Source organism: Pituophis catenifer, unplaced genomic scaffold (genome assembly GCF_029215685.1).
Source record: "Pituophis catenifer annectens isolate HBS135680 unplaced genomic scaffold, rPitCat1.0.hap2 SCAF_17, whole genome shotgun sequence".
In the NCBI taxonomy this organism is placed as follows: domain Eukaryota; kingdom Metazoa; phylum Chordata; class Lepidosauria; order Squamata; family Colubridae; genus Pituophis; species Pituophis catenifer.
The window spans coordinates 7,176,609-7,320,213 of record NW_027256897.1 but is presented as its reverse complement, the minus strand read 5'-3'; the positions used below and the strand labels follow the sequence as shown (position 1 = coordinate 7,320,213).

General features: G+C 45.1%; 2 protein-coding genes across 2 annotated transcripts in view; one reads left to right on the top strand and one right to left on the bottom strand.

Moving 5' to 3' along the window:
- Window positions 1-54,387: 54,387 nt before the first annotated feature.
- NIBAN2 (niban apoptosis regulator 2) lies at window positions 54,388-135,275 on the top strand. The gene is made up of 14 exons (XM_070955612.1): window positions 54,388-54,572; window positions 96,414-96,544; window positions 101,427-101,555; window positions 103,520-103,625; window positions 106,402-106,569; window positions 114,909-115,024; window positions 116,148-116,252; window positions 121,339-121,501; window positions 123,682-123,869; window positions 124,161-124,316; window positions 125,386-125,502; window positions 126,942-127,049; window positions 130,048-130,159; window positions 131,954-135,275. The coding sequence occupies exons 1-14, from the start codon at window positions 54,518-54,520 to the stop codon at window positions 132,691-132,693; spliced, it is 2,394 nt and encodes a 797-aa protein (XP_070811713.1). The 5' UTR covers window positions 54,388-54,517; the 3' UTR covers window positions 132,694-135,275.
- Window positions 135,276-135,967: 692 nt separating this feature from the next.
- The window catches only part of SLC31A2 (solute carrier family 31 member 2), a 17,803-nt gene continuing 10,165 nt past the window's right edge, over window positions 135,968-143,605 (bottom strand). The window contains exons 3-4 of the mRNA XM_070955610.1: window positions 141,668-141,851; window positions 135,968-138,043 (exon numbers count right to left, since the gene is read on the bottom strand). Of these exons, the coding sequence (XP_070811711.1) occupies window positions 137,875-138,043; window positions 141,668-141,851 (353 nt within the window). The 3' untranslated portion in view covers window positions 135,968-137,874. The remainder of the gene's footprint in view (window positions 138,044-141,667; window positions 141,852-143,605) is intronic.

Genomic DNA, 143,605 nt, shown 5'->3' with positions numbered 1-143,605 from the left:
GTAGCCTGCAGTACTGCACTCTAACCACTGCGCCACCGCGGCTCATGCCAATAACCATCAGATGCCAATGGGCTTATTTCTTGATTTAAGCCCCCAGGTCAATAGAACACAGGTGTGAAGTTTAAAATGCAGAAATCCAAACCCTGAAACTATGAAAAATGAAAAAAGGGGTCTTAATTGACTTCTGCAAACTGTAGCCGTTGCTGGAAATCTGATAACTCACCCAAGGGTTTAATATTTGCCCCAACCTAGACTGGCTGACTGCCATTCGAGAGGATTAAAACAGCAGTTTTCTAATATTACTTACTGCCGTTTATCTCGTCTTTTCTTTCTTATTTTACAACTTGGATTTACGTAGGTGCCTTATCCAGCTCGTGTGTCTTCCTTCGATTGCTTTTTTTTAATCACTTTTTTTTTTTAATGGTTCCACTGGTAAACAAATATTTGAAATTGCAGCATCAAGGGATGCTATTCGGAATAGCAACTTGCTCGTTTCATGTTTCAGCTCTGTGTCCCCTTTAATTTTTTTCTCCCCCTCCTTAATTCTTAGTCTTTATTGGTGGTGTGGGTTTGGCTCCATCAATAGCCGCTGGATGCCGAACTTTAGTTATTTATATCTATTACTATTTTCGACACAGTAAAAAAAAAAAAAATCAACAGAAAGTAGGAGAAAGAGAATAAAGAAATTTAAATAAAACATACAATTATGCTTTCCAGCCTTCTCTCATTCGAGCAATTAACATCTTAATCTTTCTTCCATCCTTTGTATGCCTTTTTAGTCCCCAAGTTATTATTTTCAATATTTGTACTGCTCTGGTCTTGTTGCTTGTACAAAAGATAATGGTTGCTGATTGCTCTTTAGAGTGATTGCACATTTTGTGTTTGAAATGCTAAATTATAGTTGCTTATTGGTTCACTCATATCTTAGTTTTTATGTACACTGAGACCATATGCCCCAAAGACACTTGACCAATAAAGAATTCTATTCTATTCTATTCTATTCTATTCTATTCTATTCTATTCTATTCTATTCTATTCTATTCTATTCTATTCTATTCTATTCTATTCTAGTGTAGTCTAGTCTAGTCTAGTCTAGTCTACTCTACTCTACTCTACTTCTGTTCTGTTTCTACTCTACTCTACTCTACTCTACTCTACTTCTATTCTATTCTATTCTATTCTATTCTATTCTATTCTACTCTATACTCTAATTCTATTCTATTCTATTCTATTCTATTCTATTCTATTCTATTCTATTCTATCCTATTCTACTCTACTCTACTCTATACTCTAATTCTGTTCTATTCTATTCTATTCTATTCTAGTCTAGTCTAGTCTAGTCTAGTCTAGTCTACTCTACTCTACTCTACTCTACTCTACTCTACTCTACTCTACTTCTGTTCTGTTCTGTTTCTACTCTACTCTATTCTACTCTACTCTACTCTACTCTACTTCTATTCTATTCTATTCTATTCTATTCTATTCTATTCTATTCTATTCTATCCTATTCTACTCTACTCTAATTCTATTCTATTCTATTCTATTCTATTCTATTCTATTCTATTCTATTCTATTCTATTCTATTCTATCCTACTCTACTCTACTCTACTCTACTCTATACTCTAATTCTATTCTATTCTATTCTATTCTATTCTATTCTATTCTATTCTATTCTATTCTATTCTATTCTATTTGTGCACCTGTTTGTCCATTCTCTTTGAGAATGCCAAATTTATTTCTTTTCTTCCCCTGTTTAGCAGTCTTCATTCTATCAACTTCTTCAAGCAGGATGGCCAGTAAGTAGAAGCAAATTTTTTTAAAAAAAAAATGATTATTCCATAATAAGGGTTTTTTTTAATCAGTTCTAAGGCAACAAGTGAAGTATTAGACCCAATCAAACTAGAAACAGACATTCAGTGCAAAAGAAGTTTAGCAGGGTAAACATTTCAATTGCAAGCTATCTCATGGATAGAGAATAATAGAATTGGAAAGGACCTTGGAGGTCTTCTAGTCCAACCCCCTGCTCGAGCAGGAGACCCTATACCAGTTCATATAAATGGCTGTCCAGTCTCTTTTGAAAGCACCCACAACTTCTGAAGGCAAGCTATTCCATTGGTTGATTCTCGTTGGGTTGACTCATTGTGTTGAATCAACTCAATCTCGTTGCGTTGACTTCACCCGATTGCCAAAGTTAAAAGATCTTGGCTGGTGAATCAGTACAGTTAGGTGTTTTCTAAGCTACCAAAATCTGCCAATGTTTAAACAGCTAAATATACATTTTAAAACATTAAATGACAATTTAATGTTGGGTATTTTCTAGCCACCAGATGGCGCGTGGAATTTCTGTCTGAGCCAAGAACCCTGCGTTCAAATTTTCAGCTAATGAAACACAATTGCTGTTTTAAAAAATCTCAGTATTTTTCAATTTCTGTGCCTTCCTGAGGATAGAACTTCTTCCTGCTGGGACCAAGGGATGGGAAAAAAGAGAAAACAAATATTTGAATGTCATGAATTGACCTTGACTTTTCACTAAGATCATTGATATCAATGATCATTGATATTCTTTAAATCAATAATCAATAATTATGGTTTTTTCCCTTCTCAAACAGAGTCAGAGAGGGCCTCCAGGATCGATTGGCCACGTAGGAAAACCTGGATTACCTGTAAGCAGGAAAAAAAATGTGGAATGATGAACTTGTCCATACCATAGTATAATTTTGGTTGACTTGATTTAGTTGACTTTTGTTAAGGGGAAAATTAGGCTGTTTTGGTCCCGCTTTGCCGAACTTGTTCATCTTAATTAGACCCCCGTTTCATGAACTCGTCTTGGCAGCAACTTTTCTCATGAATTAAATCAAAGCAAAAAAATTTTTGCTTTTTTTTTTTTACAGGGCATCAAAAGTTCAGAATTTTGTGACTGTTGACCATCTCATGCAACGATTTAGGACTTTTATGAATATCATTTACGATGCAGCCTGATTTTTTTTTTCTTCCTCCTATACGGGAATATTCCTCCTAAAAATATTTTTCTGGTTTTCTTATATGGGGGAAAGAACTCAACTTGCATTGCCTGTATGTAAATTGAACTTATATTTCTAGGGTCCTCCCGGATACCCAGGGCAGCCAGGTGAGAAAGGATTACCTGGTTACCAGGTAAGATTGCTACCCTCTTCTTGTGAAATTCAAAAATTTTCCCTACCAGTTCTGTGGGGGTGGCTTGGTGGGGATGGCTTGATGGGGGTGGTCATGTGACTGGGTGGGCGTGGCCAACTTTTTAAAACTTTTTTTAGCATTTTTTAACTAAAAAAAGTTTTAAACAAGTTCTGATGATCAGCTGTGACAATTAGCTGTTCTGCGCAATCGTCGGAACCTTTTTAAAAACTTTTTTAAAGCATTTTTTTACTACCGGTTCAGGTGAACCGGCCCGAACCAGTAGCATTTCACCCCTGATCAAAGCTAAATTGGCATTAGATAAGGGTCAATGGAATCCATGGAAGGCTGGACTTGGCTCTCATGCGGCTACTCAATTATTCCAAACTAATGACACATTTAACCCTGCCTTCCAGCTCTGCCTGCTCTTCTTTTACAGCACCCATACTAGATTCCAAAGACCTTTCCTTCTTCGGATCAAAAAAAGCCACACATCCACATTGTCCTTCTTGTTCATCCCAGTTGTTGTGATTTCACCAAGTTGCATTCTTATTAGTAAAAAACTGAGTCGCTAGAAGCGCTTTCAAAATAGCTTGTTGGATGCGCTCTTCGAGAGTAGACTTTTCCTGAGATGCTTTTTCTTCCTTAAGGGTGAAACTGGGCCACCTGGTCCCCCAGGACATGCTGGATTTCCTGGATCAGATGGTCTTCCGGGAGTGGATCAAAACCCTGGACCACCTGGAATGGAAGGGGACCAGGTAGGAACTGTCCTCTTTGAAGGATCGTATGTAATTGTAGAACAGTGGCTCAGTGGCGAAGACATTGAGCTTGTCGATCGAAAGGTCGGCAGTTCAGCGGTTCGAATCCCTAGCGCCGCATAATGGGGGTGAGCTCCCGTGATTTGTCCCAGCTTCTGCCAACCTAGCAGTTCGAAAGCACATAAAAATGCAAGTAGAAAAATAGGGACCATCTTTGGTGGGAAGGGAACAGCATTCCGTGCGCCTTTGGCGTTGAGGCACACCGGCCACAGGACCACGGAGACGTCTTCGGACAACGCTGGCTCTTCGGCTTTGAAACGGAGATAAGAACCGCCCCCTAGAGTCGGGAACAACTAGCACATATGTGTGAGGGGAACCTTTACCTTTTAAATCCACATCCGTTGTCCCGAGAAAGAAGTGAAAAAAATTATATAAACGTACTTCCTCCATGGAAATGGTTATGTTTACTCTGAGTAGCAGGCCAGTTCAGAGATTGATTTACTCACAGTTGGCATGTCTGGGAGGCAACTGCACCATCCAATCATTGAAAAGCTAGGTTGCAGGGAAATTCCTCTCTCTTTTTTTAAAAAAATACAATGCTAATTTCTGATCTCTTATTTTTCAATGGCAGTTCATCTTTTCTCTTTCTTTCCAGGGCCCGCAAGGGATTAAAGGAGACCACGGACCCCCTGGGGAAAGAGGAGAAGAGGTGAGTTGAGATAAGAGGAGGTTTAGAAGACTGGGAGGTTGGCGTGGTGGCCCTGATGGCCATCAGTGTCGGGTATCTCAGCTTTAGGGTGAACTAAGTTTCTTAATCATTTTTAATGCTTCATTTCATATAACCTTGGATGACTTCATAGAGCAAGGGTGTCAAACTCAAGGCCGCAGGGGCCAGATCCGGCCTGCAGGGTGCTTAGATCTGGCCTGTGGGTCAGGCCTGGAAACAGTGAAGGACTGGCCTGCGGTGCCTCTGCCAGTGAAAATGGAGTTTGGGAAGGCTGCAGGAGGCTGTCGCAGCCAGAAACGGAGTTCATGAGGGCCACGCGCAGTCCTCCTGAGCTCTGTTTTCACTGGCACAGGATTGCAGAAGGCTATCGCAGCCGGAAACGGAGTTCGTGAGGGCCACGCACAGTCCTCCAGAGCTCCGTTTTCACTGGCACAGGATTGCAGGAGGCTATCACAGCCGGAAATGGAGCTCGGGAGGGCCACGCACAGTCCTCCAGAGCTCCGTTTTCACTGGCACAGGATTGCAGGAGGCTATCACAGCCGGAAATGGAGCTCGTGAGGGCCACACACAGTCCTCCCGAGCTCTGTTTTCACTGGCACAGGGTTGCAGGGAGCCGTCGCAGCCGAAAACGGAGCTCGGGAGTTTGTTTTCATTGGCAGAGCGCTTGGGCCACCACAAGCACTTTTGACATGAGTGACGTCGAGCTGGCCATGCCCCCCCCTGGCTGTGCCCCCCCCTGCCCCCCTGAGGTCAAACACCACCCTGATGCAATCCTCAATGAAATCGAGTTTGACACCCCTGTCCTAGAGCATTGTCATGGGCTCTACCAGAAGTCATCCATGGAATTGATAAACCAAGTAGGAACATAGATTGGTCGCTCCATTCATGCTCTCCCTCCATTGCTAGGAAGGTTCTACCATTTTATTCTCCACCTTGGCTAATTCAAAAGCAAGTAAGGAATAAGGAGCTCTTCAAAGAACACACCAGCCAGGCCCAAAAGGGTCATTTCTTACTGTGTCTTATCCATCATACGTGTACCTTGTATGGAGAATTGGAGATCAGAGTAGGCAAGTGAAACACAGCCAAACTTTTTTTTTCCTTTTAGGGGTTTCCTGGAGACCTTGGCCCACCTGGAGAGAAAGGAAAGAAAGGAGCCAAGGTGAGTGTAGTTATAAAGGCTTATTTTGCCGGATCCTAAAGTCAGAAAGGATTGAGTTCAACCCCCAGATCAAAAGGACTGAGATTATTTCACGATAGTATTGGGAGTTTTAAGCTGCCTTTGAGGATTCAGTTCTCATAAAGTGAATTATGGACATTTGAGGGTGGGCAGACGATTTTAGTACTATGCCCTTTCTTTCTTTCTTTCTTTCTTTCTTTCTTTCTTTCTTTCTTTCTTTCTTTCTTTCCTTCCTTCCTTCCTTCCTTCCTTCCTTCCTTCCTTCCTTCCTTCCTTCCTTCCTTCCTTCCTTCCTTTCTTCTCCTCTCCTCCTCTCCCCTCCTCTCCCCTTCCTTCCTTCCTTCTCCTCTCCACTCCTCTCTCTTTCCTTCCTTCCTTCCTTCCTTCCTTCCTTCCTTCCTTCTCCTCTTCTCCTCTCCCCTCCTCCCTTCCTTCCTTCCTTCTCCTCTCCACTCCTCTCTCTTTCCTTCCTTCCTTCCTGCCTGCCTGCCTTCTTCCTTCCTTAATTCTCCTCTCCTCCTCTCCCCTCCTCTCTCCTTCCTACCTTCCTTCCTTCCTTCTCCTCTCCTCTCCTCTCCTCTCCGCTCCCCTCCCCTCCCCTCCCCCTCCCCCTCCCCCTCCCTCCCCCTTTCTTCTTCTTTCTTTCTTTCTTTCTTTCTTTCTTTCTTTCTTTCTTTCTTTCTTTCTTTCTTTCTTTCTTTCTTTCTTCTATAGCTGCCCAAATCAACCAAGTGACTCTTGGTGAAGGGCAAAACAAGACATCCCCATCATTCCAGAAGGGTGATGGGCTTTAAAATAGCTCTGACTTGAAATCAATAACACTTCCAAAATGATCCCAAAGGGTTTCTCTCTCTGTGTGTGTTTGTGTGTTTGATGACTCTGTGCCGTAGGGTCAATGTCAACTCTTATCAGTCACATCAATCCATTTTCTTCATGGGGAATGAATGAATGAGAGATACTAACATTCAAATATGTTTCAGTGAATGATCCACCTCTACATCCAATCCCAGAAAGGCAGAAATCAGTCAATGATAAGCAAGAGTTGAACATGTTCTACAAACGACACCTTGTAAAACCAGTGCAGTGGGGGCGGGAGGCAAATTATCCTCACATCGGGTATCACCATTGAGAAGGCTGTATTCCAGGATCTACCAACAGGGCTCTAGATGGAACTCCATAGGGAAAGAGAATCTCAGCAGGCTTCTCTCCCTGTAGGAGAGAAGGTTGGTGGAATGACATACTCATCACTTATGATGGTTTATTGTTCTCCAGGGTGTGAAAGGAGAAACTGGACTTCCTGGACCTCTTGGCATTCCAGTAAGTTAGTTAACCTCATCGCTTTTTAGTCACCTAAACCATTTTGCAAAGAGCTTAGGTGATGGCGTGTCATCCGACGACTGAATTGGGAAGAGTATATATTAATACTTGAAACAGGTTGTCATTATTACGGTCCTCGTCTTCTACAAAAATATACCATTTTGTTGCCAACGCGTTGTGCGTGATTAATGCAGCCGTTGGGTGGCATTTGAATCTTTCTCTCATGTCAACTGTTATAATCTGTGGAAATTGTTGTTGTTAGTTGCAAAGTCGTGCCTGACCCATCGCGACCCCATGGACAATGTTCCTCCAGGCCTTCCTGTCCTCTACCATATCCCGAAGTCCATTTAAGCTCACACCGATTGCTTCAGTGACTCCATTTAGCCACCTCGTTCTCTGCCGTCCCCTTCTTCTTTTGCCCTCCATCGTTCCCAGCATTAGGCTCTTCTCCAGGGAGTCCTTCCTTCTCATTAGGTGGCCAAAGTATTTGAGTTTCCTCTTCAGGATCTGGCCTTCTCAAGAGCAGTCAGGGTTGATCTCCTCTAGGATTGACCAGTTGGATCGCCTTGCAGTCTCCTTGCAGCCTTGCAGTCTCCTTGCAGCCTCGCAGGAGTCTTCTCCAGCACCAGAGTTCAAAGGCCTCCATTCTTTGGCGCTCAGCCTTTCTTATGGTCCAACTTTCACAACCATACATTGCAACTGGGAAAACCATCGCCTTGACTATACGCACTTTTGTTGGCAGAGTGATGTCTCTTGTTGCCATGGCTCTACATTAACCCTGAATGCTTTCATAAATCTGGTTGTGTCAGACCTGCCACAACTTGAACCTCCAAATAAAAGTGGAGGCTCCATTTGTTGAGAAAGGTATAGTTTTATTAGGGATCAAGTGTATTGCAGTATTGCATAGCCAGAAATGAGAATTGCACGCCAAAATCCCCCCTTTTCCACCCCGCTAACTGTCCCTTAGTGCCCACCCCACTGTAACCGATCAAGTTGATGCAAGATGTTTTCAAAACAGTCAGTCCCAGCGCAGATTGGTAGGCGGCTCCCTTCTTCTTCCAGCTGGATGATCTTGAGGCATGGTCTCAAGGTGATACAGCCTATATTTTCGATTTCCCAAGCCTCACCTTCCTCATCCCCCTCCCCACAGTTCATAGCAGTCTGTCCCTGCATAATAGTGATGCACAGCAAGTAATAAAGTGACAACTGACAGGGTGATTGCTGAATGTTAATTGCTATTTATGAGCCATCATAGCTACTGGTAGCACCAGCTCCTAAAATAATAATTACTATCATCACTTCTAAGAGAAATGTTTCAGGTTGCTTCTAGCAGGAAATCTCACGGTGGTGCTGGTTGTGTTTTATTAGGGAGTCATGGGTGTCAAAGGCCTCCTTGGTGTTCCAGGTTCTCCAGGGCGCATGGTAAGTAGTTCCTCATTCATCTCCGTACTTCAGGAAGGACAACAGTTGGGATTATCTTGATAACTGCCTCTGCCACTTTCAGTTGGTCCTTGAGTATCTTACAACAGGGTTCCTGGAAAGAGCAAAATATGTGCTTTATATTCAGGTCAAGTTGGGCAGGGTTTTCATGGTGCCAGTCCGTTCCCAGGGACCAAAGGATCGAAAAGTACTGATAGAAGAGAATATTTGTAGCTCAAGGTTGAACTTTGTGGTCCTTGATGCTCTCTGAACTTGGTGGTTTTCTTGCAGATATTTCATTACCCAACTAGGTAACATCATCAGTTCTGACGGTGTTACCTAGCTTGGGTAATGGGACATCTGTAAGAAAACCACCAAGCTGAGAAAGCACCAAGGACCCCACAATCCTCTTCCCCCCTCCCCCTTCTCCCTTTTAGCACTGATGATGTTACCTAGATGAAAAATGAAATGTCTGCAAGAAAACTACCAAGCTCAGAGAGCACTAAGGACCCCCACGGTCCTCCTCCTCCTCCTCCTCCTCCTCCTCCTCCTCCTCCTCCTCCTCCTCCTCCTCCTCCTCCTCCTCCTCCTCCCTGAAAATACCATTCCCTTCTAGCACTGGTGAGGTTACCTAGATGAAAAACGAAATGTCTGCAAGAAAACCACCAAGCTCAGAGAGCACCAAGGACCCCCACGGTCGTCCTCCTCCTCCTCCTCCTCCTCCTCCTCCTCCTCCTCCTCCTCCTCCTCCTCCTCCTCCTCCTCCTCCTCCTCCTCCTCCTCCCTGAAAATACCATTCCCTTCTAATACTGGTGAGGTTACCTAGATGAAAAACGAAATGTCTGCAAGAAAACCACCAAGCTCAGAGAGCACTAAGGACCCCCACGGTCCTTCTTCTCCTCCTCCTCCTCCTTCTCCCTGCAAATGCCACTCCCTTCTAGCACTGGTGAGGTTACCTAGTTGGGTCATGAAACATCTCCAGGAAAACCATCAAGCTCAGAGAGCACTACGGACCCCACAGTCCTCCACCTCCTCTTCCTCCTCCTCCCTTCCAGCACTGATGAGTTGGGTAATGAATTATCTGCAAGGAAACCGCCAAGCTCAGAGGCCACCAAGGGTTCCACAGGATGGAAAAGTCATTGTGCCGATTCAATATTGCTGTCTCTCCTGTAGGGAGAACATGGATTCCGTGGCCATCCGGGACCTGCTGGACCTTTGGTAAGAATGTTATTATTTCTTCAGTCCCTCTCTCTCCAAATCGCACCTGCTCCTTCTCCAGCAGCGATTTACACAAACCTATGAACTCTGGAATCAGATCAACCATGACCATCCAGTGTGGCTATTTTGAGATGGCAAGCAGCCATACAATGAATCGTGCAATCATTGAAGATTGATTTCTCGACTGTCTCGTCTGGGAATTTCAGCTGGACAGGCTGTAATATACCAATAAAATCCCTCTTTGCTCCAAATCCTAGAAACTGCAAAAATTGGAACTGGAATTGAGAGGACCTTACGCAGCCCAGTACGTTGCTAAACGTAATATTTCAAAAGCAGAAACAAATGGAGGGGCATAAAAAAATCCTTCCGTCAGGACTTGAAGACTTGGCTTTTCAAACAAATAGGCTGAGACTGATTCCGGGCTTTATTATTTACTACTAATTAATTATTTGGGTTAAATTATGATTTTATTGTACTTGTTTCTTAACTTGTGTTCGCCGCCCTGAGTCCTTTGGGAGAATGGTGGCATATAAATACACGTAATAAATAAATAAATAAATAAATAAATAAATAAAAGTGCATTCATCACGTTTTTCTTAGAACGTTTAGCTGAACCCTGCCTTGTTCACCGTTATTTTAGATAGCAAAACCTCAGTATTCAGGTTAAATTGCCACGTTGGCCCTTTTGCGATAAATAAGTGAGTCTTGGGTTGCAGTCGTTTGGGAAACTCAGTCTCTAAAAGGTTCGCCCATCACTAATATAAGCTGTAATAATGACTGTATGACTGTATTATTTTTATGTGCTTCAGGGCAAGCAAGGACCACGCGGTGAGGCTGGATTGCAAGGGCCCAAAGGGACGCAGGTGAGATGTCTTCAGAAAAAGGTACAAAGCTACGGAGTGGGCTTCTTCTAAATTCCTCAGGGATCGTGGTGGCAGGGTGGAGACAGGCCCCATGTTGCTAAATCGCCAGGGAGGTGCGTGAGTGATGCCCAACTTAAGGCAAATTTATGGACCAGCTGTTCTTCAGGGCTACAGAGCGTTCTCAACTTACAACAGTCCGTTTTAGTGACCGTTCGAAGTTACAACAGCCTATTTATGACAGTCGCAGTGACCTTCTGACAAGCCAAGTCCACGGAGAAGAAGCCAGATTTGCTTAACAACCGTGTGACTCACTTAACAGCTGCTGGGATGGACTTAACAAGAGTGGCACGAAAGGTCGTAAAATGGGACAAAATTCACATAGCAAATGCCTCGCTTAGCAACAACAATGTTGAGCTCAATGGTGTACCCGTATTACAGAAATAATTTGCTATTGGTGCCTTTCTTTCCCCATTCAGCCTACAGCCTAGTTTCTCAAAATGCTGAAAATAAGTCAAAATGAGCTTAGTTTTTGGAAATTAGCTTGTGCCTAGTTCAGGCAGGTAGTACCGTGTTTCCCCGAAAATAAGACCCTGTCTTATATTTTTTTTGAACCCTGAAAGAAGCGCTTGGCCTTATTGCCATGCGCTCAAAAGCCCAATTGGGCTTATTATCAGGGGATGTCTTATTTGGGGGGAAACAGGGTAACATATACAGTATGTGGCACCAAATAGCTCTTGAGATACTAAATTTTAGGATTGCTAATTTCAGATATCCTTTTTTAATTTGTTTAGGGTGACAAGGGCCCGCCAGGCCTTCTAGGGATCCCAGGGCCTCAGGTATGTTGTCCTCCTCCCCCTCCTCCTCCTCCTCCTCCTCCTCCATCATCATCATCTCCATCTCCATCACCAGAAGAATCTTGACTGTGGGTTTTCCATTGATGCTGATTAGTACGAAGGAATGGCGCTTGCCATCTTTTTTCCAACTGGTTATGTCAACACAAAAGAGGTTGAATCTAAAGATGACAAAGAAGCAAACAACTGAAGGATTTCTGCGGCAACAGCATTTCTTCCATGTCTTTACTAAGAGACCTCCTTCCTTCCTTCCCTCCATCCATCCATCCATCCATCTGAACTTGGTTGCTTGCCTTCAGATGTTTTATTATCCAACTAGGTAGCATCATCAGTGATCCTTCCTTCCTTCCTTTTCCTTCCTTCCTTCCTTCCTTCCTTCCTTCCTTCCTTCCTTCCTTCCATCCATCCATCCATCCATCCATCCATCTGAACTTGGTTGCTTGCCTTCAGATGTTTCATTATCCAACTAGGTAGCATCATCAGTGATTCTCCCTCCCTCTCTCCCTCCCTCCTTTCTTCCTTCCTTCCTTCCAGTCTTTGCTCTCTTATGTGACATTTCTGCCCCTTAGGGACCACAAGGCTTGGAAGGAAGCTATGGATTCCCAGGTCTTCCAGGTTTACAGGTGAGTTTCTCAAAGATGTCCATGGCAACACAGAGTTTAATGCACCAGAACTATTTGTCACCCTGTAGCTCTTTGAAACCAGTATCTTATCCATCTAGGGCCCAACTGGGAAGGAAGGATCCCCTGGAGCCAAAGGAGAACCAGTAAGAATTATTTTTTCCCCCTTCTTTTCTAGAGCAAACGATTGTGACTTTCAGATGGGATGGTGTTGGGTCTTCCATGAAGTTGACTTTGATGTTTTGATGCTAGGAATGTGTGACTCATGTTTTGGAAACCTAATTTGAACTTAATGAAATATTCCAGTGCTCCGTTGTCTTTTGTATGCTTGTACGGTGGTTCAGTGGTCAAGACGCTGAGCTTGTCGATCGAAAGGTCGGCAGTTCAGCGGTTCAAATCCCTAGTGCCATGTAACGGGGTGAGCTCCTGTTACTTGTCCCAGCTTCTGCCAATCTAGCAGTTCGAAAGCACGTAAAAAAAAAAATGCAAGTAGAAAAATAGGGACCCCCATTTGGTGGGAAGGGAACAGCGTTCCGTGCGCCTTTGGCGTTGAGTCATGCTGGCAACATGACCACGGAGACGTCTTTGGACAGCGCTGGCTCTTCGGCTTTGAAACAGGGATGAGCACCGCTCCCTAGAGTCGGGAACAACTAGCACATATGTGCAAGGGAAACCTTTACGCTGTACCTGCAAAGGCATTTAACTCATTGTGATTATTTCAGGGAGCCTGTTGGTTCATGCAAGACAAAACTATACTCAACTGCAAATGTGTGTAAATTTTCCAGCCTTACTTATTTAGGTTGCTTGTCTCCTTTATTGATTTGACACAGTTGACCTTGTCCAATGCAGTTGTGGCTTTTGTGTGATGCCTTTTATTCCTCTTCCCCCCCCCCAGGGAGCAAGTGGATCTCTTGGTTTAAGAGGGGCACATGGACAGGAAGGCCCAAAGGTATGCATTGAAATCTACAGAGAAAAACAGAAATAATTTCAAGACGGAAACATTCTAGACTCCAAGTGTTCCATTCCAACTTTGTTAGAAGCACCACAAAAGGAGAATAAGTTATTCCCATGTTCTGGGCAGGGGCTCTTACTAATCCTTTTCTCTTTCTCCAATCCAAGGGGGTGACTGGAATTCCAGGATCTCAAGGACTTCTTGGGAACCAAGTAAGTTACCGGGTTTCTACAGATGATCAGTTGGATGAATCACCTTTCCCAGAAAGTAAGAAAAACAGTTGGTTGTTCCTTCCTTCCTTCCTTTCCTTTCCTTTCCTTTCCTTTCCTTTCCTTTCCTTTCCTTTCCTTTCCTTTCCTTTCCTTTCCTTTCTACCTTTTTTAGGGGGACCGAGGCTTAAAAGGTGCCAAAGGAGATGCTGGAAGGAAAGGTGAACAGGTAAGAGTATCATGCCATGTATCAGAAATGATAGCAGACATCCCAGCGTTAGTTTTCACTCTTAAAATCTTTTTCAAGCAGCAAGAAATTCCAGGTACAGGGTGGAATTGAAAAATTTCAGCAAACAGTTCGCTGCCCAGTTGCTGGGTGGGCATGGCCATGGGGGCATGGCCTACTCGGCTTCCTGCACCATGGCAGGGGGGGCATTTTTGCCCTCCCCAGGCTCCAGAGGCTTTCCTGGAGCCTCTAGGAGGGAAAAAACTGCCTTCCCTGGGCACTGGAGGCCCTCTGGAGGCCAGAAACAGGCCTGTTTCCAGACTTCCGGTACTTCCAGTAGGCCCGTTTTTCACTCTCCCAGAGCCTCTGCACATGCCCTGCACTTACCTGGCATCCAAAATGGGCCGCGTGGAGATTCCTGGGAGGGGAGAGGTGGGGTGGGTGGGGTCAGCCAGTCCTTGGAACAACCGGTTTGGTGAACCAAATTAAAATTAACATCCAGTTTTCCCGAACCAGCTGAATCCCACCCCTGATGTCAGCACTTCAGTACTGACATAAAGAGGAGAAGAAGACGCTTGACTTTTCACCTACTTATTTTCTCTGTAGATAATATCCCCTAGGAGATGGGATGGGAGGGGGGACATTCCTGTGAGTTGAAGTAGTAGAGATGGGGGAGAGTGACTTGGAAGATGGCCAATGAGACGCTGAGAATTGGGGAACGGAAAGGGAAGGGTTTGGGGTCGGAGGGTCAGTGTCGGCTACGATGGAGTCGGGGACAGGTTGTTGTACTCAGTAAAAGGAAGATTTCATCAAAGACTTTTTGTTTGGAAATGCAATTTATTTGAGACGACATCGTAACCTGACACCTGGATCTACAAGACCTATTTTCTTCTTTAGAGAACATGAGGTCTGCAGGTATCAAAGACCACAGTCGAAAGATCAGCTGGTTCCATTTTCTTTTTACAGGGTGCTCTCGGTCTCCAAGGGATAAGAGGACCGCCAGGTTTTCATGGACCTTCTGGCTTCCAAGGATTTCCAGGCCATAAAGGACTACCAGGTTTTCCAGGATCTGCGGTAAGGCCGGATTCTTTGTTTTTCCAAATTTAAGAATTAGTTGAGTCTTAATGCTGAAGTTTCAAGAGGGGAGTTTAGTGTCAGTAAATTGTGGCCACTTGAGAAGACATCATACAGTAGAAAGGAGACCTTGGATGGTCCTTTATTAGAGTTTACAAATCGCATTTACAAATTTGTATTTTTGCAAATTTGCAAGGATTTACAAATTGCTGTATTATTTCAGGTTTCCTGTTTGGAAACATTTAAACATTTAAATCTTTTATTTTTTCAGGGAGAAGAAGGTCCAATCGGTTTCTCTGGTCAAAATGGCACCAAAGGATTTAAGGTTGTCTTGTTGTTTTAATCTCATTTGGGGACCCCAAAAATGCTGGTGAATCCTTAATGGCATCTCCCCTGAAAGCACCCTTTGGAAGTGGCCACCGATTCAAGTATATTGAGGAGGCCAGAAGAACATCTTCTCTTTGAATGATGGTCAGGCCCATGATACAAGGGTGTGGGGGGGGAAACGGCTGTTAAGAATGCAATACAAAACTGATTTTCTTTTTTTTTCCTCTCTCTCTAAATTGCAGGGCAATAAAGGGCCGGATGGCATCCGTGGAAGATCAGGACCACAAGGTAGCAAAGTAAGGATGACATGATACTTAGGACCCTGAATTTGGTTCGGGAGTCTTGGGTTCAAATCTGCTTGTCAGCCAAGGTAGAACAGACTAGGAAACCAACACCTTGTAAGCAGGGGTGGGCTTCAAAAGTTTTAGCAAGGGGTTCTCTGCCCGGCTGCTGGGTGGGTGTGGCCATGGTGGGTGTGGCCTAGTTGGCCTCCTGCACCACGAGAGGGGCATTTTTGCCCTCCCCGGGCTCCGGAGGCTTTCTTTGAGCCTCCGGGAGGGCAAAAACAGCCTTCCCAGGCTCCGGAGGCCCTCTGGATGGGGCCTGCCGGGAGTTGGATTTGGGAGTTCTCCGAACTGCACAGAATCTTATCTAGAGGTTCTCCTGAACCCCTGCGAACCCCCAGCAGCCCACCCCTGCATGTAAATCAGTGTTACTTTTATGGCAAAGCTGTAGTAATAGAACCTCTCTTCTCCCTTCCTTCATCTTCGTGTGAAACTAGGGAAGCGCTTGCCTGAGATGTTTCTTCACGTTACAGTTTTGCCCTGAACTCAAGTTCCTTTTATCTAACCAATACTTTGGTCATGACTTTTCCTCTTGTCCCTCAAGGTCATTCTGGCTATGGTTGTGGGACCGCCTTGAAACTTTGTTTGACCATCTCTCAGCCTGACCTACGTGTCAATCTCCATTAAGTACATCAGATCAGGAAATCAATTCAATACTTTCAATGGTCTCCTGCTTGAACAAAGGGCTGGACTAGATCTCCAAGGCCCCTTCCAGCTTCTCTTCTCTTCTCTTCTCTTCTCTTCTCTTCTCTTCTCTTCTCTTCTCTTCTCTTCTCTTCTCTTCTCTTCTCTTCTCTTCCTATTCTATTCTATTCTATTCTATTCTATTCTATTCTATTCTATTCTATTCATTTTCTCTATTCTCTATTCTCTATTCTCTATTCTCTATTCTCTATTCTCTATTCTACTCTACTCTACTCCATTCCACTCCACTCCACTCTACTCTATTCCAAATTCTATTCTATTCTATTCTATTCTATTCTATTCTATTCTATTCTATTCATTTTCTCTATTCTCTATTCTCTATTCTCTATTCTCTATTCTCTATTCTCTATTCTACTCTACTCTACTCCATTCCACTCCACTCCACTCTACTCTATTCCAAATTCTATTCTATTCTATTCTATTCTATTCTATTCTATTCTATTCTATTCTATTCTATTCTACTCCACCCCACCCCACCCTACCCTATCCTCACCAGCTTCTGAATGTTACCTCATTTGTCAGAACTTAAAAAATGTTTCAGCCCTTGTACCTAGATAACGGTTCTTGTCCACCGCTCATGACCAGCAACTGAACTATTTCCAAAGGCTAGGATGCTATGGGATAATTACAGCAGCTAAGCTCCTAGCAGAGAAGGAAAGATGGATAACCAAAATACTAACACTAGTTTCCTACCCTGTTTAGGCTAGCTAGTTACCCACAAAAGGAACAAGTATGGCTTGTAGAAAGGGAGAAATGAGAGCCAACACTCATAGTAACTGCTAAACTGTTTTCTCTTTAGGGCAGGATGGGTCAGCGTGGGCTTGTTGGACTTCCCGGATCTCCAGTAAGTCTGAAGATTCCCTCCTCTTTCTAATGTACTGTATAGACTAGCTTATATTTTCTTAGCTACTGGATTTCTTGGTTGTCCCCTTTTCCACAAGGTAGCCAGAATTTGACAATTCTCCATGCTGTAAAAGAGAGTTGTGAGAAGGAGACGTTAGCTGACGTTGTACTCCATGCTCTAGAAGGTCTTCAAGCCAACTTCAGATGTGTGTGGGCTGGCTTGGTGGGTTGAGGGAATGACACACGGGGTGTGTTTTTCAAGGCATCATTGGCTCTTAAACCGAATGTTCCAGAGGTCAAACTTGGCACTGGACACTGGTCTCAAGAGCTGGGTAGATGCCTAGACACGAACAGGGGAAGAGAAAAAATAGATTTTGTTTTAATGAAATCCATAAGTTTTGCCATCTGATTCCTCCCACGTTTAACCAAATCATTCCTTATCCTCCATCATCTTTTAAAAGCGGTTGCCCAAAAATTGGTTTTAAGTTTTGCTTTGGCGATAGTTTAAGGGGATGTTGCCCATTTCTCTAACCGGACACACAATTGAACTAAATTACATCTCCTAATTAGGGACATGCGGATTAATCTTTGGCAAAAATGAGCAAAAAAAAAAAAAAAGTGCCTTGGATTATTGGCTACCACATTGGCTGCAGTGTTGCTCACATCATTTATTTTTTTCTTAATGTAAGTTCAAAGTATGCATTAAGGGAAAAGAAATATGTATTTAATAGCAGCTTTTAAAGGTGGCTGAGTCATTGCTTAAAAAGTTTATTTAAAGACATTCATATGAGCCAGTCCTGTGAAAATACCACGAAAATATTGTGCTGTTGTACCTATTATAACTTATTCTGTTATTTCCTCATCTTCCTGTGGGAGAACTTGAGCTACTGTGTTTTCCCGAAAATAAGACCGGGTCTTATATTAATTTTTGCTCCAAAAGATGCATTAGGGCTTATTTTCCGATTAGGTCTTATTTTTAGGGAAACATGGTAGTAAATGCACCCATCTGGCTGACAATCTTAACTGGGGCTTATTTGGGGGGTAGGGCTTATATTACAAGCATCCTGAAAAATCATCTAGGACTTATTTTCCAGTTGGTTCTTATTTTGGGGGAAATGCGGTACTAAATGCATCCATCTGGCTGACAATCTTAACTGGGGCTTATTTTGGGGGGTAGGGCTTATATTACGAGCATCCTGAAAAATCATGCTAGGACTTATTTTCGGAGAAACAGGGTACTTTTAATCAAACTATAAACGATAATATAATTAAGTGGAAAAAAAACTGAACAGGAACATAAAGCTTTTAATACTCTGAAACAGATTTAGTTGGAAAGACTCTGAAAGGGACCTGGGTGGTCTCTAAATTTGAGAAATTAATACAAATGTCTTTAAAAGGACAACATTTCCGAGTTTTTGGGTGCAGAAGAGGAGTGAAATCCCTGGCACAACCACTCCAAATCTTTGTAATATTGTCCACTTCTACTTCAAGTACAGGGAGTCTTTGACTTGCAATGATTTGTTTAGTGACCGTTCAAAGTTTACAATGAAAAACCATTTTTCACACTTATGACCATTGTAGAATCCCCACCCCATGGTCACGCAATCAAAAATTCAGACGCTTGGGCAACTGGTTCGTTTTTATGACCGTCGCAGTGTCCTGGGGTCATGAAATTCCACTTTGGTGACCTTCTTACAAGCAAAGTCAACGGGGGAACCAGATTCACTTAACAACCATGTGACTAATTTAACAATTGCAGTGATTCCCAACCAAGAAAGGTTGTAATATAGGGCCAAACTCATTTATCTGTCTCCCTTAGCAAAAAATGTCCACTGCTCAATTGTGATCGTAAGTCGAGGACCATCTGTATTTGGATCCTGAGCCCTATGGAATATTGAAGGAGACCCTGAAGAATTCCTAACAGTTCTTTGTTCTTCTTTTTCTTCTTCCCTTCTCTCCAACTTCCTGCTAGGGTTTACGAGGTGCTCCAGGAATCGTCGGTGCAGAAGGAAAAGCTGGTAGACAGGTTTCCATTCTATGTTATTTCTCTCCTTCTTGGGTTTCGGAAGGCCAGTTCTTCTTCTGCAAAGCAAGATTGGGACACCGAGACAACCAAGACTTGAGTCTAGTTATGGATGCTAAATGACACGGCATCAGGGGTGGGCTGTTGGGGGTTCGCAGGGGTTCAGGAGAACCTCTAGCTAATATTCTGTGCAGTTTGGAGAACTCCCAAATCCTACTCCTGGCTGGCCCCAGCCACCCCTGCCCTCCCCCTCCCAGGAGTCCCCACATGGACCGTTTTGGATGCAGGTAAGTGCAGGGCATGCATGGAGGCTCGGGTAGGACGAAAAACGAGCCTACCAGAAGTTCGGGAAGTCTGGAAACAGGCCCATTTCCGGCCTCCAGAGGGCCTCCAGAGCCTGGGGAGGCCGTTTTCACTCTCCCGGAGGCTCGAAGAAAGCCTTTGAAGCCCAGAGAGGGCAAAAATGCTCCCCCTGCCAATGTGCAGGAGGCCAACTAGGCCACGCCTACCCAGCAACCAGGCAAAGAACCCCTTGCTAAAAAATTTTGATGCCCACCCCTGCACGACATCCGTGTTCCTCTGTCCATTTAAATCAGCAAGCTCACCTGATCTCCCATCTCACAATATGTGGTGAGATATATCACCCATAATTAAGAAAAAGAAGACCCGGTCCTTAATATTATTTGAATCATTCATTTCTGCAGGGCCTCACTGGGAATGTGGGAAGTCCTGGTCCAGTTGGTTTGGCGGTGAGTGGAAGCATTTTTTTTTTAAAAAAAAACTTTGTAAAGAGGCATGCATGAATCTAAACACTCGGTTTCTCAGCACTGATGGGCATTAAAGATGCAGCAAGGAAAACCTGTCTGTGGAGATTCTCAATCATCCAGGTCATGGTGGTCCCAAAAGTGCTTTTTTCTGAAAGGCAACTGGACTTTCTACTTTTTCTTTTGAAGACGTTTCGCTTCTCATCCGAGAAGCTTCTTCCGCTCTGACTGGATGGTGCGGAATGGAAGGAGTTGTACTCCTTGCAAGTCATCTGGTCATTTGCATTCTTTAATTAGAGTCGTTGAGGCCACTTGGAAGTTTATCTGTCTCCTCAGGGTCACAGGACTACAGGAACCAGGAGAACCCCTCAGGGGACAAACCTCCAAGTGGCCTCAACGACCCTCTAAAAGGATGCAAATGACCAGCTGTCTGCAAGGAATATCAATCCTTCCATTCCCCACCATCCCGTCAGAGCTGAAGAAGCTTCTTGGACGAGAAGCGAAACGTCTTCAAGGAGAAACAAAAGACACAGATAAACCTCCAAGTGGCCTCAACGACCCTCTAAAAGGATGCAAATGACCAGCTGTCTGCAAGGAATATCAATCCTTCCATTCCCCACCATCCCGTCAGAGCTGAAGAAGCTTCTTGGACGAGAAGCGAAACGTCTTCAAGGAGAAACAAAAGACACAGATAAACCTCCAAGTGGCCTCAACGACCCTCTAAAAGGATGCAAATGACCAGCTGCCTGCAAGGAATATCAATCCTTCCATTCCCCACCATCATCCAGTCAGAGCTGAAGAAGCTTCTTGGATGAGAAGAGAAACGTCTTCAGAGAAAAACCAGAAAGTTCGGTTGCTTCTTGGGGGAAAAAAAAAGCACCTTTGTGGACTTTTTGATTGATTTTTTTTTACTCTTTCGCTTCTCATCCAAGAAGTTTCTTTGCTTGGAGTTGCAACCTTGTTTTGCTTCTTTTCTGCAGGGTCCTCTGGGTTTGCAAGGAGCCCAAGGACATAATGGTCCTCCAGGATCAATTGTAAGTGGAATCTGATGGCTTTCACTCATGTCAATAAGTAAGGGCTGGGACTTAAGTACTGGGAACTAGATATATCCAGTCTAACGAAAAGAAGGAGTGGCATGTTAAGTACTGGGAACTAGATATATCCAGAAGGATATATCGAAAAGAAGGAGTGGCATGATAGCAGTCTTCCAATATTTGAGGGGCTATCACAGAGAAAGAGGGGGATTAACCTCTTCTCCAAAGCACCTGAAGGCAGCCCAAATGGCTGTCCAGTGGAAGATCATGAAAGAGAGATCCAACCTAGAATTAAGGAGAAACTTCTTGACAGTGAGAAAAATTAACCAGCGGAACGACTTACCTCCAGAAGCTGCGGGTGCTCCATCAATGGAGGTTGTTAAGAAGAGATTGGATTGTCATTTATCCAGAATGAGATAGGGAGATTGGATTAGAAGACTAGAAGATTAGAAGACCTCCAAGATCCCTTCCCTAATATTGTATTGTTTCCAGAACATAGAATAATAGAACATAGAATATTAGGGAAGGGATCTTGGAGTCTTCTCCAACCTAATGTTACGCTTTGCGGAATCTTCTTGTCAATGGCTTCTTTTTTCCCTGATAGGGTTCCCCGGGAAAACCAGGAGAAAATGGCAATCCAGGTTTCCCAGGACTGATGGTAAGAAGCCACGTTTGAGATCTTATTTATTCCATGGACGGTTACTAGAGAATGGGTGGATACCTTCACTGTTAGCTTAGAAACTCAATTTGGTCTATGTTGCATATGCAAAAAAAAAATAGTCCAATAGTTAAGCTAATTAGTTAAGCTAATTAGTTAGACAATTAGTTAAGCTAATTTATGGTCGCCATCATCATCATCATCATCATCATCATCATCATCTTTTAACGACCCCATAATCCCTTGTGGGGTGGAGTCTGGGCAACTGAATGGAGCTAGCAGAGTGTTTTACTGGCCCAATGCCCTTCCTGTCACCGAAGCGGAGTTTTGTTCAGCAGATATATTCTCAGCATGCCCAGAAAGAGAAATATCTGCCTCTACCTAGGATCGAACTCACGTTTTAACTCACAATTAGAGTTATGGTGCAAACATGAAAATGGTTCATTAGGTCCATAAGTGTGCGGTGTATAAACCAAACCATTGTTTATCTGTGCGTTTTGTCGGCAGGGCTTTCCTGGAAAACCTGGCCCAGCCGGGCCACAAGGAGCTGTTGGCATCAACGTAAGTGAGGAATTTGCTGCCATGTGGAAGGAACTTGAGGGACACCTGATTTGGGAAGAGCTGGGTGGTCCCACAAGATCTCACCATTTCCCTCGGCAGTTCTTCTCAAGGGCGTAGTGCAGAAGTGGGATTCAGCAGGTTCTGACCAGTTCTGGAGAACCGGTAGCAGAAATTTTGAGTAGTTCGGAGAACTGGTAAATACCACCTCTGACTGGCCCCGCCCCCATCTATTCTCTGCCTCCCGAATCCCAGCTGATCGGGAGGAAATGGGGATTTTTTCAGTAACCTTCCCCTGGAGTGGGGAGGGAATGGAAATTTTACAGTATCCTTCCCCTGCCACCAAGCCATGCCACACCCACCAAGCCACACCCACAGAACCGGTAGTAAAAAAATTTGAAACCCACCACTGGTGTAGTGATGATATGAAGATTAAGCATAGATAACCTGGCATCTTCCAGATGTTCTCCTCCATATTTCTTTGATCAGAACTTGTGGAGACATTAGGTTGTAGAAGCAGAGAACATCTCAAGCTACTTTCCTTGACACTGATAAAACCCTCCATTCCAGGGCTGTCCAGGATTAATTGGAGGCAGAGGCCAACCAGGACTTGAGGGCAGAAAGGTAAGGAGTCTCAGTTAGTTCTGGCAGTTCCTTCTGTGAGAGGGATCTTGGAGTCTTAGTGAACAACCCATTAAATATGAGCCAACAGTGTGCAGTGGCAGCCAAAAAAAGCCAATGTACTCCTAAATTGCATTAACAGAGGGATTCAATCAAGATCATGGGAGGTAGTAATACCACACCTAGTGGTAGTGAGAGCACACCTAAAATACTACATCCAGTTTTGGGCACCACACTATAAAAAAGTTGTTGAGACTCTAGAAAGAGTGCAGAGAACAGCAACCAAGATGATTAGGGGACTGGAGCAGGGATGAAATCCAGCAGGTTCTGACAGGTTCTGGTGAACCGGTAGCGGAAATTTAGAGTAGTTCGGAGAACCGGCAAATACCATCTCTGCAGTCTAAAGAGGGTTTGGTAGGTTCTAAATTAACCCTCTCTTCCCTTCCTCCCGACTTTCCATTTTGTATAGGGAGAACTTGGAATCCAAGGCCCTCCAGGCTGTCCAGGAACACAGGGGTCCAAAGTAAGTCCCTTCTTCCTCTGCTGTGCAAATCTTGGGTTTCTAACGAATCGCCGTTGACTAGAATATTCTGAATCTGTAGCCCGCCGGGAAACATTGCTCCATGCAGAGAATGTAACAAGGTGCCAAACGCACCTGTGTTTTCTGGAGAAACCTGGTTGCAATGATGGACGAGGTCAACGGGAATGCCATTTTTATTTTTTCCTGGCTTTCCTCTCTGCGTAGGGTCCAACTGGACTTCCTGGCCTGAAAGGTCTTGCCGGCCCCCAGGTATGTTCTCCTTTTCCATTTTGCTTGGGTTATGGGAGGAAAGGGAGAAGGGTTTTCTCAACCAGATCTCCTGGACATATCCATGCAGGTGTGGGGCTCCCGTATGGACATAATGTCTTCCCCTCGCTCATTTCATGTGATATTTTTCACAAATCATCTTCTTTTAATGACCCCATAATCCCTTGGGTGGTGGAGGCTGGGCCACTGAATTGAGCTGAGTGTTTACTGGCTAGATGCCTTTCCTGTCGCCAATGCGGAGGTTTTTTTTGGCAATTTTTTTGCACAAACGGATTTAAATATTTAAGTGGAGATCTATCTCACTCTCTTCCAGGGCTGGATGGGTGAATTGGGTCCCAGAGGATTCCCTGGGCCGTTGGTAAGTGTACAGATATCTGAGTGGGTCATTGAATGTTTGGGTAGATCGAGGGATTTCCTATTCTTTTTCTGAACCAAAGTCGACTGTCAACCATCCGACCAATGGACCCAATAAAAACAGGCATCTTCAGGAACCTTAAAATCCCTCCTTTTATTGAGTACATCAAAAACCTTTATTGAGTACATCATTTTGGCACTGAAGCAAAGCAAAACCAACTCTAAATTTTCCTGTGCAGCGGGAAAGATGAATTTCATCCCCTCCTCCCATGGAACAGGTCATATTGCCCAATTGGGAATAAGCCTTTTGTTTTGAGAACAGTCTATGTTCTTGGCAGACACCTGCAGAAGTGTCCCTGGCTCTCACGGTTGAAGATTGTAGCCTCCCACATTCCATCTCACCCTTCCCTCTCCCCCTGTTCGTTGGCAAGCTGAAAAGCAATAATAGCCACGGGAAGCTTAAAGCATTTTTCAGTCTTGACATGGCCATAGGTATCCATGCTCCCATCATGCAACGGCCAACCTTTCTCAATCAAACTCGCAAATCTGGAACTGATGGAGCTCGGTAGCTCGCATGGTTAGGACGCTGGGCTGGAGATTAGCAAGCTTGTGTTCGAGACCCAAATGCTGCTGTTGGGTGGGATGAGCACTCGTCCCTTGCTCCAGCTCCAGCTGGGGACATGAAAGGAGCCCCAACTCGGTGTCCTCCCAGGCAACGGTGATGTCACCATTCAATCCATTCAACCTTGGTGCTTCTGACATGAGTGTTAGGTAATCTACAGATGCTTTGTTGTGTTTTATGATACTAGTTTGCATACTTCGGACCTTATTTTTATCTTTTACTTCTCAGGGGCCTCCAGGAAGAAAAGGGCCCAACGGGGTCCCAGGAAAACCGGGACGAGGAGGGGAACCAGGTTCTACTGGCCCAAAGGGCATGACTGGTCCACCTGGAAACCAGGTAAATAATACAATTTGAATACACCTTATCTTAGAGCCTGGCTACACAATCAGCAAATATTTTATTAACCGAGCTGGGTGGGAGTGGCAGGAAACTCATTCTTTGACTTCCCAAGATGGCCTGTAGGAACAACCAAGCTCTGTGTTAAGCTGACCCTGAAATATCGTACGGGAATAACAGAATAGAATAATAGAATAGCAGAGTTGGAAGGGACCTTGGAGGTATTCTAGTCCAACTCCCTGTTCAAGCAGGAGACCCTATACCAAATCGTTGTCCAATCTCTTCCTAAAAGCCTCCAGGGATGGAGCAACCACAACTTCCGAAGGCAACTTCTGTTCCATGGGTTGATTGTTCTCCCGGTCAGAAAATTTCTCCTTATTTCCAGGTTGAATCTCTTCCTTGATCAGTTTCCATCCATTGTTCCTTGTCTGGCTTTCAGGTGCTTTGGAAAATAGCTTGACCCCCTTCCTCCTCTCTGTGACAGCCTCTCTGTGACTTCCCCCTCCTCTCTGCAACAGTTTGCTTGCAGATGTTATATAACCTAACTGTTCGTCCTAAATTCTATTCTTTTCTCTCAAATACTTTTATTGTATTCACACAGGGAACAGGTGGACCGGTTGGTCTTGATGGGACACCGGGGGACAAAGGAGAGAAGGTAAGGGAGGAAAGCAAGAGAAAGGGAAGCCATGGTATATGGCAGGGGTCAGCAACCTGCAGCTCTGTAGCCGCATGTGGCTCTTTCACCCCTCTGCTGTGGCTCCCTGTCACTGAAAATATGCATCACAACCATCAATGTGCAACACCCACCAGCACATGATTTATTGAGCTTTTCAATTCCCAGTAGGCCAACCATGGATAAATCCAAGAAAAGTAAAGTTTCAGAAGAAAACAGAATGTTTAATTCAACTACATATGCTAGTTTTGTGGCCGCTCAAGAAATAGTCAGGCACGGGAAAGGTTTTGTGGCTCCCGGTGTTTTCTTTTCTGTGGGGAACAGGTCCAAATGGCTCTTTGAGTGTTTAAGGTTGCAGACTCCTGGTGTATAGTTCAGTGTCATTTCTGGACCATATTAGTGTTAATTACTCAACAAAAGCTGGTTTGTCTAACCCAGGGGTCTGCAACCTTAAATACTCAAAGAGCCATTTGGACCCGTTTCCCACAGAAAAGAAAACACCGGGAGCCACAAAACCTGGGTGGGTGTGGCCAACTCAACGTCACTCACTCCCACCCAGTCACATGACCCCCCCAGCCATGCCTACCCAGCTGATCATTAGGGCAGAGAACAAGTTGTTAAAAAACACCAGGAACCACAAAATCCTTTTGACATCACTCTCTCTCCCCTCCTTCCCTCCCTCCCCCTCCCTCTCTCTCTGTATCTCTCTGTCTCTGCCCTGCTTCTCCATCCCCCACTGTCGCCCTTATCTTCTCAGGCCAGGTGAGGAGTGACTGGGAGGGCAGGGCAAGGGGCAGGGTGGGACCAGCCAATGGTGGGATCACCTGACAGGGAGCCACAGCAGAGGGCCCAAAGAGCTGCTTGCGTCTCCGGAGCCGCAGGTTGCTGACCCCTGGCCTAACTCTAGACAAGGCAAATCTGAGCCATGTGAAACTATGGTGCAAAACCCAGCCATTGCTTAAGAAGAGGTGTGAATTGCACTATGCTAGAACATGGCTTATTTTATAAACATGCATCGTTGTTTAGGGGAAGTCAGGTTTAGGACATGGTGTGGATGTGTCTTTTGAGAAGAACTACCCTCTTCAAAATCTATCTGGTGTTAGATAGGACTTTGCCCTTTCAGTGACTGATCTCTTCATCTCTTTAGGGCAAAGATGGAGATCCTGGTGACATTGGCATCCATGGTCTGGATGGAGAACAGGTGACATGTTTTCTTCTCGATGTCTATGGAGATTCTCAATCATCCAGGTCATGGCTGTCCCAAAAGTGTTTGTTTTTTTCCCCAAAAGGCAACTGGCAGCTTACAATGTGCTAAGCAATAGCCTTCATCCTTTTTGTATATTTATACAAAGTCAGCTTATTGCCCACACAACTGGGTCCTCAATTTACCTACCTTAGAAAGGATGGAAGGCTGAGTCAACCTTGAGCCTGGCGAGATTCGAATCTGCAGTAATTGCAGGCAGCTGATCTTAATAACAGGGTGCTTTAGACCACTGTACTACCAAGGCTCCTTTATTTAAATTAAATACCTAGTAGATGTAAGAGGTGTTAAAAGCTTCTATTTTTTTTCTCCTCTAGGGTCCCTTAGGATTGCCTGGAAGGCAAGGTCAGCCTGGAATGAAAGGGGAACAGGTCAGTAACCCCCAAAATGCTTTGAAGAATCCATCTTCCTGCTTCTTTCTTAGCTTGCAAGCAAAGTTGCACAATCTCTTTCATTTGGGCTGGTGATTCTGAGTGTCAATGAATACCTTTTGACTATTTTTGCCCATAAGCAAAAATATGATCAGTTCTCTTCTGCCCTCAAGGAAATCCCACTGTTTATTAATTTTCCCTGATTGCAAGAGTCTCTTTCTGTGAGTTAAACTCATGTCAAGAAATGATGAAGATGTATATCTTTCAGGCCAAAAACTCACTCACTCACTCACTCATTCATTCATCCATGCATCCATCATTCATTCATCATTCCTTTATTCATCATTCATTCATTCATGCATGCATGCATGCATGCATGCATCCATCATTCATTCATTCATCATTCATCATTCATTCATTCATTCATCATTCATTCATCCATGCATGCATCATCCATCATCCATCCATCCATCCATCCATCATTCATTCATTCATTCATTCAGGCAATCAATTTATTGAAGCAATTTTCTATCTCATTTTGAAGCATCATCCATCCATCCATCCATCCATCCATCTATCATCCATTCATCCATTCATCCATTCATCCATCTATCATTCATTCATTCATTCAGGCAATCAATTTATTGAAGCAATTTCATATCATCTCATTTTGAAGCATCATTCATCCATCCATCATCCATCCATCATTCATTCATTCATTCATTCATTCATTCATTCATTCATTCATGCAATCAATTTATTTGCCACCCATCTCATTTTGAAGCAATTTACAACATCACCCCCAAACCAGGTAGTGAAGCTAGTCTTGGCTATGGGATGGCCCAGAAAAATGGGATACCCCGTCCCCATCATTCAGACCTATCAGAGAAAAATAAAACATCAAGAATGTTTCTAATTTTTGTCCCCCTTTGGTAAGTCTGTCTTCACTACTATTGCTGTTGGGAATGATAAACTGATTTAGCTGTTGTTCCTTCCCAGGGTGACAGAGGAACCCCAGGAGATCCTGGCCTCAAGGGAAGTCTTGGAGAACCTGGAGACAGGGGCTTCCAAGGGCCACCAGGAAAAATGGGAGAACGTGGGAAAGAGGTAGTTACACAACCTTATTTGGGGGTTTCCCAGGCCAGTTTAGAAGAAGATGGTTTGGCTGCATCTCTAGAAAAAGAGGAGCAAAATCTAAGTCACCCAGAATGTATCTTCTGGATACATTTTTGAATCCTGCTTGGCATCTCTTGAAGACCTCCATGTCTTAGCATGTCCTTCCCTCCACAGGGTGATGGTGGTGATCCTGGAATCCTAGGCGAGCCAGGGACCAGGGGAGAAAAGGTATAATAGAAAGAGTTCTTCTTGAGGACTTTTTTTTTTTTTTTCAAAATTGAACCTAAGTTGGGAAGGAGGAAAGTGTGAATCAATAACTGTAAAACTAAGGGAATAAAATGTGATATCAGTATTGAGTGGATTTGGCTTCAGTAATGTTTTATATTTAATGGGACATGGTGGCTCAGTGGCTAAGATGCTGAGCTTGTCGATCGAAAGGTCGGCAGTTCAGCGGTTCGAATCCCGAGTGCTGCATAATGGGGTGAGCTCCCGTTACTTGTCCCAGCTTCTGCCAACTTAGCAGTTCGAAAGCAGGTAAAAAATGCAAGTAGAAAAATAAGGACTGCCTTTGGTGGGAAGGGAACAGCGTTCCGTGCGCCTTTGGCATTGAGTCATGCTGGCCACATGACCACGGAGACGTCTTCGGACAGCGCTGGCTCTTCGGCTTTGAAACGGAGATGAGCACCGCCCCCTAGAGTCGGGAACGACCAGCACATATGTGCGAGGGGAATCTTTACCTTTACCTTTAATGTTTTACATTGCAGTTTTCTGCTGCTGGTTCAGGTGAATGTCAATCTTTAAGAGTAACATATGGAAATTTGACTAGATTGGATGATACAAGAACATCTGAATCAACCTTTCCAGATCTTTTGCTGTTCTTTCCCATCTTCTGAAGCGATTCTTCTCCTCACATTCTTCCTGGAACAGGGCAGCACTGGCACTAGAGGACTCTTCGGTTGGCCTGGGCCAGCTGGGATCCCAGGCAACATTGGCCAAAAAGGCCTCAAAGGAGAGAAAGGTCAAGAAGGCTTTCTGGCAAGTACAAATCTGACTTACCTGCTCCTGACTTTTGAGGGGGTCTCTAACCAGCCTTTCATTTTTACACCTGAGAACATGATGTAGAACATCATGAGAAGAACCTCACCAAGAAGAACAGGAGAAAGAAACTTTGTGCTGGGATTGAGAACCTAGACTTGGGATGAGGAAGACCTCACCACCTTTGCAAAGTTGTGGGGAAGACAGAAGAGGACTCTCCGTCATTCCTATAAATAGCTTGGAGGTCCAAGGTTATCTTCAGTAGTGGGTTTCACTTACCTTCGCTACCAGTTCAGAACTGTGCGCATGTTCCCAAATGAAGCCAACTCTGACCCCACGTAATTTACGGCCCCAATCATGACCCTGTTTCCCCCCTCCCCCCAGGGTGTGTCATCAATCACATTCTCCAATGGAGCAATTTCGCGGGTTGTAGAGATTAATCCCCTCCGGCTGCTGTGGGTAACCCTGGGAGACAGCCTTGAGAAAGATATGTTTGGAATGTGCTCCTGTCTTTGGCTGCTGTGTTGCTTTGTTGATTTCCCATCCCCCTTGCCTATGGCAACTCGAGAGCAGGCCAGGGATGCTTTGCAAGTTCACAGCTTCTTACTTGGCCCTAGAACAGTCTTTCTCAACCTTGGCAATTTTAAGTTGTGTGAATTCTGGGAGTTGAAGTTTACACATCTACAAATTGCCAAAGTTGAGAAACACAGCCCTAGAGCTTCTGATGATGATGATCATGATGATGATGGACCTTTCTTTAAGAGGAAAGATAACAGGTCAAATAGGATCTCCTCCAGAGAGTTTGTCCTGTTGAAAGGACTAATTCTCTCTCTCTTTTTTCTCTATAGGGACAAGTTGGTGTGATTGGGATGCCTGGCCCAGAAGGAATCCGAGGATATCAGGTGGTATCTAGTGGGCCTTTTGGTTTCTTATAAAGTTCCTTTCATTCTGCATGAATTCCTTAATGTTCTCCTGAACTTCGATGGACCATACCATAACATTGTCTTTTTCTGCCTTTTACTTATTCACTTTTGAGTTGCAAGAAAACCTGAGCATTATTTCATCATTTGGATACTGTATTTTGTGTTACAGGGAGAACCAGGAAGCTGGGGATTTCCTGGACCGGAAGGCGTTGAAGGATTAAAGGTATAGAACAGGGGTCAGCAACCTTCAGCTCTGGAGCTGCATGTGGCTCTTTCATCCCTCTGCTCCAGCTCCTTGTCACTCAAAATATGCGTCACAACCGCCAATGTGCGACACCTGCTGGCACATGATTTATTGAACTGTTCAACCCCTGGTAGGCCAACCATGGATAAGTCCAAGAAAAGTTTCAGAAGAAAACAGAACATTTAATTCAACTACATATGCTAGTTTTGTGGCTGCTTACAGAGTCAACCTATGGCCCCCAAACAATCTGGGTCCTCATTTTACCAACCTTGGAAGGATGGAAGGCTCAGTCAACCTTGAGCCTGGTGAGATTCGATCTGCCAAACTGCCGGCAGCCGGTGATCAGCAGAAGTAGCCTGCAGTACTGCACATTCTACCCACTGCGCCACCGCAGCTCTTGCATGTTGAAGGTGATGCATGTTGAAAGGTGCAGATCCTGAACAACTGGAGAGAAGACAGAGGAGGTTGGCTTGGGCTAGAATTTTTGTGGAGTGTACAACATGTATGATACTCTCACCTTAGTGCCTTCTTCACTCAAAACTTGCAAGATGGTGTTGTTGTTAGTTGCGAAGTCGTGTCCAACCCATCGCGACCCCATGGACAATGTTCCTCCAGGCCTTCCTGTCCTCTACCATCCTCTGGAGTCCATTTAAGTTCACACCTACTGCTTCAGTGACTCCATCCAGCCACCTTGTTCTCTGTCATCCCCTTCTTCTTTTGCCCTCCATCGTTCCCAGTATTAGGCTCTTCTCCAGTGAGTCCTTCCTTCTCATTAGGTGGCCAAAGTATTTGAGTTTCATCTTCAGGCTCTGGCCTTCTAAAGAGCAGTCAGGGTTGATCTCCTCTAGGACTGACCGGTTGGATCGCCTTGCAGTCCAAGGGACTCGCAGGAGTCTTCTCCAGCACCAGAGTTCAAAGTGCAAGATAGTAAAGTAATCTAAAGCCACTGTTGAGTATCTACCATGCTTTTCTTTTTAGGGGAATCCAGGTCCTCCGGGTCAGAAGGGGCCAAAGGGAATAGCTGGCATGATGGTAAGTTGTGTCAAATGGAGCATTTGAACTTCTTGATTGGAATATTGTGAGTGTCACCCACAAGTCCTGCTCAAAGTTGACAAGCTGAAGACAACCTGATCCAACCAGTAAGTTCCTTTTTTTTAAAAAAAAAAAATTAGTTCCAGTTGCACTTGTCCAGTAGGAGATAAAGAATTCCCATCCATTGCCACCTTCATGCTTTTCCAGAACTAAAGGATCATTGGGTAGAATCTGAGAATCTGACATGTCTATGTGGCCAAACGTGGCTTGAAGAGATCCAAACAGAAAACGTACAGTATTCCCCTTGATCTTTTGCAGGGATCTCCAGGAGAAAATGGGAAGAAGGGGGATCAGGGATCACCTGGATCTTTGGTAAGGAAGGGCTAACAAACCGATTTGTAATTTAGAGGATTTTAAATTTAAGGACAGAGATTGTTGGGAAAATGGTCTTTGTTACCAAGCTGAGTTCATAGAATAGAATAGAATAGAATAGAATAGAATAGAATAGAGTAGAGTAGAGTAGAGTAGAGTAGAGTAGAGTAGAGTAGACTAGACTAGACTAGACTAGACTAGACTAGACTAGAATAGAATAGAATAGAATAGAATAGAATAGAATAGAATAGAATAGAATAGAATAGAATAGAATAGAATAGAATAGAATAGAATTTTTTATTGGCCAAGTGTGATTGGACACACAAGGAATTTGTCTTGGTGCATAAGCTCTCAGTGTACATAACAGGAAAGATACGTTCATCAAGAATCATAAGGTACAACACTTCATGGTAGTCATAGGGTACAAATAAGCAATCAGGAAACAATATCAATATAAATTGTAAGGATACAAGCAACAAGGTTACAGTCATATAGTCATAAGTGGAAAGAGATGGGTGGGAACGATGAGAAGATTAATAGTAATGCAGACTTAGTGAATAGTTTGACAGTGTTGAGGGAATTATTTGTTTAGCAGAGTGATGGCGTTCGGGAAAAAACTGTCCTTGTGTCTAGTTGTTCTAATAGAGAAGGAAGCGATGGGGTGTCTCCTTTATGAGCTTGGTTCATTCTTTTGTGGAGGGTGTTACCATTTGGTATTATGTGAGTTGTTTTTTTGTGTGTGTTGCAGGGGTCATCAGGTCCTGTAGGCCTCAAGGGAATTCAGGGACCTCAAGGTCTTGATGGCCAGAAAGGAGACCAAGGAATGACGGGAGAGAAAGGAACTGGTGGGCTGCAGGTATCTACCATCTCTGTTGGTTGAACATGATTGGATTTGTCCACCTTCATAACATTTGAATAGAATAGGATAGAATTCTTTATTGGCCAAGTGTGATTGGACACCCAAGGAATTTGTCTTTGGTATGTATGCTCTCAGTGTACATAAGGAGAATAAAATACATTCATCAAGAATAGAAAGATACAACACTTAGTGATAGTCAAGGTTACTAATAAGCTATCAAATCGTACTAGGCAACAAATAAAATAATATAATTTAAAGATACAAGCAACATTCCCGAGGTTGGTAAAACAAGGACCCAGATTGTTGGGGGTAAGAGGCTGACTTTGTAAATTGCTTAGAGAGGGCTGTAAAAGCACCGTGAAGCGGTATATAAGTCTAAGTGCTATTGCTAAAAATAGGGTCGACTTGGGAGTAAGGCTTGGAGATGATTGGCCCCTCCCATAAGACATAAAAGAGAAGCGAACGGGACGTGAGCTTTTGCAGGAAGCAATTAATTCATCTGGTCGGTAAAAGCTCTGGAAAAGTTCTGTTTGACTCTGTGCTAAGTTTGGCCTTGCCCTGCGTTTGGCAATTAGTTCTCTGGCAACATTCCAAGGGAGATAAGGTGAGTGTTTGTAAACACTACCCTGAAAGACTGTTTGAGAAGCCTTTCAGACTGGGAATGACAATAATTCACAGCCGTATGAATTAAAGAGGTTTGCCGGGACTAAGACTGTGCTGTATACTTTCTTACATCAGAACACATCCCACTTTGTTGACTTCAAAGCATAGAATGCCTGGCGTAGGTTGCAATTGTCCCCAATGTTTTGCAAAATCTCACACGTGTCTATTTACTCTTCTTCTGATTTTAGGGCCACGCTGGGCCACCAGGTCAAAGAGGAATGCCTGGAGAAAGGGGAGTGGGTGTAAGTAGATTTTACCTGCAGGATCCCCCCCCCCCGGTGTGAAGAACTTCTAAATGGAAATGCATCTGAGGCCATCAAAATGCTTTAAATAAATTGCTGGGACCCTGTCTTGCTTCTCTGTGGCAGCTCAGTAGTATAATACCCTGTTTCCCCAAAAATAAGCCCTCCCCAAAAATAAGCCCTCCCCGAAAATATTTAACTGCATGCGCAGCTAGTCCCCACCATTTCCTCTGGTTAGAGTTAGGGAGACAAAGCTGTAAATCAGGTAAGACAGCAAAAGGATCCCTGTCTTGCTCCATGCACCCCAAAATAATACCTCCCTGAAAATAAGGCCAAGCGCTTATTTTGGGGTTCAAAAAAATATAAGGCAGGGTCTTATTTTCGGGGAAACACGGTACTTCAGATAGCTCTTAAACTCCAGGTTCTCATTTTAGGGTCCTCCAGGTGGAAAAGGAGAACCCGGATCAACAGGGAATTTTGGTCCTCAGGTAAAGTACCTAGATTAGACATCGTAACACCTTTTAAAGCTTTTTTTATATCTGGGTCCCCCCCCCTTTCTCAGCACACTGAAAAGCCATCTTCTCTTCCCCAAGAAAGGTTTGCAATCATTGTCAGACTTCTCAAATATCACAAAGGGGACTGGGACCATTGTAATTCCAAAATGCAAATTTTCTTCATTGCCAAAGTTAGTATCAAGTTCCAAGTAACACCCTCAATGAAAGAAGACTCTGAGGCTTGAAGTTCCTCAAAAGTTCCATTTAATAAAATGTCATATTGGCACATCTGGGAAAACCCGAATCTGAAAGCTTCCAGATTTTCCCCACCCAAAGGAAAGTCCAAGTCCCTAACCAGCACTCACATATCCATCATGTGGTCCAATCCAAGCACCATCCCAACTGGAGATGCCTCCCAGTTCCATCCCTCCAGGTGCAGGGCAGGATGTCCTTGACTCTCTGAGAAAGGAATGCTATTTTGACTACATATCTCCCCAGCTCCATACAATCCCCCCTCCCAGTTTCCCACAGCACTAAATATTGCAGGCCTGAAGGCCCAATGCAAAAGATGGCTTCCAGGCCTGACAGGTAGGTTTCTCATGCTGACAGTCCAGGAAGATATTCTCTGAAATGAGCTGTTCTTGATGTGATTCTCAGTATTTCTGGAAAAACGAAAAAGAAAATCCAGCTTTTCAGAGGAATCGTTGGGCTGCAGTAGTTTGCAAGAGTGAATGAAGAGTTGAGATTTGTTAGTAGACTTCAACTCCCAGAATTCCCCAGCCAGCCCAAAACATCTTCTTGGACAATGATGGAACTCTGGTTGTTTGGCTGCTGAAGGCCAGACTCTACCGGCTGGGGAATTCTGGGAGTTGAAGTCCACAAGTCTTCAAGTTGCCAAGGTTGGACACCTGTGTCTTAGACCTTCTTGCTTCATCTCTGTCTTTCAGGGGGTTCCAGGATTACCAGGTGTAGCTGGCGAGAAAGGAAGCAAAGGGACAAAGGTATGAATGGACCAGCTTTTGAAATTGTTCTGGAGTTTTTCTTAAAATGGGAGGAAAAATCCCCCCTTAGCCAGATCTTATTTCCTGAACAGAATCCTTGAAAAATGTAGAAGGATGCTCTCGGCCTGTCCCAAAAAAGGGATGCATCTTTTCGAACAGTGATACATACAAAAAATATATCTTTTTTTCCATTTTCATTTGTTCTTCTCCTTCTTAGGGTGAACAGGGGCACAAGGGGAGAATCGGAAAGATGGGTAAAGCTGGCAGAAAGGTAAGAATTGGTCACTTTTCTTCCCCAAGGAGCCATCTTGCTCTGTGATGGTTTGAAGAGTTGAGATTGAGATGTTCCTTCTCTTTCTCCATCTGCTGAAGCTAATGGAAGTGTGTGTGTGTGTCCCCCAGGGCAAGCGTGGTAAAGCCGGTTCTCGATCTCCAAGAGGTTCCAGAGGCCACAAGGTAAGTAGACTTACTTACCGCCTCTTTCCCCTCTCTTCCCTTCCTGTTCTTTATCAGGGAGGCATGATTAGGTACAGGGGAGTTTCCATCCCCTTCCGTTGCTTCTCCTAACAAGCGTTTGGCTTATGGCTGCTGGGATTGGTTGGTGGCTAACTGTCCTGGGTGGCGAAAAACCCAGGATGAACCCTCCTTCTGCAAATTGACCGCACTGAAGTGCATGGGACGAAGGGGCCGTGGCCCATTGCCCAGGGCGAATGAGTGAGGTCATGCCAGCCAAAGAGAAAAGTCAGAGGAGAATCGCCCGAGGAGGAACGCTGGTGAAGAAGGAGATGTGGCCTCTGTCTTCTTCCACTGGCCTGCAAGACTTTAAGATAGTGAGGTAAGGTCCTAGCTGAAAAACTGGTCAGAGTCTATGATACGAGTCACGGGTGTTTTTCTCTCTTCCAGGGTTCTCTGGGTGAAAAGGGTCTCCCAGGTGTCCGTGGACCCCAGGGCATTTCTGTGAGTCTGGCATGAATGCAAGGGGGGCCCGGTAGACCCTTGCTTGTTCTCCTTCCTAGGCTCCTGCCCAGCCTTCCAACAAACTCCAGATTTGTAGAGCCCTAATACTGAAAGTGATTTTTTCCCTTTCAATGTTTTTCCAGATGGTGTTTGTTTCAGCAATTATTATTTTTCTGAACCTGCTGACACTCTCCCCTTATTTTTTTTAGTATCTGTAGCCAAATCCTGGCAACCTTACTCTCTTAACACCAGAGTCCCTTCCCCTTCTCCTTTCCTTTCCTTCCTTCCTTCTCTCCTTTCCTTTTCTTTCCTTCCCTCCCCTTCTTCTATCCTTCCTTTCCTCCCCTTCCCTTCCCTCCTTCCTTTCCTTTCCTTCCCATCTTCCTTTCCTTCCTTTCTTTCCTTCCCTCCTTCCTTTCCTTCACTCCTTCTCTTCCTTTCCTTTCCTTTCCTTCCCTCCTTCCTTTCTTTCACTCCTTCTCTTCCTTTCCTTTCCTTCCCTTCCCTTCCCTCCTTTCCTTTCCTTCCCTTCCCTCCTTCTCTCCTTCCCTTCCTTTCCTTTCCTCCTTCTTTCCTTTCCTTTCCCTTCCTTCCTTCCTTCCTTCCTTCCTTCCTTCCTTCCTTCCCTCCCTCCCTCCCTCCCTCCCTCCCTCCCTCAGATCAGTCAACCTTCCTAGCCTCAAGAACTTACACCCTTTTTTCCTCCTCCCTTCCCCAATTTTAGGGGGCTTCTGGACTTCGGGGCACGAAGGGCACAAAAGGGCCCAGGGGGCATAAGGTGAGTGCTGATGGCTAGTGAATATACATATTAGTTACCCCTCTTTACCCACGTAATGATCTGATGGTCATAATTCTTCTTCAAGCTAATCCACCTTTTTACATGCCACGGAGTCTTCCCGATGTCTTGCTTCTTTTTTCTAGGGTGACAGAGGCAGCAGAGGGCTTCTTGGACCCCAAGGTGATCCTGGCTTTAAGGTGAGGATGCTGATATTCATCCTAGAATTTGAACGCCCTAAGTTTGTGATCAGGAGGTCTATGTAGGAGTATCTAATGCCTTCAGACAGAATCTTGCCAGAATGAAGCAAGGATCTGCATAACTATAGATATTGTCACAGCCGACATCCTGCTAGCATTGCTTCGCATCTGGCCACCTGACATTTTTGCAATGGGGAGAAGGGGGGAGAATGAAATGTGGGAAGACAAGGGGGGTCTGGGGCCAGGTAGTGCCACTCCAGCACAAGGTCACTTAAAAGAATGTGGAGATGAAGCAGATGCACACAGAGGGTCCATTACCTACACAACCTGAAACTTTTCAATTGGTCAAAGACTGATAACAGGGAAATCTTGGGGAAAAAGGAAACTTAACTATATTGTTTGCGCTCCAATTCAGCAGATTCAGCTTTGCTACTTCTGTAAACCATTTTTTGCATCGGTAAAATATACTCTTGGCCAAAAAAATGGTCCACAGCATCTGTCGGAGCTGCCTCCGTTCAATCCCTAGGAAAGAGAAACCCTCGACTCCCGAGCCTTATCCCGAAGGACTCTTTACAACTATTGGGGACTCATCTGTGAATGAACAGAATTCACAGCTGTTGCCATAAAAGAGTCTTTTTTGGGACTACTCGTGTGTTTTACTGGCTCAGGAATCCTCGGTCACAGCGACCTCCAAAGTCCCCTTCGCCTCTGTTATTCTATTGTTAAGCAAGAGAGCAGTCCTCATGGAATTCCGTTGGCCTCTTTCAGGGAGAGGACGGCCCCGTGGGTCTACCTGGGAGGCTAGGACCAAAGGGGAAACAGGTAAGCTGCTTTCAAGATAACTTGAACGGATGCTGACATTGCACTGGTTGAAATCCCTCCTTTTTCTTTTTTTAATTTGATTTATATGCCACCCTTCTCCGGAGACTCAGGGCAGCTTACAATGCGTTAAGCAATAGCATTCATCCTTTTGTATATTTATACAAAGTCAGCTTATTGCCCCCACAAACTGGAAGGCTGAGTCAACCTTGAGCCTTGGAGAGATTCGAACCAGCAGTAATTGCAGGCAGCTGTGTTAATAACAGGGTGCTTAGGCCACTGTGCTACCAAGGCTCCTTTTACACACCTAGGCACCATAATATCGTACCGTTGCATCTTATGCCTGTAGGAAAGTGCAAAGAAGGAAGAACAAATGCCTGATGATACACTTTTGAGGGAGGAGTGTATGAAAGCCATTTCTGAATTATTTTTTACTTTTTTTCCCCTAGGGTGCTGTTGGCCTTCTCGGGGCCCAAGGTTACGCCGGATTTCCTGGTGTTCCAGTAAGTGCCTTTATTTTCCTGTGTAGATTTTTTTTTTGGTTAAGGAAAAAGGAGAGATGAAAGTCATCATCTTTGTCAGGGTTCCGACGATGCCCTAATTAAATCACGAGTCTCGAGCCAAGCTTCAAAAATAATCCAGTTATTTATTAGCAGCTACATGTCGGCAGGTTCCCAAGTGAAGCCAGCTCTGACCCTACGTAATTTACGCTCCAATGTGATCCTGTTTCCTCCCCACCCCGCCTCCCCACAGGGTGTGTCATTAATCATATTCACCAACAGAGCAATTTCACAGGTTGTAAGGGTCACTCTCCTTGGCTGCTGTATGCTGTAGGTAACCCTGGGATACAACCTTGAGAGAGATAAGCGTGGGATGTGCATTTGTTTTGGGCTGCGGTGCCATTTTGCCCGTTTCCCATCCCCCCCTGGCCTATGGCAACTTGAGAGCAGGCCAGGGATGCTTTGCGAGTTGACAATCTTCTTTTAACAACCCCATAATCCCTTGTGGGGGGGGGAGCCTGGGCAACTGAATGGAGCTAGCAGAGTGCTTGAATGGCCAGATGCCCTTCCTGTCGCCAGTGCGGAGTTTTGTTCAGCAGATATATTCTCATTGTGCCCAGAGAGAGAGAGAAATATCTGCCTCTACCTAGGATCGAACTCACGGCTTCCTGATTGTGAGACGAGAGCTCCATCTCTCTAGGCCACCGCACCTCTCCTAAAAAGGAGAGATGAAAAGAAGAGAAGGAAAACATTGAACTGACTGCATGTTAAATTCCTCATCTGGATGTGCCAGTTCTCCTCTAATGCTTTGTAAACACACCTCTACTTTATGGGTCAAGCTGGACTTATCTTTCTCCCCCCCCTTCGCTTTCCACAAATATGTATTTTCCTAATTTTCCTAGGGCTACCTTGGATCAAAAGTAAGTATTTTTCCCCCTCTACCTTGCTTAGATTCCGCCCACCCCACTTGCATTTCCCTGGAGTTTCCCTAAGCTGGCCTCCACCCCAATCCACCCCATAGATGGTGAACCTATGGCATGCGTGCTCCCTCTCTGTGGGCATGTGAGCCGTCGCCCCAGTTCAGTTCTGTCGCGCATGTGCGAACGCCAGCTGGTTCTTGGATCTCTGCTGTGCATGTGCAGGGGCGGGGCACATGCAGGGGGGCCGGGGTGGATGCACGAGGGGTGGGGGCCCATGCACGCATGCGCAGGGCATGCGCAGGGGGCCACATGCACATGGGGCACATGCAGGGGGCATGTACGCATTGCATTTTGGGGGTTCGGGCACGGGCATGCACACGCATTTGCTTTGGGCACTCGGTCCGGAAAAGGTTAACTATCACTGCCGTAGATCTTCCTTCAAATAAATAAATAAATAAATAAATAAATAAATAAATAAATACATGTAATAAATGCATGCCAAATTTTGCAGCTTGGTGCCTTTGCAATTTGCCAGAGGCACCGTGGACTTCTGTTGACCGGGTGGTACGTTGTGGCTTTTCAACAGTGGATGCTGGGCAGCATGTAAACATTTCTCTACATGATCCAAATATGGATAACTCTCTTCCCCACTTTTTTTCTTTTAAATAGGGCCTGAAAGGATTAGAAGGCAACCAAGGACCAAAAGGGAAAGTAGGCTTACCTGTGAGTTAAGTCCCCTCTTCACTTTTCTTAGCCCCGTTCTTCCCGTCTTTCCTCCAGGAGGACTAGAAACACTTCATGTCTTCATGTGACAACTACTGTATATTTTCTTCAAGGTGCCTTCTTCTCTACAAAACCAAGGCAAGCCTGAAACAGTATAGTACCAGATATAGATAGATAGACAGACAGAGACAGATAGAAGATAGATGAGAGAGGGATGGATGGATGGATGGAAGGATAGAAAGGTAGACAGACAGACAGACATAGATAGATGATAGCTAGATAGATTAGACAGATGATAGATAGATAGATAGATAGATAGATAGATAGATAGATAGATAGATGATAGATAGATAGATAGATAGATAGATAGATAGATAGATGATAGAGAGAGAAGATAGATGATAAAGGGATGAATAGAAAGGTAGACAGACAGACATAGATGATAGCTAGATAGATTAGATTAGATAGATACATGATAGGTAGGTAGGTAGATAGATAGATAGATAGATGATAGATAGATAGATAGATAGATAGATAGATAGATAGATAGATAGATAGATGATAGAGGGATGGATAGATGGATAGAAAGGTAGACAGACAGACATAGATGATAGCTAGATAGATTAGATAGATAGATAGATAGATAGATAGATAGATAGATAGATAGATAGATAGATAGATAGATGAGAGAGAGAGAGATGATAGAGAGAGAGGGATGGATGGAGGGACAGATGGGTGGATAGAGAGACATAGATGAGAGAGAGAGAGAGAGGAATGGATAGATGGACGGATGGATGGATAGACAGATAAACATAATAGATAATAGACAGACAGACATAGATAGAATAACTGTACTCTGTTACTCTGAATGTACACTAATCGACATACATTAAAATGAAATTTTGTTGCATGCAGCTCTCAAAGGGTCACCACCTCCGATGTAGACTACATAAACATTTCAAAATCCATCCTAAGACGGGTAGAGTGTTTGTACTCCATGACGCATGGGTGGCATTATCAATATCTCCTGGTTTTTTAGGGCAAACCTGGTTCTCCTGGACCACCCGGAGCTTCTCGGATTGTCTCCAAAGAAGATCTGAGGGTAGGTTTAACTCTGGATTGATTTGTCAGCGATCTATTTGTTTGTTCTGTCCACGCCCTTCTCGGGAGCCTTCGCCGACACCAGAGTTCCCAGAGCATCCATACTTCTCCTATCCTGTTTTAACTTCTATAGGTCTATTCTTCCCACAAGAATTTCAGCCTGGTGTGGGCACTTATGGAGAACTTACGGCAGGAGCTGAAACGCCTGATTGATGCCCCTGATGGCACCAAGGACCGCCCAGCTACTACCTGCAAAGAGCTTTTGGTGGTTCATTCCCACCTATCAGATGGTGAGAAAAACTAGGTCCTTCCTTCATTGGATGATCCTGAAAATGTCCAGGTCCTCCTAGATTTTTAGAGCTTTGTCTTGTGATGGAGGATGCAGAAGAATGGAAGGACACCCAAGATTGCATATTATTTGCTCTCGTTTGAACTGGTAAGGTGCTACTTGGGAATGGATTGGGACTTTCCCTTAGTTGCCTAAGCCAGAGCTCTCCAAACTCGGCAACGTTAAAGACTTGTGGACTTCAACTCCCAGAATTCCCAATGGCCTGCTGAGGAATCCTGGGCGTTGGAAGTCCACAAGTCTTAAAGTTGCCAAGAAAGACGAGAAGACTTGCAAGGGAAAAGGAAGGAAGAAAGAAGGTGCTACGGAGAAGACACGTCCCTCCATCGATTCAGCTCGTTGTTAAAAGCCACTACTGTGACTCATGACTGCACAGTACAATTTTCCATACTTCCTTCTGATGGATGAAGAATATTATGTTCACAAGGATGTTATATCTATATCTCTATATCTCTATGTCTGTGTGTGTGTGTGTGTGTGTGTGTGTGTGTGTGTGTGTGTGTGTGTGTCTGTCTCTCCCTCTCTCTCTGTCTCTCTCTTTCTCTCTGTCTCTGTCTGTCTTTTTCTCCTGTCTCTCTGTCTCTGTCTGTCTGTCTCTGTTTCTGTCTCTCTCTGTCTCTTTCTCTCTGTGTGTGTGTCTCTCTCTTTCTCAGTCTGTCTATATGTCTGTCTGTCTGTCTGTCTGTCTGTCTCTCTCTCTCTCTCTCTTTCTCTGTCTCTCTCTCTCTCTGTGTGTCTCTCTCTGTCTCTCTCTGTCTCTGTCTCTCTCTCTCTCTGTCTCTTTCTCTCTGTGTGTGTGTCTCTCTCTCTTTCTCAGTCTGGATCTGTCTGTCTCTCTCTGTGTGTGTCTCTCTGTCTGTCTCCGTCTCTGTCTCTGTCTCTGTCTCTCTCTCTCTCTCTTTCTCTCTCTGTGTGTGTCTCTCTCTTTCTCAGTCTGTATCTGTCTCTCTCTCTGTGTGTGTGTGTGTCTCTCTCTGTTTCTCTCTCTCTCTCTCTGTCTCTCTCTCTCTTTCTGTGTGTGTCTCTCTCTCTTTCTCAGTCTGTCTATCTGTCTCTCTCTCTTTCTCTCTCTCTCTCTCTGTGTCTCTCTCTGTCTCTGTCTCTCTGTCTCTCTCTCTCTCTCTCTCTCTGTCTCTCTCTCTCTGCCTCTCTCTCTCCTCTCTGTACAAAAGAGATTAATTTAAGTAACTAGGAAGAGATGATTGAGTTACCTTCAAGAAGACTATATTCTACAGAAAGGGGAATCAGCTCCTAAACTGGGATTTGGGATATAGAAGAAACAGGTGGAATCACAACTCACAACATCTCCCAATTCCAATTGGGATGTTCTGATTGAGTGTGCCTTTGAAATAATGCACCTCTTCTGCTCTGCATTTTGCATGCACCAAAAAAAAAAAAAAAGATTAATTTTCTCTCTTTCATTCCAAGGATATTATTACATCGATCCCAATCAAGGCAGTCCCCAAGACTCTTTGATGGCCTTTTGCAACTTCACGGCAGGAGGAGAGACCTGTATTTCTCCCATGCAAAATCAGGTAAGGCGGGGGGGGCTCGTCCTGCAAACTTTTCCATAAAGTTTCAAGCAATCTCTCTCTTTTTGGACCCCACACTTTCTTTTCTAGGGTGGAATCAGCAAACGAGGAACATAGGAAGCAGCTCCATAATGTATATATTTTTTCGGTGGAGATGAGGGTCTGAAAGCAGACTAATCCCCTGCGGTTTATATAATTCTACATACCATACTTTTCAGAGTATAAGATGCACTTTCTCCACCCCTAAAAGAGGCTGAAAATTTGGGTGCATCGTAAACTCTGAATGTAGCTTTTTTGAAGCTTTTTATCAGCCCTAACACTAGTGAGTGAAGTGATCTTCTGCACTTCACCTGCTTTTCTCATTGCTTCTCTCTCCAAAGATCAGCTTTGCTTTAGAAGCTGTTTTTTATCCCGAAGTAGGGGATAAAAATCATCAAACTAACGTGCTGAAGCTGACCAGACTAAGGACGCTAGCCAGATGAATGGCTGGTAGGCAGATTCCCCCCCCCCACACACACACACTATTTTCCTCCCAAAAAACTAAGCTGCATCTTATACTCCGGTGCACCTTCTACTCTGATAAATACGGTAAAATCGAGGTTTTAGAAGAGAACTCTGCACTTTCTTTAAATTTGCAGGTCCCGCTCAAGGCTTGGTTGAGATCGTATACATCGGAAGGCAAGTTTGAGTGGTTGAGTTCCCTTCCTGAGGGTTTCCCGGTAAGTTTGTCTGTAGTGGTGGAGTGTCACGCTAAACCCAAGAACAACAAAACAATCCAGGCCAGAGATCAGTTCTTTTATTGCTTACACACAATAGACAGAATCTTGCCGGATTAAACCCTCACTATTCTTTCTTTGACGAATAAACCCTGGGAGAGTCTAAGGCAGTGATGGCGAACCTTTTCGGCACCAAGTGCCCAAACCGGAATGTGTACGTGTTGGAGCACGTGACCAACTGGCCAATGCTCATCTGCTGGTCTTCCGGTTTCCAGCTGGTCTTCGGGTTTCTGGTGCTTCAGTGTGTGCAAAGACCAGCTGGGTGGTGCGCATGCATGCACTGGAAACTGTAGAGCAGCTGGCAATTACGCATATGCCCACAGAGAGGGCTCTGCGTGCCATCTCTGCCACACGTGTGCCATAGGTTTGCCATCATGGGTCTAGGGAGTGGCTATACTAACTCGCTTCCTGTATGCTCCAACACTGGAAGTTTTTAAGAAGATATTGTATAGCCATTTGTCTGAAGTGGTGTAGGGTTTCCTGCCTAAGCAGGGGGTTGGCCTAGAAGACTTCCAAGGTCCCTTCCAACTCTGTTACTCTACTCTACTCTACTCTACTCTACTCTACTCTACTCTACTCTACTCTACTCTACTCTACTCTACTCTACTCTGCTGCCTCTTCCTTCCCCTTTCTGGAATGTGTTCCCTTCTTCCTGGGAAATTATCACTTCATTGTAGTCCATCATAACAGCTCCCTCTCTATCAGGATCTATCACCACCTATCCATCAGGATACCGTGATCCTCTTGATGTATTTAGAATGTCTTTTACCCTGACCATGTTGACTATGACTGTTGAGTGGTGTCGTTCAGCGACATCCAGTGGACCATGTTCTCCATCTCTTGGATGGAAGACCATCCTAAAGATGTCTTCTGTCTGGAACTCATCCAGGACAAGGAGCTTCCCAAGAGAGGTCCAAAAATTGTAATCACTGGGTTATTATTCATGGTGGGAAGACTCTTAAGGAGAACTTTTCTACCTAGGCTTTGAAAACGTTGGAGAAATTGTGGTCCACTGAGCCTGGAGCTGGCCAACCTGGTTTTCTAAAAGAGAAGGGTTTGCACCAGGAGCACTCAAATTTTAAGAGACCCACTGCTTTCTAGATCAGTTGGGATGCTAATTTAGAAATAACCAGAATCTCAGGGTTGCCCATGGGTTAGGAGCCTTCTTTGCTGGTTTTCTAAAAGCCGAGATGAGAATCATTTCAAAAATGGGAATATCTCAGCCAGCTTGATGCAGTCTGATGTTCTGCTTTTTTTGGGGGGGGCTGTTCCAGCTCGAGTATCGGGGCCTGAACACCGTCCAGCTCCGTTTTTTGAAACTTCACAGCAGTCTGGCCACCCAGAAAGTGTCCTATTCCTGCAGACCCCGCTCAGATGGAAGCACAAAGCACCTGGAAAAGGAAGTCAAGTTTCTTACGGATTCCCGGGATCAAAGCTATTTGAGTAGTCTCCAGGGATGTGAGGTAAGCAAGGAAAAAAGGGAGACATGGTCTGTCTGTCTTTTTCTTTTTCTTTCTTTCTTCCTTCCTTCCTTCCTGTCTTTCCTTTTCTTTCTTTCCTTCCTTCCTTTTTCTTTCTTTCCTTCCTTTCTTTCTTCCTTCCTTCCCTTTTCTTTCTTCTCTTCCTTCCTTCCTTTTTCTTTTCTTCCTTCCCTTCCTTCCTTTTTCTTTCTTTCCTTCCTTCCTTTTTCTTTTTTCTTTTCCTTCCTTCCTTTTCTTCCTTCCTTCCTTTTTTCTTTCTTCCTTCTTTCCTTCCCTTCCCTTCCTTTTTCTTTCCTTCCTTTCTGTTTTTCTTTCTTTCTTCATTTCCTTCCTTCCTTTCTTTCCTTCCTTCCTTCCTTTCTTTCTCTCTCTCTCTCTCTCTCCTTCTTCCTTCCTTCCTTTCTTTCGCTCTCTCTCTCTCTCTCTCCTCCCTCCCTCTGTCTCTTTCTCTCTCTTTCTGCTTGGAGTTAGATAAGGGTCCATGGAATTCAAGAGAGGTTGGACTTAGTTCACTTGTGGCTACATACGAATTTCAGGCTGATTCCTCTCTTAACTCTGCCCCCAGTTTCTGCCACTCCTTCTCCTACAGTAGATAAATTTTACCGAAAGAAATAAAAGAAGCCAATTCTTTTTCTCAGGATAGCACAGCATCTTCTAACCTCTTTGGGATTCTTTCAGCTGGACAATGAATCTTCGGTCATGGATACCATCTTCTTTTTCTCCACCGGCGACCTCTCCCTGATGCCTTTGCGCGATCTCGCGGTGTTCCACAATGGCGACGTCTCCCATCAGTTCGGGTTTACCATCGGGGCGGTTTGCTTCAGCTAAACTCACCTTTGAATGGAGCCCCCCGCTCCTCCTAGAAAAGAAAGACGAGAAGACTTGCAAGGGGAAAGGAAGGAAGAAGATACGGGGAAGCTGTATCCCTCCTCCATCGATTCAGCCCGTTGTTAAAAGCCACTACTGTGACTCATGACTTGCACAGTACAATTTCCCACACTTCCTTCCAAAGGATGAAGAATATTGCATTTACAAGGATGTTATTTTAAGTCCTGTTTTGATATATATAATGGTAAAGGTTCCCCTCACACATATGTGCTAGTCATTCCCGACTCTAGGGAGCGGTGCTCATCTCCGTTTCAAAGCCGAAGAGCCAGCGCTGTCCGAAGACGTCTCCGTGGTCATGTGGCTGGCATGACTCAACGCCAAAGGCGCATGGAACACCGTTCCCTTCCCACCAAAGGTGGTCCCTATTTTTCTACTTGCATTTTTTTTTAACGTGCTTTCGAACTGCTAGGTTGGCAGAAGCTGGGACAAGTAACAGGAGCTCAACCCATTATGCGGCACTAGGGATTCAAACCGCTGAACTGCCGACCTTTTGATCAACAAGCTCTGCAGAAAGGGGAATTTGGAAACTTTGGAAATCAACAGTAGGATATTGGAAGAAAGAGCTAGGCTGAATTGTTTAACCTACTGTCTTCAGGTGTGACATCTTTATTTTTCTTACCTTGGGCAATGAAGAACCGTACTGCCAATAATAGATAACCTCACCTCTCCATCTCCATGGATACACCAATAGGAAGAAGATGAGAACATAGAATAATAAGTGGGAGTGGGGCGGCTTAGAAATGCGACAAAATAAATAATAAATAAATAAAATTGGAAGGGACCTTAGAAGACCTCAAGCAGGAGATCCTATACCATTTGGGACAGGAAGGATGGATGAACAGAAGGGAGGGAGGAAGGAGAGAGGAATAACAAAGTTGGAAGGGACCTTGGACCTCTTCTAGTCCAACCCCCTGCTCAAGCAGATCCTTTTAGACAGGTAGGATGTAAGGACATAAAGACATAAGGAGGGAGGGAGGGAGGGAGGGAGGGAGGGAGGGAGGAAGGAAGGAAGGAAGGAAGGAAGGAAGGAAGGAAGGAAGGAAGGAAGGAAGGAAGGAAGTGGGGATCTTGGACATCTTCTAGTCCAACTGCCTACTCAAGCAGGAGACCCTATACCATTTTAGATAGGAAGGAAGGAAGGAAGGAAGGAAAGAAGGAAGGAAGGAAGTTGGGACCTTGGACATCTTCTAGTCCAACTGCCTACTCAAGCAGGAGACCCTATACCATTTTAGATAGGAAGGAAGGAAGGAAGGAAGGAAGGAAGGAAGGAAGGAAGGAAGGAAGAAAGGAAGGAAGGAAGGAAGGAAGGAAAGAAGGAAGGAAGGAAGTTGGGACCTTGGACATCTTCTAGTCCAACTGCCTACTCAAGCAGGAGACCCTATACCATTTTAGATAGGAAGGAAGGAAGGAAGGAAGGGAGGGAGGGAGGGAGGAAGGAAGGAAGGAAGGAAGGAATAACAGAGTTGGAAGGGACCTTGGAGATCTTCTAACTAGCCCAACCCCTGTTCAAGCAGGAGACCCTACACCACTTCAGACAAATGGCTGTCCAGTCTCTTAAAAATAACCTCCAGTGATGGAGCACCCACAACTTCTAGAGGCAAGCGTCCGAATGTTGACCATGTGTCTGTTGGATGCTGCGTCAGTCATAGGTGTGAGAATTAGTCGCCAGTCACTTTTTTCGGTGCTGGTTTGTAACTTCAAATAAATGAATGGTTGTTAAGTCGAGGAGTAACTGCAGGCTTGACTATCCTAAGAAGCTAATTCTCAGCACACCCAGTCCAAGGAAAGAGCTGAGTCAGCTGTGAGATTCCTGGGTTTTTTTAAAACAGCAATTTAATTCTTGGACACCAGAGAGCAATGCAGAGTCACCTACAAGATTTCCAGGCTGAGATATAGATTGCAATCAAGGATCAAAAGAAGGAATGCCATGAAGTCAAAAGACTACACTATCTATTGCAATATCCTTATCTCTATCTCTCTTTCTATCTACCTACCTAATCCATCGATCCATCCACCTAAACCAACCATCCATCACCTATCTATCTACCTCTCTCTCTCTCTCTCTCTCTCCCTACCTACCTACCTACCTACCTACCTACCTACCTAATTTCTCTTTCTCTCTACTTACCTAATGAATCCATCATCTATCTATCTATCTATCTATCTATCTATCTATCTACCTACCTACCTACCTACCTACCTACCTGCTTACCTACCTACCTACCTAATCTGTCTAATCTATCTATCTATCTATCTATCTATCTATCTATCTATCTATCTATCTACCTACTTACCTACCTACCTACCTACCTGCTTACCTACCTACCTACCTAATCTGTCTTATCTATCTATCTATCTATCTATCTATCTATCTATCTATCTATCTATCTATCCTACCTACCTACCTACCTACCTACCTGCTTACCTACCTACCTACCTAATCTGTCTAATCTATCTATCTATCTATCTATCTATCTATCTATCTATCTATCTTCTCTGTCTCTCTTTACCTACCTACCTAAACCATCCATCCACCTATCATCTATCTACCTACCTATCCATCCATCCATCCATCCATCCATCATCTGAAAGGAAAAACATTGTTTTCTTCTCCTCCCAATCATTCATTGTTGGCAACAGGAAAAAAGAATGGCAAAGAACTGTTTGCTGATGGCGAGATAAGTTTTGCACGCCTCCCTCCCGCTTTCGCCCAGATCTTTGGCAAGAAAAGAATGTTAAAAAAGGAAAACCATTTTCAATTCAGAATAGAGCTGGAAGGGACCTTGGAGGCCTTCTAGTCCAACCCCCTGCTCTGGCAGGAAACCCTACACTACTTCAGACAAGTGCCTGTCCAATCTCTTCTTAAAAACCTCCAGTGATGGAGCACCCACAGCTTCTGAAAGTGCTGTTGTAACTTCAAACGGTCGCTAAATGAACTGTCGAGGTCTACCTGTATGGAAACCCCTGTCTTGGGGCACGTAAATACAGAAAGTCCTTGATTTACAACGTTCATTTAGCGACCAAAGTTACAACAGCACTGGAAAAAAAAAAGACTGTTTTTTACTTATTGCAGCATCCCTATGGCCACCTGGTCAAAATTCAGACACTTGGCCACTGACTCATACTTATGACGGTTGCAGTATCCTCTCCCCTTTTGCGGCCTTCCAACAAGCACAGTCAGTGGCGGGAAGCCAGATTCCGTGTTACTGACTGAACAAACGTCAAATGATTCACTTAACAGCTGTAGCCAGAAAGGTCGTAGAACGGGGCAAACTCGCTTCACAAGCGTCTTCACTTAGCAACATCAATGTCGGGCTCAATTCTGGTCGTAACTCTAGGACTACCTGGTAGTTTGCACACTAACATTTTCTGTCTCTTTCCCCGTCGCCGCCGATAGCAGCCGGTTGGGACCTCTGCAACGCTCACAACGCGCTCACACGCCTAGTGTGTTGCTTGCCGTAAGGAAGCAGCTACACCCATCGTGGCATAAATCTGGTTGCGTTCTCCACCCTTCTAATTCAGGGTTGCGAATATCTAATTTGCAAAGGGGAGCAGTTTATTGTCAATGAACGCGGTGTCCTGTCTCCTCCGCGGGTCTAAAAGTTGCGCTTGCTGGTTTTGTCGCAAGTTGTGGGAGCTTCATCCCTGGAAGCTTTCAAGGCAAACGAAATCATCTGAGCCAACCCGGAAGTGTTCTTTGGGGAGACGTGTTTCAACAGGAGGAGGAGGAGGGAGGGAGGGAATAATCTCAGCCAAAAGCTGGCAAAAATCTGCAGCCTGTTTCTCCAGCCTTCGCTTGCCAAGCCAAACAAGGATGAAGCGAATAAACAGGAGACCTTTGTGTACAAGACAGCTTGCATGGGCTACTACGCTTCTCGCCCAGGGAGTTGAGATGGGGGTAAATGTCTCGCCTGGGGAGTTGAGATGGGGGGGGGGGGTAAACAAAGCACTGGAGCAAAAACAAACTGCCTTTAGATTAGTACTCAAAAGAGATCGTGGTTTAGCGGCTCCATGTCTGGGAAGGATGGTCTCTCTCTCTCACTCTGTCTAGCTCTCTGTCTCTGTCTGTCTCTCTCTCTGTGTGTCTCTGTCTCAGTCTCTCTGTCTCTCTCACTGTCTCTGTCTCTCTGTCTCTGTTTCTATCTCTCTCTCTCTCACTCTCACTCTGTCTCTGTCTCTATCTGTCTCTGTCTATCTGTCTCTCTCTCTCTCTCACTCACTGTGTCTCTGTCTCTCTCTCTCTCTCACTCTGTCTCTGTCTTTCTTTCTGTGTGTCTATCTCTCTCTGTCTCTCTCTCTCACTCTGTCTCTGTCTCTGTCTATCTGTCTCTCTCTCTCTCTCACTGTGTCTCTGTCTCAGTCTTTCTCTCTCACTCTGTCTGTCTCTCTGTCTCTTTCTCTCTCTGTGTGTGTCTATCTCTCTCTCTGTCTCTGTCTCTGTCTCTCTCTCTCTCTCTCTCTCTCTGTTAAAACTATCTTCTCCCTATGTGCCAAATCAAACACTGGTGTTTCTCCTTGTTGGCAGTTGTGAACATCTGAGCAAAATGTGTGTAGCTTTTCCTTCTGATAAGCCATCTCTTCTCTTCTGTCCTCTTTCATCTCTCGTCAGTCCTTCTTCTCTTCTCTTTTATTTCTTTTCTTCCTTTTCTTTTGTCCTTTCTTCTTGTCTTTCCTTCCCTCTTCTTTCTTCTTTTTTAATCTTATCTCTTCTTGCTTCTCTAGTCCAGTCTCTTCTCTTCTCCTTTTCTCCTTGTGTCCTTTCTTTTCTCTTCTCTTTTCTCCCATCTATGTCCTTCTTTCCTTCTGCCCCATCTCTTCTTTTTCCCCTCTTCTCTTTCTTATTCTCTTCTTCCCCCACTCCCTTAGCCAAGAAGAGTGGGGAAAAAAGTACCCAGTCACTGAAAGAGACCAAAAATCTTGTTTTTTTCTCCCCATTCCTCCATCCCAGGGGTGAAACGCTACTGGTTCGCACCAGTTCAGGCGAACTGGTAGTAAAAAAAAAAGCTATTGGTTCGTCCAAACTGGTATTTCCAACAATCAGCTGTGCTGCGCGATTTATATTCGCTAGAAACCAGGAAATCCTGCTGTCTAGCAGATCTAAATCGTGCGGCACAGCTGCTCCTCCCCCTTGCTGTTCTACTTACCTTCCCAAACCTTTTTCCACGTGAAGCGCGTGTTTGCTGCGTAATGCGCACGCATGCCACAGTGTGCATTTGGTGTGCATTGTGCATGCATGCACAGCGGGCATTTGCGCACAGCACACATTTAGTGGGCAGTAAGCCAGTGGCAACCCGCAGAGGATTTAACCACTGCTCCATCCCGCTCCAAATCTTACCAGATTTAGCACATCCACTGTAAGGATTGCACAGGGTTAGATCCCTGGGAACGAACCAAGCTGGGGGCAGCGGGGGGGTGGCGGGGAGACCCATTGCTTTGGAAATCGGTCCACCGGAGAAACTTTTCTGACCTTTGCAAGCTGGCCTTTATTTAAAAGATGATTGGGCCAATGCAAACCCATTCTCTCCCCCCGCTCCATCTCAAAACAAACACCATCCTCTGTAAAATGCTGAATCAAACCTGTTCCAACAGGCGGGGCTAAACATACGAACATGTGAATGAATTTTTTAAATGTGATCTAATTCTGGGTTTTATTTAATTGACCAAACTAAGTAATAATTTTAATTAGCAATTTTATGATGTTTGTGTGTCTATATTTTTCTTGACTGTACACCGCCTTGAGTCCTACGGGAGAAAGGCGGTATAGAAATATAATAAATAAATAAATAAATAAACAAACCATGGACCTTAATCAGAATTGTTTTCTGTTATTGAAGGTGGGGGGGTGGGGGGGGTTCCTGAGCAGGGGAGGGAGGGAGGGAGTGCCAGAGGCAGCTATTTTCTTTTTTTTTATTTATTTGTAATTTTATTATAATACATATATGACATTCACATAACATACAACATATAAATATCATTTCATCATGGTCTTCCTTCTGTTATTTTGTCTTTTCCCCCCCCTGTGACTTCATTTCATTCCTCTCTTTCCCCCCCCCTTGTCCTTTTTCCCCCCAATCTTTTCCTTCCCCCCCTATAAATAGCAGCTGCTATTTTCTAAATGCCTCTTTGGGATGCGCAGCAGTGGTGAAATGTAAAATTTGTTACTACCAGTTCTGTGGGCATGGCTTGGTGTGTGTGTGTGTGTGGGGGGGGTAATGTGACTGGGTGGGCGTGGCCATTTTTATTTATTTATTTATTTTTAAAAGCATTTTTTCTACAACCTCTTCAGCCGAAGAGGTTGGAAAAAAATGCTTTTAAAAGCCTTGGACGATCAGGCAACTCAGCTGGGATCGTCAGAGGCTTTTAAAAGCATTTTTTTTTTCCTACAACCTCTTCGGCCGAAGAGGTTGTAGAAAAAATGCTTTTAAAAGCCTCTGACGATCCCGGCTGAGGCTCGCGATCATCAGACACTTTTTTTTTAAATTTTTAAAAACATTTTTTCGGCCGGAGAAGTTGTAGAAAAAATGCTTTTAAAAGTTAAAAAAAAAAAGCCTCTGATGATCGCGCGGCTCAGCTGGGAATGTGGAGAGGGGAGCCTGCAGGGATTTTTGCTACCGGTTCTCCGAACCATCCACCGCCATCGCTACCGGATCGGGCGATCCAGTCCGAACCGGGAGCATTTCACCCCTGATGCGCAGGCTTTTGTTTTATGGGTTTCTGAACAAACATCCCAAATAAAAATAAGTAAATAAAAGCAGAGAAGGAGCACCCAGCTGTTCCTTTTTCATGCCAAGGGAATTCTGAACTCTGCTGCTTTAACTCCTCGGGCTCACAAGTCAGCAGGTGCAGTGGTTAGATAGTTAGTAGCTCCCAGCTATCTAGGTTTCTTGCAAAGCGCTTCTTGGGAGAAAACAATAGCTGGGCTTGTTATTTACAGGCGGCAAGCACTATTTATAAATCCTTGAAGCAAGCAATTAACCCCAAACCTGCAAGAAGTCAAGGTCACTTCCTACTGTTAGGAACCAACATTGTTTGCAGTCTAATTTAATGTCCTGCCTTAACATGCAGATTGCAGGAACTCTTTTGCATAAAATCCAGATTGATTCGGTTCTCGCTGGTCATAGAGCGCCGAGGATTTCAGAATTCCGGTACAGTCCTTTGATTTTCTTGCTCACTCTTCAAGTTCAATATTTTTATTAGTTTCATCCAAGCATCAAGTACAAAACTATAAACAAAAATTAAAAAGGTAAAAACAAAGAGGAAAAAAAGGGAAGAGAGAAAAGTGCAGGGCAGAGGGGAAAAAGGAAAAAAAAAAACCCCAACTTCCTACTTCTTTGGGGATTGTAGAATTAGTTAATGCAGGTACGCCTCGACTTACGACCACAACTGAGCCCAGATTTTACGTTGTTAAGTGAGTTTGGCCCCATTTTACGACCTTACTTGCCACTGTTGTTAAGTGAATCGAAAACCACCCTGCTCAGAGAGCACCAAGGGACACCCCCCCATTTCAATCCCGCAAAATCGTCTCCTTTCTTGGTACCCAGAAAAGTGGCTGTGTGTGTGTGTGTGTGTGTGAACCAGTGGTGAAATCCTAATTTTTTTACTACTGGTTTTGTGGGTGTGGCTTGGTGGGCGTGGCAGGGGAAGAATACTGCCAAATCCCCATTCCAGGGGAAAGACACTGCAAAATCTCCATTCCCACCCCACTCCAGGGGAAGGACACTGCAAAATCTCTATTCCCTCTCCACTCCAGGAGAAGGATACTGCAAAAATCCCCATTCCCTCTCCACTCCAGAAGGATACTGCAAAATCCCCATTCCCTCCCCACTCCAGGGGGAAGGATACTGCCAAATCCCCATTCCCTCCCCACTCCAGGGGAAGGATACTGCAAAATCCCCATTCCCTCTCCACTCCAGGGGAAGGATACTGCCAAATCCCCATTCCCTCTCCACTCCAGGGGAAAGATACTGCAAAATCTCCATTCCCACCCCACTCCAGGGGAAAGATACTGCCAAATCCCCATTCCCTCCCCACTCCAGGGGGAAGGATACTGCCAAATCCCCATTCCCTCTCCACTCCAGGGGAAGGATACTGCCAAATCCCCATTCCCTCCCCACTCCAGGGGGAAGGATACTGCCAAAATCCCCATTCCCTCCCCACTCCAGGGGCCAGCCAGAGGTGGTATTTGCCGGGTTCTCGGAACTGCTCAAAATTTCCGCTACCGGTTCGGCAGAACCTGCTGGGATTTTGCACCCCTGGCGTTCAACCCCTCTCTCCCTCTCCCAACTTCCACTGAAAGCAGGGGAAGGGGGCAGGGAAACTACCGTCCTCCCCTCCCCGCGCAAAAAAAATAAAATAAAAAATAAAATAAAAACAGGGACGGAATCCCTGTAAAGAAAGGCGTGTCGGAGGAGGAGGAGGAGAGGAGGAGGAAGAAGCCAAGCGAGCGAGTGAGCAAGCAAGCCAGCTGCGGGCGCCAGCACGAACCCGCCTCGCTGGCTCTTTTCCCCTCCCTCTGGCTCAGTCCCGGCCGCCCCCATGGAGTGCATCGCCCGGCGGGGCCCTTCTCCTCTCCTCCTTTAGCCAAACAGCCTCGTCCTCCCTTCCACCTCCTCCTCCTCCTCTTTCTCCTTCTCCTCTTCCGTCCGCTGGGCCGCCATGGGCGACGTGATTTCGGCTCACCTGGACGAGAACAGGCGCCAGACCATCGCAGGTAAAATAAGGCCAGGTAGAGGCGGTGGGGAAGGGGTGGGTGGGCGCCCCGGGCACCCCCCCTTTCGGCTGCACCGAGGATATTTATTGAGTGGGGAGGGGGGGTGCTGCTTCCTTGGGGGAGAATAGGGGGGTGGGGGGCGGAGAGGGGTCCTTTCCGGGGGAGGGAAGAGGTTCAGCAGAATTGGGGAGGATTTTTAGGGGGTTTTGGCGTCGTTTTGCAAATTCGTCTCCAGCCTGACAAGCAAGCCCCCCTCCCCACTTCCTGGGGTGGGGGGTGGCCGGTTTTGCTTCCCTGCTTTTCTTTCTTTCTTTCTTTCTCTCTCTCTCTCTCTCTCTCTCTCTCTCCCTCCCTCCCTCCGTCTTTCTTTCTTTCTTTCTTTCTTTCTTTCTTTCTTTCTTTCTTTCTTTCTTTCTTTCCTCCCTCCCTCCCTCCCTCCCTCCCTCTTTCTTTCTTTCTTTCTTTCTTTCTTTCTTTCTTTCTTTCTCTCTCTCTCTCTCTCTCTCTCTCTCTCTCTCCCCCTCTCTCCCTCTTCTATCTTTCTTTCTTTCCTCCCTCCCTCCCTCTTTCTTTCTTTCTTTCTTTCTTTCTTTCTTTTCTTTCTTTCTTTCTTTCTTTCTTTCTTTCTTCTCCTTCTTCTAAAGTGGGGGGGGGGAGAGAGAGAAATGTCTCGGAGGTCTTTCCTAGCCCCTGCGTGGATTCCCCCCCCCCAAGGTTTTGCATACTAGGGGAACTTCAAACGTGTAATTTCTTTCTTTTCTTTCTTTCTTTTTTTTTTTTGGTGGTTGTTTTTGTTTCCAAAATTCTTTTTTTTCCCCCTCTCTCTTCCGTCCTCCTCCTCCCTCTTCTTCTTCTTCTTCTTCTTCTTCTTCTTCTTCTTCTTCTTCTTCTTCTTCTTCTCCTTCTCCTTCTCCTCCTCCTCCTTCTTTCTTTTTTTCTTTTTCCACGTTGCCACTCCTTTCTTTTTTCACCTCGCCCTCTTCTCTTCTAGGCCTGGGAGGGAAGGGCAAGGATCTGGGGTAGTTAGTTTTTTTTTGGGAGGGGGAGAAGAAGCCTGGAATAAGTTGGAAGGAGAAGGCAGAAACAAGATTCGGAGTAAACTGGGAGTAAGGGCGTATGGTTAGAGACGAAAAAGGTCTCTCTCTCTCTCTCTCTCTCTCTCTCTCTCTCTCTCTCTCTCTCATACACACACACACACACACACAATCTCTCTCACACAATCTCTCTCTCTCTCACACACACACACATAATACACACATTCCCTCCCTCCCTGCCTCTCTCTGACACACACAGACATACACACACAATCTCTCTCACACACACAATCTCTCTCTCTCACACACACATACACACAATCTCTCTCTCTCACACACATTCACACATTCTCTCCCCTCCCTCTCTCTCTCACACACACACTCACAGACACACACACAATCTCTTTCTCACACACACACATACACACAATCTCTCTCTCACACACACAATCTCTCACACTCTCTCTCACACACACACACAAATCTGTCTCTCAAACTCTCTCTCTCTCACACGCAATCTCTCTCCCTCCTTCCCTCCCTCTCTCACTCACACTCTCTCTCACACACACACATATACACAATCTCTCTCTCTCTCTCTCTCACACACACACACACAAACACACACAATCTCTCTCCCTCCCTCCCCCCCTCTCTCTTTGGCTCGAATTCGCTTCACTTCTTTTTCAGTTTCGCTTCAGGGAAGGGAGGTCTTCCACTTTGAAAATGGCCTCTGGAAATCCGGGAAGGGGGAAGTTGTGAGAAAATGACTTTACACCACGTAGATGCAAAAAGGTGGAAGGTTTTTCCTCTGGCAGGACTTTGTTGTTGTGATTTTTTTTTCCCCTCCTGGTCAACATTCGCAACTGTTGCCTCGCTTCTGTAAACAGAAGCGGCTGTTTGATGAAGGGAGAAAGTCAGGGACAAAAAAAAATAAAAATAAAAATGCCAGGGAATTTCTAGAAGCCTGGCATTTCTGACAAATCAGCCACCCACGGACACATGGGCATGAACATCTATCCGCCACAGGTAGTCCTCGACTTACGACCATAATGGAGCTCCAAAATGTATGTGGCTAAGTGAGAAATTGGTTTGAAGTGAGTTTGGGCCCCATTGTACCGTTTTTTCCTGCAAGAAAGCTCAGAGAGCCTTCAAAACCCCACAGTCCTTCCTCCTCTCCACACACCCCACTCCCTTTTAAGCACTGATAATGTTACCTAGTTGGGTAATGAAACGTTGGCAAGAAAACAATGGAGCTCAGAGAGCACCCAGGACCCCTCAAGACAAAAGAAAAGAAAGAAAGAAAGAAAGAAAGAAAGAAAGAGAAAGAAAGAAAGAAAGAAAGAAAGAAAGAAAGAAATATTGGAATAAGCAAACTTGAACATTGCTGAAGAGATTTTTCTGGCTTCCCATTTTTATTATCCCGTCATTCCACCCCCCCCCCCCCTTTTTTTTTTTTAGATTAGTTAGGCTGAGAGCTGGAAGAAGCTGGGGAGTGGCAAGATGTGGGGTGGGGAGGTGGGGAGGAGAAGTGAACCCGGATCTGTTGGCCTTAATCACTTCCCTCCGAATTTCACTTCTTTTTATTTTTAAGTTTTTTTAAAAAAAAGTTTATTTGTGGAGCTTGTAAGGGGAAGAAGGCTTTTTCTTGGAATGGAAAAGGAAATGTGCCGATCAATGACTTGATGCAGTTCTAAAAAGCAAAACTAGGGAATTGCTGCAGGTACGAACACAGAATAGAATAGAATAGAATGGAATGGAATGGAATGGAATGGAATAGAATAGAATAGAATAGAATAGAATAGAATAGAATAGAATAGAATAGAATAGAATAGAATAGAATAGAACATGTGGAATGGAATGGAATGGAATAGAATAGAATAGAATAGAATAGAATAGAATAGAATAGAATAGAATAGAATAGAATAGAATAGAACATGTGGAATGGAATGGAATAGAATAGAATAGAATAGAATAGAATAGAATAGAATAGAATAGAATAGAATAGAATATGTGGAATGGAATGGAATAGAATAGAATAGAATAGAATAGAATAGAATAGAATAGAATAGAATAGAATAGAATAGAATAGAATAGGATAGGTGGAATGGAATGGAATAGAATAGAATAGAATAGAATAGAATAGAATAGAATAGAATAGAATAGAATAGAATAGGATAGGTGGAATGGAATGGAATGGAATAGAAATTCTTTATTGGCCAAGTGTGATTGGACACACAAGGAATTTGTCTTTGCTGCATAAATACATGTATTTGTATTTATTATGGCTGTTCACCGCCCTGAGTCCTTCGGGAGTAGGGCGGTATACAAATATGAAAAATAAAATAATAAATAAAATAATAATAAGCTCTCAGTGTACATAAAAGAAAAGATACGTTCATCAAGAATCATCAGTTGAGCCCAAAATTCTCGTTGCTGAGCAAGACAGCTGTCAAAAGTGAGTCTTGCCCCATTTTACAATCATCCATGCCACCGTTATTAAGTGAATCACTGCCGTTTTTAAAATTAGTCAACACCGTTGCTAAATGAATCTGGCTTCCCCCCTTGCCTTGGTTTCCCAGAAGGTTGCAAAAGGGGGAAACCCCGTGACCCCAGCACATTGCAACCATCATAAATATGAGCCAGTCTGGATTTTTTTGATTACGTGACCACAGGGGAAATACTGCAACGGTCGTAAGTGTGAAACACGGTCCTAAGTTCCTTTTTTTTCAGCGCCGTCGTAACTTTGAGCAGTCACCAAATGAAACTGTTGTGAGTCCAGGGCTACCCGTACTGATTTTGTGTGCCTCTTCCAACTTTTTCTGGATGTGGAGATGAGCTGGGCCTTTCTGCGGCTGGTGTGTTTGTTTGTTTGTTTTAGCTAATGTTGAAATGGAAAAGTTTTTTGGTTCTCCCACCATATATATCCAAGGTGAAGAGAAGGAGAAAGCTTAATCGGTTGGGTTTCTGCCTGTTCGTAGCAGGGGCTCTCTGTCTGCAGGGATCCGAAGATGCGTTGAGTGGGTGAAGGCTTTTGAATGTTGGAAGGGTGCATTTAGGCTAAATGTCTATAAAAATTCTCAATTATCCAGGTTGTGCTTGTCCAAAAGATGCTTTTCCCAAAAAGCAACTGGACTTCCTTGGGTTTTCCTTCCTTCCTTCCTTCCTTCCTTCCTTCCTTCCTTCCTTCCTTCCTTCCTCTTTCTTCCTTCCTTCCTTCCTTCCTTCCTTCCTTCCTTCCTTCCTCTTTCTTCCTTCCTTCCTTCCTTCCTTCCTTCCTTTCTTTCTTTCTTTCTTTCTTTTTCTTTCTTTTTTCTTTGTTTCCTTCCTTCCTTCCTTCCTTCCTTCCTTCCTTCCTTCTTTCTTTCTCTTTTTTTTCTTTCTTGAAAATGTTTTGCTTCTCATCCAAGGAGCTTCTTCAGTTCTGCATTCTGCATTTACAGTAGTGGCCAAAATTGTGGAAACCTTTTGGGAAAAGTGTATCTTTCTAAAGCTAGCTAGTACCACCACTTTTTTTTTTTTTTTGGAGTAGCACCATAAAATTATATATCAGTGGAAAGATAATTTAATCAAGAATGGAATGCAATAACTTTTAGGAAGGGTTTGCTATTAGAATAGCAGTTACAGTATAAAGAAGAAAAGTGAAACACGTAGAAAAAACGAGATATACAAAAATTATCACCGTAGAAAAAGCGAGATAGACAAAAATGATCCCCATGTCAGTTAATCCTTAGTTGGGTAACCTTTAGCATGAATGACGGCCTTACAACGTCTTCCCATGGAGTGAACCAAGTCTTTGAGTTCTGCAGCTGTTCTAATGTGAAACCAAGATGGAATGATGGCTTCTATTAACTGGGTTTTATTGCTGGGTTGCTTCTGCCTAACATATTTCTTTAGTCGGCTCCATCGATTTCCAATTGGGTGAAGGTCTGGGCTATTCCAGCAGTGGAATAGGATTATCTTGAAACTCCAAAACAAAACAACAACAACAACAAAAAGTAGTGTTATTAGCCATCAAACCTCAAAAATACACTTTTCCCAAAAAGGTTTCCACAATTTTGGCCACTACTGTAGGCTGTTAACTGTAAAACCGGGGAGAGAAAGGAGGATTTTGGCCTGTCGATGGGACATATTCATTTAGTGACCATCTGAAGTTGCAACGTCCATGCAAAAAAATGACGTACGACTGTTTTTCCATTATTACCACCGTCGCAGCATTTCCCCAGGGTCATGTGATCAAAATTCACCCCGCTTGGCAGCCGACTCGTATTTATGACGGTTGCAGCATCCTGGGTGTGTGTGTATATGATCCCCCTTTTGCAACCTCCCGACAAGCCAAATCAATGGGGGAGTCAGATTTACTCCACCGCTGCAGTGATTCATGTAACAACGATGGCAAGAAAGGTCGTAAAACAGGGCGAATCCCCCCCTTTAACCCATGTCTCGATTAAACCACAGGGATTTTGGCTTCTGTTGTGCTTTTAAATTGAGGATTATTTTTTGTTTGTTTATATTTTTTTTCCTCCCACCCCTGGGGTGTTCTGCTTGGGAAAAATCTCTTTTGTGTAGAAGTTTTTCTTTTTTTAAAAAAGAAAAGTTTTTAAAAGTTTTTTAAAAAAAAAAGAAAAAGGGGGGAAAAAATCCTCAGGATTTGCAGGCATTGCCCCAAACACATGATTCCTTTTTTTTTTTTCCCTTCTTCTCCCACGCCCTGAACACACCTTGTTTCTCGGGCTGGCAAGAAGGAGGTTTGATCCTGGGTGGAGCTGAGCCTCGACTTTCAGCATTCCTCACTGGCCACCGACTCAATCAGAAAATTTTGGAAGTGCTTTTCTGAACTCTTTTTTTTTTTATTTGAAAAGTTTTACAAATACATTTTCTCCCCAGTTTCCCCCCCCCCCCAAACCCCCCAAACCCTCCCTGATCCTCCCCTTTTCCCCCCAGGACTTCCACAAAATAAAATCCTAATCAAAAATACATTTTATGAAACTTAAACCCCTCCACCCCCTATATACCATTTATACCTTCTTAAAACTCAGTTAATCTGTCCCTGCATAATACATTCATTCAGCTAAAAGCTATCTGATATTTCCTAGTTTGATATTTATTCTGCACATAGTCTATCCACTTTTTCCACTCCCATACATAAATCTCTTGAGTTCGGTCTTTTAAATATGCTGAAATCTTCGCCATCTCTGCAAAACTGGCCATCTTCAAAGTCCATTCTTCAATAGTGGGCAAAGCATCATTTTTCCAATATTGACCTATCAATAATCTCGCTGCTGTCACCATATACAGTATCAGCTTTGTTTCACCCAATGTAAAACCCTTAACTATACCCAATAAAAACAGTTGTGGAGAAAACTGAAGTTTTTTCTTCAAAACATTTTGCATAACCCACCAGATTTTTATCCAAAACGCCTTCACTTTCTTACAAGTCCACCACATATGATAATATGCTTTTCTGAACTCTTGAGGAAGTAAAAGCATCAGCAATAAGCACTTGCACCTCTACAGGTGGTCCTTGGCTTACGGGCCACAAATGGAGCCCAGAATTGATGTTGCTAAGTGAGGTTAAGTGGGTTTTGTCCCATTTTACGATTTTTCTTGCCGCATTTCTTAAGGGTATTGCTGCAGTGGTTCGATTAGGAACACAGTTGTTAATGAATCTGCTTCCCCGTTGACTTGGCTTGTTGGAGGGTTGCAAAAGGGGAAGGAAGGAAGGAGACTGAGAGAAGGAAGGAAGGAAGGAGACTAAGAGAAGGAAGGAGACTAAGAAGGAAGGAAGGAAACGGAAGGAAGGAAGGAGACTAAAAGAAGGAAGGAAGGAGAAGGAAGGAAGGAGATTGATAGAAGGAAGGAAGGAAAGAAAGGAAGGAAGGAAGAAAGGAAGGAAGGAGAGTAAGAGAAGGAAGGAGACAGAAGGAAGGAAGGAGACTAAGAGAAGGAAGGAAGGAGACAGAGAAGGAAGGAGACTAAGAAGGAAGGAAGGAGAAGGAAGGAAGGAGATTGATAGAAGAAAGGAAGGAAACTAAGAGAAGGAAGGAAGGAGACGGAAGGAAGGAAGGAAGGAAGGAAGGAGATTGATAGAAGGAAGGAAGAAAGGAAGGAGACTAAGGGAAGGAAGGAAGGAAGGAAGGAAGGAAGGAAGACAACCTTGAGCTGGACTCAAGGTTGACTTAAGTCAGGTCAGGATTGAACACCAGCACCTGAATTTTGCTCATGTGACTATGGGGATGCTGCACCCATCGCAAGTGTAAAAAAACAGTTACGTCATTTTTTTCAGTGTCATTGTAACTTTGAACTGTCGTAAGTCAAGGACTACTTATAAACTACCCCACAGTTCTTTACAGCCTCCTCTGGGTGATTTACAGTGTCAGCATATTGGCCCCCAACAATCCTCATTTTACTGACCAAGGAAGTCAGTCAATCAGTCAATCAACCTTGAGCGGGTCAGGATCGAACGCCAGCATCTGAATTTTGAATCTGTGGCCACGGAATGCCGCCACCGGTCGTAACTGCGAAAAACGGTCAGTTTTTTTTCGCAGTGCCGTTGTAACTTTGAACAGTCACTAAACTAATGGTTGTAGGCAGAGGTGGATTTTACATAATTTTACCACCGGTTCACTGCGCACCGAAAATGCGAGCATGCGTGCACGCTCGCTTCGTTTGTGCGTGGGCCTTTCACGCATGCGTGGCCTTCGGCACATGCGCTTTGCTTGCACGTGCAGTTTGCACGCATGTACACGGTTTAGAAAACATGGCTAAATAGGACGGTGTAGCACTGGCAGGTCATCACTACCAGTTTGCGCGAACCGGTTGAATCCCACTGGACTAGTGTCCAGATAAGGACTACCGGGACACCAAGATCACAGTAGGACCTTGTTTGGGCCTAACGTTTTGGATGAATTCCGCCTCACAGGCGGATTTCACACCGCCGCCAAATCGGGAGTGATTTTATCCAGCCGTGCCAAACTGGGTGTTTCCCTGTCTTAATCCGGCCTGCTGGCAAAAAAAAACCCCCGATCCTTCTGTTCTCTGGCTTTTGGGGATGGGGAAGAGTCTTTGAGAAGGGTGGGGTCCCCTCCTACCAGATGGGAGTCTTCTTCGGGAGCCGGCTTTTCCTGGCTTCGGCACAACAGTTGGATTTGCACGTTGTGATTGCACCCTGGGGAGAGAAATGGAAGTGAAAGGCCGGGCTAATTGCTCCTGTCAATTCCCGACTTGATGCCAACGAGGCCGAAGGGTCGAAGAAGGATTCGATTGTCAGAAATGCTGTGTCTGTATCTTCTCAGGGGGTCTCTGTCTCTCTCTCTCTCCCCCCTCTTCTGCCCTCTTCCCTGATAGCCAGTTAGCAGTCTGCCCCCAGGGACCGTTTCTCTGTCTTGCCTCTGTTTAAGCCCCGCTTCCTTTTTTTTTTTCCTTTTTCATTCTGCCCGTCACGTGGGGAAGGGTCCTTGGGAGACGTGGAACTCAAACTGGCATTGGGAAGACCACCCAGAAAAATTCTTCGGAGGGCGTCAGATTGTCAGCGTTGTCCCTTTGTAAGCTGCCTCTTACGCACAACTCTCTCTGCAACTTTGTTCTTGGCAAGGCGCTTTACGTCTCGTGTGCCACACAAGTGTCAAATTTGTGATCGTAAGTGCGAGAACCAGTTGCAGATTGTGAGTAGAACAAAGGATGTCTTGGTAGATACCGGTAGATTTTGAGCAGAGGTGTCAAACTCAATTTCATTGAGGGCCGCATCAGGGCTGTGGTGGACCTCAGGGCCTGGGTGGGCGTGGCCGACTGGGTGGGTGTGGCCATCTTGACGCCACTCAGTGGGCAGTGTGGACTGGATGGGCGTGGCCAGCTGGGTGGGTGTGGCCACCTTGATGCCACTCCCCAAACTACTGACCTAATGTTTCCTCTTCACATTGGGTAGACTAGGCCAAAGCGATGTAGGCCAGCCCCTTATGTTTTCCAGGATGGCCCCATGGGTTGGATCTGACCACATTGCGGTCCGGATCTGGCCCAAAGGCCTTGAGTTTGACACCCGTGTGTTGACGAACTGAGGGTGCTTGCGCTTGCATGCAAAGCTCCATTTGCACGAGTGCCGCTTTGCGCGCGAGCGATGGCATCCTCCGCTTGTGTTAGACGATCCAGAATACCAGAGTTGGAAGGAAACTTGGAGATCTTCTCACCCAGGGCTCCCCAACTCTGGGCTGCAGCCCACTACCAGATCACGGCCTTTTCCGAACCGGGCCAGGGGAGAAATGGCCGAGCGTTCCCCCTGCATTGAAATTTCACTAACATGAGTGGAGGACGCCGTCGCTCACACATGAAGCTTCACTCGCGCAAATGGAGCTTTGCACGCGAGTGCAAGCACCCTCAGTTCATACACGAAGCTCCGTTTATGTGGGTGCTGCTCGCACAAACGGAGCTGTGTGTACTTGCCATTTGCACATCTCCCCTGCGCCGGGCTGCCAAGCTGGAAAATATGGGGAACCCCTGTTCTCGTCCAAACCCTCCTCAGGAGCCATTTTGGACAAAACAATTGTCCAATCTCGTCTTAAAAACACCTCCAGTGGTGGAGCACCCACCACCTCTGGAGGCACGCTGTTCTACTGGTGTGATTGTTATCACTGTCAGGAAGTTTTCTAGGTCTGCTCAGAAGCATAGAAGTCGAGGTTCCCCCCTCGCCAGACGTCTCCTCTGCCAAGTTTGCTGTGAATGTTGCAATTGAAGATTTGCGAGGATGACTCAGGCAGTGGAAGAAATGAGTCGCTGGTTTTAGTGGGAAAAGATTGGTCATTCAAGTATCTCCTGGTGTTTTTCTGACTCATTGTGTGCAAGAGGGCATTCTCTCTTCCCCCCCCCTCCCCATTCGAAGACCGCCCTAGAGGACACATTTGCAAATTTTAATCCTATCTTTATTCCATCGTTATTCCATCTTTATTCTATCAGTCACTGTGTGGTGGCGCAGTGCATTAGTGGGTTTCAACTTGCTTTCGCTAACAGTTTGGAACTGTGAACGCGCTCATGCACGCACTCGCTTCCCTCGGGCACAGGGCTTTTGCGCATGCACAGAGCTTCTGTGATGACATCCAGGCGGGTGGGCGGAGCCTCCCACCGCCCCTGCTATCGATTCGTCCGAACTGGGGCGAACTGGTAGAAACCCACCACTGGCACATTGGTTAGAATGCAGTATTGCAGGCTAACTCTGCCGACTGCCAGCAGTTTGATTCTCACCGACTCAAGGTTGACTCAACCTTCCGTCCTTCCGAGGTCGATAAAAAAAAGGATCCAGATTGTTGCAGGGGGGGAGGGGAAATATGCTGACATTGTAAACCGCTTAGAGAGGGCTGTAAAAGCACAGTGAAGCGGTATATAAGTCTAAGGGCTATTGCTATTGCTGTAGCTGTTCGGATGTCGCATTAGGAGCCGTGGTGGCGCAGTGGTGAGAATGCAGTATTGCAGGCTAATTTCTGATGACTGTCAGCAGTTCGATCCTGACCAGCTTAAAGTTAACTCAGCCTTCTATCCTTCCGAAGTCGGTAAAATGAGGACCCAGATGGTTGGGGGGCAATAGGCAGACTCTCTAAACCGCTTAGAGAGAGTTGTAAAGCACTGTGAAACAATATATAAGTCTAAGTGCTATTGCTATTCCTTCCTTCCTTCCTTCCTTCCTTCCTTCCTTCCTTCCTTCCTTCCTTCCTTCCTTCCTTTCTCCCTCCCTCCCTCCCTCCCTCCCTCCCTGCCATGGTGGTGCAGTGGTTAGAATGCAGGATTGCCGGCTAATTTCTGATGACTGTCAGCAGTTTGATCCTGACCTGCTCACAGCCTTCCATCCTTCCGAGGTGGGTCAAATGAGGACCCAGATTGTTGGGGAGCAATATGCTAACGCTGTAAACCGCTTAGAGAGGGCTGTAAAAACACTATAAAGCTGATATCATAGACCAGCAGATTTGCAAAAGGCTTATAAGCCCTCCCTTGTCCAGCAGTGTGGCTGGTGGCCACCTGTGACCCCTTGTCCTAATGAGGTCAGGCAGATCAATAATTGCCTAGTTAAAGATGGTTAACTATCCAATCGTATCTGGGACTGTATGGTTCCCAGATAGGGTTGCCAGCTCCTGCTTGCTACTCCCCTTCCCCCTCCTCTCCTTCCGTGTCCAGACAAGCCCCGTCTTCAAGGGAGGGAGGCCTCTCATTAAGGGAGCCTGATTTATCTGCCACTCTTCTTTGCACATGGCGCTCCAGGGCGCACCTCGAAACGATGGGCGAACGGGAGGAGCGCAGCCCGGGTTGCAGACGGGCAGAAGAGCAGGTGGAATGATACGCCTGTGAATTCCAGGTGTTGCAACCTTGACTTGCAATTTGGCATTTACCTGTCGCGCTTCAAAGAGAATTAGTTATGAAATGCCGGCATAAGCTTGACTCCCGTACATGTCAGAAAGCACAAGGCGTGTTACCCATCTACACTCCTCCTAGGCGATTCGGTCTAAACGTTACTTTACATCAAAAAAATGGCTTACAAGCATTTTGCTTATTAAAATGTCTTTTTTTTCTGGCATAGAATAGAATAGAATAGAATAGAATAGAACAGAACAGAACAGAACAGAACAGAACAGAACAGAACAGAACAGAACAGAACAGAACAGAATTCTTTATTGGCCAAGTGTGATTGGACACACAAGGAATTTGTCTTTGGTGCATATGCTCTAGAATAACAGAGTTAGAAGGGACCTTGGAGGTCTTCTAGTCCAACCCCCTGCCCAGGCAGGAAACCCTACACCCACTTCAGACAAATGGTTATCCAACATCTTCTTAAAAATTTCCAGTGTTGGAGCATTCACGACTTCTGCAGGCAAGTTGTTCCACTGGTTAATTGTTCTAACTGTCAGGAAATTTCTCCTTAAGTTATAGGTTGCTTCTCTCCTTGATTAGTTTCCACCCATTGCTTCTTGTCTTGCCTTCTGTTGCTTTGGAGAATAGCTTGACTCCCTCTTCTTTGGGGCAGCCCCTGAGATATTGGAACACTGCTCGGTTTTCAGAAGTAGTGAATTATCCACCAACCCCCATTTTTCCTGGTTTAAACCGTGAAGCAAATGGCCGTTTCCAGTGTTCCCCATGACTACGGTTCAGGCAGAATTGAGCCGATGGCGACCCATCTTTAGAGATGGATGCTCAGTGCTATCGCTACGAAGCAATTAAAAATCATGGAATTTTGGAAACTGGTTTGCCAGCTATCCACAAACCGTAGCTTCCCCATCATTTTTTGCACGCGGACAAGGTTTCCTTCACACGGACTGGGCTCCACCACCCAGGGTTATGAATTTCAGATGGGTGGCCCTATAAATCTTACAAAATAAAATAAATGAGGCTGAGCTGTCAAGACGATTTGCTTAAAAGCTTGAGGCGTTATACGAACTCCACTCTGGCTCGCTGACGGTTAAGACAACTTCCGCATCGAACCCGATGCAGTCACAGCCTATGACTGTAGCCCGTGCATTGTTCTAAATCATAATGGGCTTCGTTTGGTTAGGATTTAGTATATATTGTGTGAACCCAGCCCTGCAATGTATGAATCACGGCCATGCTTGAGCAGAATCTTGGTGCGTACATAAACATTTTACTCGGGAGGAAGAAATTAACCCTCAACGTTGAGGCTTCAAAAATGGCAAGAGTGCATCTTTTTTTTTTTTGTCCCCATGTCTTTTTTAAAAAAACATAGTGTTTTGTTTTGTTTTTTTAAATCTTTGTATCTTATGTTCTTCTTCTCTATCTTATGTTCTTCTTGCTTGGATTTTAGCTTGTTGCTTTCTACAGAAGAATTGGCCCAATTCTTCCAGGTAGTATTCAACCGGTTCGCCTGGACCGGTTCGCCCAAACCGGTAGCGGAAATTGCAAGTGGGCTCGCCCACCCGCCCCGGCTCCAAGTCATGCTATTTAGGCACGTTTTTGAGGCCGAGCCCATGCACGGAAGGTGCACGGGGCAGCAAAGCACATGCGGGGAAGGCTGGGCACACACACTCACATTTGTGAACTGGTAGGGAAAGTAAGTGAATACCACTCCTGAACTGGAGGCAAGAACATATGAAGAACGGTTGGGTTTGTCTAGTCTAAGGAAGAGAAGGACTAAGGGAGACATGATAGCAGTCTTCCAATATCTCAGGGGCTGCCCCAAAGAAGAGGGAGTCAACCTATTCTCCAAAGCACCTGAAGGCAGGACAAGAAGCAACGGATGGAAACTCATCAAGGAGAGAACCAACCTAAAACTAAGGAGAAATCTCCCGACAGTGAGAACAATTAATCAGTGGAATGGCTTTCCTCCAGAAGTTGTGGGGGGTGGGGGTTGGACTAGAAGACCTTGAAGGTCTCTTCCAACTCTGTTTTTTGCCGATACTGGTTGCACCTCCGGCAACACGCCGTGCGTCTTCCTACACATGTGATGAGCAGAGAAGGACAAAGGTCCCAGCTGTGGTTGAAGCCCTGCTTCAAAAAAAAAAAAGAAGAAGAAGAAGAATGGGTTTCTTTTGCTTCTGTAAAAGCTGCCACAGCTTTTTTGTAAATGTCAAGCAGAATGTGTCCCAGACTTACCCTTTAATCCGTGGAAGTTGGGAGAAGAAACAGGCAGTCTTCCAGCCCATAAACTAGAGATGAGAGAGGCCTTTGGCTCGTTTTGTGTTTACGAAAGGAAAATGTGCTCTCGCCGTTATTTTGTTGAATTTTATTTTATGCCTATCGCTCTTATTTCAGGAGTTGGCAACCCGTGGCTCTGGAGCCATATGTGGCTCTTTCGTCCCTCTACTGTGGCTCCCTATCGCCGGTCAGCTCCACAATTGATAGGACTTTCGGTTAGGACTGGTAGAGGGAAAAGGACGCCGCGCTAGGAGGAGACACTATGGTGGGGAAACCAGACTCCCGGCCGGCTCCAGAATTGAACGGGGGGCTTCCGGTTAGGACCTTTGTGGCTCTTTAAGGTTGCCGACCCCTGCTCTATTTTTATGGCTCGGATCATCCCTTGTTCCACTTGCATTGGACTCCCGGCTGTTGGTGAACCCTGATTCTGATTTGTGGCTTAGCGGCTGATCCTAATCAGCTCCTTGCCATCTGGTCATGCCGGTTGTGACTTCCAGAATCGGAACCCCTGAATAATGCCGTGGATATCCCCAAAGTTTGGGGATGACCATGCTTATTCGAACCAATCGGTTGCTTTTTCCATTTCCCAAGAGTGATTTCACAGAATAACAGAGTTGGAAGGGACCTTGGAGGTCTTCTAGTCCAACCCCCTGCAGAAAATCCTATCGGGAGAAATTTTCTGACAGTGAGAACAATCAACCCATGGAAGAGAAGGTGCCTTCAGAAGTTGTGGGAGCTTCATCCCTGGAAGCTTTCAAGAAGAGACCGGACTGCCATCTGTCAGAAATGGTGTAGGATCTCCTCCTAGGGTGGGGGGATGACCTACAAGGTCCCTCCCAACTCTGTTCATCTGTTATATCTGACAAATGATGGTCCAATTTTTTTCACCGTTGTCAAAATTGTGATCAAATCGAGAGGCTTGAGCAACCGTAGCTAGGAATACCGAAAAGAAAAATGGACGAAGAGTATTTGAAGAGCTTTCTTGTCTTACTGTGCTGGCTGGCTTGGGGCATCTCCGCATCCAAGACATTGGAAGGACATTGTCAAGTCGCAACTCTTGCGTTGACTCCTTCTGGCTTCAAAGACCCAGTCTGGAAAGCTTTTTCTTACCCTCCACCCCCTTCTGCCTTCGTTCTTCCTCCCCTCTCTTTCCCAGCTCAATTCTTAGCATTGTATAAGATCTCCTCCATGGATGGCTTGAAATGTTGTCTCTTACAAAGGGAATTTCTAGGGAGCGAAACACTTGTCGTTTTGTGCCACCCTGCGAGATGGATGTCTCCCAGCCTTCCCCTTTGGATTCAGCCCGACGGCGTCCTTTTGCTAGAGTCGGGAAGGAGACAATTATGGATTTTTTGCTCGTACTTAACCTCCTTTTCAAGAAAGCCCTGAGAACAAGCACTGTTTCAGTTCTTTCTTAGCCTGCTAGTTTTGGCTGGGCTCAACTTCAGACGTCTGCTTTTGAGGCCAACGGCGATGCCATGAATTCATGGAGGTTGGCTACGATCAGTGGTGAAATGTAAAATTTGTTACTACCAGTTCTGTGGGTGCGGCTTGGGGGGGGTTGTAATGTGACTGGGTGGGCGTGGCCAATTTTTTAAAACTTTTTTTTAAACTCTTCGGCCGAAGAGGTTGTAGAAAAAATGTTTTTAAAAGCCTCTGACGATCCCAGCTGAGCCGCGCGATCATCAGACGCTTTTTTTTTTTTTTACTGTTAAAAGCATTTTTTCGGGCGAAGAAAATATGCTTTTAAAAGAAATTAAAAAAAACACGCCTCTGATGATCGCATGGCTCAGCTGGGCATGGGAGTGGACAGGGATTTTTGCTACCGGTTCTCCGAACCACCTGCCGCCATCGCTACCGGATCGGGGGATCCGGTCCGAACCAGGAGCATTTCTGGCTACGATTCTCTACCAGTTTGTTTATTTAGTTAGTTAGTTAGTTAGTTAGTTAGTTAGTTAGTTAAAGGGGGCTAGGTTTATATTCTAGGCCAGGGGTGTTAAAGTCAAGGCCCGCGGGCCGGATCCAGCCTGCGGAGTGCTTAGATCTAGCCTGTGAGGCCGCTCTGGAAATAGCAAATGACCGGCCCTCAGTGCCTCTGCCAGCAAAAACGGAGCTCGGGAAGGCTGGGCTCCATTTTTGCTGGCAGAGGACTGCAGGAGAATCCCCCTCAGCCCCGCCCAGGACACCACAGATGCCCCAACACAAGCGATGTCAAGCTGGCCATGCCCAATCCAGGCATGCCCATCTGCATCCCCCCCTCCCGAGGTTAAACACAACCCTGAGGTGGCCCTCAATGAAATCAAGTTTGACACCCCTGTTCTAGGCTATCAAAGAGAAGGACCCCCCTGCGAACCCCAGCAGCCCACCCCTGATTAAAAGTCCCGTTTAGGTCTGTGGCTGCTAAAACCCAAAAAATATTTTGGAGGAAGGACGCAATGGTTCTGCAACTTGCTCTCGAGCTTGGGGAACTCACCGTCACCTCACTAGTGTCTTCGGAGATCAGGGTGAATAAAAAAAAATCGATATTTTTTTTTTTAAATGGATTTTTAAAATTTAAATAGATTTTTTTTTAAATTTAAATTGGATTTTCATAAAATGCTTTTGGAGTAAAAAAAAACCTATCTACAGATAGTTTTCTATTTCAGATTCATTCATAATTTAGTTTACTCAGCATGAAATGGAGCTTAGTTATTGTAGCATGAGGAGGCTGTATAATTTGCAATATTGGGACTGTTGGTGAGTCAACAGTGGGACAGAGATGACAGTTGCTCTTTAAAAATTATGATTTAAAGATTTTGAGTTGATTTAAATCAAGCCTTTTTACTACCCTGTTTTCCCCCAAAATAAGACATCCCCTGATAATAAGCCCAATCGGGCTTTTGAGCGCATGGCAATAAGGCCAAGCACTTATTTATATTTCAAAAAAATATAAGAGGGTCTTATTTTCGGGGAAACACGGTAGTGACTTCAATCATGATTTCAATCGGCTTGATTTAAATCAAATCCACTCTGTTGGAGATGCTGAAACTCATAGAAATAAACGGAGACCGGGAAGATATTCATGTATGATTCAATTGGGTTTTTGGTGACGTGTTGTTAAATTTGACATTTAGCGTGGACGGCTATTTCTAGGAAAATATTTTTCTCAGGAAAGCGAGAAGCAAATAGCAGGAGCCAGCTACATTCTTCTCCCTGGCAGTCACTTTATTTCTGTTGTGACCCAGGCCCACATAGTTACTATTAAATACAAAACAGTTCCAAAAAACAAACAGATTTTATTAGAACAGCTGAGAATTAACTCATTCTCAGTGTAGTCCAAATGAAATGAAAGCAAACTCCTCAAAACACCATTGTTCAGTTTATCTCTGACCTTGGGATAATTAGGCAAACTGCCAAAGGCTTTTTTTGGCAACAGTTCAGGAACAGAAGACGCTGACAAGAAAGAAATACATCCAAACACGAAGCAAATCTCTCAACGGTTGTTTTCCGGCAAAGAGGCCAAGAGCCGTTGCTGGTCTTTTAAGCCTTATGGGAGGGGCCAATCATCTCTTGGCCTTACTCCTGAGTCGTCCTCTCTGCTTTATCTGCTCCTGCCTTCTGGCAGCTCTTCTCATACGTGAAATAGGAACAGGCTCCTCCTGTTCCTCTGCCTCTCTGCTGTCAGTCTCTGGAGGCTCTGAAGTCCACGCATCACTCCCCGATGGCCCTGGCCCCATCTCTGCCTCCGACGCAGAGTCCTCATCGGGGCCTTCCCCAGACTCCAGGACTGGCCCATGTTCTTCCTCAGCCTCATCGCTGTCCGACTCCGCTGCCAGCTCCGCAGGCTGCTGGTGGACCACAACACTTTCTGCCTTATGAAAGCAGTGAGATTTTGCAGCCCAGTTGGGGAGATTTAGCAAGTCTTCAACTTGCAACCATTCGTTTAGGGACCGAAGTTAGTGGCCCTGCAAAAAAAAAAGGGATCTTTGCAATGGTTGTAAGGGTAAAAACCAGTTCTAAGTCATTTTCTTCCCCCGGTGTGTTGTAATTTTGAACGGTCACTCACTAAGTGAATTTTTGTAAGTCGAGGACTACCTGTGTAGAACGATAGCCATAAACTACACCTGTGTATTTTTTTCGGCAGTTTGGATCTGGATGAATGTTTGCACACCTTGAACGGGAAAAGGGGAATGAATTCACGGACATTGCCCTGGCTTTATCAGTAAATGCTGACAGTTTAGCAATTAGCAAGTTAATTTCATTTTGATTCTCTCTGTGCCACCTTTCCTACAAAAGCTCAAGACAGCGTACACGGCCCTCTCCCCCCCCCAATTTTATTCCCCTAACAACAGCCCTGCCAGGTAGACTGGACTGAAAAAAGAATGACTGTCCCAGAATCGGCCACAAAGCTGAATATTCTAGATCTCAGGTTTTCCCAGTCCTAGTCCAAAAACTTTAATCATCATCCTAATTTATTATATTTAACAGAATAAGAGAGTGGAAGGGATTTTGGAGGTCATCTAGTCCAACCCCTTGCTCAAATAGGAGACTATACCAAGGGCCTACAACCTTAAACACTCAAAGAGCCATTTGGACCTGTTTCCCACAGAAAAGAAAACACCGGGAGCCACAAAACCCTTCCCGTGCCTGACTATTTCTTGAGCGGCCACAAAACTAGCATATGTAGTTGAATTAAACATTCTGTTTTCTTCTGAAACTTTTCTTTTCTTGGATTTATCCATGGTTGGCCTACCGGGGGTTAAACAGCTCAATAAATCGCGTGCGGCGGGTGTCGCACATTGGCGGTTATAACACATATTTTGAGTGACGGAGCCGCAGCAGAGGGGTGAAAGAGCCACATGCGGCTCCAGAGCCGCAGGTTGCTGACTCCTGCCCTATCTGATTCCAGACAAATTGTTGTCCAATCTCTTCTTAAAAGCCTCCAGTGATGGAGCGCCCACAACTTCTGGTGGCAAGCTGTTCCACCGTTTCATTGTTCTAACTGTCAGGAAATTTCTCCTTCGTTCTCAGTTGAGTCTCTCCTTGGTCAGTTTCCAAGAGCAGAGTTGGAAGGGACCTTGGAGGTTTTCTAATCCAACCCCCTGCTCAAGCAGGAGACCCTCTGCCATCTAGGTGCTTTGGAGAATAGATGGAAACTCTCCCCCTCTTCTTTGTGGCAGCCCCTGAAATATTGGAACGCAACTATCTATGTCACTGTTCCTTCTTTTCGTTAACTGCCACCTGACACCCAGCAACTCTGGATGGTTTACAAACTGTTAAAGTCTTTTAAAAACAACTCACAATACCCAAAGAAGCCCACAAAAACAACGCAGCGGAACGGAGCGGGCCAAGAAAACAAACCCAGGAACAAGGAAAAGGAACTTTTAATTGTTCTTGCAAATCATCTGGGCGCAGAGCCAAACAGTCACAGCCTTTCAAAATACCAGTCGGGTAGGGGCTGTTTAGATCTGGGAATGGGGGGAGACGCCTCCTTCCAGCTGCTGCTGCAGAGAAGGCTCGGTTCCAGGCTCCCAATGGATCCTAATCAAATAACCAAGTTGGAAGGGACCTTGTAAGATCTTCTAGTACAGGGATCTGCAACATTCAACATTCAAAGAGCCATTTGGACCCGTTTAACACAGAGAAGAAAACACCGGGAGCCACAAAAACCCTTCCCGTGCCTGACTATTTCTTGAGCGGCCACAAAACTAGCTATGTAGTTGAATTCAACGTTCTGTTTCCTTCTGAAACTTTTCTTTTCTTGGATTTATCCATGGTTAGCCTACCAGGGGTTGAAAAACTCAATAAATTGTGTACCGGCAGGTGTCGCACATTGGCGGTTATTTTGAGTGACAGGGAGCCACAGCAGAGGGGTGAAAGAGCCACATGCGGCTCCAGAGCCGCAGGTTGCTGACCCCTGTTATAGTCCAACCCCCTGCACGAGACTCCGCACCGTTGCAATTAAACGGCTGTCTGGTCTTGTCTTTAAAAAACCTTTAAAAGTTTTGGGCTTCTGGAGGCAAGAGGTTCCACTGGTTAATTGTTCTCACGGCCGGGAAATTTCTCCGTTGATGGATCCTGGAGCACGCCAGATCGAACCAGTCGGGCAGATATGATAGGAGGCGGGCTACACACGGTGGTGCACCGTGCTGGAGTTGGCTCTGCGTGAATGATATCAAGACCTGTTTGAATTGCAGCTATCAGAGATAATTCTTAAGTGCTTTGGCTAAGCCAGGGCATTCTTTTCCCACAGATCTCCATCAAGGGTGGCTCTGTTCCATGACTGTACCAACTGAACGCTTGGCGTTCGTTGTGTATTGCACAATTTATTCCTGCACAGAGCGCTCTCTCGCAATCCCATCCTCCTTCTCTCTCTCCTTCCCTCCCTCTCCTTCCCTCTCTTTTTCTCTCCCTCCCTCCCATCCACCCTCCCTCTCGCTCTCCCTCCCATTCTCTCCTTCCCTTCCTCTCTCCCTCCCCCTCTCCTTTCCTTTCTCCCTCCCTCCCCTTCTCTCTCCCTCTCTCCCTCCTTCCCTCTTTCTTTCTCTCCCTCCCTCCTACCCTCCCTCTCAATCTTCCTCCCCCCCCTCTCGCCCTCCTTTCCTCTCTCACTCACCTCCCACTCCCTCCTTCCCTTTCTCCCTCCTTCCTTCTCTCTTCTTCCCGCTCTCCCCCTCCCTCTCCTCTCTCCCTCCTTTCCTCTCTCTCCCCCTCCTTCTCTCTCTTTCTCTCCCTCCTTCCCTCCCTCCTTTCCTTTCTCCCTCTGTCCTTCCCTTTCTCCCTCCCTCTCTCCCACCCACCCTCCCTCTCCCCTCCCCCTCCCATAGTAGAGCTTCTGAAACACATAGGAAATAGGGATCAGGTTATTTGCAGAGGTAGAAACGATCTTTGTGGGAAGGGGCTTCAAAAAATGCAGATGCTTCAAAGATCCTAAGTGGGGGGGAAAAAAACCCCACTCTTAACAGCCCTTTTGTAACTTCGAACGGTCACTAAACGAATGGCTGTAAGTCAACGACTACCTATCTGGCCTCCTGCTAGGTTGTCCTCAGCTGGGAAGCTGTCGAACCTGTCTTAGAAGGAGGGATCCAAGAGGAGGAACCTGCTTCAAATCCGCAGGCAACTGGAAGGACTGGGCGTTTCCTTACATTTTGGTGTTTTGGTGGCTCTGAATGCATCCCGAAAAACATTGTGGCATTTGCAATGCAAATTTAGGGAAGACACGCTGCCGTGTCCAGGGTGTCTCTGCAGATTCGGAGGGCCACACTGTCCCCACCCCTGCCCAGATGAAGCCGGAGAGGAAGGTCTAATTGTTCGTGGTGTGTAATTTTTCAGGCTGCTCTGTGAGTGTTGCAGCCTGCTTGGAGGAAACATCCTGACAAATCTTGTTTGGCAGGAAATGCCAAACATTCCAGCATCTTGGTTATCCCAGTTTTGACAAACATGGGCAGTCTCGGAAAAAGCCTGGGTAGATCCGCGAAGACCATGAGCTGAAGAAGACGGTGAGCGGAATGTAGTTTTGTCGACTAACAAAACATCAGCCCCCCCCGAGTCCTGGGACGATCGAGGATGTTTGCTTCTTTTTTGCAAAAGAAAACAACATCTGACACAATTGGGATAGCTGGCTTTATTTTAGTTCAGTGTGTGAGGCCAGACCTTCCTGGCTTCCATATCATGGTTTGCAAATGACGCAAATGGGTGAAACCACTGGCCTATGCCTGCAAGTGGTCTCCAAAGGTATAGAGCAGTGACGGCTAACCTTTTCGGAAACTGGAGCACGTGTGAGCGCTGGAATCTGGAAGAGAGCAGCTGGCTGGTGCACATGCGCGCGGCAGCCAACTGCACTTCCGGGTTCCGTCATGTGCATGTGTGCCGGTCAGCTGGTCCGACATGCATGCACACCGACCAGCTGCTTTCTTCCGGGTTCTGGTGTGTGCATGCACCCTGGCGAAAACCCGGAAGAGCAGCTGGTCGCCACATGCATACATACCGGATCAGCTGGTCGGCACGCATGCGCATGATGGAACCCAGAAGAGCAGCTGGCACATGTGCCCACAGTGCCCACGGAGAGGGCTCTGTATGCCACCTCTGGCATGTGTGCCATAGGTCTGCCATCACAGGTATAGAGTGTAGCCTTTGTAATAAAGTCGAAAGCAAGGACTGCCACCAAGAAGAGGGGAGTCAACCTATTCGCCAGAGCACCTGAAGGCAGGAGAAGAAGCAATGGATGGAAACATATCAAGGAGAGAAGCAACCTAGAATTAAGGAGAAATTTCCTAACAGTGAGGACAATTAACCAGTGGAACTACTTGCCTTCAGAAATTGAGGGTCCTCCATCACTGGAGGTTTCTAAGAAGAGACTGGACAGCCATTTGTCTGATATGGCATAGGGCAGTAACGGCTAACCTTTTTGCCGTCGTGTGCCAAAAGTGGGGGGAGTGTGGGGGGATGTCGCACCCACGAGTGCCCACACCCATAATTCAGTGTGCCCCGCTCCCCCCACGCATGCATGCATGACACCCCTGCGCTCCCCCTGCTTTTGGCACGCGATGGCACGGTGGTTCCAGTAGGCCCGTTTTTTCGCCCTCTCCAGGCTCCAGAGGCTTACTTGGAGCCTGGGGAGGGCCAAAACAGCCTTCCCAATCCCTGCGGAGGCCCTCCGGAGGCTGGAAACGGCCCATTTGCCAACTTCCGGTGGGACTGGGAGGCCCATTCTTCGCTCTCCCCAGCCTCCAGAGCCTTTCTAGGAGCCTGGGGAGGACAAAAATGCCCTTCCACACCTCCCCGTAGGCCAGAAATAGCTTTCCAGTGGGCCAGGAAGGCCCAAAAATCAGCTGACCGGCACGCACATGCGTGCCGGAGCTGAGCTAGGGCAACGCTCGCATGCCCACCGATATGGCTCTGTGCGCCACCTGTGGCACGCGTGCCATAGGTTCGCCATCACGGGCATAGGGTCTTCTGCATGAGCAGGGGGTTGGACTAGAAGACCTCCAAGGTGTTTTCCAACCCTGTGATTCTTTTTGCCTTCTTGAATCGACAGCTTCCTTCCAGCTGAGCCAAGAATCAAAAGTTGGTAGGATCCCAACGATGTTCTGGAATCCACCCACGTCGTTAATAAACTAGCTGTGCTTAATGAGATATCCCATCATAAATTGAAGCCGTGGAAGCTCCCTCCAAGGTCTCTACAACTAAAAGAGGCTTTTATTATTTAAATATGTAAATTTTAATCTGTTTTTAAATTATTGGGGTGTTTTAATCTGTCTGGGCCAAAATGATTTAATTTGATTTTATCTGGTTTTTAAATTTTTTGTATTTATGTATTTTATTGTTGGCTGTTCACCGCCCTGAGTCCTTCGGGAGTAGGGCGGTATACAAATCAAATAAACCTTATTATCTCAGGAGATCTTTTCGATTGGATCCCTTGTCCATGTCTCCTTGGAGCATTTGACCTATTTTTGGTCCCATGAGCATTGTCAGGTTGATCCATCAGCTTTGTGAAATGGGAAGGGGGGGATCTTGTACCCGAATCGGACCAATGGTTATCTAGCATAATTTTGCTAACCCTGACAGTCAACATTCACTATTTTCAGTGAAGACGGGCCCAGTTGAATGAAAAGCACCAAAACTGGATGTTCCCAAACTTATGTTCCTAGTGAGCGTTATCCGTAGATGGGATCTCCCACCAAAAAAATCTCCACCGCAGGAATTGGAAGCATGGTTTCTGAAAATTTGTTGCTGGATTTGTTATCTCCTGGGAGATCTTTTGCCAGGATTTGAGAAAGGATGGAGAAATCCGAAAGCACTTGGGACACTGGACCATTAATGCTCTCAGTGACTCATAAGAGGTGCGGCTGAGAGGCGGAAGAGAGGATGGGCTGACCACACACCTGTCAAGCAGGTTGTTTTGGGTGTCTTTATCTGGTCTGCAGTTTCATCCATTGCCCTGGGGCATCTGCAGGACTGAGAATGGGGGAAGTGCTTGGTTTTTCCTTCAGAAATAACATCCTGGGTAGCACTGACAAGCAAAAGGTTGGATATTTAACTTCAGAGTAATAAGAATAATCTTAAGAGCCTTCCTTCCTTCCTTCCTTCCTTCCTTCCTTCCTTCCTTCCTTCCTTCCTTCCCTGGTGGTGCAGTGGTTAGAATGGAGTATTGCAGGCTAATTCTGCCAACTGCCAACAGTTCAATTCTCACTGGCTCAAGATTGACTCAGCCATCCGTTCTTTCGAGGTGTGTAAAATGAGGACCTGGATTGTTGGGGGCAAGAGGCTGACTCTGTAAACCGCTTAGAGAGGGCTGTAAAAGCACTGTGAAGCAGTATATAAATCTAAGGACTAAGTGCTAGTCCCTCCCTCCCTCCCTCCCTTCCTTCCTTCCTTCCTTCCTCCTTTCCTCCCTTCCTCCCTCCCTCCCTCCCTCCCTCCCTTCCTTCCTTCCTTCCTTCCTTCCCTTCCTCCCTCCCTCCCTCCCTTGGTGATGCAGTGGTTAGAATGCAGCATTGCAGGGCTAGTTCTGCCCACTGCCAGGAGTTCGATCCTGACCGGCTCAAGGTTGCCTCGGCCTTCCTTCCATCCATCTGAGGTCGGTAAAATGAGGACCCGGATTGTTGAGGGCAATAAACCAACTCTGTAAACCGCTTAGAGAGGGCTGTAAAGCACTGGGAAGCGGTATATAAGTCTTTTAAGTGCTAGTGCTGGTGCTATAATCTCTGATCGGGAGCCAGTGCAAGAAAACTGACCTTAACAGTAGTGATTCCAGCACGGTCCAGGCATAATAAAGTTGAGTTGACTAATAGGAAACAATAGAAGAGAATATTTGTAGCTCAAAGTTGAAATGAGGGGGTCCTTGGTGCTCTCTGAGCTTGGTTGTTTTTATGCAGACGTTTCATGACCCAACTAGATAATATCATCAATACTGACTAGTAGGAAGAATTATAATGCCAGGCCATTCTCTGTCAGATATTGGCAGGAATAGATGAATCAATAAGGGAGAATATTTGTAGCTCAGGGTCGAGCTTGGTGCTCTCTGAGCTTGGTGGTTTCCTTGCAGATATTCCATTACCCAAACTAATGAGTTACTCACCCTGAGGATGTTACCCATTGGGAGAAATGAAACATCTGCAAGAAACACCACCAAGCTCAGAGTACTAAGGAGCCCTCCTAGATTAATCAACCAGAGTGAGTTGATTAATCCTGGAAGGAAAATACCAGCAAAGTGCTAGCGTTTTCCACCCTTTAAATATACAGATTTCTAATTAAAAAATAACATACTGGTAAGCATAGAGACCAACACTCATCACTGGGACTAATGGACTGTGCATCAAGCTGCACACTTAACATTGAGGGGGGGTGGGGGTGGGGGTGGGGTTCCTTAGAATGTTTCCAAATATCCAGTTTCCTGATTAAATGTGAAGGTATATATGGATAGCAATAGATGGATATAGATAGATAGATGATAGATAGATGATAGATAGATAGATAGATAGATAGATAGATAGATAGATAGATAGATAGATAGACAGACAGACAGACAGACAGACAGACAGACAGACAGACAACTAGATCAATTATAGAGAGAGGTAGGTAGGTAGGAAGGTAGATAGATGATAGATAGAGAGAGAGATGAGAGAGATGAGATGGTGGATGGATGGATGATAGGAGAGATGAGAGACGATGGATAGATAGATGAGAGAGAGAGATGAGAGATGGATGGATGGATGGATAGATGAGAGAGATGGATGGATGGATGGATGGATAGATAGATAGATAGATAGATAGATAGATAGATAGATGAGACAGATGAGAGATGATGGATGGATAGATGGATGGATGGATGGATGGATAGGTAGATAAATAGATACTGGTAGATAGAGATGATAGATAGATAGATAGATAGATACAGACAGACAGATAGATAGATAGATGAGAGAGAGATGAGAGATGGTGAATGGATAGATAGGGAGAGATGAGATGGTGGATGGATGGATGGATGATAGGAGAGATGAGAGATGATGGATGGATAGATGAGAGAGAGAGAGATGAGAGATGGATGGATGGATGGATGGATAGATAGATAGATAGATAGATAGATAGATAGATAGATGACACAGAGATGAGAGATGATGGATGGATGGATGGATAGGTAGGTAGATAAATAGATAGATACCGGTAGATAGATAGAGATGATAGATAGATAGATAGATAGATAGATAGATAGATAGATAGATAGATAGATACAGATAGATAGGGAGAGAGAGAGAGAGAAATGAGAGATGGTGGATGAACGGATGAACGGATGGATGGATGGATGGATAGGTAGATAAGTAGATAGATACCGGTAGATAGACAGTGATAGATAGATGATAGATGGACGGACGGACGGACACCTTGCCTCCTGGGGTTGTGGGTTCTCCATCACTGTAAGTTTTCATAAATGGACCGGACAAACATTTGACCAAGATGCTATACGTTCTGCCTTGACCGGGGAGCTGGACTAGTAGACCTCCAAGGTCCCTTCCAGCTTTAGGATTCAATCTTCTGAGAGATTGTCTTGCAGTGTAATTGGACGCTGAATCTGAATGTGCAGCGGCATTGGGCTGAGTCTCAGGGGAGGGTGTAGAGAGAGACCCTTGTCCGTAGTCCTCACGGAGAATCAAATTGACCCTTCTCTGGAGCCGAGTGTGGAGTGGTACGCCGCCTCTTCGGTTGTTTGCTCATGGAATTTGTGCAGCCTCGGGAATCCAGAAAGGACTCAGTGTCCCTTTTGAGCGGCTTCTGTTTGCCCCAAGATGGAAAACCGCTTCCGGCTACTCATAAAACCGTTGATAAGTGTATAAACTGAAGGGTTAGGGCGGAGATAATGGTCTTTGCTTAGCGGTGTTTGTGCGTGCTTTAAGGAGGGGACCGCGCGGTTTGTCGAATGCCAAACGTCTGGCCTGTTTTCTTGCTTCCTAGTTTCCACTCAACCAGAGTTAATTGTCCTTCCGATTAGAACCTGGCTAATCATTGACTAAAATTGAAAGATTTAACTAGCTCTTGTGGGAGTGAAGCTCAACCGCTTTCCTAGCGGGTAAAAAAAAAATGCACGTACAAATGCCAAAGGTGGATTTTATTCTGCATCCTTTTTTTTTTTCTCCTGCGGATGAAAAATGGGCGGGTGGGACATTTGCACATGGTTCCTTGATCCTCTCGACAACCAAGGAGCCTCTCGTTCATTTTTGGACAATTCCTACCGCTGTCCTTGGGTGGAGGGGTTGGACTAGATCAGGGGTGGGCTTCAAAAATTTTAGCAAGGGATTCTCTGCCCGGTTGTTGGGTGGGCGTGGCCATGGTGGGTGTGGCCTAGTCGGCCTCCTGCACCACCGTGGGACGGGGGAGCGTTTTTTGCCCTCCCCAGGCTCCGAGGTTTTTCTTTAACCTCCGGGAGGGCAAAAACGGCCTCCCCAGGCTCCGGAGTCCCTCTGGAGGCCAGAAACAAGTCCATTTCTGGTCTTCCTATAGGCCCGTTTTTCACCTTGCCCGAGCCTCCATGCGTGCCCTGCACTCACCTGCATCCAAAATGGCAGGTGTGGGCGGGGCCAGCCAGGAGTGGGATTTGGAGGTTCTCCAAACTGCACAGAATCTTAGCTCTCCCGAACCCCTGCAAACCCCCAGCAGCCCATCCCTGGACTGGATAACCTGCAAGGTCCCTTCCAACTCTGTTAATCTGTATCTGTCCTCTTCCCCTTTGAAGGACATTTTGCCAACCGGCTTCTCTTTCATCCCGTTGAAAGGAAACCGGAAGAAGGAAGAAAAACAATGGCCGAGAAAAAAAACACACTAAAAATAGTTGCTTTAAAAATAAAAAATAAAAACTCCGCTCATTTTACACCAACCACTCCCCCCTTTCTAGAATTTGAAATGCAGCTAGTCCTTGGCTTACAAACAATTCATTTAGTGACCATCCGGAGTTACAGCCGCACTGAAAAAAAGGGGACCGATGACCGTTTTTCTCACTTAATGACCATTGTGGCATCCCCGAGGTCAAAATTCAGACGCTTGGCAATTGACTTATCTTTATAACCGTTGCAGCGTCCCGGGGGGTCACGTGATCCTCTTTTTGTGACCTTTTGATGAGCAGAGTTAATGGGCAGGTCAGATTCACTTAAACGACTGGTGTGACTGAGTTAACAACTGCGGCAATTCGCTTAAGAACCGTGGCAAGAAAGATAGCAAAATGAAGCAAAATTTGCTTAACCACGCTCTCGCTTATCAACAAGAAATTTGGGGGTCGTAAGATGAGGACTACCTGCATGAATCCTGGCCACCGAAAGGTTGCAGAGTTTCTGTCTAGGTGTGATTTGTAAGAACTGGACTGCCATCCGTCAGAAACGGCGTAGGGTCTCCTGCTTGGGCAAAGGGGGTTGGACTAGATGACCTGCAAGGTCCCATCCGACTCTGTTACACTGTTAGAAACTGTTCTTCCTTCTGGTGAGAGACATAAAAACTCTCCAGTACAATTGCTTTTCTGTAGGAATAGTAGGAGCATTCTGTCTTCAGTTTTTGTTTTGTTTTTTATCTTCTAAGGTGAAACTCTTAAGCTCTGGGCTACTCACCTGTCTGTTTGTTGTCTGGAGGATGATGCGAAGGAGTTTCTACCACAAAGCTAGCATTTAGCTTTGAATTATAGCTATAAATTTTGGAACTCCACCCAGCCTTTTTTCCCATTCTGTTTCTTGATCTCTTGGAATGGAGACATTCCATTCCAAAAAGACATTCCATTCCAAAAAGCAAAAAAGAGGGGAAGGAGGAAATGGAGAAAATAGCTGAGGTCTGAAACTAGCTGGAAATCTTTAAATTTTTCCCTTGGTCCTCTTGACTCTAGACACATTGGAATACTGTGAAAAACAACTCAGGACAGCAAATGGCATTGATCTTTTTAGATGCACAGAAAGCTTTTGACAGTGTAAATTGGCAAGTTATGATACAACGGTTAGAATATGTTGGATCATGGCAAAATAATTTTAAATGTGATTAAGACAATATATTATAAGCAAACAGCAAAAGTAATAGTTAATGGTACATATATATGTGGCAGTACAAATTTTTCTAAAATTTGTACTGAGATGTACAAATTTGTACTATATTTTTTTTTAAAAAAGGGAGTTTTGCCCCGTTTTACAACTTTCCTCGCTGCAGTTGTTAAGTGAAGCACTGCAGTTGTTAAGTCAGTCACCTGGTCGTTAAGCGAATCCGGCTTCCCCGTCAACTTTGCTCATCGGAAGTTCACAAAAGGGGACGACACGACCCCGGGGACCCTGAAACTGTCATAAATGCGAGTCAGTGGTCAGGCATCCGAATGCAAATCATGTGACCCTGGGGGATGCTGCAACGGTCATAAGTGCGAGACGATCATCGGTCCCCTTTTTTCAAACGGTCACTAAACGAAGTGTCGTAAGTCAAGGACTATCTGTAATTTGTGTTTATGTAATGGAGTCATTGATTTCCCTTTCTCCCCATGTGAGAATCAAAAGAAGCAGGACACAAATTAGCAAGAGAGCCAAATATATCTTTTTTTTCCAGAAAAAAAAATGCTTTTTGAGGTTCTGGGTGGATTGCGAATAAAACACGGTTGCTTCGTTGCATCTTTTGCATCTGGCTCATCTTTTAAAAATGGTTGTGTTGACACTGAAAACGGAGTCACAACCCTGATGTAAGAATAAACAAAAGGGTGCGGTGGAATAAAATTTTGGGGATGCAGACAATAATTGCCCTAACCCTGCCTGGTTTGCAAATTTTAATAGGGCATTATTATTATTCAATGTAGAACCCGGCGCATTAATTCGATTTGAAATGCAATGTTGTGAATCAAATTGATTTTAATATCGGTCACGTGTTCCCTACTATTCTTTTAGAGCGACGTTTCTCAAACTTGGCAGCTTCAGGATATCTGTATCTCAGCTCCCAGAGTTCCTCAACCGTTCAGCTGGAGAATTCTGGGATTTGAAATCCCACCCGCTGCTTTAGAGAATGGTTTTCAAGAAAATGCCACCTCCACATGTGCATTTGACCTTGTCTTGATCTCTTCTCTCCTGGCTGGTGGAGAGAATTTGTAGTGTCAGGCGAGGATGACAAATTGCCAGATCATTTGAAGTGTTAATTATTTCCTGTCTCGCTGAAGAAGACGGACTTGAAGTAAGAATAGTGGATAGGAAGGAATATAAGTGGGACTGTTTTTCTAAGCAGGTGGATCTGTGTTTGTACAGAATCTCGCTCCCTCCTTCCTTCCTTCCTTCCTTCCTCCCTCCCTCCTCACTCACTCACTCATTGAAGGCCACCTCAAAATTATAGAATTTGTAGTCTTTGTCCTTCCTTCCTCCCTTCCTCCCTCCCTCCCTCCCTCATTCTTTCATCCATCCATCCATCCATCCATCCATCCATCCATTCATTCATCCATTCATTTCTTGTTCAATAGCACCTCAAAATTGTAGAATGTGTTAGACTTTGTCCCTTCCTTCCTTCCTTCCTTCCTTCCTTCCCTTTCCTCCCTCCCTCATTCATTCATTCATCCATTCATTTCTTGTTCAACAGCACCTCAAAATTATAGAATGTGTTAGACTTTGTCCTTCCTTCCTCCCCTCCCTCCCTCCTTCCTTCCTTCCTTCCTTCATTCATTCATTCCTTGTTCAACAGAACCTCAAAATTATAGAATGTGTTAGACTTTGTCCTTCCTTCCTCCCCTTCCTCCCTCCCTCCCTCCCTCATTCATTCATTCATTCATTCCTTGTTCAACAGAACCCCAAAATTATAGAATGTGTTAGACTTTGTCCTTCCTTCCTTCCTTCCTTCCTTCCTTCCTTCCTTCCTTCCTTCCTTCCTTCCCTCCTTCCTTCCTTCCTTCCTTCCTTCCTCCCATTTGCCCGTGTGTCTGTTTTGCTCAGTCCTGCCCTAGCAGTTCCTTCCCTCTCCTTTCTATTTTCCTACTAGTCACGAACTGTTGCCTTGCCTAAACAGCCAAACACAACCAGGGTTGAGATAAAATTGTAGACAAAGTACCACACAGGTCTCTAAAGCATCATCGGGCAACTAGAAGGAAACAGGGACCGGCCTCAATTGACTTGGAACAAGTAGACATTCAGGATCAGCCATTGCAAGAGGCCGTGGGGGCAGGTGTGATCCGTGTGCACCTAACACCAACAACAATAGAAATACATCAATGGGGAAAGAGGCTGCTTCCCGAGCTTGTGGGCTTCCTAGAAGCATCTTCTTGGCTGATGAATGTGTAAATAAATTGTTGAACTGGATGAATCTTCGCTCTTGTCGATTTGAAGTCTGCTGTGAATTTCATTTATGGAAGATTGGGACACCTCAGTCACAAAACGTAGTTCTCCTTTGGGGTTTTGCCCTTCAAGAAACCATCTCAATCCCCAACTGGACGTGTTCTAAAGATCTCACTTGACCCGTGGGTAGATTGGCAGCAAGAAAAATAGTGGAGATGGAAATAATGGTTGGGTTGAAAACGAAGGATGTAGATGAAGACCCAAGGCAGGAGTATGAGAGGCAAGTTAAAAAGAGAAGAAGTGAAACTTCCAAGTGGGTGAGAGATGATGGATAGAAAGGATCTTTGTCTGGGTACATACGCTCTGAGTGTACATAAAAGAAAAGATACATTTGTCAAGAATCATAAGGTACAACACTTAATGATAGTCATAGAGAACAAATAAGCAATCGAATCATACTAGGAAACAATATAAATTGTAAGGATACAGCAACAAGTTACAGTCATACAGTCATACAGAAGTTAAGATTGGATTTTGAAAAAGTATGTTATCAGATACGCCCAAGAATAATGTTATGACTATTAGAAGGATGTAGCTAATATTGAATAATTGAAAAAATGAAGGAATATGTGCTGATATAAATAGGTATAATAACATTAGACCATGTAAGTTTGGACAATGTAATAATTTTTTACTTGTATTTCAGAGGGATGCAGTGGCTCAGCGGCTAAGACGCTGAGCTTGTCGATCGAAAGGTCGGCAGTTCAGCGGTTCGAATCCCTTAGTGCCGCATAACGGGGTGAGCTTCCATGACTGGTCCCAGCTTCTGCCAACCTAGCAGTTCAAAAGCACATAAAAAATGCAAATAGAAAAACAGGGACCACCTTTGGTGGGAAGGGAATAGCGTTCCGTGTGCCTTTGGCGTTGAGTCATGCCGGCCACATGACACAGAGACGTCTTCGGACAGCGCTGGCTCTTCGGCTTTGAAACGGAGATGAGCACCGCCCCCTAGAGTCAGGAACAACTACCACGTATGTGCGAGGGGAACCTTTACCTTTACCTTATATTGGTTTTGTATCAAAATGAATGACACTCAGACGCCACACTGTCCGTGCAAAGTTATTGATGATATTGATGCATGTCTTAAAAATAAAAAAAAACTTTACCCTATTAAAAAAAAAAATCTCTCTTGCCCAAGAAGATCCTTCTCGAAACTGGAAGAGAGAAAACAAAATCCAGTAATACCTTTGCTCTGCTTCATCCATCTTATGAAAAGTTGGCTCTCGGTTTCTTCTACATTGCAAAATCATTTGATCTGGTTTGGCTGGAAACTTTGCAGAGGGGAAAGGATGATAGCTTTGGCCTACGGCGAGGTGCTAATCCTTCCTTGAAGCAAACTGAAACCATTCGATACAGAAAGTCCTCAAGTTACGACAGTTCGTTTAGTGACCGTTTGTCGCACTTAAAGACCGTTGCAGCATCCTTGTGGTCACGCGAATCCAAATCCAGCCGCTTGGCCACTCTCTCATGCTTATGACGGTTGCAGTGTTTTGCAACCTTCCGACAAGCAAAGTCAGATTTGCTTAACGCCCGTGTGACGAACCGAACTGTAGTGGTTCACTTAACAACGGTGGCAAGAAAAGTGGTAAAATGGGACCGCATTCCCTTAACCGTCTCGCTCGGCCACAGAAATGTTGAGCTCAGTTGTGGTTGTACGTCGAGGACTACCTGCATTGCAAAATCATTGATCTGGTTTAGCTGGAAACTTTGAGAAGGATTATGGCAAGGTGCTAATTCTTCTTTGAAGAAAAAAAAATGAAACCATTCTAAACTCCTGCCAGTCCCGGATCAGGAACTTGTCACGTCTGACAGTTTCTGGGCTTGGTTTTTGTCAGCTAAAACAAGGTTTAGTCGGCTTCACCTCTGGGATTTAGTTGTAACACACTCTGCAGCAACAAACGTCAGCAGTGGCCCAGCAGCAAGAAACATCCAATCTTCTGGATGCAAAATGGAATTAAAAATAATAATAATACAGAGTGAGAAAATAAACCCAGATTGCAAGCGGTCTAAAATCCTTAGATCAGGGCTGGGGGAAATTAGAGATTAGGGGTGGGGGGAAATGCCAGTGTGGTTTAAACATAAGTAGTGTTTTCTTTTAAGGAAGAGGAAATCCTTTTTTTTTTTTTTTTCTGATGAGCAGTTCTTGGAAATGGCATATTGTTTGGGGAACCTTTGAGGGCTGGTTAATAGAAATTGGGCGAAAACGAGTTTTTCCTCCACTTTGCTTAGATCTGGCTCCTAATCTATAACCCACCAGTCAGTTAGATAGCATTTTTTTCCCCTTCGTATCTTGCTGTTTTCTAACCAGATCAGCTGATTGCATTGTACTGCCTTAGTATCTATTTAAAGAGTGTGCTCATTTTCACATGACTGTTCTTTTTTTGAGAGAGAGAGAGAGGGAGGGAGGGAGGAAAGAAAGAAAAAAGAGAAAGAAAGAAAAAGAAAAAAGAAAGAAAAAGGGAAAGGCGATAAGGAAGGAAGGAAGGAAGGAAGGAAGGAAGGAAGGAAGGAAGGAAGGAAGGAAGGAAGGAAGGAAGGAAGATAAATGGTGGCTGTTTTTGTCCTTCAATTGGTAACCTCCCCTCTTTGACAAAACCTACCAGCCAAGTTCAGAGAGAGAGGGCGGGAGGGAAAGAGGGAGGGAGGAAAGAAAGAAAAAAAGAGAAAGGAAAGAAAGAAAGAAAGAAAGAAAGAAAGAAAGAAAGAAAGAAAGAAAGAAAGAAAGAGAAAGGAGATGAAGGAAGGAAGGAAGGAAGGAGAAAAAGAAAAAGGAAGGAAGGACTTGGAAGGAGGAATGGAAGGGGAAGGAAGGAAGGAAGGAAGGAAGGAAGGAAGGAAGGAAGGAAGGAAGATAAATGGTGGCTGTTTTTGTCCTTCAATTGGTAACCTCCCCTCTTTGACAAAACCTACCAGCCAAGTTCAGAGAGAGAGGGCGGGAGGGAAAGAGGGAGGGAGGAAAGAAAGAAAAAAAGAGAAAGGAAAGAAAGAAAGAAAGAAAAGAAAGAAAGAAAGAAAGAAAGAAAGAAAGAAAGAAAGAAAGAAAGAAAGAGAAAGGAGATGAAGGAAGGAAGGAAGGAAGGAAGGAGAAAAAGAAAAAGGAAGGAAGGACTTGGAAGGAGGAATGGAAGGGGAAGGAAGGAAGGAAGGAAGGAAGGAAGGAAGGAAGGAAGGAAGGCAGATAAATGGTGGCTGTTTTTGTCCTTCAATTGGTAACCTCCCCTCTTTGACAAAACCTACCAGCCAAGTTCAGAGAGAGAGGGCGGGAGGGAAAGAGGGAGGGAGGAAAGAAAGAAAAAAAGAGAAAGAAAGAAAGAAAGAAAGAATGAAAGAAAGAAAGAAAGAAAGAAAGAAAGAAAGAAAGAAAGAAAGAAAGAAGGAAGGAAGGAAAGAGAAAGGAGATGAAGGAAGGAAGGTAGGAAGGAAAGCAGGAGAAAAAGAAAAAGGAAGGAAGGACTTGGAAGGAGGAATGGAAGGGGAAGGAAGGAAGGAAGATAAATGGTGGCTGTTTTTGTCCTTCAATTGGTAACCTCCCCTCTTTGACAAAACCTGCTAGCCAAGTTCAGAGGTGTTGAAAGGTGTTTGGAGGCCTACCTGTGGAAAGAACAGGGAAGAAGTTTGGCATAAGTTTGCAGCTTGATTTGCCTAGATCTTGAGATGGGGGTCCTCGGTTGGATTGGAGGAAAGAGTTGCATCAGCTTTCCTGCCCTTTCCCTTCTTACTTGTAATGTCTCATTGCCCTTCGCAGAAGAAACCAGGGGAGAAAAGAAAGATATATCCCAAGAGAAGAGAATATTTGTAGCTCAGGGTTGAAGTGGAGGGCCCTTGGTGCTCTCTGGGCTTGGTGGTTTCCTTGCAGGCATTTCGTGACCCAACTAGGTAACATCATCAGTGCTAGAAAGGAGAGGGGTTTGTGGAGTAGAGGAGAAACCGAAGGAGAAAAGGAGGAGGAGGAGGAGGAGGAGGAGGAAGAGGACGACTGCAGAGTTCTTGGTGCTCTCTGAGCTTGGTTGTTTTCTTGGAGACATTTCGTGACCTAACTAGATAACATCATCAGTGCTAGAAGGGAGTTGGGTTTGAAGGAGGAGGAGGACTGGGGGGTCCTTTGTGTTCTTTGAGCTTGGCGATTTTTCTTGCAGACGTTTCATTACCCAACTCGCTAACATTATCAGTTGTGGTTAAGCTTGGAGCACCAAGGACTCCAGAAGATAAACACTTTGACATGTGAGGAGACCCTGTCAAAAAGAAGTGTTGTCAATCTAATTGGAGGTATTCAGGCTTGCGTTCAATTATAATGTTTGCTAGAAGAGAGGTGACACCGTATTTAGGCAAGGAAATGACAGACAAACCCCCCCCCCAAAAAAAAATCAATCCAGCCACTCTAGAATTGAGCTGCTGCTCACAAAAACTTCAGCCTGTTAGTTGAAAAAGTCCTTCGGAAGCTTTGCTACCATAGAGCAACAAAATTCCTCCTATGATTAAAAAAAATCCCAAGGAATAGTAAGAATTTCCCCATATATTATTGGTGGTATCTAAAGAGTAGAGTGGAGTGGGAGCGGAGCGGAGCAGAGCAGAATGAATTAGAATTAGAATTAGAATTAGAATTAGAATTAGAATTAGAATTAGAATTAGAATTAATTAGAATTAGAATTAATTAGAATTAGAATTAATTAGAATTAGAATTAGAATTAATTAGAATTAGAATTAGAATTAATTAGAATTACAATTATGGGTTGCTAGACAAGCTGTTGCCAACCTCCTTAAGGTAGGTTTCCATATTAACCAGCTCTGTTGTTCCATTTCTTATCCTGCTCTTTCTTTCTGAAATACTCTTCATTATTCCCCTTCTTTATTTTATTTTATTTTTTAAATTTGATTTATATGCCGCCCTTCTCCGGAGACTCAGGGTGGCTTACAGTGCGTTAAGCAATAGCCTTCATACTTTTGTATGAAGTTTATTGTACTTTTTGTATGAAGTTTATTGCCCCCACAAACTCAATTTACCTACCTTAGAAAGGATGGAAGGCTGAGTCAACCTTGAGCCTGGCAAGATTCGAACTTACTTTAATTGCAGACAGCTGGTGTTAAATTACAGTGCTTTAGTGCAGAGCTATCCAGGCTTATTGCACTCATATTGCAATGTTTGTCTGTAAGCAGATCTCTGACGTTAACAGAACAGAGTAACAGAGTTGGAAGGGACCTTAGAGGTCTTCTAGCCCAACCCCCTTTGCTCAGGCAGAAAACCCCTAAACCATTTCGGTTTAAAAACGGTTGTCCAATCTCTTCTTAAAAACCTGGAGCGCTCACAACTTCTGGAGGCAAAGTTGTTCCACCGATTAATTGTTCTAAGTTAAATCCGTTGAGATAGTTTGTCTATCAGAAGACAAAACACAAGTTTTGAGATTAAGAAAGCGCCACTCACCAATCCCTGTCATTTAAAGCAAACAAACCCCGATGCCAAATTTTTATTATAATGGATCGGGGTGGACACGGTTGGCTTTAAAGCAAACTCGCAGATGTATTAACATCACATTTCTAGGTCCATAGTTCTGCCATTAGCTCATACGACCTGGGGTGGTTTATTCGGTGGTAGGGAAATCAAACTCTTGAGATCTGTACACTTCCTCATTCTTTACACTTTTCAGATATTAATCCATATTGCTGGGCAGGGAGCACTCTGTCTGTTTTGAGATGTTTTGCCTTCTGGCCAGAGGTACCAAGGAGGCTATCTGGGCAGGGGTGAAATCCAGCAGGTTCTGACAGATTCTGGAGAACCGGTAGCGGAAATTTTGAGCAGTTCAGAGAACCGGCAAATACCACCTCTGGCTGGCCCCAGAGTGAGGAGGGAATGGGGATTTTGCAGTATCCTTCCCCTGCCATGCCTCCCAAGCCACACCACGCCCACCAAGCGATGCCCAGAGAACCAGTAGTAAAAAAAATTTGAATTCCACCACTGGTATGTATGTAAATATCAGGGGTGCTATTCAGCAGGTTCTGACAGGTTCTGGAGAACCGGTAGCGGAAATTTTGAGTAGTTTGGAGAACCGGAAAATACCACCTCTGGCTGGCCCCAGAGTGGGGCGGGAATAGAGATTTTGCAACATCCTTCCCCCAGGAATGGAGTGGCGTAGAATGGGGATTTTGCAATATCCTTCCCCCAGGAGTAGGGAGGGAATGGGGATTTTGCAGTATCCTTCCCCTGGAGTGGGCTGGGAATGGAGATTTTGCAGTATCCTTTCCCCAGGAGTGGGGAGGGAATGGGGATTTTGGAGTATCCTTCCCCTGCCATGCCCACCAAGCCACACCACACCACACCACGCCCACCAAGCCACGCCCACAGAACCGGTAGTAAAATAATTTGGATTTCATCACTGTATCTGGGTCCCTCATCCGACAGTTGCTTTGCCTTACCGGGCATGGAAGTAGAATGTGTTTTTTTTTTAATTTTATTTTGTCAAGAATGTATTAGGTGATACATATAAGCATAAGCATGAATTGAATACATAAAATAGATACAAATAGAGGAAACATTAGGACAGGGATGGAAGGCACGCTGGTGCGCTTATGCACGCCCCATTACAGACCTCTTAGGAATGGGGTGAGGTCCACAGTAGACAGTCTAAGGTTAAAGTTATGGGGGTTTGGGGGATGAAACCACAGAGTTAGGTAGTGCATTCCAGGCATTGACCACTCTGTTGCTGAAGTCGTATTTTCTGCAATCGAGTTTGGAGCAGTTCACTTTAAGTTTGTATCTATTGTGTGCTCATGTATTGTTGTGGTTGAAGCTGAAGTAGTCACTGACAGGTAGGATGTTGTAGCAGATGATTTTATGAGCTACGCTTAGGTCCTACCGAAGGCGGCATAGTTCTAAATTTTCTAAGCCCAGAATTTCAAGTCTGGTTGTTGTGAGCAGAGGAGTGGAGGACTCTTCTTGTGAAATATTTCTGGACATGTTCAATTGTATTCATGTCCGATAGGCAGTGCGGGTTCCAGACAGATGAGCTGTATTCAAGAATCGGTCCAGCAAAGGTTTTGTATGCTCTGGTTAGTAGTGTGATATTACCGGAGAAGAAGCTACGCAAGATTAGGTTGGCAACTCTTAATGCCTTTTTGGTGATGTTGTGACATTTCTCGAAATCATTTATTTCTTTGATTTGGAGGCTCTGCTTGCTTTGCAGTTTTGAGTTAGGAATGCAGCCTTCGCTCTTTCTCGTGGAGGGGTGGGGGGTTGGTGGCCACGGAAGGAGTGACTAAGCTGGAATTTCTGCAAGCAGAAGTGACCCCTGAGGAGTCACCATGATTTCATGTCTGCGTGTAGCCCGAGTGTTGTTGTTTGCACTCAGGGTGTGTGACGTGCCTTCTCAAAATGTTCTGAACTGTAGCTCCCAGCACCCAGTCACTGAGAGTCGATCCTTTGCAATAGCAATAGCACTTACATACAGCTTCACAGTGCTTTTACAGCCCTCTCTAAGTGGTTTACAGCATCAGCCTCTTGCCCCCCAACAATCTGGGTTCTCATTTTACCCAACTCGGAAGGACGGAAGGCTAAGTCAACCTTGAACTGGTGAGAATGGAACTGCTGGCAGTCGGCAGAATTAGCCTGCAATACCACATTCCAACTACTGTGCCACTATGGCTGATGATAGATAGATAGATAGATAGATAGATAGATAGATAGATAGATAGATAGATAGATAGATATAGCACTTAGACTTATATACCGCTTCATAGTGCCTTACAGCCCTCTTTAAGAGGTTTACAGAGTCAGCTTCTTGCCCCCAACAATCTGGGTCCTCATTTTACCCACCTCGGAAGGACGGAAGGCTGAGTCAACCTTGAGCCTGGTGAGACTTGAACTACCAAATTGCAGGCAGCCGGCAGTCAGCAGAAGTAGCCTGCAGTACTGCATTCTAACCACTATGCCACCGCGGCTCATTAGCAGGAAAGCGATGAGTTGCTTTCGGTTTGATGCGTGTGAACGGTGTATGTTTTAATGTGGATTGTTTCCAGTGTCCCTTTTACATCGGAGCCGGGGTCTGGGTTTAGGGATACTTCCACACTACAGGTAGACCTCAATTTATGACCATTTGTTGAACGACGGTTCGGAGGTAAAACGGTGCTGAAAAAGTGACTTGCGACCAGTCCTCCCACTTACGACTATTGCAGTGTCCTGTGGTCATGCGATCAAAATTTGAAACGTGGGTTTTTTAAAAACTCTCTAACCCTCTTATCATTCTGCCTGTCAGCTTTGGAAGCCATATTAGGCCAGAAGCTTCCATGCTGCCTCCTTCTCATGCGTGGGAGAGGAGGAGAAGAGGAGCATTTTCTGGAATGCTGACACTGCCTACTTCCTGGCTACTCCTGCTTCTAACTGAGAAAGCAGATGCTTGGAGAATGGCTTGGGTAAGAAGGAACAGGAGGAGGAGGTCCTTGTTGGTCTCTGAACTTGGTGGTTTCTATGCCAATGTTTCATTGCCAAACTAGGTAACATCATCAGTGCTGGAAGGGAATTAGTGGAGTGGAGGAGGAGGAGGACGACGACAACGACGACTGTGGGCAGTTGGTGCTCTCTGAACTTGGTGGTTTCCATGCAGATGTTTCATTACCAACTAAGTAACATCATCAGTGTTGGAAGGGAATGTCTACAGTGGTGTGGAGAGAAGGAGGAGGACTGTGGGTAGTTGGTGCTCTCTGAACTTGGCGGTTTCCATGCAGACATTTCATTACCAAACGAGGTAACATCATCCATGCTAGAAGATAGAGCAAATCTAGTTCCCTTCTAGCATTGACAATGTCACCTACCATGTTTCCCCGAAAATAAGACCTTGTCTTATATTTTTTTGAACCCTGAAATAAGTGCTTGGCCTTATTGCCATGTGCTCAAAAGCGTGATTGGGGATGTCTTATTTTGGGGGAAACAGGGTAGTTGGGTAAATGAAACATCTGCAAGGAAGCTCAGAGAGCACCGAGGACCCCACAGCTCAACCCTGAGCTACAAATCTTCTCGTCTATCAGTTTACTTGCCCCTATTTGATTTAAGTGCAAAAACGCTCCTAAATTCCACCTAGAATTTCTGCAACATTCCCTTCTCCTCAGGTAGGAAATTTCAAAAGCAATACTTCAATCATCTAATTAAGTAAGAAAAACACCAATGCCTGGCACTCCCCTTTAAACCAATAAAGAAGAGGGGGAATTCCCGTTGGGAATAGGGAAGTGAGGGGTAGGCCACAGGGAGTTCCCTCCCTTTCACTTTAACATCCCACCGGGTTGTGCAATATCGCACAAGCTGAGCGAGCGACACAATGTCTGCCTTTTGCGTTCCGTTCACAAGCTGGTTGGGTCCCTGCAGTTTTCCCTGGGAAGCTTCTGCCGCAGCTGTTTCTGTGGCTGTGGATTTTATATTTATCCATGAGTCTAGACTGCCTTTCCAGATCTGTTGTCCTTTCCTGTTGTGTAGCCTAGGGCAGCTGGCATCTATGGTGTCCCAACACACCTCAGAACCGCGTTTTTGTAAGAACAGGAATCTTAGCTTAGAACCGGAGGGACTCGGTTGAAATGTTTATTCTGGCGATTGGTAACCATGGTCAATTGACTTGCATTATTTTTTCTTAGGCAGGGCTGTTGTTAGAATCTATATGTATATATATATATATCTATGTATGTATGTAGGTCTTTGGTTATTCGGGTTTTCTCCCGCGTAAAATTGGAAGTGTCTTGGCGACGTTTCGACAAAGTCTCATTCGTCATCTTCAGGCTGGTGTTTTCGGCTTCGTGCTTCTAGGAGCAATGTGAAATCCTAGAAGCACGAAGCCGAAAACACCAGCCTGAAGATGACGAATGAGACTTCGTTGAAACGTCGCCAAGACACTTCCAATTTTACGTGGGAGAAAACCCGAATAACCAAAGACCTACATACAAATACCCGCGAAAACCTCAGAAAACATATATATATATATTAAAGCGAAAAGCACTCGCGCCTTAATCACGAAATCTCCAGAACCGTAAAGCCTACAAACTTGAAATTTGCCGTGTATGTTCCTCTTGGCTTCTCGGTGCTCGCTAAGGAAGGATTTTTCAAAATGACCATCAGAGCATTAGTATTTCCAAATTATTATTAACCCGCTCAGATGCTAATTAGTTAGACTTTCTACTCCTAAGTTGTGATGTTTCATCACTGGAAGTTTTTAAGAAGAGACTGGACAGCCACTAGTCTGGAATGATATAGGGCCGTGATGGCAAACCTGTGGCATGCGTGCCACAGGTGGCACACAGAACCATATCTGTGGGCGCACGCTGCATTGCCCTAGCTCAGCTCCAGCACGCATCCACGCACCGGACACCTGATTTTCGGCTGTTTCCAGCCTCCGGAGGGCCTCTGGGGAGGTGGGGAAGGCAGTTTTCACCTTCCCCAGGCTCCTGAAGAGCCTGGGGAGAGTGTAAAACAGGCCAACTGTGCCCACCGTGCCATTAAGTGCCAAAAGCAGGGGGAGCGCGAGGGTGGTGGGTAATGCACGCATGTGCAGGGTGCAATGAATTATGGGTGTGGACACGCACATGCGCAAACCCCCCCCCACTCCCCCCGCTTTTGGCACATGACAGCAAAAAGGTTAGCCATCTCTGATATAGGGTCTCCTGCTTGAGCAAGGGGTTGGACTAGAAGGAGTTCCTTTCCAGCTCTATTCTGATTGATTGATTGATTGATTGATTGATTGATTGATTGATTGATTGATTGAAGGTCTTTGTTCCAGTTACTGGTCAAATCTGAGCTTGCTCGGCTTCCAAACTCCAGACAAGGGTGGGCCAGATTTGCTTAGACCGGTGGGTGTGGATGTGGGACTTAAACGTGGACCTCCAACTTCTGTCCCTTCTCATGTAAGATTTTCCTTCTCACTTTGCAGGGAAGACAGAGAAGATACTGACGGAGTTTAGCCAATTCTACCAGGAACAATATGGCCTTGCCCTGTTTAACAGCGTCCGCTTTGAGATCGAAGGGGGAACGGCTCCACAAGCCCAACTATTGCATCGCAAGGTAAGTCAGACTTGACGCACCACCTCGGGGAAACCTGTTGAGAAATAGGTTCTAAAGCTGCCCTCTCCCCCCCAAAAAAATCTAGTTCTTCTTCTTCTTCTTCATGAGGGTTCCTCAGGGAAGTCCTCGGGTGGAGGAAGGAAGGATTTGGAGGCGTCCCAAGTGTTATCGTACGAGAGGAAGGCGATTATGTCTTTCCGATAACGATCAGAGACATTGTCCCGAGGGTCTTCTGAGAGACGGTACAGGCACGTGAGGGTACAGATGAGGAGGAACGTTTGTCGCTAGGAGGCAAAACAGAAGAAAGGGTGGAAGAGATGCGCAAGGGGGCAAAGAATGGCTTAACCAGGGTTGTTGAAAACAGCGGTGTCCACACAACCGCCTTGTCGAGTTTGTGGGTAGAGTTAACCTGTGTTTTAGAACAGTTTAGTGCTTTGAGTAAACTTTACTTCTTTGGTGGGGAGAACCCAGCAAATGAGTGAAATAATTCTGTTTGAAGAGCTGATGGTGAGATGGGATTTAAATGAGGTGACACCAGTGGTGGGCTTCAAATAATTTAACAACCGGTTCTCTGCCCGAATTGCTGGGTGGGCGTGGCCATGGTGGGCCTGGCCTAGTCGGCCTCCTGCACCATCCTGGGAGCAAAAACGGGTTGTGGAGGGCCCGTTTTTCACCTCCCCAGGCTCCAGAGGCTCTCTGGAGGCCGGGAATAGGCCCGTTTTCGCCCTCCTAAGCCTCTGGGAGGCCCATTTTCCACCTCCCCGGACTCCATGCGCCCCCTGCACTTACCTGGGATCCAAAACGGGCCGTGTGGGGACTCCTGGGAGGAGTGGGGAGGGGCCAGCCGGTCATCGGAACTATCGGTTCTCTGAACCGGATGTAAAATTAACATCCGGTTCCCCTGAACTGGTACGAACCGGCTGAATCCCACTCCTGGGTGACACCTTCAGGTTTAGTTCAGCTCCTGCTGAGCATCCGGGAACAAATTTGTCAGCATCAAAACAGAAATGGTTTCTTGAGATTTGTTTCCCAACTTTTTTTTTTTATTTGTATCCTGCCTTTATTATTTGTACAAATCATTTGAAGTACTGGACATACCCAATACTCATTTCTCCTCCTCCTATTTTTCCCTGACAACAACCCTGTGAAGTGGACTAGCTGAGAGAGAGGGACTGGCCCACAGTCACTCAGCCGTCTTTCACGCCTGAGGCAGGACTAGAACTCGCTGTCTCCTGGTGATTGACCCAAAGTCACCCAATCTACTTTCATGCCTGAGGTGGTACTAGAATTTACCATCACCTGGGGATTAGCCAAAGTCACCTAACCTACTTTCACGCCTGAGGTGGTACTAGAACTCACTGTCTCTTGGTGATTGGCCCAAAGTCACCTAACCTACTTTCATGACTGAGGTGGTACTAGAACTCACCATCTCCTGGAGATTGGCCCAAAGTCAGCCAAATATATTTCATGCCTGAGGTGGTACTAGAACTCCCTGTCTCCTGGGAATTGGCCCCAAATCACCCGCTTAGCCATGAAAGACGAGACTAGAACTCACCTTCTCCTGGTTTCCAGCTTGTGCCTTAATCACTAAACCAAGCTGGCTCTCAGATTGGTTTTTACCCTGAATTTAGACTTCAGCGTTCTCCAGCCAAGGCACAGAAAGATTGTCTTGTGTGCGCCTGGGCCGGGTTGAAATTAGAGCCGGCCAAACAGACTTTGCTGTTCCATTGTTTGTATTGTCGGCTGGTTCATTTCCCCCCACCACTTCCCTCCCCCCCCAAAAAAAAAGGGAAAGAAAAAATAACAGAGGCGGTGATTATTCTTCCCAGCTGATCTTCTGCTCTTTCTTGCAAATATAAACAGCCTAAGTGCTTAATTGCAAACTCGGCCTGTCTGCCAAGGACCAGGAGACGCCCAGATGCAGACTGCAGGCGTGCAGGATTCCGTCTGCCCTGGGTTTTTAATCAGGAGGGATGCTCCATTTTCTAACCCCATCGCATCCGGATGACCAGCCCTTGGGGGGCAGACAGACCACCAGCATATTACGCTAACAATGATAGAAATCAGGGGTCCCAAAGCCACGGGCACCAGCCCACTACCAGGCCCTGGTCTATTTGGAACAGGGCCACCACTCGTGTGGCCTGGTTCCCTTACTGCAAAGATTGGGTACCACTGATTTAGCCGTGGTGACACAGTGGTTAGAGTGTAGTACTGCAGGCTACTTCTGCTGACTGCCGGCTGACTACAATTTGGCAGATCAAATCTCATCAGGCTCAAGGTTGACTTGGCCTTCCATCCTTCCTAGGACCCAGATTGCTGGGGGGGCAAGAGACTGACTCTGTAAACGGCTTAAGAGAGGGCTATAAAAGCACTGTAAAGTGGTATATAAGTTTAAGTGCTATTGCTATTTAAGTGTCATACCTGTCCATCTTTCCCCCTTTCTGTGCAGTAACACTTGTCCCCCCCAGTACAGGTAGTCCTCGATGTACGACCACAATTCAGACGAGAATTTCTGTCGCTAAGCAAAGGCAGTTTTGCAGGGAGCTGTGCCTGATTTTGCAAGCTTTTTTTGCCCGGGTTGTGAAGTGAATCACCAAAGTTGTTAAGGGAATCCCACGCTCATTTATTTGGCATGTCCAAAGGCAGTTGGCAAGGTCGCAAATGGTGACCTCCAAGGCAGTGCGACCATCGTAAGGACGAGCCAATTGCCAAGCGGCCAAATTTTTAATCCCATGACTGCTGGGAGGCTGTGCCAGTTGTAAAAGGGGATCCCATGACCCCGGGGCATTGCAACCATCAGAAATATGAATTCAGGCAGAGTGGTGCAGTCAGTGGCCTAGAGGTGGAGCTCTCACCTCACAATCAGGAGGCTGTGAGTTCGATCCTAGGTAGAGGCAGATATTTCTCTCTCCGGGCATGATGAGAATGTATCTGCTGAACAAAACTCCGCTTTGGTAACAGGAAGGGCATCCGGCCATTCAAACACTCCGCTAGCTCCATTCAGTTACCCAGACTCCACCCCGCAAGGGATTATGGGGTCGTTAAAAGAAGACGATGTTAAATATGAGTCCAAATTTTGATCACTTGACCACAGGGATGCTGTAACGGTTGTAAGTGCGAAAAACGGTCACAAGTCACGTTTTTCTGGGCTGTTGTAACATCGAACAGTCACTATAAATGAACTGTTTCAGTTGGACACTGCCTGTACAACTTTTTTTTTTTTTAAATCTATGCAAGCTAAAATAGACAGTTGGATATTTTGAGGACTCAGATTTATTTATTTATTTATTGTCATTTGTTTCTAACCTGTTTATTAAGCCGTCCCAGGACGGATGAAACTCTGCAAATATTTGGGATTCCCCCTATCTCTCTCCCCCCCCCCCCAAACTGGGCAATGCTATTTTTGAGCGTGCTTGGCCATTTTTGTGATCTTTGAGCTGTCCCAATATTTGCAGATAATTCAGATTTTGACTCCGTCCCCCTCCCCCCCCTTTCTCAACAGAACTTCCTTTCTTTTGGCTTTTGATTGTTTTATTCTTCTTCCCCCGTTGGTGGCTTTAATGTTTAGATTGCCTTTTTAAGTAGTGGAAGTTAGAGTCTGGATTTCTTTGGTGGTATCAATAGGAAGGCGTTTAAAACAGCATGTATGCCCCTTGGCAAGGGTTGATACCTCAAAATAGATTCACTGAAAATAAACCAAACCTAAAATAAATGTGGAACATTACAAAAGGCATCAAAAAAGACAACTCTTTTTTTTTGAATGGAATGGAATGGAATGGAATGGAATGGAATGGAATGGAATGGAATGGAATGGAATGGAATAGAATAGAATAGAATAGAATAGAATAGAATAGAATAGAATAGAATAGAATAGAATAGAATAGAATAGGGGATAGGATAGGATAGGATAGGATAGGATAGGATAGGATAGGATAGGATAGGATAGGATAGGATAGGATAGGATAGGATAGGATAGGATAGGATAGGATAGGATAGGATAGGATAGGATAGGATAGGATAGGATAGGATAGGATAGGATAGGAAAGGAAAGGAAAGAAAAGGGGAGGGGAGGGGAGGGGAGGGGAGGGGAGGGGATAGAATAGAAATAGAATAGAATAGAATAGAATAGAATAGAATAGAATAGAATAGAATAGAATAGAATAGAATAGAATAATGGATAGGATAGGATAGAGAATAGAATAGAATAGAATAGAATAGAATAGAATAGAATAGAATAGAATAGAATAGAATAGAATAGAATAATGGATAGGATAGGACAGGACAGAATAGAATAGAATTCTTTATTGGCCAAGTGTGATTGGACACACAAGGAATTTGTCTTTGGTGCATATGCTCTCAGTGTACATAAAAAGAAAAGATACATTCGTCAAGAATCATAAGGTACAACACTTAATGATAGTCATAGGGAACAAATAAGCAATCGAATCATACTAGGAAACAATCAGTATAAATCGTAAGGATACCAGCAACAAATTACAGTCATACAGTCATAAGCGGGAGGAGATGGGTGATAGGAACGATGAGAAGATTAATAGTAATAGTAATGCAGACTTAGTGAATAGTTTGACAGTGTTGAGGGAATTATTTGTTTAGCAGAGTGATGGCATTCGGGGAAAACACTGTCCTTGTGTCTAGTTGTTCTGGTGTGTACTGCTCTATAGCATCGTTTTGAGGGTAGGAGCTAAAACAATTTACGTGCAGGATGCAAGGGGTCTGTAGATATTTTCTTTTTGACTCGTGCAGTATACAGGTCCTCCATGGGCTGCTTGTAGCGTGCCAAAGTCCCCCAAAGTCATTCAAAAGTGTCCAAGAGAATGTCTTCTCCAGCTCACGGTGTTTCTCCTTCTCTATGTATCTCAAGGTACCTCTGGAAGACCGGATCATCTTCTCAGGCAACCTCTTCCAATACATAGAAGAAAACAAGAAATGGAGGAACCGTTTCAGTGTCGTACCCCTCAATTACGGGCTGGTGCTCTACGAGAACAAACTGGTGAGGTTCTGGATTGTTTCATCAAAGCTAGCTTGGGTTGTTTGGTGGATGGAGAAGGAGAAAAACCAAGTCAAAGGAGACTCTCCATCATTCAGGTCATGGTTGTCCCAAAGGTGCTTTTCCAGAAGACAACTGGACTTTCTTGGGTCTTTTTTCCCCTTAAAAACATTTCACTTCTCATCCGAGAAGCTTCTTCGCTTCTGAAGTTCTCAAGGATCAGAACCGAAAGAAGCTTCCAGGAATGTAAAAACGAAGAAAGTCCAGTTGCCTTTTGGAAAAGCATCTTTGAGATGAGAAAAACCAAGCCATTTTTCTTTTCTTGATTGGTACCCAAGCATTGTGAGAGATTGTTTTCCCAAGCAACTTGAGGGATGGCCACACCAAAGGACCCTTCTGCCCAAAAGGAGATCCTCTAGAAAGAGGCTCAACTCCTCCTCGCTTGGCCAGCTAATAGATCATCGGAAGGAACGGATTCCCTGGATTGTTTTTGATTCATCGATGTTAGTTCAGTCCTTCTCCCCCTCTTTTTCTTAATCACGGAGGAGATTCTTTTTTAAACAAAAAGAGGAAAAAAGCAGGGGTGAAGTTCTCAAGTGAGGTGGAGCTTCTTTCTTACCAATGGACCAAGAGGGTCTTTAAAGATACAATCTTTTCCCCAGATATCTGTAGCTTCTTAACAGATCAACAGAGTTGGAAGGGACCTTGTAGGTCATCTAGTCCAACCCCCCATCCAAGCAGGAGACCCTACACCATTTCTGACAGATGGCAGTCCAGTCTCCCCTTGAAAGCCTCCAGTGATGAAGCTCCTACAACTTCCAAAGGCAGCTTCTGTTCCATGGGTTGATTGCTCTCAGTGTCAGAAAAAGTCTTTATTTCTAGGTTGGATTATTTTCTTATTAGTTTCCATTCATTCTTCTTTGTCTGGCCTTCAGGGCCTTTGGAAAATATCTTGACCCTCTCCTCGCCCCTCAAATATTGGAAGACTGCTATCCTGTCTCCCCTGGTCCTTCTCTTCACTAGACTAGCCACGCCCAGTTCCTGCAACCGTTCTTCGTTTGTTTTAGCCTCCAGACCTTTGTTCATTGTAGATAAATTCAGATTAACAGAGTTGGAAGGGACCTTGTAGATCATCTAGTCCAACCCCCTGCCCAAGCAGGAGACCCTACACCATTTCTGACAGAGGGCAGTCCAGTCTCTTCTTGAAAGCTTCCAGTGATGAAGCTCCCACAACTTCCGAAGGCAACTTTCTGTTCCATGGGTTGATTGTTCTCACTGTCAGGAAATTTCTCCTTATTTCCAGGTTGATCAGTTTCCATCCATTATTCCTTGTCTGGCTTTCGGGTGCTTTGGAAAATAGCTTGACCCCTCTCCTCTCTGTGGCAGCCCCTCAAATACTGGAAGACTGCTATCCTGTCTCCCCTGGTCCTTCTCTTCACTAGCCTAGCCATGCCCAGTTCCTGCAACTGTTCATCGCAAGTTTGAGCCTCCAGTTCCCCTAATCATCCTGGTTGCTCTTCTCTGCACTCTTTCTAGAGTCTCAACATCTTTTTTTATAGTGTGATGACCAAAATTGGATGCACTTCTTGGGTTTGCACACTGTCATTCAGTTCCAAGAGAAGACCTCAGGAGAAATACTCATTTTTTATTATATTATTATTATTATTATTATGCCACTGAAAAAGTACGGGCTGCTAGGGTAGCTATGATAGACCGAAGAGATCCATAGTACCAGTAGGGAATGTTGTAAATTTGCCAAGGGCACTGAAAACGAAGGCTTGAAAAGGAATTTTCCAACAGCCTGGAAATTAGTAGGCAGTTTCGGACATAATTGCTTTGAACATCTAGACGATGTAAAGTATGAAAGCTAAAGGGGAGGTCATTAGCATGAAAGCTTTAGGGGAGGCCATTAGTGGCAGGAATGTTGACCGCATGAAAATTATATGTTTATATGTTCCCATCTCTAGGCCTATGAAAGAAGTCTTCAGCCCCGAATTCTCATCAACAGCGCTGGCTATAAAATCCTCACCTCCCTGGACCAATATTTGGAACTGATCGGCAATAACTTAACAGGTGAGTTCTACTTGGTGTATCCCAGCTGCCTGGGATGCGGGATACTGACATTTAACAAATAAGGCTGATTTTTAGTTTAGGACTGGGATGTCAAACTCAAGGCCCGTGGGGACCCGTTTTCACTGGCAGAGGGCTGCAGGAGGCCATCATGGCTAAAAACGGGGCCCACGGGGGCTGCGTGTGGCCGTTTTCACCGGCAAAGGCACTGCCACTCAAAACAAACTAAAAAGAAAACAAAAGGAGAAAAGTTTTCCCCTTTTGCATTTGAGCATGCAAGAAGGGGCAGGAAAAGAGAAAGGGAAAGAGGAAAGACAAAGAAAAAGAAGGGAAGATGGGAAGAGAGCAAGGAAGGAAAAATAAGGAAAGAAAGAAAGAAAGAAAGAAAGAAGTAAGTCTAACACATTCTATAATTTTGAGGTGCTGTTGAACAAGGAAGGAATGAACCAACAAATGAATGAATGAACGAATGAGGGAGGGAAGGAAGGAAGGAAAGTAGGAAGGAAGGAAGGAAAGTAGGAAGGAAGGATAAAGCCCAACAAATTCTATAATTTTGAGATGTTGCTGAGGAAAGGGAAGGAAGGAAGGAAGGACGGAAGTCTAACACATTCTATAATTTTGAGGTGCTGTTGAACAAGGAAGGAATGAACAAACGAATGAATGAACGAACGAGGGAAGGAGGGAGGGAAGGAAGGAAGGAAGGAAGGAAGGATAAAACCCAACAAATTCTATAATTTTGAGATGCTGCTGAGGAAAGGGAAGGAAGGAAGGAAGGAAGGAAGGAAGGAAGGAAGGAAGGAAGGAAGGAAGGAAGGAAGGAAGGACAAAGTCTAACACATCTATAATTTTGAGGTGCTTTTGCACAAGGAATGAATGAGGGAAGGAGGGACAAAGGACGAAGACTACAAATTCTTTAATTTTAAAGTGGCTGTGAGTGAGTGAGGGAGGAGGGAGGAAAGAAGGTTATAATGAGAATGAGGGAGATCTGAGGGAAGTCCTGCCTTAGCACTTGGCCACCACAGGTGCCCCCGACACAAGTGACATCTAGCTGGCCATGCCCACCCTGCCATGCCCATCCCCAGCACCCCCGAGGTCAAACACAACCCTGATGTGTCCTTCAATGAAATCGAGTTTGACACCTCTGGTTTAGCAGGTCCAGCCAAGAATTTTGTTGAAGCTCCTCTTGCAAGGGTTGGCGCTTTTCCCGCCTCTTCAGCTGCCCACTTGAAAGGGAAATTGTTTGAACTTGGGTTATCTGAAGGCCACTTTAGAACCTGCAAGGAAGGATCTGTCAAGGATGGTCAGTAAATAAAACGCACTTCTCGAGTGGCCCTCTAGGCAGCTGAAGATGTGAGCTTCAAAAATTCTCAGGGTTGCATGCCAAGAAAGAAATAGAATATAAGGTAGATATTTCTTTCTGAGCTGCGTCTGGGAGATTTGGCGTAGAAAGATGGAACAGAGAATCATTGGCAGTTAGAAAAGATCTAACTAGGGACACGGTGGCTCAGTGGCTAAGACACTGAGCTCGTCAATTGAAAGGTCGGCAGTTCAGCGGTTCGAATCCCTAGTGCCGCGTAATGGGGTGAGCTCCCGTTTACTTGTCCCAGCTTCTGCCAACCTAGCAGTTCGAAAGCACATAAAAAGAAATGCAAGTAGAAAAATAGGGACCACCTTTGGTGGGAAGGGAACAGCGTTCCGTGCGCCTTTGGCGTTGAGTCATGCCGGCTGCATGACCCCGGAGACAATCTTCGGACAGCGCTGGCTCTTCGAAATGGAGATGAGCACCGCCCCCTAGAGTCAGGAACAACTAGCACAGATGTGCGAGGGGAACCTTTACCTTTACCTAGAAAAGATCTAAGAATAAAATAAAATAAAATAAAATAAAATAAAATAAAATAAAATAAAATAAAATAAAATAAAATAAATCTTTGAAGTCATCTCTCCTCCTAGCAATGCATCACAATTTCAATTTTCCTGATACAGGTACTCCTTGGCGTACAACCATTCATTTAGCCACCGTTCGAAGTTACAATGGCACTTCGCTCGCTCACTCGCACGCACCATCCATACATGCGTGCAACATCAAACAACATGGCAATTCACTTGTGTGTGCTGTCCACACATGTGTGCAGCATCCAAAACCCAGCGATATAGGATGGGACTGCGCCCAGGCGGGTGGAAGGGGGCGGGCCCACCTGCAGGTCGCCACTGCCGGTTCGCCTGAACTGGTCCGAACTGGCTGAATACCACCTCTGGTTACATCCTTATGTATGGCTTCTGTGGCTAGTCCTCTATTGCAGAGGTCCCCGATCTCCAGCTTGAGGACGAGCGACTGGCCAGAAACTGGGCCACGCAACCAAGCGAAACCCCATCTGTAGGATGGACCTTGCACCCCCCAACCCACGGAACAAACCTCTCTCCGTGGAACTGGAGAACAGTTGTGGGCCACGGCTCTATTAAAATACAGAGGGACTTGGCCTCCCCGTGACCTACACATGACAAACATCTGGTGGAAAGAGAGACTCCTGCCTTGTTAGAGTCCCAGATCCTGCCAGATGTGTTTGCTTCTTTGCTCTTCGTTCCCGAATCTCTGGGGAAATTATCATTGGTGTTCAGTCTGGAATCTCCATCTGGCTCACACGTGTGCTTCGACCACACTGAAACAGGAATATCCGGATCTCCTGTTGCAAGCATCACGCTCGGATTTTGCTGTGCTCAAGTGGTGGCCGGGTTTGCTCATCGCGTGTCCGTGTCTTTGTTGTTGTTGTTTCCCCTCCAGGTTCTCCATCCAAATCGAGTCATGGTTCCATCATCAAGTGTCCCACCCAGTTCCCCATCATCCTTTGGCATCCTTACGCTCGCCATTACTACTTTTGTGTGATGACTGTCAAGGAACAGGAGAAGTGGAAGGCTATTTTTCAAGATTGCGTGCGCCACTGCAACAATGGTACGTTCGACGGGACACATTTGTCGGGTGGGTGTCCTTCTCCTCTCTTTGAAGGACGTGTCTCCTTGTAGACCACCTTTGCTTCGTAAATCTGACAGGGTTGGCCGTAAAGAAAGACCCCTTCCTCTTGGTTCGACATGTAAAGAGAACATTTTGAGTAGTCTACATTCTGATAGTTTCTTAGATTGGATGGCTTTTTTTCCAGGGACAGGAGGAAACTTCTGCTTCTGTTGGTATTTTGCCACCCGAACGAGAGAAGCTCAACGTAGGGTCTATATGTGTCTCATAGATCGGTTCCTATCACACAGATAAAAGCTACAAGAGCCGTGGTGGCACAGTGGTTAGAATGCAGCATTGCAGGCTAATTCTGCCGACTGCCAGGGTTTCGATCCTTACCGGCTCAAGGTTGACTCAGCCTCTCATCCTTCCGAGATCGGTTAAATGAGGAGATTCAGATGGTTGGGGGCAATAGGCTGATTCTGTAATCTTCTTATAGAGGGCTGTAAAGCACTGTGAAGCGGTCTATAAGTATGCTGTTGCTATTGCTTCCTTCCTTTCTTCTTTCTCTCCCTCCCTTTTCTCCTTTCTCTCCCTCCCTTTTCTCCTTCCTTCCTTCCTTCCTTTCCATGGTGATACAGTGGTTAGAATGCAGTATTGCCGGCTGATTCTGCTCACTGCCAGGAGTTCGATCCTGACCAGCCCAAGGTTAACTCAGCCTCCCATCCTTCCAAGGTTGGTAAAATGAGGACCCAGATTGTTGGGAGCAATAAACTGACTCTGTAAACCACTTAGAGAGAGCTTTAAAACCTGTGAAGCTGTATATAAGTCTAAGGGCTATTGCTAGTCCTTCCTTCCCTCCGTTTCTTCTTTCTCTCTCTCCCTCCCTCCCTTTCTCCTTTCTCTCCCTCCCTTTTCTCCTTCCTTCCTTCCTTCCTTCCTTCCTTCCTTCCTTCCTTCCTTCCTTCCTTCCTTCCTTCCCATGGTGATGCAGTGGTTAGAATACAGTATTGCCGGCTGACTCTGCTCACTGCCAGGAGTTCGATTCTGACCGGCTCAAGGTTGACTCAGCCTTCCATCTTTCCGAGGTGGGTCAAATGAGGAGCCAGATTGTTGCGGGGGCAAGAGGCTGACTCTGTAAACCGCTTAGAGAGGATCTGCAAAGCCCCGTGAAGCGGTATATAAGTCTAAGTGCTATTGCTATTGCTACAGTAGGCCCAAATGACTGAGGTGGATTTGCAGGCCGTTTGAAGAAGGAAATCTAAAAATAGGAACGGCCGCCAAAGAGCCTCCCTTTGGTATAATTATAATTGATGGCTCTATCGTACCTTTGTAATTCCAGAAGGAAATCTGAATCTCAGTCCTTGGGAGGGGAAAAAAAAAACCCTTGCTGTTTCCATATCCTGTTTATAAACTGTTCCAGAACCGACTCCCTTAGCATGAGATGCCTCCTCCATCTGTCAGCTTCAAAGATGACCTTGGTCTGGTCTGATTGATCTCATTGCTTTATTGCACGTCAACCTAGCATGTGGAGGACGGCAGAGTAATTATTGCAGAGAGTTTTAGTTTCTCAGCTCCACTCTCCAACCCATTTGGTGCCTTGCCCTTCTCTACAGCTGGCGACTCTCCTGTTTTCTCCTCCTCTCGCGCTTCATCAGCCGGGGATTCTTAACATTTGACACACCATAACCGAGATGGAAGGGACCTTAGAGGTCTTCTAGTCCAACCCCCTGCTCATGCAGGAGACCTTTTACAATTTGAGACAAGTGGCTGTCCAGTCTCTCCTTTAAACCCTCCAGTGATGGAGCACCCCACAACTTGGTGGCGCAGCGGACTAAACCGCTGTTAAAATAGCACTTAAGATGCAAGCTGCCTGCAATTACTGCGAGTTCAAATCTCACCAGGCTCAAGGTTGACTCAGCCTTCCATCCTTCCGAGGTAGGTAAAATGAGGACCCGGTTTGTGGGGGCAATAGGCTGACTTTGTATAAAATAGAACATCGCTTAGGGGGGGCCAAAAAAGCCCTACTAAGCAAGTATATACAAAAGTATGAAGGCTATTGCTTAATGCATTGTAAGCCGCCCTGAGTCTCCGGAGAAGGGCGGCATATAAATCGAACCAATCAATCAATCAATCAATCAATCAATCAATCAACAAACAAAAAATAAATAAACTAACTAACTAACTAACTAATTAACTAACTAACTTCTGAAGGCAAGCTGTTCCACGGATTAATTGTTCTCACTGTTAGGAAGTTTCTCCTTATTTCTAGATTGCTTCTCTCCTTGATCAGTTTCCATCCATTGCTTCTTGTCCTGGCTTTAAGTGGTTTGGAGAATAGGTTGAGCGACTCAACATCAGCCCCTCAGATGTTGGAACACTGCTTTCATGTCACCCCTGGTCCTTCCTTTCATTAGACTAGACATACCCAATTTGAAGGACATTCCTGAACCATGGATGCCGTTAGACCCCAGGAAGAATGAACATCTTCCTGGAAACTCCTGAAAAGTTCTCAAATTCTGGTTCCTCTTTCATAACATATTGGTGTGGTCCCATCCATTGGCTGTCATCTGTTGACAAGGGGCAAGTGACAGTTTTTGGCAAGGTCAGAATAACAGAGTTGGAAGGGATCTGGGAGGACTTGTAGTCCAACCCCCTGCTCAGGCAGGAAACCAGACAAACGGTTGTCCAGTCTCTTCTTGAAAACCTCCAGTGTTGGAGCATTTACGACTTCTGGAGGCAAGATGGTTCCACTGATTAATTCTTCCTCGCTGTCAGGAAATTTCTCCTTAGTTCGAGGTTGCTTCTCTCCTGGATTTGTTTCCATCCATTGCTTCTTGTCCTGCCTTCAGGTGTTTTGGAGAATAGGTTGATCCTCTCAAGGACTCCACTTTTGCAGGCCGGGAACCTGGCCCTGCCCAGGGTGAAGCTGTGTTGTTGGCAGATGGTGGCATTTTGCATCCGATGAGCTCCACCCATCCTGCTCTGCTTGGCAGGTTTCCCTGCACCCGGGGCCCTTCTGGAATGCGCTGTGCGGGAGGAAAAGCTTCTAAAAACAGCTCTGCCAATAAAGAAGCGATCTATCATTCTTCCACGCTGGCTCCTTAAGCAGAACCTCCCTCTAAAATTTGCAGACTGGACAGAACCTGTCCACCCGGCTCACAATAGCTGCCCTGTTTTCTCTCTCTCTCCCTCTCCCCCCCCTCCCACCTCCCTCTGGAATTTTGGAGAGGTAAAATTGGAGGTTGGAGGAGAAGGTCCCTCAGACTGCAAGGAGATCCAATCCAGTGGTGGGTTGCCCCCGGTTTGGACCGGTTCGCAAGAACCTGTCAGAACCTGCTGGATTTCACCCCTGCTCCAGTAGTGGGTTGCCCCAGGTTCGCAAGAACCGGTATTAAAACCAGCAGGAGGCTCCGCCCACTGAACCGGTCGTCATCAAAGTTGATCTGCGCATGCTCAGAAGTGCGCGCGTGCGATGCGAACCAGTAGTAAAGGTAAGTAGAACCCACCCCCCTGATCCAATCAGTTGATCCTAAAGGAAACGAACCCTGACTGTTCTTTGGAAGGACAGAGACTGAAGCTCGGAGTTCAACTACTTTGGGCCACCAAATGAGAAAAGAGGAACCCTGGGAAAAGACATTGACGCTGGGAACGATGGAAGGAATGACAGAATGACAAGAGTTGGAAGGGACTTTGGAAGTCTTCTTGTCTAGCTCAAGCATTCTGGATAATCTACTGTACATCTTAGACTTTAACAGAATAACAGAGTTGGAAGAGACCATGGAGCAGGGCAGGGGTGGGTTCTACTTAACTTTACTACCAGTTCGCAATGGGATCGCGCGTGCGCAGATCGCCGATGATGACATCCGGGGTGGTGGGCGGGGCCTCCCTCCAGTTTTACTACCGGTTCATGCGAACCGGGGGCAACCCACTACTGGAGCAGGGGTGAAATCCAGCAGGTTCTGACAGGTTCTGGCGAACCGGTAGCGGAAATTTTGAGCAGTTTGGAGAATTGGCAAAGAGCACCTCTGCCTGGGGTGGGAATGGAGATTTTGCAGTATCCTTCCCCTGCCACGCCCACCAAGCCATGCCATGCCACACCCACCAAGCCACGCCCACAGAACCGTTAGTAAAAAAAAAATTCGGATTTCACCACTGCCTTGGAGGTCTTCTAGTCAAGCAGGAGGCCTATCCCAGGGATGGCGAACGTTTTTGGCACCGAGTGCCAAAGAGAGAGAGAGAGCGCATGCGCGTCTGGGCCGCAACCTGGAAGAGGAGCTGCTCAGGGCTCATGCCTGTGCCCGAAAATGAACTTCCGGTTTCAGCCACCTACTCCTAAATTCGCACGCGACAATCAGCTGGCCGGCACGCACGCTCACGCAGGAAAACGGAAAACCATTTTTTCTAGTTTCCAGCATTGCCGCATGCAAAAAGTCCAACTGATCGTTGTGCGCGCATATGCGCCAGAAACACGGAAGAGGAACGGGCGACGCTGCACATGCTAGGCGACATGGCTCTGCATGCCATTTTGGGCACACATGCCATAGGTTCACCATCGTGACCCTCTACCATTCCAGACAATCTCTTCTAAAAAGCCTCCAGCGATGGAGCAAACACAACTTCTGGATCGAAGCCATTCCACTGATTAGCTGCTCTGGGATTATAGTATAACGAGAGTTGGAAGGGTCCTTGGAGGTCTTTTAGCTCAACCCCCTGTGCTCAAGTCGAAGACCTTATAGTACAGTGATGGCTAACCTTTTTGCCGTTGCGTGCCAAAAGCTGGGGGAGTGCGGAGTAGTCACGCACGTGTGTGCCCACACCCATAATTCTATGCGCCCTGCTCCCCCACACATGCGTGCGTGATCCCCTCATGCTGCCCCCACTTTTGACATGTGATAGCACAGTGGGCCCGGTAGGCCTGTTTTTTGCCCTCCCCAGGCTCCAGGGGCTTTCTAGGAGCCTGGGGAGGGCAAAAACAGCCTTCCCCCCCTCCTCCCCGGTGGCCGGAAACAGCCCGTTTGCCGACTTCCGGTGGGCCCAGAAGGACCAAAAATCAGTTGTCCAGCATGCGCATGTGTGCTGGAGCTAAGCTAGGGCAATGCTTGCGTGCCCACCAATATGGCTCGGCATGTCACCTGTGGCACGCGTGCCATAGATTCGCCATCACGGTTATAGTACCACCCTGTCCAATCGCTTCTTAAAAATCTCCAGTGTAGGAGCCCCCCCACACACACACACACACAACTTCTGGAGGCAAGTCGTTCCGCTGGCGAATTGTTTTTCACTGTCAGGAAATTTCTCTGTTCCTTCCAGGAGATTCCAGAAGAATCTCCCTCGAATTCCAGAAGAGGGAAGATTCTGCATGAAAATTCGCCGTCGGTAGGGCTGTGTTTTCCTGCAAAGGAAATGCGAAGGAAGCCACCCAGGTGCCTGCTTCTACGTGCCGTGTGCACCCTCTCTGTGTCTCCTGTGCCGCAATGTCTGCACCGCTTCCGAAACAACCAGCAGCGTTCGGAGTCTCGTCGGAGATTAGACTCGTGGGGTTTCATTTCCTGAGCCCCTGGTGTCTCTGCCCCCCCTTTCTGTGGAGATATGATCCATGCATCCTGCATAGCCAAGGAAGAGGGGAGGAAAATATGTTTTGATGCTCCCAGCATCTGGATTTCTCCTTGTAGTTTTTTTTTTTTTTCCTTTTCCCCTTTTGTGGGTCCATTCGTGACTCTCTCGCTGGGTGTGATTAACAGAGATACTAAAGATCAAGAGGATTTATGGGGCTGTCTCAGCCACAGCCTCTCTTCCCACGCTTCCCTTTTTTCCTTCGGCTGGGTTGGGCCTTCTTGCTTGCTGTCAGCTGCAGTATTTTATAACAGCGTTGGAAAGAGGCTGCTTGCTGTATTTATCTCGGGGTTTGTTCTTTCGGGTTCCCTGCTGATGCTTTGTGGCATCCGTCGCTCGGCTTCTTCCTCCTGCAGTGTTGTGAATGTCCTTTGCTGCATTCGGCCACTTTTCAGCTCCCAAAACAGCTCACTTTATTCTGACTAGGAGGAAGGAGCATGGGGAGGAGAGGGGAGAGGGATGGAAGAGAGGGAGGGAAGGAAGGAAGGAAGGAAGGAAGGAAGGAAGGAAGGAAGGAAGGAAGGAAGGAAGGAAGGAAGGAAGGAAGGAAGGAAGGAGAAGCGAGGCTAGGAGAGGAGAGGAAAAAAGAGGAGTATGGGACGGAGAGGGGAGGGAGGGAGGGAAGGAAGGAAGGAAATAAAAAGAAGAAAAGAAAAAAAGAAAAGAAAGAAAGGGGAGGAAGGAAGGAGAAACGAAGCTAGGAGAGGAGAGAAGGGAGATAACAAGAGGAAGGAGTATGGGGAGGGGAGAGGATGGGAGGGAGGGAATAAAGAAAAAAGAAAGGAAAAGAAAAAAGAAAAAGGAAGGAAGGAGGAAGAAAAAAGCAAAGGAAAAGAAGGAAGGAAATAAAGTAAAAAAAGGAAGGAAGAGAAAGAAAAAGGAAGGAAGGAGGAAGAAAAAAGGGAGTGAAGGAAGGAAAAGAGAAGAAGGAAGGAGGAAGAAAGGAAGGGAAATTGAAAGAAAGAAGGTAGAGAAAGGGAAGAAGAGAAAGGGAGAGGAGAAGAGAAGGGAAGGGAAGGGAAGAGAAGAGAAGAGAAGAGAAGAGAAGAGAAGAGAAGAGAAGAGAAGAGAAGAGAAGAGAAGAGAAGAGAAGAGAAGAGAAGAGAAGAGAAGAGAGTTGGGCCAAAGTAGCCACCCACTCATTTCTCCATTCCCTCTCCAGTTCCGCAGTCCTTTCCCCCTGAATCACAAAGAAGGAATCCCAGACATGCCATTGGGAAAGCCTCGACGAGGAACCCCCTTCCTTCCTTCCTTCCTGCGGGGGAGTCAATTTTGCAAAGCTTGAAGCAGAGAAATGATGCCGTCTCTCTGATTCATTCTCCCAGCATCTTCCTTAGTCACTTTCTCTCACTTGTTCTTCCCCCATGGAAATCTGGATAGAAATTTGGATGTTTCCCATTTTTTTCTTGTTTTTTCCCCGCCGCGATTTACTTCTGCCAGTTTCAAGGCCCGAGATGAGAGGCATTTCTCTTGGGAATGAATGCAAGCGCCACGAAAGCGTGGCTTCAACCCCGTGGCTTTCTCCTTCTCTTCAGTTGTGGCAACTTACAGCTGGCATCAAAGCAGTTCTTTAAGACGGTGGAGAAATTAAGAGGAAGAGGACAGTAAAAGAACAGCCCCGAACAAATAAAAATGAAAGTTACAAGGATAAGATGAATGATTAATGATGGATAAGAGACTGTACACCTAAATATGTTCATGAGAAATAGAAATTAAACAAAATTATATGCAAAAAAAAAAAAAGAGGAAGAGGAGAATGCTAAGATGAGACAAGATTACGAAGGGATAAAGGCTTTTCGAAAACCAGGGCTAGAAAGATTGAAATATAAAAGCACGTTTTTGACAGGGGGTAACCCACAGTTTACAATTTCTCTTGAGGGTTGAATAAAAGAAAGAGAGAAAGAAAAAAACAGATGCCATGGAAGATAAACATTCAAAACCAGCCATTTTGGGAAAAAAATTTTAACACTTGATTCTAGGTAATTCAGGATGAATGCGCTGAGATTTATAGTCCTCCCCTCCTCTTCCTCTTCCTCCTCCTCCTCCCTCCTCCTTCTTATTCTTCTCTTCTGCCCTCCTCCTTTCTCCTTTCTTCTCCTTCTCCCTTCTTTCATTCTAATTCTTCTCTTCCTCTGCCCTTTTCCTCCTCCTCTCCTTCTCCTCCTCCGTTCTTCCTTCTTCTCATTCTTATTCTTCTCTTTTGCCCTCTTTCTCCTCCTCCTCCCCCTTCCCCTTCTTCTTTCTTCCTACGTCTCATTCTTATTCTTCTAATTCTTTTCTTCCTTAGCCCCCCCCTCCTCCTCCTCCTCCTCCTCCTCCTCCTCCTCTCCTTCTTCTTCTTCTTCTTCTTCTTCTTCTTCTTCTTCTTCTTCTTCTTCTTCTTCTTCTTCTTCTTCTTCTTCTTCTTCTTTCTCCTCCTCCTCCTCCTCCTCCTCATCTTCTTCTTCTTTCTCCTCCTCTTCCTCTTCCTCTTCTTCTTCCTCCTCCTCCTCCTCCTCCTCCTCCTCCTCCTCCTCCTCCTCCTCCTCCTCCTCCTCTTCAGGTGTCAATGGAGAGATGGCTATCATAGACTTTGTTTTTTTGAGGGTGATCTTTGCACCAAAACCTTCTCAGCTCTGCCTGAATTCATCACATGGGGTCCCCAATCCATTGAATTCTTTTCTTAGGAGTCTCAAAATGGGGGTGAAATAATCTTAGCTGCCTGTTTCTGCTTCGCTCCTTTCCAGGGATTCCAGAAGAGTCCAAAGTTGAGGCTCCTGCATTCACCGACGCTGTGCGGATGTATCGCCAGTCGAAGGAGCAATACGGCACCTGGGACATGCTTTGTGGCAACGAAGCCCAGGTGTGTGTTATGTATTTGGAAAGGTCTAGCTCTGAGTTTCAGGGTGGTTGGGGTGGGCTAGTTGGCTTCTGAACCCCTCCCCCTTGGCAACCCTCCTCTGACTTAAATGCAGGCAATTTTGAATAATTTTTTAAATAATTAGGAAAAGGAAGCTTGGCTTGATTAACTGCTGGCCAATTTTCCTTGTACTGTTGGAACAGTTGAGTAGACGAGAGCTGTTTGGTGCCTTCGGCTGTTGGATGACTTGAATGGAAGTTGTTAGCAAGAGGCTTGTGGGTTGAGACTTGCCATCCCTCTCATCCCACCCTGTTTATAGTGCTGCACACCCACACTCGAGGCTCGGTTGAGGCATGGGCAAAAGTCTTCCATGGGAAACTGTAGTCGTGTCGTCCCCAGGGAAGTAGGGATGTAGCAGAGGTGTAGAACTGTGTTTGGCACTGCAAAGGGAGGGAGGGAGGGAAGAAAGGAAGGGAGGAAGGAAGGGAGGAAGAATGGAAGGGAAGAAGGAAGGAAGAATGGAAGGAAGGAAGGAATTGGGAAAAGGGAGGGAGGACATGGAGGAAGGAGGGAAGGGAGGGAGCAGGAAGGGAGGAAGAATGGAAGGGAGGAAGGAAGAATGGAAGGAAGGAAGAATGGAAGGGAGGAAGGAAAAATGGAAGGGAGGAAGGAAGAATAGAAGGGAAGAAGGAAGGAAGGAAGAATGGAAGGAAGGAAGGAATTGGGAAAAGGGAGGGAGGACATGGAGGAAGGAGGGAAGGGAGGGAGCAGGAAGGAAGGAAGGAAGGAAGAATGGAAGGGAGGAAGGAAGGAAGAGGAAGAATGGAAGGGAGGGAGGAAGAATGGAAGGAAGGATGGAAGGAAGGGAGGGAAGAAGGAAGAATGGACGGGAAGAAGGAAGGAAAGAAGGAAGGAAGGAGTGGGGAAGTAGGGGAGAGGAGAATCCTGGCCTTGTGGGCCTTCAGCATTTTCATTTCCCAGATTTGACTCCTCTTCCTTCTAAGTGAGAAAGTTTGGGATGAGGGGAATGAAATAATAAACCAATGAAGGGGAGAGTTGTCTGTGAAACAGCAGGTGAATGGGGACATGGTTGTGACTGACAGGCTGTGATTATTTCGTTGTCTAGATCTTGAGCAACCTGGTGATGGAGGAGCTCCTGCCTGAGCTGAAGAATACGATTAGCCCCCGGCTGAAGGGCAAAGAGCAAGAGAGACAAAGGGCATGGATTCAAGTAGGGACCATCTTGTGTTGTAAGAACCTTGGGGAAGTCGCTGCTAGAAGGTGCAATGGAGGAAGAGATAGATAGATAAGATAGATAGATAGATAGATAGATAGATAGATAGATAGATAGATAGATAGATAGATAGATAGATAGATAGATAGATGAGATAGATGAGAATGAGAAGATAGAGATGGAAGAGGAGATAGATGAGGAGGAGAAAGGAGAGAAGGAGAAGATAGAGAAGGAGAAAATGGAGAAGAAAAATGAGAATGAGAAAAGAAGGGGAAGATGGAGGAGGAGGAGGAGGAAGAGATAGATGAGAAGGAGAAAAGGAGAAGGGAGAAGATAGAGAAGGAAAAGGAGAATGTAGAGAGGGAAAAAGTTAAGGAAAAGGGGAAGGAAAAAGAGAGAAGATTGATAAGGAGGCGAAGATAGATAAGAAAAAGGAGAATGTAGAGAAGGAGAAAACAGTTAAGGAAAAGGGGAAGGAAAAAGAGGAGAAGATTGATAAGGAGGCGAAGCTAGATAAGGAAAAAGAATGTAGAGAAGGAGAAAACAGTTAAAGAAAAGGAGAAGGAAAAAGAGAGGAGAAGATTGATAAGGAGGCGAAGCTAGAGAAGGAAAAGGAGAATGTAGAGAAGGAGAAAACAGTTAAGGAAAAGGGGAAGGAAAAAGAGAGGAGAAGATTGATAAGGAGGTGAAGATAGAAAAGGAAAAGGAGAATGTAGAGAAGGAGAAAACAGTTAAGAAAAAGGAGAAGGAGAAAGAGGAGAAGGAGAAGATAGATAAGGAGAAGGGAGAAAAGATTGGATCTAGTATAAAAATGAGGATTGGTTCTTTAAAAAAGGGAAACTGTAAACAGTTCTTATGGCCTAAAGTTTCTAATGCTCCACCCAAAAACTCCTCTCGGTGTTCGGCCTCTTTTTTGTGGGTGTTCTCCTGTCCCGTAGGATTTTTTTCCTCTAAAGTTCATTTGCACTTTTGCAAAGCTTGGAGTTTTAGGCCAAGCCCGGGAAAAATCTCCCTCTTTGCGCCCCGTTGCTGACATTTTCACATTGGCAGTGAACGAAATCGTGGCAGGATTGTGGGAAACCGGGACTTGCCCTGTGCTGTTTGCCAGAAGCTAATAACTCTGCTCTAAATATTAATTTGCGTGATGTCAGATGCATGAAATATGCCTGAGATAAATTACCGCTACTGTTTATTCAATTTACAAACTTATCGTTTTGCCCAGAGGTTGGAATAATAAAGACAGAATACGTTATTATTCCGGTCTCTTCCTCAACATTCAGTCAACCCAACCTTCTTTCTTTGCATTCCATTTCTAAGTGACTAGTCCTCTTTGACTGCAAAAGTGAGCTCACCATCGTGGGCGGGGCCACCCTGGGCAGGAGGGTTGTGAATTCCAGAAGCAAGGAGTCATCTGGGAGGAAGGTGTAGTTTTGCTGAACTAGCAGGAAACTCTCTTCCATCCTTGAAATATCGTGCTGTAGATATCTTGTGCCCGCATAGTTGGCCCTGTTCTCATTTCAATTTTTAATGTGACATTTTGGGATGGGTGGATGGACAGATGATAGAGATAGATTGATTGATAGTCTGATGATGGGTGGGTGGGTGGGTGGGTGGGTGGATAGGCAGATAGATAGATAGATAGATAGATAGATAGATAGATAGATAGATAGATAGATAGATAGATAGATAGATTAGATAAATAGATAGATAGATATAGATAGATAAATACATACATACATAGATACATATACATACAATAGATGGATGGATGGATGGATGGATGGATGGATGGATGGATGGATGGATGGATGGATAGATAGATAGATATAGATATTAGATATAGATTGATAGATACATCATACATACATAGATACATATACATACAATGGATGGATGGACGGATGGATGGATGAAAGGATAGATATAGATATTAGATAGATAGATAGATAGATAGATAGATAGATAGATAGATAGATAGATAGATAGATAGATAGATAGATATAGATATTAGATAAATAGATAAATAGATATAGATAGATACATACATATACATATACATATACATATACATATACATATACATATACATATACATACAATAGATGGCTGGATAGATAGATAGATAGGTAGGTAGGTAGGTGGGTAGGTAGGTAGGTAGGTAGATAGGTAGATAGGTAGATAGATTTAGATAAATAGATAGATAGATATAGATTGATAGATACATACATACATAGATAGATACATATACATACAATAGATGGATGGATGGATGGATGGAAGGAAGGAAGGATAGATATAGATATTAGATAGATAGAGAGAGAGAGAGAGAGAGAGATTAGATAAATATATAGATATAGATACATACATATACATATACATATACATATACATATACATATACATATACATATACATATACATATACATATACATATACATATACATACAATAGATGGCTGGCTGGATAGATAGATAGATAGATAGATAGATAGATAGATAGATAGATAGATAGATATAGATATAGATATAGATATTAGAGAGAGAGAGAGAGATAACATAGATACATATACATACAATAGATGGCTGGCTGGCTGGATAGATAGATAGATAGATAGATAGATAGATAGATAGATAGATAGATAGATAGAGATATTAGAGAGAGAGAGAGATAACATAGATACATATACATACAATAGATAGATGGATGGATGGATAGATAGAGATAGATAGATAGAGATAGATAGATAGATAGATAGATAGATAGATAGATAGATAGATAGATAGATATCTGCAGACTGATGTCACTGCAGGCTTTTGACTTGGTAAAACAAGGAGTCTCTGTTTTTCATTTTGTTTATGTGTGGGTGTCGTTAGGCATGACCTCATTTCGGCATAAAAATTCTTCTTCTTTTTCCCACCCTTCTTTCCTTTTCCAAAAACAAAAACCTGCTCCAACACACCTTTATACTGTATATTTATTTGATCAATATCTGGGCTGCCGGCCAGGTACAAAACTAAAATAAACCCTTCCAGCCAGTTTCTCTACACCTTTTTTCTTTTTTTAACACCTTGAAGGTCTAAAAGCATCATCCAAGAAATGTCTTTGAAAAATACGACCAGGTGACGATAAGGAGCGAGAAACAGGCTTCTGTGGGTTTCAGTTTATAGCTATAGGGTGTTCAGTCTCCATCTACTGTGTTTCCCCGAAAATAGGATTGGGTCTTATATTAATTTTTGCTCCAAAAGTTAATATTAGGAGTTATTTTCCGGTTGGGTCTTATTTTGGGGGAAATACAGTACTAAATGCACCCATCTGGCTGACAATCTTAACGGGGGCTTATTTTGTGGGGTAGGGCTTATATTACGAGCATCCTGAAAAATCGTGCTAGGGCTTATTTTCTGGTTGGGTCCCATTTTCAGGGAAACAGGGCAGGGGTGAAATCCAGCAGGTTCTGACAGGTTCTGGAGAACCGGTAGCGGAAATTTTGAGTAGTTCGAAGAACCGGCAAATACCACCTCTGGCTGGGCCCAGAGAGGGGTGGGAATGGAGATTTTGCAATATCCTACCCCCAGGAGTGGGGAGGGAATGGAAATTTTGTAGTATCCTTCCCCTGCCATTCTTACCAAGCCACGCCCACAGAACCTGTAGTAAAAAAATTGGATTTCACCACAGAAACAGAGGTATATTTAGCTTTTAGTTCACAGGGAGATAATTCTATCTGGCTTTTTTGGGGGGGGGGGAAATAAATATTGCCATGTGAGCCAACACAAAATCTTATTTTTAAAAGTAAGTATTCAACACTCGGTGTTTGCTCGATCAATGCATTGTAGCGTTGTCTTCCAGGGCACTGATATCTCTCCGTTGATGAAAGAAACCCTGGTTGTTGTTTTTTTTTTTTTTGTAAACCTCCCCATTTCCTTGCCCAAGACTTCTTCCCATAATATACAGTATACTGTACATATTTCTAGATTATATGCCAAGGCTGTCTGTCGGTGGGTGGGTGGATCCTGCAGGAATGCCAAGGAAAACAAGACTTTTGAGCTTTCCTGGAAAATTTAACTTTTTTCTTAATGTCAATGTTTCTATGAAAACTGGTGTTTGCTTGAAACTTTAGAAAGCAGTGAAGACAAAAAGGATAGCTGATCTAATGTATACAACTCACAATTGCAGCATGCCTAGACCAATCTTCCTTCCTTCCTTCCTTCCTTCCTCCCTCCCTCCCTCCCTCCCTCCCTCCTATAACTCTTCCTTTCTTCCTTCTCATTCATGTCTCCCTCCTTCCTTCTCTCCTTCCTCTCTCTTTCCTTCCTTCACTCCCTCCCTCCTCCCTTCCTTCTCTCCTTCCTGTCTCTTTCCTTCCTCTCTCATTCATATCTCCCTCCCTCCTTCCTTCCTTCTCTCATTGCTATCTCTTCCTTTCCTTTCATTCCTTCCTCCTTCCCTTCCCTCCCTCCTTCCCTTCTCCCATATCCGTAAATTCGTAAAATCTCTGATCTCCGTGCCAGGCGGGGCTATCAATGTAAAGATTTTAATTGGTTTTAAAATGGGATTTTAAATTAGGGGTTTTATAATTGAGCCTTTATATAATAATTTTAATTGTTTTTAAATTTTGTCTGTCTTGTGCTTTTAATCAGGCTGTACACCGCCCTGAGTCCTTCGGGAGAAGGGCGGTATAGAAATAAAATTAATAAATAAATAAAAAATAAAATCCCTTCCTTCCTTCTCTCATTCCTGTCTCCTTCCTTCCTTCCTTCCTTCCTTCCTTCCTTCCTTCCTTCCTTCCTTCCTTCCTTCCTGATATTTTTTATAACCTATAGCTTATTCCAGGTTGAAGAACAGAACTAACTTTCTATAAAATAAATATAAACATGGAATGTACAGTTTATAACAAATCTTCATTTATTTATTTATTTATTTGGTCCAATGAACGAGTCATCATTTTTGTTTGTTCGTTGCATCTTTCGTTATGGTTTGCTAGATTTCCCCCTTCCCTGTTTTTAAAAAAAAGAAAGAGTCATAAAGTTTCCTGTTTGGCCGATCTAATTTTTTTCTTACAGCCATCAATTGTTCCCTTTTTGGTAGATCTCAGATGCCGTGTACAGGATGGTGTGTGACCAGGCGACTTCCCATTATGATTCCTTAGTGGCCAAATGTGAGCTTCAGATCCCTGAAATGAAGAGCATCATCCGGACAGATATGGATCAAATCATCCAGTCCAAGGAACATCTGGCCAACAAAATCCGGGGTGAGTTATAACAGTGAATTTTAACTGCAATTGTGGATTTTTCTTCCATTGTAATATCTACACCCAGTTGACCTTCTTGGATAATTCTGGCGACTAGTATTATATCACCCCAGTACAAAAAAAAAAAAAAAGATGCAGAGACTCTAGAAAGAGTGCAGAAAAGAGCAATGAAGACAATGAGGGGACTGGTGGCTAAAACATATGGAGAAGGGTTGCAGGAATTGGGTACGTCTAGTTTAGTGAAAAGAAGGACTAAGGGAAGACATGATAGCAGTCTTCCAATACTTGAAGGGCTGCCACAATAGAGAGGTAGGTAACATTCTACTAGAGCAGGGGTCTGCAACCTTAAACACTCAAAGAGCCATTTGGACCCTTTTCGCACAGAAAAGAAAACACCGGGAGCCACAAAACCTGGCTAGGCGTGGCCAACTCCACGTCACTCACTTCCACCAGTCACATGACTCCCTCTGTATTTTTCTATGTCTCTCTCTCTCTCCTCCTCTCTCTGTATCTCTCTGTCTCTGCCCCAGCCGCTTCTCCATCACCCGCTGTCGCCCTTACCTTTTCAGGCCAAGCGAGGAGTGACTGGTAGAGGAGGGCGAGGGGCGGGCCCAGCCAGTGGTGGGATCACCCAACAGGGAGCCACAGCAGAGGGCCCAAAGAGCCGCATGCGGCTCTGGAGCCGCAGGTTGCTGACACCTGTACTAGAGAGAAGCTCCCTGAGGATGAGGGAGTCCAATGAGTCCAAAAGCTCAGAAGACAAAACCTCTGGTCCCGGTGACCGACCTAGATTGAATCCTGCAACATTATCCTGGGACATGTAGATTGGCCTTCATTCATGAGGAAGGTAAAGCTATTTTTTTAAGGCAAAATAAGAAGCAATGGACGGAAAGCAATCAAGGAGAGAAGCAACCGAGAACGAAGGAGGAAATTCCTTAACAGTGAGGACAATCAAACAAGTGGGATGCCTTGCCTTCAAAAGTTGTGGCCGCTCCATCCCTGGAGGCTTTTAAGAAGAGATTGGACAGACATTTGTCTGGAAAGATATAGATCTCCTGCATGAGTAGGGGGTTGGGCTAGATGACCTCCACAGTCCCGTCCTAAGAGGGGGAAGAGAGCTGGGGAAAAAAATCAATATGTTTCCTTCACAAAATGCCTAGGATAAAATGTTTGCATAATTCTCATTATCGCGGCTCTATTTTTACTTCCGATCAACCTTGCAATGTTCTTCTCGTCGTGGCATGTTTTGGAAGAATTGAGCCATAGAACAGTCAGGCTTGGATGGGACTGTAGAGGTCTTCTAGTCCAACCCCATGCTCCATGTTCTGACCTAGGCTTCCCCAGCAGCACGAAGCCGAGTCCTCGTCCCGATAAACCCCTTTTATTGAATTGACAGTGAATTCCTCTCCAGCAAAGTCTTTCCTCTCTCACAGCCTTTCAAGATCGTTTCAATTACCGACCCTTATCGGGCTTGGAGAGTGGCCAGGCCGATATCTTTCAGACTCCACACTGTAACCGACAATACTTGGCAAGAATGCAGGAACAGATCTTCACTCCAATGAAATAATTGTTTCCTGTAAACTCCCCTTCCCTTTCGCTCCTCTTTATTCCCATTCACCCTCCACCTGTGGCTTTACTCCTGAGTCGACCCTTGTTCCTTAGCTGTTTCCTTCTCCTAGCAGCTCTGCACATGCGCATACGGGGAACAGGCTCCAGCTTTTCTTCTGCCTCACTGATGTCTGACTCCGAAGGCAGCTGACAACTGTCAGACGGCCCTGGCCCCCTCTCTGCCTCCGGCGCAGAGCCCTCATCAGAGCCTTCCCCAGACTCCAGGACTGGCCCATGTTTCTCCCCAACCTCCTCACTGTCTGAATCTGCTGCCAGATCCTCTGGCCGCTGGCGGGCCACAACACTCCAGAAGTTACTGAACTACATCTCCCATCGTTGCCTATCGTTGCCCAAACTGGCTAGGTCCATTGGGCGTGGCTTCCTGAAGGTCTTGAGCATGGTTAGATATTCAAAAACATCTGGAGAACTACAGATTCCTCATATCTATTTTACTGGATGGAGATCCACCACAGTTTCTTTTTTCTTGGGCAATCTGAATTGGGCTTGTTGGGTTTCTTAAATAAACAGAGATGGTGGGTCTGAGTTGTCCTTCTACTATTCTTCTCCTCCAGCCTCCGTCTTCTCCAAAGCTGAGGTCTGTGTCCGGAATCATGTCCAACCCTACATCAGTTCCATTTTGGAAGCCCTGATGATCCCCACCAGCCAGGGATTTACTGAAGTTCGGGAAGTCTTCTTCAAGGACGTCACTGACATGAACATGAATATTGTCAACGAAGGAGGGATAGAGAAACTGGGAGAGGTAAAGACAAATGTTGATGGGAACAAGAACGAGCAGACGGAGTCGTTCTTTTGGGTGGCAAAAAAGTTGCGAGCCTGGACAACAATGTGTTGGAGGAAGAGTTGATCAAAATTGTTTTCAGAGGTCTCTCCTTGCCTCTCTTTTTATTTTTTTGAAGGTCTCAAATGTAGGGATGGATGTGGAGGAATCCTTTAAAAAGACTGTGTTGCCCTTAGCAAGAAAGATGTTGGGGTTGTCTATCTTTGCTGAGATGTTGGACCTTCTAAATCCTTCTTTTCCTCCCCCACCCAGTACATGGAGAAGCTTTCTCAGCTCGCTTTCCATCCCGTGAAGATGCAGTCCTGCTATGAGAAGATGGACCAGCTGAAGCTGGAAGGTCTCCAGCAGAGGTTTGATGTCTCCAGTGCCTCCGTGTTCAAACAGCGTGCCCAAATCCTGATGAGGCAGGTAAGGGAATGCTTTAAGAAAGAACTTGTGTCAATAAATGGGCTCCTGCATGTTATGGCCAGCTCAGAAGCCATTGCTGATCTCCAGCAATTTAAGACAGATACCTTGGTCAAAAAGCCATTGATAGAAGCCTACAATCCATGAACGTGCCTGCCCATCTTTTCAAGAGGTCCAAATTATGAGAAAGAATTCAGTTAGCTGCCCCAAATATTACAGTAACTGTTTCCTTCCTTCCTTCCTTTCTTCCTTCCTTCCTTCCTTCCTTCTTTTTTTTCTTTCTTTCTTTCTTTCTTTCTTTCTTTCTTTCTTTCTTTCTTTCTTTCTTTCTTTCTTTCTTTCTTTCTTTCTTTCTTTCTTTCTTTCTTTCTTTCTCAGTGCCAGCCAGATGTGGGCTGGCCCTTCCCAACTTCTAAGACAACTGGAGCCCTCTAGTGACCAGGAAAATTTACAATCATTCTGTCTTTCTTTTTGTGCTATATTGGCTTCTAGAAATATTTTTCTTTAATGGAAGGGCTTGGACACGTTGTACTGAAGATCTGAAATGATGATACGACAGGCTGACTCTGTAAACCCCTTAGAGGGCTGTAAAGCACTGTGAAGCGGTATATAAGTCTAAGTGCTACTGCTATCATGACAGGGGAAGAAATATATTGTTCTCTTCATGTGCCATGTATGCTTTCATGGGTCTCCGTGCAGATGGGTGTGCCCCCTTTCTGGCTCCAATGTTTACTGTAATCCTTTTTCATAGAATTGCTATTTCATCCTCTTGATTATTATTTTGTTGAAGGACAAGGTTTTCCCATCTCTGATCTGGTGGCCTCTCTGTAATTATTCCTGACGTTCTAAGCATATTTGGTTTAGTCAACAGACATCCACAGAAAACCAAAAATAATATCATCGTGCGAATCCTATCATTATAGGCTTAAGTCCCAACAATCCGATGCAAATAACTAAGTAGCAACATTTGTGCAATGATTCCCCCACCTTCTACCCCTCCCCCCCATTCTATGCTAGTCACAACTGTTGTTTCTTCTCCTTTTTTCCATCGCTTCCTTGTTTGATGCTGTAGCAAATGGATGACACAGTCTATACTTTTGAGACTCTTCTCCATCAGGAGCTGGGGAAGTCGCTGAGCAAAGATGAACTGTGCAAGACAATTCAGCGCATCCTGGAGCGGGTGCTCAAGGTAAGGTAACCACCCGTTGTCTTGGATTGGGTTGGGTTGGGTTGCGTTGGGTTGGGTTGGGTTGAGTTGGGTTGGGTTGGGTTGGTTGGATGGGTAGATGAATGGGTAAGTGGGTGGGTGGATGGATGGTTGGATAGGTGGATGGTTGGGTGGATGGGTGGGTGGATGGAAGGATGGATGGAAGGATGGATGGATGGATGGGTGGATGGTTGTTTGGGTGGATGGTTGTTTGGTTGGATGGGTGGATGGATGGATGGGTAAGTGGGTGGGTGGGTGGATGATTGGTTGGTGGTTCCTGGAAGAAGTAGACCCCGAATGAAGCACCATCTTCATTTGGAAATCAGGTGCTGAGACCATAGCTAATTTTAATTTGGCTTAAAGGGGATTAAAATTAATTTCAGTTTATCGGCCTGGTATATAATAGCGTGTCCCTTTACTCATATTTATAATGATTTATAATAATAGTTTGGCAGCAATTTCTGAAAGGTCACATCCAAAGCTTTTGTAGGACGAGGGATGTAGCTCAAGCATTATAACCTTATCTGCCTAATCTTTTTGTTTTTGAGTGCAAACAGGCAACGCCCTTCTCCTGACCATCTGTTGTATTGTTTCTCTTCCCATATGTCCTTCACCCTATTGTTATTTGTTTCTTGCTTTTTCATCCAAGTGCTTATGAAAGCTTGAAAAGCAGCACAACCCAAAGAGTCTTCTTTGGGACAAAAAAAACACGATGTGTTCAGCCATGCCAACTTTAGAAAGAAGGGCAGCTCTTTCATTAGCGAAGCTTCCCATGATCTGCTTCACAACCATCATTTGTGATTGTTAAGGATATTCTTGGCTCATAACCGATGTTGTGGGTTATTGAGCAGAGTACCCCTTGAGTATACGCATGAAAGCGACTGGGAGTGGTTGTGAACAATCACAGTTAATATACAGACACACTGAGTTGTGGTAGTCTTCTACTTTTAGGAAAAAGTAAAGCAAAGTCCAAAAACAATCCAAGTCATACACAGATAAGGCGAGAGTTAAAAGATCAATCCAGGGATATTTCAAGTACAAAGTCTTCTTACCAGTTGTAGTCATACACAATAAAACAGTTCTTCTTGAGTTTCAAATAGGAACAAGTTCAATCTTAAAACATTCAATAAATAGTAGAAAGCAACATGTAGCAATGATCAAACAGTGATCATGCAGAGAGATCAGGCAGAGAGTAACAGCAAATAAGCGGTGTAGTGTCCACACAAGCCATGATTCAGGTTTCCCTTAAGTACATTGGCTACAGAGCTTAGCCAATCAGGATACAGGATGATGCAACACAGTCTTAAAGCAATATAATACCTTTTGACTGCAAACATACATTGTTGGTTTATATATTGCTTGACCAACTAGTTAGACAATAACCATTTCCTAACAGTGATTCTGATCTGTTTTGTCCTCAGAAATACGATTACGACAGCAGCACGGTGCGGAAGAAATTTTTTCGAGAAGCTCTGCTGCAGGTCACGGTCCCTTTCCTGCTGAAGAAGTTGGCTCCCACTTGCAAAGGGGTAAGGGTCTGTAGAGATTCTCAGTCATCCAGGTCATAGTTGTCCCAAAGATGCTTTTCTAGGAGGCAACTGGATTTTCTTGTTGTTGTTTTTTTGAAGACATTTCGCTTCTCATCCAAGAAGCTTCTTCAGCTCTGGCAGGAATGAAATCCCTGCTTATATGCATCAGCACTTATATCTGGGCTAGAAGGTAATGGGGTGTATGGAGAGGAGGAGGAGGAGGAGGAGGAGGATTGTGGGGTCCTTGGTGCTCTCTGAGCTTGGTTGTTCTCTTGCAGATGTTTCACGACCCAGCTAGGCAACATCATCAGTGCTAGAAGGGAGTAGGATTTGCTCTCTCCGTTTATATGCATCAGCTGTTGCATATTGTTGCAAACTGTTGATAGTGTTGCAAACTGTTGATGTTACCTAGAGGGGTAATGAAAACGTTTGCAAGAAAATAATAACCAAGCTCAGCGGTACTGGATATAAGCAGGGAACAAGTCACACCAACACTGATGATGTTACTTCGTTGGGCAATGAAACGTCTACAAGAAAACAATCCAGCCCAGAGGGCACCAAAGATTTCAGAGTTGAGCTCTGAGCGCCCAAATGTTATCAGTAGAAGGGAATAGATGTCCCTTATTTTAGCAGTATCCAAATGCTCATTCCCCCAAATTGTAGGTTCGGTAGGTGGTTTGTGTTTACCAGCAAAAACATGCAGAAATCTAATATTCTCAGAGAGTCAAGGACATCCTGCCCTGCACCTGGAGGGCTGGAACTGGGAGGCATCTCCAGTTGGGATGGTGCTTGGATTGGAACATGTCATAGACATATGGGTGCTGGGCAGGGAGTTGGACTTTCCTTTGGGTGGGGAAAACCTGGAAACTTTTGGATTCGGGTTTTCCCAGATGTGCCAATATGACAGCTCTAATAAAATGGAACTTTTGAGGAACTTCAAGCCTCGGAGTCTTCTTTCGTTGGGGGTGTTACTTAGAACCCTGACAAATGGATCAGGTACTACCTCTTGGGTAGAATAGGGTAGGGTAGAGTAGGGTAGAATAGGGTAGAATAAAATAGAGTAGAGTAGAGTAGAGTAGAGTAGAATAGAATAGAATAGAATAGAATAGAATAGAATAGAATAGAATAGAATAGAATAGAATAGAATAGAATAGAATAGAATAGAATAGAATAGAATTTTTTATTGGCCAAGTGTGATTGACACACAAGGAATTTGTCTTGGTGCATACGCTCTCAGTGTACATAAAAGAAAAGATGCATTCGTCAAGAATAGAATAGAATAGAATAGAATAGAATAGAATAGAATAGAATAGAATAGAATAGAATAGAATAGAATAGAATAGAATTCTTTATTGGCCAAGTGTAATTGGACACACAAGGAATTTGTCTTGGTGCATATGCTCTCAATGTACATAAAAGAAAAAATACATTTGTGAAGAATCATAAGGTACAACACTTAATGATAGTCATAGGGAACAAATAAGCAATCAAATCATATTAGGAAACAGTCAATATAAATCGTAAGGACACCAGCAACAAGGTTACAGTCATGCAGTCATAAGTGGGAGGAGATGGGTGATGGGAACGATGAGAAGATTAATAGTAATGCAGCCTTAATAAATAGTTTGACAGTGTTGAGGGAATTAGTTGTTTAGCAGAGTGATGGCATTCAGGGAAAAAACACTGTCCTTGTGTTTAGTTGTTCTGGTGTGCAGTGCTCTATAGCGTCGTTTTGAGAGTAGGAGTTGAAACAATTTATGTCCAGGATGGGAGGGGTCTGTAGATATTTTCACAGCCCTCTTTTTGACTCGTGCGGTATACAGGTCCTCCATGGAAGGCAGGTTGGTAGCCATTGCTTTGTCTGCAGTATTTCTGCAGAAAGGAATGTTATTTTGACTACATATCTCCCCAGCTCCATACAATTCCCCCTTCCCAGTTTCCCACAGCACTAAATGTGGCAGGAATGTTGAAGATTCTACTAAAGAGATGGCTTCCAGGCCTGACGTCCTTATTATTTCAAAAGGCTCTTTAAAACTGGGGAAACCTGCTGGATTCCTATGGATGCTTAACCTTCCCATAAAATCTCCCTTCTGGCCTTCTTATTTCATTTGTCTTTTTTTTTAAAAAAAAGAGAGAAGAGATGCTTTTAATTAAAATAAAATTAGACGGCAGTTCTGACCTGCTTTCAAACAAACGCCCAGTGCTGAACATTTATTTCATTTCCAACAAAGACTTTGTGGGCCCACGTTGGCTTCAGGGAAGAAGATGTTTTGAAGTCCCTGTTCACACCTGCTTTGTTTCTCAATCGTTGTTGCTCCTTTGGGGCAACCGTTCTGTGAGGCCACCTGGATTTGCCATGGAGAGTAGATGGGCTGCCACGTAGAATAAATGAATCGGAATAGAGCTGGAAGGGACCTTGGAGGTCTTCTAGTCCAGCAGGAAATCCTATACCATTTCAGACAAATGGCTGTCCAGTCTCTTTCTTAAAATCACCTCCAGTGATGGAGCACCCACAACTTCTGGAGGCAACTTCCGTTCCACTGGTTAATTGTCCTCATTGTTAGGAAGTTTCTCCTTAATTCCAGGTTGCTTCTTGTCCTTGATTAGTTTCCATCTGTTGTTTCTTGTCCTGCCTTTTGGTGCTTTGGAAAATAAGTTGACCCCTTCTTCTTCTTTGTGGCAGCCCCTCAAATACTGGAAGACTGCTCTCATGTCACCCCTAGTCCTTCTTTTCTCTAGACTAGCCAAACCCAAATCCTGCAAACGTTCTTCACATTGTTTTAGTCTCCAGGCCTTTAATCATCTTAGTTGCTCTTCTTTGCACTTTTTCCAAAGTCTCAACAACTTTGTTGTAATGTGGTGACCAAAACTGGATGCCATATTCCAGGTGTGGCCTTACTCTTCTTTCTAAGAGCAGATCCTACAGGGTGTATCATTGTGGGCCTTAGGTCCATGATAACTTCTCAACGGTGTGATTTTTTCCTCCCCTTCTCATTAGGACCTCTCAAGATTCCAGGAGCTGATTTTTGAAGATTTTGCCCGCTTCATCCTGGTGGAAAACACGTATGAAGAGGTGGTCCTGCAGTCTGTGATGAAAGATATCATGATGGGTAAGAGACTTTGGTTCGGTTTTGATTGAATAGGATTGTAGCTGGTTGTAGCTGTAACTGGTGATAGGGAAAGATGCTGTTTGTACATCCTACTGTAGCAGGGGGCATCTTTGTAAACTGCCATCCAATCTGATACCTTTCTGAGATGTTAAACTGAATCCCCATTATTCTAAACTAACTGGATAGATGGATGGATGGATGGATGGATGGATGGATGGATGGATGGATGATGGGTGAATGGATGGGTGAATGGATAATGAATGGATGGGTAGATGGATGGATGGATGATGGGTGGATGGATGGAAGAAGGGTGGATGAGTGAATGGATGGATGATGGGTGAATTGATGGATGGATGGGTGGTGAGTGGGTGGGTGGGTGAATGGATGGATGGATGATGGGTGAATGGATGGATGATGGATGGGTGGATGGATGGATGGATGGAAGATGGGTGGATGGATGGATGGATGGATGGATGAAGGGTGAATGGATGGATGATGGGTGAATGGATGATGAATGGATGGGTAGATGGATGGATGGATGATGGGTGGATGGATGGAGGAAGGGTGGATGAGTGAATGGATGGATGATGGGTGAATTGATTGATGGATGGGTGGTGAGTGGGTGGGTGGGTGGATGGATGGATGATGGGTGAATGGATGGATGGATGATGGATGGATGGATGGATGGAGGATGGGTGGATGGATGGATGGATGGATGAAGGGTGAATGGATGGATGATGGGTGAATGGATGATGAATGGATGGGTAGATGGATGGATGGATGATGGGTGGATGGATGGAGGAAGGGTGGATGAGTGAATGGATGGATGATGGGTGAATTGATTGATGGATGGGTGGTGAGTGGGTGGGTGGGTGAATGGATGGATGGATGATGGGTGAATGGATGGATGGATGATGGATGGATGGATGGAGGATGGGTGGATGGATGGATGGATGAAGGGTGAATGGATGGATGATGGGTGGATGGATGGATGGGTGAATGGGTGGATGGATGTGTCAGCCCTGGAAGCCATCTTTTCCTTTGGAGCTTCGGAGCTGCCACATTTAGTGCCTGGGAAAGCAGGAGGGGGGATTGCAAGGAGCGGTGGAAGTTTAGCCATAACAACATTCCTTTTTCTGCGAGTCAAGGACAACTGCCCTGCACCTGGATGGGAGAGGCTGGGGATTGTCTCCAGCTGGTGTGAAGATATGATTGGGTCATGTGATGGACTTGTGGGTGCAGGGGATGGATCTTTGACTTCCTTTTGGGTCAGGAAAACTCTCAGATTCGGGTTTTCCCAGATGTGCCAATATGATTTCTCTAATAAAATGGAACTTTGAGGAATTGCCTACCTCGGAGTGTCGTTTTGTTGGGGTTATTAGTTGGAACGCTGACAGGATGATGGGTGGATGGATGGGTGAATGGGTGAATGGGTGGTGGATGGGTGGATGATGGATGCATGAAATTCCCCTAACCAACATGGTTTGTTAGATGTAAAGGAACAATCCCATAGTCCTCTGGAACATTGGCTTGGAAAATATTGCCTTAAATATTATTTTGCTTAGGATACAAAAGTTTCCATCTGCATTTGTCCCACTGTCAATTGCATTGATTAAAACATTTCAAGATTTAGACAATAGCACGTTCCTACAGGGCTGATCTTATATTATTCGCTGTTGTTGTTGTTCTTTTTTTTCAAAAAATGGAGAACTGGTTCTCTTACTTGACTTGGGAAAATTGACTGTCAACGTGCTCTTTCCCCCCCCCCCCTTTTTCTTTACACCCTTATTTCAGCCGTCAAAGAGGCCGCCGTCCAGCGGAAGCACAACCTGTACCGCGACAGCATTGTGATGCACAACAGCGACCCCAACCTACACCTGCTCGGCGAGGGGACGCCCATCAACTGGGGGGAGGAGTACGGCAGCGAATCAGACACAGACCCCCTGGACGAGAAGCAACACCGTGCCAAACAGGTGGTCTCCGTAATCCACATGGATGAAAGTGCTCTGCCTTTTGACGAAGTGGGTTCTTTGGAAAGATCTCCAGATGGTTCAGAACCAGAGAAGTCCGAGCGCTGTCCTAGTCCTCAGACACAGGATTCCTCGGACAGTGTGAAGGAGGTCCGTACGTTGCTGGTGAAAGAGGTGGAAGTCCCAGCTCTGGATGGCAATAAGGCTGAGGAACAATTGAGCAATGGTACTATTACCCAAGAGAGAGGAGGAACCCCAGAGCCCAGGAAGGAGGAGGAGGAGGAGGAGAAGGAGAAGACCACTCAAGCAGAAGATGGCTGTCCTACGGAATCCTCCACAGAGGTCCATAGAGAGAAACGGGAAGCCCCAGAACCACCTCCAGTTGCCCTCACACAAACCCCAGCTCCAGATGGAGTAGTCCAAGCAGAATGTCCAGAACCCAGCAATAAAGAGACAGGCGAGGAAGAGGTCTCTGCCCAAGCTGGCAAGGCAGAAGCAGAGATTCCCCTGGAGAACAGCCATAAGGTCACAGATGAAAGCGAAGGGGTGCAAACTCAGTTCTAGATCAGCCTCCCCCCTTGGAAGAGGATTTCCTCACGGCCAGATAAAACACGGAAGGGGGAGACCAGAACTTGGGGACCCTGTGGGATGGGAAGGACACAAAGGCAAGTCTCGATCCAAGGCTGGTTATAGGAACATCTTCGACTTTAGGTTGCACTTGATTCTTCTGGAGAAGTTCTGCCTTTGGAGGAGGGGGAGGGAAGGAATTGCAAGGGAGGAACCCCAGAATGCACGTTCTACATCTCTTGGGGACCAGGGTGATTTTTCTAGTCTTGAACTGGAGCGTTTCCCACACACACACAGACACACACACATCTAAACACGCTAGTCCCCCTGACTCAAAGTTGTATGGTTGGATTGGATGTTCTGGAGAAGGGACTTCAATTCATTTTAGATGCTAACAAATGCCTGGAGCGTTGAAAACGTAAGAGAGAAGCCATCGGGTTTCTCCATCTTGATCCAGACTGGTACTAATTTTGACTTTTAGACCCATACCTTGGTTTGATGGTCCCATCCCTTTGTCTTCTTCCAACCGTTGATGGTAGAAGGCTCTTTTCTCCTGTCAAGGGGTCGTCTCTTCCCCTCCCGGTGTTCATGATTAGGAATGGTTATCTCTTTAATTTGACCTCCTATTCTAGATGTTTTTAGCACTAGAATTGCTGTGGGAGTTGGTCCAATTGCATCCTTACCCTGCGGCATCCATCTCGGTCCAAAAGTTACACAGAGATGGGACTGCCCTAGTTTCAGGAGAAAGTAAGTAGGAGCATGCAGATGTTTTAGAAACACGTGGATGTGGGCTAGAGAAAGGGGTGTGTATTTGTCGAAGGCTTGCTGATTTTGGAATGGAACGGCAAAAGTTGATGGATACGACGAGACTGCTATAGGAATTTAAATTATTTCAGTGGGGACTGCTGGCTGAGGACCTTATGTCTTAATTGGTCAGTCAGGGATGTTCCACGAGAACAAGGAACCAGTATATGTCATGCTTATGTAGGATTGTTAAGGAGTTCGTTATTTTGGCCTGTTCAGGCATCTTTAGTTCACCTGCACAGGTTGTCTGCTGAATGAATGTTTGGATCTCCCCTCTCTTCCCAGGGAAGCAAAGGAGCAGAATAACTTTAGAAGCAACAAGCAGAGATCCTATAAAGAGAGATCCTGTATGCATAAGTCTTCAGCCTAGTGGGAAGCCATCGAGGTTCCAATTTTGTTTTGTTTTTTTAAATGCACTTGGTGTGGTGGCAGTAACGATTTATCGGGGGTGGGGGGACGGACACAAAAGGGAAGATGGTCTTTCTTTTCGCTTTGGCAGTTTCTGGCCGGTTACGTTTAGCAATTCAGTCATGTTCTTGCAGAGAAGGATTGGTTTCAATAGGAACTGTAAAAAAATTTAGGGGTCTTGGCTAAAGACATGGGCAAAAGTGAAATAACAGGTGGGAATCAGGAGCGTGGCCTTCTGAATCTCACCCTGCCTTTATAAACCCGAGTACATTTCCCTCTCTCTCCTCCCTTCTGAATCTGTGAAGTGGATTGCAAGTTGGAAGCCACAGCTGAGCTTCCAACCTCTAGCACTGGATTTACAACATGCCCATTCCAATCCACGTTTATATACACCTACACGCACATCCCTACCACTTATCCATCTCTTCATCCATCCCTGGAGGACTTCGGACAATATGTTTAGGCCTTGGTGTTTTTTAATACCTCCTTGAAGGTCCCATTTTATTCTCGTTTTTAACGTCAAGCTCTGCCTTGAGAGCAGCCCCAAAGTGGTAGCGAATCTTGGTGACATCTGAATGGTTTCTGTTCTGGAGAAGGTGTTGGGTTAGTTCAAGTTGGATCTTCTCTACATCGCTGATAGGGAAGAGCGGCTTCTTCTGTCTTCTGGGAAGGCCGTTGTCCTCTTCCAATTTAGGGATGAAGGATTCTCTCTTAAGCATCTCTGCATTGACTGGATTGACTGATGAATGGGCCTACAAGAACCAATTTTCCCAGGACCTTCATCCCTCAAAATGGAAATAACGTCTCTCCTTGTTGGGTTTTTCTCCCCATCCTCCATTTTCATGGATGGGAGAAGCAAAATATGGGTGCTTTTCCCTGAGTCAATTAGGATCTGCTGGCAGAAGATTGCTCTTTTGAAGGGGAAATTCCATAATCTCAAAAAAAAAAATAATAATGATTGGAATTCAACTTCTAGGAAATTGTGGTGCCAATTAAGGAAAGGAGATGATCTTCAGCAGATCCAGAAATAGGAAGACTCCTTGGGTCAAACTGCCCATGTTCCAAACACCTTACTCAACACTGCCCACCTCATCTCGATTTGCTGCTGTAACATTCCAGTTTCACTCTGCCTGGTTTTTTTTAAAAAAATATTTGTAGTGATTCCTCTTTGAAATGGTTTCAGAGAGTGGAGGAGAGGGGAAATTGTTCACTCGGATTCTACCATCTTTTAATGCCTTATGGTTGGGAACCAAAGCTTCTTTTCCTTCTCTCTCTCTCTCTCTCTCTCTCTCTCTCTCTCTCTCTCAACGAAGATAGTATATATTGCAAATCTTATACCAAATGTTTAAGAGAATGTGCTTATATATTAATAAGCTTTATTTAATCCTAGTTCACCCCATCTCCTCTTTTATACGACACTAGCTGATAACCCGGCATTGCCCAGATATTTCTTTATCCCAATCCTGAAATTGCTCGAGGCGTTCCAGAGTTTTGCTGGAACACACACACACACACACACACACACACACACACTTCTAGGGGTATCATACCCCCACAGAATTTGTTTCCAGATAGTAAGTCATCTGTGTACCAAGTTTGGTTGAAATTGCTCGAGGCCTTCCAGAGTTATGCTGGAACACACACACACACACACACTTCTAGGGGTATCTTACCCCCACAGTATTTGTTTCCAGATAGTAAGTCATCTGTGTACCAAGTTTGGTTGAAATTGCTCAGGGCCTTCCAGAGTTATGCTGGAACATACATACATACATACATACATACAGCCTTTATATATATATAAATATATATATATATGGGGCAGGCCTAGCTCCTCCTTCATTTTTCAAGAGATGGGAGTTTTTGAACTTGAGGCGGAAAATGCTAGTCTGATTGTGTTAACCAATTTTATCAACTTTGCCTGGTCTTGCCAGACAGGGTAATTAAACTGCACGGGGGGGGTGGGGGGAGTTGTAGCATGATTAGACACACATACATGAAGACGTGATAAACCTACTAATTTAAAACTATTAACCAACTCAATGAAAAAGCATCGGTAGAGAATTAGTAACACATTTATTGGACTTTTTAAAAAATACATTTTGCAATCGCTTCATTTTTAACATAGTTTTAGTAGGTGCTAGAGATGTGCAAAATTTCATTCCAAGGGATTCTGCGTTTATCTTCCAGAGTCTACGATTCAGGGGATGACCTAAACGTTTTTTCTGTATGTGATTTTTCATCCAAAATAATCATGGTCTAGAAGCAAAATGACATCGTCTGGAATTCCTTGGAATCTTTCATTCCCCAGAAAGGAATGTTCAACACTTTTACAATGGGTGCCGACAACTTAAAAACACACAGAATTTGTAAAGGCAAATGACCTCTCGTTTCCTTCGCAGCATTCTTTACAGGGAGAAGGTAACTGGTTTAAAACTATCCAAGTAAATTAAAAGTAAATTAAAATGGCAGATCTTTGTTCACCACGCTATTAAGTTGTTCGTCTCTTAATACAGAATGATAGAGTTGGAAGGGACCTTAGAGGTCTCCTAGTCCAACCCCCTGCTCAAACAGAAGAACCTACATTATTCCAGACAAATGGTCACAACGGCACCGGGAAAAGGGACTTACGGCCATTTTTCACGCTTAACAGCCTCCTCGTAACCATGTGATCAAAATTCAGACGCTTGGCAACCGGTTCGTATTTATGACCGTTGCTGTGATCCCATTTTGCGACCTTCTGACCAGCCAAGTCAAGGGGAAACCCAGATTCACCAGGTTACTGACTGATTAATGGCAGGGATTCACTTAACCACGGTGGCAAGAGAAGTCGCAAAACGGGGACGGGGGGCAAAACTCAACGAACGTCACCCTTAGCCACAGAAATTTTGAGCTCCATTGTGGTCGTATGTCAACTTTCCTGTACTTAAAAAAAAAACAAAACATCTATACAGCGATCGTGATGGTTCTTTCTGGGCCCTGAATTCCTAGATTAGTGACCCAGTCTGTGAAATAAAGATTCTTTGATGAATAATCTTAATTGCCCATTGCTTTGACAGAATGGTTGGCTTCATGAAAACATCTGGGAGAACCGGAGTTAAAAAAGCAGAATAAGCATTGAGAATAGAAACAGACCAGATTTGTTAAAGTGCTTCAGATCGTGGTGTTGACGAAGGAATTTTTCCAACTATGCTTTGAAAGCTTATTGTACTCTTTAAGTAGATAATAGGATATATATCCCAATTACTCTCTTTAAGGTTTTGGGGGCAACATTTTCCCCTTCCTCCCCACTTTCTACATTTCTGCTGGCGGCTTTATTTTCCAAGCAAATCAAAATTAAGTGGGTGAGATTTAACAGTGACCAAAGATAAATTGATCAGAGCTATCCAGGGGTGAAATCCAATTTTTTTCACTACCGGTTCTGTGGGCGTGGTGGGCGTGGCAGGGGAAGGATATTGCAAAATCTCCATTCCCACCCCACTCCAGGGGAAGGATACTGCAAAATCTCCATTCCCTCCCCACTCAGGGGTCGGCCACAGGTGGTATTTGCCGGTTCTCCGAACTGCTCAAAATTTCCACTACCAGTTCTCCAGAACCTGCTGGATTTCACCCCTGGAGCTATCCCATCCCAAACACATTCTGTAGGGTTTGAAGGCAATCTTTAAGGACAACCATATTGTGCCCTTTACCTCTAGATGGGAGTAGAGGGACACTCTCCTTGAAGTTAACTTTCTGGACGTGAGAAAAGTCCGTGTTAAGGCACTTAGGGAAAAAATTATTTGGAATTGGAAGCACAATGGCTATTTTAGAGTATTAGAAGTGTCGGCCAAGACGAGAGATCAAATGAAGCCCGGCGAGAACCTCAGATCTCTCCTGGAGAGGACTTGTCCCAGTAGAATCCATTCCAGTTGCAAAATCGGCCCGATTTTCAGTTTTGAGCTGTCTCTACGAGAAGCTACCACGCTGCTATCTGAGGCATAGCAGCGGATACGCCAGGAAGTATCCGATGGCCGAACCCGCAATCACTCCCAGGAAAATCCATGTGTTGTAAGTCATGACGGCCAGCATCACCAGGTAACCCAAAAACACCTGGACCACGTGGAGGAAGGTCTCCGCTAGGTGCCACGAAAGACGCCTAGTGAAAAGAAAAGAAGGAAAAAAGATTTATTCTTCAGAAGGCAAATAAATCGTTTGAAAAGAAGTTCTACCCTCTAGCTTCCCTCTGTTCTGACTTCCATTCTTCCCAAATGCAAACTAAAGAGTGTTTAACTTAATGAGGTTCCTTGTTTAGAGTTTCTACCAACTAGGCCTTTTAGTAAATCGAATAAAAAATAATAGGGTTGGAAGAGATTTTTGAGGTCCTCAAGTCCAACCCCCTGCTTAAGTAGGAGAACATATACTATTCTGGGCAAATGGTTGTCCAATCTCATCTTGAAAACCTCCAATGATGAAGCACTCACAACCTCTGAAGGTTCCACTGGTTAATTGTTCACACTGTCGGGAAATTTCTCCTTAATTCTATGTTGGATCTTTCTTTAAAAACTTTCCACCCATTGCTTCTTGCCCTTCTCTCAAGGTGCTTTAGAGAATAGGTCGACCCCCTCCTCTCTGTGACAGCCCCTCGAACATTGGAAGACTGCTATCATATCACCCCTTGTCCTTCTCTTCCGTGGTGGCACAGTGGTTAGAACTCAGCATTGCAGGCTAATTCTGCTGATTGCCAGGAGTTCGATCCTGACTGTCTCAAGGTTGACGCGGCCTTCCATCCTTCCGAGGTGGGTAAAATGAGGACTCAGATCGTTGGGGCAAGAGGCTGACTCTGTAAACCGCTTAGAGAGGGCTGTAAAGCACTGTGAAATGGTATATAAGTCTAAGTGCTATTCCTTCCTTCCTTCCTTCCTTCCTTCCTTCCTTCCTTCCTTCCTTCCCTCCCTCCCTCCCTCCCTCCCTCCCTCCCTCCCATGTAGTGCAATGGTTAGAATGCAGTATTGAAGGCTGAATCTGCCCACTGCCAGCAGTTCAATCCCGACTGGCTCAAGGTTGACTCGGCCTTCCATCCTTCCGAGGTGGGTAAAATGAGGACCCAGATTGTTGGGGGCAACAGGCTGACTCTGTAAACTGCTTAGAGAGGATCTGTAAAGCACTGTGAAGCGGTATATAAGTCTAAGTGCTACGGCTGTTGCTATTCCTCCTAGCTGTAGTCTTATCATCTGCACCAACCGTTACTCTAAACTTGGTTGCCTCTTTGGAAACCCTTAAAGCCACTGTCCTTGCCCACGGGTGATTCTTTTCGGGCTACAGAACAAGTCACACTCCAGAAAACGTTGCACCGTCTATGGCTGTCTCTCCCTTCTGCTCATCCGCACGTTCTGGTTAATCACGAGAGCTACTCTCTCCTCACCACCCACCCTACTTCAGTGGCATGGTACGGTTCACGAGAGATGCTTTCACGGGCTCTTGGTTTTTGGTCAACAACATGCCAGGCGAGCCATCTCAGCCGGGCTGATGGTTACATCAACCTCCTAATCTCTTCCTTGGCAGCATTGGCTCTGTTAATACAAAGGTGCTTTGATAAACAACAGCTCAAAAGACGGAAGATGCTGAAACGTTGTTTGGCGTGGCTGTGGTCCAGCTTGTACATCCCCTCCCACCCCCCGGACAAAACTTGGAACACAGGAGTTGGAAGCTGCTGTAGGTGCCTCACCTGGGGTTCACCTAATGGAAATAATGGGACTTCAACAGGCAGCACTGTGAAGGACCATTGTTTCCAAAAGATTTTTTTTTTTTCTAAATAGAGTACCATTAAAGGAGAATAATTCTAGCTCAGGGTTGAAATGAGGGGTCCTTGGGGCTCTTTGAGCTTGGTGGTTTTCTTGCAGACGTTTTGTTACCAAACTAGGTAACCTCATCAGGGCTAGAAGAGAGTGGGGTTTGCTCTTATTTCTCCTATTAAGGCCACTCCCTTCTAGCGCTGAGGAAGTTGCCCACTTTGTTAATGAAACGTCTGCAAGAAAACCATCAAGCTCAGAGAGCACCAAGGAACCCCTCTTCTTTCTCCTCCTCCTCCTCCTCCTCCTCCTCCTCCTCCTCCTCCTCCTCTCAGCAAACCCCATTCTTTTCTAGCACTGATGAAGTTCCGTAATTGGGTAATGAAACATCTGCAATAAAACTGCCAAGTTCAGAGAGCAGTAAGGACCCCACAGTTCTCCTCCTCCTCCTCTTCTTCTTCCTCCTCCTCCCTCCCTCCCTCCCCCAGCAAATCCCACTCCCTTCTAGCACTGATGAAGTTCCGTAGTTGGGTCATGAAACATCTGCAATAAAACCACCAAGTTCAGAGAGCACTAAGGACCACACAGTTCTCCTCCTCCTCCTCCTCCTCCTCCTCCTCCTCCTCCTCCTCCTCCTCCTCCTCCTCCCAGCAAACCCCATTCCCTTCTAGCACTGATGAAGTTCCGTAGTTGGGTCATGAAACATCTGCAATAAAACCACCAAGTTCAGAGGGCACTAAGGACCCCACAGTTCTCCTCCTCCTCCTCTTCCTTCTCCTACTCCTCCTCCTCCTCCTCCTCCCTCCCCCAGCAAATCCCACTCCCTTCTAGCACTGATGACGTTGCCCAAGGCCCTCTCTAAATAAGAGTCTCAGCAAGTGGCCTTTTAAAAAACAATACAAGCGGAGGGCTTGCTTAATGCACGAGAGATTTTTGGGAAATCTGAGACCTAAACATGAAAGTTGAAAAAGCAACCTGGCAGGAGAGAACAGGAAATATTTCCTTGCTCTCGCTAAAACTAAAGTCAACCTGTATCGACATGTCCGTATATAATCGGGAATCAAACTTCAGTTGAATAAGATTCCACACGTTTTATATGATTCTTATCTGGTCCGAATAGCTTTTTTTTTCTTCTTCTTTCAAACGAAGGAATTTTTGACTCGGCCACACACCCACAGCTGGAGAATGTTTAACTATTCCTCTTCGGGGGAAAAAAAAAAAGTACAATAAAAACCGGCCAGCTTTGCTGAAAAAGTTTTAATTTTTTTGAGAACGTGAATGCTATAAATAGGAAGCTGTGTTTTGCGGGATTGAGAGTTAGCATAAACGGTGCACAGCTCTCGGTGGCCTTAAAACAAAGGTGCCCTTTGTGAAACGGGCATTGCCGTTTCAAAAATTATGCGCCAGCTGTCACTGGAAAGGGAAAGGGGCAGGGGTGAAATCCAGCAGGTTCTGGAGAACTGGTAGCGGAAATGTTGAGTAGTTCGGAGAACCAGCAAATACCACCTCTGGCTGGCCCCAGAGTGGAGTGGGAATGGAGATTTTGCAATATCCTTCCACCTGGAGTGGGGAGGGAATGGGGATTTTGCAATATCCTTCCCCCTGGAGTGGGGAGAGAATGGGGATTTTGTAGTATTCTTCCCCCTGGAGGGGCTGGGAATGGGGATTTTGCAATATCCTTCCCCCCAGGAGTGGGGAGGGAATGGGGATTTTGCAATATCCTTCCCCAGGAGTGGGGAGGGAATGGGGATTTTGCAGTATCCTTCCTCCTAGAGTGGGGTGGGAATGGAGATTTTGCAATATCCTTCCCCCCAAGAGTGGGGAGGGAATGGGGATTTTGCAGTATCCTTCCCCTGACACACCTGACATACCTGCCAAACCACGCCCACCAAGCCACGCCCACAAAACCGGTAGTTAAAAAAATTGGATTTCACCACTGGGGAGGGGGTTTATAACACACAACACATGCACACACAGTTTTTTTTCCTTACTTCTTTAGGGAACTGGTGGTTGACCCCACTTCCGAGTTCAGGGAGATCCCTTCTCTGAGGTTTTCCTGACTGATGCTAGGGGCCACGGCCATCTGTGAGTGTCGGATCAGTTTTGCCTTGCCAACTTTGATGCCTTCGTATAACACGGTGAGTAGCATGATGATGAACACGGAGAGTACCATCCCTGTTAAAACAAAGCAGAAACAAGAGTTAGGGGCCCGTAAAGGAGAACAGAATACAGAATAACAAAGAGTTGCAAGGGACCTTGGAGGTCTTCTAGTCCAGCCTCCCTGCTCCGGCAGGAGAACCTATGTCATTTCAGACAAATGTTCTCCAAACTCTTCTTAGAAACCTCCAGTGTTGGAGCATTCACATTCCCCTGCCATGCCAACCAAGCCACGCCCACAGAACCGGTAGTAAAAAGATTTGAATTTCACCACTGCTTCAGAGGATAATTAGAATTGCAGAAAAAAAGCTATTACTACCAACCTGCCTTCCGCTGAGGCCCTGTATCCTGCACGAGTCAAAAAGAGGGCTGGGGAAATATCTACAGACCCCTCGCATCCTGGACATAAATTGTTTCAACTCCTACCCTCAAAATGTCGCTACAGAGCACTGCACACCAGAACAACTAGACACAAGGACAGTTTTTTCCTGAATGCCATCACTCTGCTAAACAAATAATCCCCTCAACACTGTCAAACTATTCACTAAGTCTGCATTACTATTAATCTTCTCATCGTTTCTATCGCCCATCTCCTCCCACTTATGACTGTAATGACTGTAACCTTGTGGCTTGTATCCTTACGATTTATATTGGCTGTTTCCTAGTATGATTCGATTGCTTATTTGTACCCTATGACTATCATTAAGTGTTGTGCCTTATGATTCTTGATGAATGTATCTTTTCTTTTTACGTACACTGAAATCATATGGACCAAAGACAAATTCCTTCTGAGTCCAATCACACTTGGCCAATAAAAAATTCTATTCTATTCTATTCTATTCTATTCTATTCTATTCTATTCTATTCTACCCAAGAGGTAGTACCTGATCCATTTGTCAGGGTTCTAAGTAACACTCCCAACGAAAGAAGACTCTGAGGCTTGAAGTTCCTCAAAAGTTCCATTTTATTAGAGCTGTCATATTGGCACATCTGGGAAAACCCGAATCCAAAAGTTTCCAGGTATTCTATTCTATTCTATTCTATTCTATTCTATTCTATTCTATTCCAATTCTAATTCTAATTCTATTCTATTCTCTTTCTATTATTTCTATTCCATTCCATTCCATATTCCATCTTTTCTGTTTGAAATGCTAAATTATAATTGCTTCTTGGTTCATTCAAATCTTGTCTTCTTATGCACACTGAGTGCTTATGCTCCAAAGACAAATTTCTTGTGTGTCCAATCACACTCGGCCAAGAAAGAATTCTAATCTAATCTAATCTACCGGAAGTTATAATTCTGGAAAATCTAGTGGGTCGATGCTTTGCACTTTGGCTGGCCCATCTGTGTGCAGCAAAGACGTGGGTGTGAAAATCAGCCACCTCCAACTTTTGTTCGCTCGGGAGCCAAGGGTGCAATTAAGTCGGGGAATTGGGTTTCTTTCCAGGGGGTTGGACAACTTGTCTTAGCTCCCTGGATTTGCTCCTTGCTTCTCTCCTGGGGGAGAAAGAAACAAAACAAAAGTGTTTTTCACACAATGCTGAAAAGTGCTGCCTTGCCAGGCCAGAGTTGAGTAATAAAATCGTTCACTTGTCTCTGTTTATCTGGATGCCTTCATCAAAAGCCGGCGGTTACTCCTTGTTCCTTGATCAACCAGCCTCACCAGATCAGGTCTTGCCAAAGCCAACACGAAGGGAAAGATCAAGGACGGGAAATGTCAGGATTTACCGACGCTTGCCTTCTTTTATTTTGGAAGCAATCTGATTCGGCT

What these genes read in the sequence shown, in the direction of transcription:
- NIBAN2 (XM_070955612.1), top strand. Translation starts at nt 54,518, where the DNA reads ATGGGCGACGTGATTTCGGCTCACCTGGACGAGAACAGGCGCCAGACC. An exon ending in TCTGGCCAACAAAATCCGGG is followed by an intron (nt 121,502 to 123,681) that starts GTGAGTTATAAC and finishes CTTCTCCTCCAG; the next exon opens with CCTCCGTCTTCTCCAAAGCT. An exon ending in GGATAGAGAAACTGGGAGAG is followed by an intron (nt 123,870 to 124,160) that starts GTAAAGACAAAT and finishes TCCCCCACCCAG; the next exon opens with TACATGGAGAAGCTTTCTCA.